This window comes from Palaemon carinicauda, chromosome 1, assembly GCF_036898095.1.
Source record: "Palaemon carinicauda isolate YSFRI2023 chromosome 1, ASM3689809v2, whole genome shotgun sequence".
Lineage (NCBI taxonomy): Eukaryota > Metazoa > Arthropoda > Malacostraca > Decapoda > Palaemonidae > Palaemon > Palaemon carinicauda.
Window position 1 is genome coordinate 318,290,709 of NC_090725.1, and position 128,031 is coordinate 318,418,739.

Genomic DNA, 128,031 nt, shown 5'->3' on the forward strand with positions numbered 1-128,031 from the left:
AACTTGAATGCAACTTACAAGCATTTCATAACATTAAACGACAAGAATTACCATTCAACAATTGAATATTTAAGCAATATTTATCTATATGCCCTTTTATCAATTCATTTGCCATGCGTGTATTTAAAAAACATTGAAATATCCATCAACAACAACCTACAGTGCACATCAGTTGGCGCACTATAGGCACTACAATAGATCTTGGTACTTCAGCCATTCGCTGCACTCACTTTGGTAATTCTATACAATAGCTCCTTCCACTGTCATAGGTTAGAGTTCTCTTGCTTGAGGGTACACTCGGGCACACTGTTCTATCCTCTTGTTTTGTTGAAGCTTTTATAGTTTATATCGGAATTATTGATTTTAATGTTGTTACTGTTCTTAAAATATTTTTTTCTCGTTTCCTTTTCTCACTGGGCTATTTTCCCTTTTGGGGCCCCTGGGCTTATAGCATCCTGCTTTTCAAACTAGGGTTGCAGCTTAACGAATAATAATAATAATAATAATAATAATAATAATAATAATAATAATAATACTTGGTGCTTTATCTAAAGCTGACTTTTTTTGAGGAGGAGCAGTATTTTTACTACTATTTGTTAACCTTAACAATCTTGGGGGACCAACAGTGGGAAACCGGGGTTTTTGCGTAGGGAATGAATTAAAGAATCCGTTTTTAAACATACGAATAATGGCACATGTAGAATTAGCTATAAATAAGGCCACCAGCCAACCTAAAACCACCTAACCTAACCTAGTAGCCCTCTCCTTTATCATTTAAATAATAATTGAGACAAGAGTTTGGGAGAAAATCTACAGAAATTGATGTCAAAGTAGATGGTGAAGGAGAAATCGCGCCAGAAGTTGAAGGTTCACACCCCTCCATGTCTTTCAAAAGACTGAAAAATTAGCGGTGGAAATTGTGTGAAAAGTGTTGAAAAGTGTTAGATTCTTAGTAAAACTGTCACCTAAAAAGGTCACGTGATTCTAGTTTTGTTAAAATGCTAAACCTGAGTAAAATGTCGATAATCATCTTTGGTTAAAAACTATGATGTTTGGGTGACGTCCTGCTACGTAGAATGCAGTCGATGATGTAATAATGACAATCGGTAAATTTACAGTTTCATCCATTATGGGGAAACTGGAATAAAAATATATTTGTTGCATCAGAAATAGTGTAGTTCCAACGAATTTAACGTTTATTTTGACCGCAAACCATCCGATTTAGAGATTTACTAAGTTGTTCTAGAATGCAGAAAGACCCTACTTCATCCCAACAATTATGGGGGACACCAGGTGGGAACCGGGGTTTTGGGTGGGGGGGGGCGTCAAATGATATTTGCAATAAATGAATACCTATCCTTCCACCACCCCTCCCCCTATACCCCCTACCTAGCCCTACCGGGGGGGGGGGGGGGCTCCGCCTCCCCTGCGACCCCCCCCCCTTAAGGCCACATTGATTTTTAGGGCACTACTGAACCTAATAAACCCACCTAACCTAGCCTAGGGGCTCTGTACCCCTACCTAGGGGCCTTGTACCCCTACCTAGGCCTACGGGGGGGGGGGGGCTCCGGCCCCCCTGCGGACCCCCCCCCCCCCCCCCCCCCTTAAGGCCACAGTGAATTTCGGGACACTACCGAACCTAATACAACCACCTAACCTAGGGCCCTGTACCGCTAGCTAGGCCTACCCCTGCGAGGCCACCCCCCCCTTACAGCCACTACCTAACACATCCATCAAACCAAATCCAAAGTGATGGTACTGCTGCATACATCGTTATACTATCACCATTATAATATACTCTATAAATTAATGAAGCTTACCTTAAACTGTTGGTTCATCAACATGTGCTGCTGCTTTGAGAAAACGTGAAGCCGTTGGGAAGGTTCCTTCACATGCAGGACAATTTTTATTTTGTAAAATTAAATTGTGTCTCTGGCACAAATCCACTAGGTTTTCAATATTCCCCGAATAACTTACAACAAATTCATTGCAAGTTAGGAAACAGTCAGGACAAGAAGATGGAATTTCAACTTCTTGTGCAACATGAGATGACGTGCTTACTATTGCCTCCATTTCTAAGAACGAAATGAAATGCATGGGAAAGAAGGTGGTGTATTGTCGCGCTGTTGTATTGTCGCGCTGTGATTGGCCAAACATGTATGACGTCATAGTGGATAGGCGCTGTGATTGGCCAAACGTGTAAGACTTTATAGTGGACTAGTTTGTCTGCGGATTATAGTGGTTACAGGGCTCATTTAAGCAAATACAAGACACAGTCAACAATAACAACAGACTTAGAAAAAATCTGGGAGGAAGACATGAGTAGCGCGAGTTTGATCGTCAATATATAAAGAACTAGGCATTTGCGACAGATAATATTTTACAGAAATACTACAAAAGACTTGCTTTACTCGGGAAATATATTATTATAATAGATTTCCCATAATGGATGAAACTGTAAATTTTCCTGACAATCTATATTTTTAACGTACACACGAACAAACGAGACAGGCTGAAGAACAAGGCTGAAGAACAATTTGAGAGAGTTATGAAGTCGAGGACTTTTTCGGGTGGGTCAATTCTAATTTTAATTTTCCAAACCACTTCTAGACCTAGCGCCGCTTAGATTTAGTGAAAGTACTTAAATTTAATAATTTGTTGGCGGAGCTATTGTATAGAATTATCCTCGTCTTTTAGACTTCTTTCCGAATTACTATTATTATTTTTTTCTTTTTGTCATACTGCCAAGTTTTCCCTTCAGTTCCACCTCAAACTGAATGGGCTCCAACCCACAACATCTGGCCATATAGGCCAAATTCCTAAGTGAAATAAAATTTTCTAATGAAGCATTATAAATGTTAAAGCTAATTTTTCAATTTCACCTTGAAAGTTTGACAAAAATATTAATGATGCTACATAACCTACACAATCGCACAAGGAGCCGAACCAAAAAGACAATTTCTAACTATCTACACCAACAGTCATGTGCACAAAATGCTTCAATACTATGATTACATAAATTAACTCACCTTAAACCTCATCTTCACCCATCACAATCACTTATAACGAAATTAAAATAAAAGAAATCTTTGAATACGACGCACTTTGCCACCTTCCCGTCTAGCAGCCATTTTGAAATCTAAATTTGTATTCAAGAAGTCTCTCAAACCAAGGACGATATAGTGAAGGGAGGCTAGTGACACCTAGGGAGAGAATTAAAAAACAATAAATTCATTAGCATGACATCACTAGTCACACCGACTAAGTTGTTACATTTGAAATATTGGAATGACTTTTCCTCCAGCGACCAGCACTGATTCATAAAGTTGAACTTATTAAAAAAGACAATGAAATTACTAACTAATTGATGAATATGAATTTCGTATGTGGAGTCCTATTTTGCATATTTTGAAAATGGTAATAATGACGAACTGTCGAAAAACGATATAACTGAAATTGATTTTACAATTTCTTTTTTCGTTTAAGGAAAAAATAACGTGTCAATATTTCAAGTATACCCCAATGGTTAATGGAATTTGTAATTCAACATTTGAAAGCATGTGACTAAACTATAATAAACAGCTGTGTTTTACCAACTTACCAATTGACTGTCATGTTGGAGATTGGAGATTAGCTAATTTAGATTCTAAGAAAAATACGAAGACCTCAGGAATATGTAGCCTACAGCCGAGTGGAAATCAATTCCCTACTATCTTCATGTTCGAGTATTTAAATTAATATCGGTTTTATTTCAATTCTGATGCAAAGGATTGAATCCTAACAAAGGCAAATCACTTATATAACGAATTTCCATTTGAGAATTTAACTGACGTATGGTAATCAAGAAAACTATCATAGGTAGCCAAGTGTTATAATCTTACCAGTAGGTTATCATGGTGGAGACACGGGTCCAAGAGCTTATCATAAAAAATATTTGGAATATATATATATATATATATATATATATATATATATATATATATATATATATACGTGTATATATATATATATATATATATATATATATATATATATATATATATATATATATATATACGTGTATATATATATATATATATATATATATATATATATATATATATATATATATATACTGTATATACACATATAAATACAAATACATATTTGCTTCTCCATGCTACTACAAACCATCGTCCTTTACTGTAGGAGTAGAAATACAGTGAAGGCTGGAATAAGGCAGTTAAAATCTTATTTGAGGTGTAAACATACAAGCCGATAGGAGTCCTCTAAGTAAATATATTGGTATGCCAGTGATCCAAGCACTTTGACTTCAGCTATTCGAGAGTGTAGTCACCTTCTCTATGCTCTGGAACTGTTTGGCAAAATAAGTATTTCCTTCATTTTTCTAATTCCAGTGTGTATGTTTGTATGATAAAGCCAATTGTACGGACATGCCCTCGGGTGCTGCCGAAGTCCTGCTACCCTTTTATGAGTAGTGTTGAGGTTGTTCGTGCCGGAGCATCTACTTGTAATGAATGTCGGGAGTGGTCACCATCTCAGTGGGTGAAGTTCAGCAGGAGGAAGAAGCCTAAAAGGGATCCTTGGCCTTCGGGGTCTTCCCCAAAATTAAAAGAAACCTTGACCTACTTCTTCTCCTGAGACTCTCCATTCTGACTCTTCTCTAATGGCTCCTTTGGGAGACCATTCGAGTAGGAATGACAGCAAATTACCTCTCACAGAAAGCCAAAGCTCTATGCATACTGTGGTCAACGTTAGGCATTGAAGGATCACTGTCTGAGGACAACTCGAATCACTTCCTCAGAGCAAAGCGCCCAGAAGAAGAGCAGACATTAGGGTTCTCATCGACGTTAACATGGAAAACCGGTCTCCTCGTCTTACTGCTTCCTTGGCAAAGAAAATGTCTCCTCGTTCTTTTGTTCCTCGTGAGCCTTCTAGCTCTTTGTGGCTTTCCTCGCAGATTGCAAGACAGCCTCATTGCATTTTGGCTATGTTTATGCTGAAGCATCTCATTTTAATGAATGTCGGGATTGGTCCCCATCCCAGTGGGTGAAGTTCGGCAGAATGAAGAAGAAGCCTAGAGGGAATCTTTTGCCTTAGGGTCTTTTTCACAGTCAAAGAAACCTAGGCCTACTTCTTCTTTTTCCGAGACTCTCCACTCCAACTGCTCTCTAGTGGCTTCTTCGGGAGACCAACCAAGTAAAACTGGCAGCAAATTAGCCCTTAGACATACCCAGGGAAAGGGAGCGTTGTCATCTCCCCTAGAGAGGCAACAACTCCTTCTCCTCAGGGCCAGTCTCTATTACAGAGAGCCAAAGCTCTCATTGAACATTGAAGGCTTGCCATTGGAGTACAACTTGAATCACTGAGGACAATTTGAATCACCTCTTTATAGTAAAGTGCCCAGTAGAGGAGCAGACATAGGGGGCTTTTGCAAGCATTAACAAGGAAGGTCCTGCTTCCTCGGTATTGAAAATATTTCCTCGTCGTTCTTCTGTCCATTGCAAGTCTTCTAGCTCTTTGGGGCTTGCCTTGCAGGTTGCAAGACAACCTCCTTGTGATTTGTCATCCCCGGAGAATGATTGTTTACACTCCAAGTGTTTTCCTTCTCTGGGGTCTAGTTCTCCTATAAGTTGCCACAATTCCAGCTTGATGGCAACAATCTTCGCCCCCTGCCCATTAAGGAAGTCGTTTCACAAGATGCTTCACCCGTTTATTGCAGGTGTCAGAATTGCTCTCCTTTTCATCGTCATATCTCGTCACGACCTCAAGGTAAGAGTTCCTCTTCATTTTTAAGTGTCACTATTTAGTCATGGGAAGGCTCATAGGTCATCACGTTGGAGCTCTTCTTCTAGTTGTTCATTGCGCAAGGCTCAGAAAACCTTGCAAGATGGTCGCACTTCACCATTGTCCCTGTGATATCATTGCTTGTCGCCAACATAACATCGTCTCTTGTTGCCAACATGGCATCATCACTTGTCATCCACAAGACATTGTTGCTTGCTGTCAACACGACATTGATGCTCACCACCTTCACGATACTATCGCTCATCAGTCTCACGGCAGAGTCACATCACTCCTTTAAATGCTAGCTGTTCCTCACTCTCAAATAACAATTATTTTTTTTCTTTGCATTCTCGACACTCCCCACTTTCACCCTTGGGATATTGTCACTCATCGCCCTTGCTGCAAAATTGCGTCTCGCCTTTGCCCTCATGATATTGTTGCTCATCATCCCCGAGGAACAATCACATCTCGTCTTCGCCCTCATGATATCATTGTTCATTGACCAATCCAGACAAGAAACAGATGCTGAAAAACATCATACTGACAGACACCAGGGAGGTAAAGTACGTGATGCATCAATCTGTGAACCAGTGGGCTAACTGGGTTCTTAAACAAGAGGGATGCTGCAAAAGGAAGTTTTTCAGAAGTCATCTACGGGTCTTGCGTTTTCTTCGTTCAACTTTTTCTTGGGAAAAAAGACATCTGGAAGCTAGAGATCAGTCATCGATCTCCACCTTGAATGCATTAGTTCAACACACATCCTTCAATATGGGGACTCTGGCCACACTTATTGAGGTAGTAAGACCAGGAGACTTCCTGGTGACATTGGATCTCAAGGAAACATACTTCCAGATTATGGTGCATCCAGCATCTCAGACGTACTTCAGGGTAGTGGTCAACAGGAAGGCTTAACAGTTCAAGGTCCTTTGCTTCAGTTTGTCAACAGCCTTTCAGGTATTCACTAGGGTCTTAGGCCTTGTGTTGTTCTAGGCTCACACCAAGGGAAATAGGTTGTTTACTACCTCGACAACTGGCTAATAGCTACAGGCTCCAGGGAGAACCTTCTCACCCTTTGGGACAGGCTTCTCAATTTTTATCAGGACCTGGGGATCCCTATATATTGAGAAAAGTCAGTCATTATCCTATTCCAAAGGCTCGTCTACATAGGGCTGGAGATTGAAACTGTTCAGAGCCAAGTATTTCCATCGGAAGAAAGGATCTTTTGACTTTACCAACAGCTCAACTTTTTCTTAAGCATCCAAGTCTACTAACTAACACTTGGCAAAAGCTACTGACATCTCTCTTCTCTAGAATGGTTAGTTTCAGGAGGAAGACTATGGTTGAGTTCACTTCAATGGTAATTGAAGTTGTCACGGTCTCAATACCTCTACGATCCCCAGTTTTTTGGTGTCCGTAAGAGCAAAAGTCAAAAAAGATCTACAGTGGTGGTTAGAGACCACAAACCTGAGGAAAGGAGTCCTGTTATCTGTCCCTCCTCCAGAGTTTCATTTGTTCACAGACACTTTAAAGGACCGTTGGGAAGACCATACAGACCATTAGATGGAATCAGGAGTGTGGTCAGACCAAGAACACCAAGACCAAATCAACATTCTAGTGCTAAGGGCAGCATGGCCAGCCCTACAGCACTTCTGCCCCATTTTCAAAGGCCACTCAGTAGTGTGATGAACAGCAACTCCTCCATGGTGACATACATTTGCAAACAAGGAGGCACAATATCTCATCAATTGTACCTACTGACAGTCAGGGTCCCAGAGTAGGTGGAAGAACACTCTATAGCCCTATTACAGCTAGATTTATACCTGGGAAAAAGGATGTGATGTTGGACAAGCTGAGCTGGATGACGCAGACAGTTGGCTCAGAATGGTCTTTTTCCTCAGATAGTGAGGCAGATCCTGACTTTGTGGGATTTCCCAATAATAGACCTGTTTGCCACATACCTCAACAATAACCTTCCGATCTACTACATACCAGTTCTATACCCAGCAGTAGTCTTTGAAGACACATTCCAGCATCCACAGGACAGATTAAATACAAATCTTCTCTGTGTTCTGCCTTCTAAGAAGGGTACTAAACAAGGTCCTGGTAGCTCCATTGTGGCCTCACATGGGGTAGTACTCAGACCTACTTCACTTGTTGACAGAGACAACAAAAGATTTCTTTCTGCCTCCCAACCACAAATTAGGGTTTACCACGAGGCAGTGAAGTCTTTACATCTTCATGAGTGGAAGTTATCCAGCATCTCCACTCGCAGAAAGGCCTTTCTTGAGAGGCAGCACAACAGATGTCTGGATACCTCTGCAAATTCTTACCTGCGGTCAATCAGGCCAAATGGGCCATCTTCTGTGGTTGGTGTCGTAGGAGGGGTATCCATCCTCTCGGAGCATCTGAACCTGTAATTGCTGACTTTTTACTGTACCTCTGAAATGAGAAACTCTGCTCTGTTTCTGGGGTGAAGGGATGTCACTCAGCTTTGAGCAAAGTCTTTAGACTTAACGGAGTAGACATTTCTTCAGAGGAGGACCTCCCTACACTCATAAAGAACTTGAAGAAGTCTTACCCTCCACTTGAGGTGAGCCCACCCCTTTTGGAATGTAGTCAAGGTATTACATTCTCTTAAGATGGCGCTCTATGATCCCTTGAAACAGGTGTCTGATAGGGATGTGACACTAAAAACTGTTTCTACTCACTTTGGCCTTGGCCAAATGAGTTAGTGAACTTTATATGCTCTTCTTCAATATCATCCATTCAAGAGGATGGAGGGAAATCTCTCTCAGCTTCATCCCTGTGCTTGTCACTAAAACCCAAATACCATCTACTAGCCATCCAAGTCATTTATCATTTCAGACTGCACGTTCCTGAGAAGTAACTAAAGATCATGAACAGCTACTACTTTATCCTGTAAGGGTATTGAGAGTCTACGTCAAATGCACCAGATATGCTAGACCTCATCTGCAGTATCTTTTTGTTAGTACTAGTAGAAACAAAAAGGTCACCAAGAAAAGCATCTACTTTTGGTTAGGGGAGGTAATTTCACGCTCCCTTTCATCTCCACCTGAAACTGCAGTACAAATAAAGGCTCACAACATTAGAGGTATCGGTATCTCTTTAGCCTTCTCACGGAGCTTCTCTGTGGTACAGGTTTTTCAGGTGGGAGTCTGGAAACATCAGATGACCTTCACTGACCATTTTAATAACTTTAATAGAAATAATAGTTTTAATAATCTAAATAACCATAATAATTTTATTCCTGAGATGCTGAACATGGCCAGTGGCCACTAGCTGATAACACTGCATATCATCAGGCAGCGATTTAACCTTCAGGAATGAACTGTGACCCATATAATTTTTTATCACCACCCTGCGGGATGTGACCCACAAGTCAATGAAAACCTTTACTCTTGGACTTATTGCAACTGCTCAGGAAATGGTTTAGCTACCTCAGCTCCATTACAAGACAAGTTACTTTCATCTCAACCTAAAACTGAAGTACGAATAAAGGCTCACTACATCAGAGGTGTCGGTACCTCTTTAGCCTTCTCATGCAGCTTCACTGTGGTACATGTTTTTCAAGAGGCAGTCTGGAAATATCAGATGACCTTCACTGACCATTTTAATAACTTCAATAGAAATAATAGTTTTAATAATCTAAATAACAATGATAATTTTAGTCCTGATGATGAACATAGCCAGTAGCCACCAGCTGATAATGCTGCGTATCATCAGGCAGCAATTCAACCTTCAGGAATGAACTGTGACCCATACCTTTTTTTGTCATATTCCCGCAGGATGTGACCCACAGGTCAATGAAAATATTTACTGTCGGACCTGTTATAGCTGCTTAGGAAATGTTTTAGCTACCTCAACTCCATTACAGGACAAGTAGCTTCAGGTCAAAGGTGGAGATTAAGAGTAAGCCTGTGTTTTAAGTAATGAAAGCCTGTGTTTTAAGTAATGAATGACTGGCCTTTCATCTTTTTCTTTCAATATTCCCCTCTTTTGGTGTACAGCATCAGAATCCTTGTCAGCCGGAATCGTCCTAAAGTGGAGGTAAGATCACCTAGCTCCTAGCTACCTTTTGATTGTCATAAGGGAGTCTTTTCACATCACTCCTTTAGAGCAGTGTGTCATATCCATGCAAATCAACTAATCCATATCATAGCCTTATCATCATGTCTATCAGGATACAGCACAGATGTATTCCAGTCCTTTTTAAAAAGTTGGTTCACGAGATGTAAGGAAACAGGATTCTTCAGCCTAACGGTAAGAATCTTTAGCTCCCGGGTAAAGTTCCAGCCAGTTAGAAGGTAGCTTCCCCCCTCCTAAGGATAAGTCTCCTATAGTAAAGGATGATGGTTTGTATTATCTTGTAGTTACAAATGTCAAATTTCAAAATAATTTGTACTTTTCCTAACTAAAGGCTACAATACTGAGTCCTTTACTCAAACTAGCCAGCCATCATCAATTCCAAAGGAAGTTCCGGCTGCAGTCAAAATGCTTGTGACCACTGGCGATCAAACATATGCATGCCAGCCTCCTACTGACTAGTCACTGAACTACCGGCAGGTATGTTTACACATCAATAAAATTTTAACTACCATGCTTCAGCTTTCACTGTATTTCTACTCCTATAGTAAAGGACTTTAAGTATTATTTTAAAATTTGCCATTAATTTTAACATTCGGGAAGCATTGTAAATGTTGTAGTGGCTGTGCAATGCATGCATGTGGTGTTGAAGCCAGTGCCTCCCTTCCTTTAACATCTCAGCCCTCACACCATTCATACCAGGTGCTTTTTCTGGCTCTCGTTTCATTTAGTGGACTCTTCAATTTCTCTCTTGTAATCTTTCTCCAATTCTCAGCTCTCATCCCTGGCACCTCAACACCTGTAACAGCAAGTATATCTGCCTTCCTATTATACTCAAGATTCAACAATCATTCAAAATATTCAGCGAACCTTTTCCTTGCCTCATTTCCTTCAACAACCTTCCATTTTCATCTTTCACTGTCTCTTCATTTCTCGATCCACCCTTCCTTACTCTCTCTACTTCTTTCCAAAACATATTCTCTCCACATGAACGATCCAATCCCTTACTCTACTTCAAGTCAGCCACCCTCTTTGCCTCTGCTACCTTACATTTTACTTACACATTTTTCTCTCTATATCTTTCATACTTCTCTACACTATTACTCTACAGCCATTCTAGATCACCAGTTTATCTCTTTCTTTTACCCTATCATATACTGCTTCCAATTTTTCTTGATATTCACTTTTCACCTCTAGTTTTTCAACTCTTCACCCTTAACTACCTCCCCCACTCCTTTGCTACAACTAATTTTCCTTCAACCAAAAAATTACCAGACATTCCGTTATCCATACACATGCACATCTTTCAATCTTCATGTTATCAGGACATAATCCATTAATGCCCTTTCTACCACTTTTTCATTTGCCACTCTTACCCATGTATAATTGTTATTACTGTATCTTTCTTTTTGAAAAAAGAAAAAAATACAATTTATCAGCAGCCTTTGTTTGCAACACATATCTATCAGTCTTTCATTACTCTCATTTTCACTTGTTGTGCCATGCTTCCCAATGACGCCTACCTCTCCAGCACCCACTCTGGCATTTAAGTAACAAATCACAACTACATAATTCATTCTACCCAGTCCTTCTACACACCTAGGTAATTCATCAGAGAATTCATTCCGCTCTTTTTCACTTTTCTCACAACCTGCCCCATATGCCCTAACAAAAGCTCAACATTCCTTACCCAATCTTACCTTTATCCACATTAGCCTGTATGATACCTCCTACCCTTCCACTACTTTACATGGCATCCATTAATCCAGCAATAAAACCACACCCTCTCTTGCCCTTCCTCTTTTAATCACACACTCTCTACCTGTAACTTCACCAAACATCAATTCACCCTTCCCTTTTATTTTTGCCTCACACAAAGCCAATACGTCCATCCTAATATTCCGAAACATACTATCAATATCACATCTTTTACTCTTAATTGTACTACTGTACATACACATACATTCAGACACCCAAAAATTAGACTGTGAAGAGCAGTCACTCTCCCCCAAGCTCCTCTTCTTTGATACCTCACAGGAAGTAACTATACAGGAGAGGGGTTCCAAGTCCTCTCATCCCACCCCTTTATGACACGCAGAGATATATTGGCACTATTCTGCGGTCACAGGGGCATAACACATTGCAATGCTCACAAATTACATAATTTGTATGCAAGTTTCACAATATACTCATCTACTAATTTATCTTCATTATAAAATATTTATCCTTTAATCTGATATTTTCTTCCGTATCCATAAAGATATATATATATATATATATATATATATATATATATATATATATATATATATATATATATATATATATATATATATATATATATATATATGTAGAACGAATTTTGACATAGGAAAATCTATTTTTGGGTGAGATAGCTACGTCGTCCTGATGGAAGTTCCTCAAAGGCAGCTTTCTACTTGGGATATTTCTGCAAGTTATATACCAGAGAATTTAACCGAAGAAGTAACGCAGGGTTCGTATCCCCTGGAGCGAATATCCCGAGAGATATCGTGTATACAACAGGGATGTGTTTAAAACAAGCCATGGCTATCCTTCCCCAAATAGAGCTAACCTTGTCTTGAAGAATGTGGGATAGGATTCAATAAGTGGGTGAGAGAGCCGTTACAACTTATAGTATCTGATCCCAGTATGCTACTACAAATACGTTTCCTGGATTACCATTCCAGGAGCAGACATCACATAACGCAAGGCCTCACACTGAGAATTGGGAGGGGATGAAAAGTAACGGACGGGCCAATCAGGATGACATGGCTATCTTACCCAAAAATATATTTTTCCTATGTCAAAATCCGTTTATTGGGCTCAAGCCATGTCATCTTGGTGGAAGTGTACCAGAGAAGTAATATCCTCAGTTATGGCCAGATGGAGTTTTTAACCAATTCGAGTTCCTAGAATTCCCACTAATTATATAAGGACAAGGTCCCACGATAAGTAGTGACAGCAAAAGGGTGTTTCTACACTTCCACATAGCAGTTGGGGCGATAGTCTCAAACTATGAACACAAGCGAGTTGATTGTAAATTACATAGGAGCAAAAACACTGAATATCTAAAGGTCTCTTAAGTACACTCACAACAAAACTGGGTAATCATTATTAAGAACTATTCAAACAACCTCTTACTTCGATTCTTTAACAGGGATACAAGAGAGTTCTGAAATAAACGCTAGTGATCGAAATAATACACTTTATACGAAAATAAATATATTCTCTAAAATTACAACACTTTGAAAGAATTCAAATAAAAAAATAAATCACTCAAAATATTAAGTCTGAACTAAACTTAGACTAAGACGAAATAAATTAATACCTAGGAAAATTATACAATCACTTGTTTCACTGGAAGTTAAATATTACATCAATATTTAATCTTGATACTTAATGAAAATAGCCAAATTTAACACTTTAATGATGAAACTCATATAGAAATTTCATAAAGTTACTACTGATAAATTTGCAAGTTTTTACCTTGCACAAAGTAATCAAAGTTAAGCCAAGTAAATATACCAAACGTTTTTACATAAATCTCCCTGGGCCAGTTACAGAGATTTACACAATACCAGCACTCACCACAACACAATAAATTTAAAATTTCTTGCAAAGTTGCAGTAACGTTTTAACACCGTACACACGATATACGTTGGGCACAAACTTAATCACTTTGGAGAATGCACACACGAGGCACTTGAGAGAGGAGGATGAACTTTGGCTCTTTCACAGGAGAGGCTGTTTCTCTTCTACCCTATGCATCCCTAGGGGCACATATATATTGACTTAGTTATTCTAGATTGTTCTAGGTTAGAGACCTGGAAGCTTGGGGGCTGGCTTAGCGACGCTAGAGTTACCAACTTTTACTCTCTCGGGTATTTATCATGCGCTAGCGAGACGACTCTCTCTCAGCTAGCTCCACCCACCTACCGTTCTCGGAAAAAAAAAATATAAAAAACTAACTCTGGGTTTTTGGGAACCTCCCAAAACACGTGGCAAATATAAGAATTACATATTTTCTCACAAACATGACACAATACTTCATGAAAACATAAAAAAGAAAAAAAAATTACATAAGCCCTCGATCATACCTCGCAAGGTCATATAGCACTCGTAAACAGATTATGTAAGACTTCTTAACAAAATATGTGAAATAAGGAGCTAATCCTTAAAAAGTAACATAAATTTACATATACTGACTTAAATGAAAAATACAATGAAATAAACGACGAAAGTCTTATGTAAATTACATACTAAACTTAAAACTACATGAGAGGAACTCACCTTATGAGCTGGCTATTTACATCTTAAATATACATGAAATACATAATTAAATATTTACTCTACACTAGACCAGCTCCATAAAAAATTATATGTATATATATATATATATATATATATATATATATATATATATATATATATATATATATATATATATATATATATATATATATATATATATATATATATAGTGCACAATGCAAATAAAAATAATATTCCATTTGCACGATGCAGACTGGAAGTCCCAAATATACAGTCTGTGAGAGTCCATTCACAGCACTTAAGAAGCTGGTCTAATTACACTACCAGCGGCCACCACAGTGTTTAATCTCTTCCAATCGATGCAAGTAATGTTTGAAAAAAACACTCTTGAAGATTTCCACCCCGTGTGAGCATGTAAGCCTTCAAAGGACGTGTATTGGAAAAAGTCAAGGAAGAGCCACTTTCCTAGGGTTATGACCCAATATATTGTCAGCCCTTCTCTTGAAATAAGTTAGTCTGTATCTTAGCTGTTCTAAAGAAAGATTAGATCCTGTTGTTTCCTCTTTAAAAAGGGCACAGAGAAGGATCCTCCATTAGTGGAATGATCTTCCAGGGCCTCCAACATTAGTGAGATGTTAATTTTTTGCCAAGAATGCAGAACCTGGGTAAAAATTTACCTTTCATGATTCCAAGAATTCGATGTAGTCATCATCCCCTAAAAGTGCCACAATCTCGCTAACTCTAGCACCAGAAGTTATAGAAAGCAAAAAGATTGACTTTTGAGTAAGATCCCTCAAAGAGGTAGTGGCGTTATCTATTGAGGAGGCTAAGTGCAAAACTTTATCCAATGACCATAAGATAGCTTAGGGAGGAGCATTTGGTTTCAATTTAGCACAAGTCTTCAGGATCTTATTGAGCCATTTGTTATCTAGTTCAAAATCAAAAGCATAAGTGATAGGTCTAGTTAGTGCTGACTTACATGAGGCAATGATCGTAGAGGCCTAAACTTGTTCGTGTAACAAAATACAGAAGTTCATAGTAATGGAAGATAAGTGCAAGACTTTATTCAAACACCATGAGATACCCTTGGGAGGAGTATTTGGTTTCAATTTAGCACAAGTATTCGGGATCTTATTGAACCGTTCAATATCAAGTTCAAAATCAAAAGCATAATTGATAGGTCTAGTTAGTGCCGACTTTCACGAGGCAATAGTCGTAGAGGCCTAACCTTGTTCGTATAACGAAATCCAAAAGGATATACAGAAGTCCATAGTAATGGAAGAGAGATGTATTTAAACGAATTCCACCCATTTTTTTCCAGCAAGACAATTATTGTCGTTTTGAAGTATCTATAAAGTTAATCCTTTCCTTCGCAACTTCGAATTTTCTTTGAGCCGCTAGGGTGAGAAAGTCATGGGCTGAAGGTGTTTTCGTTATTCAAGAGGAAGCAAATAGAGTTTTCTGTGGAACATCCTGGGACAGCAAAGGAGATAATAGAAGGAACCGGAGAGGTTTAAGTTCTAGAACCAGACGCGACCAATTGCTCTTGGGCTATTTTAGAGCCACTAGAGCTGCTGTCCCTTTGGAAGTCTGCAGATAGTTCAGGACTTTCATTGGGAGGTTGAACAGTGGAAAGAGGTAAATGAGAGACCACTGGCTCTGGTCCAGTGACTATGCATCCATTCCCATCACTTCCGGATTTAAGATTGGTGCTATATATTGAGGAAGCTTCTTGTTGAATTTCATTGCAAGAAGATCTATTTGCAGTTTTGGGACTTGCTGTAGGGTGAAATAGAATGATTTTGCATCCAGAGACTATTCTGTTTCCAGAGGCTTGGATTCTGACAGGGCGTCAGCAATCACACTGCGAACCCTTACTAAGACAACTGCTGAAAAATACCAATTTCTCAGCCTCACTAAGGTGAGAATGGCTAAAATCACAAGCTTGATCTTGTGGCGGGATGTCAACAAAACACAACCCCCCACACCCTTGATCACTCTAACAGACAATTATCTCCACAAAACAAACTTTCCCCTTACGTTATCAACTGGACTCTTGGATAGAAGGAAAATGAAAGCAAAACATGACCTTAATGCTATATTTCTTACAAACTAAAATAATTAATACAAAAAACCCTTCCACAATCAATTAAACACTTAACATCCACAACCAAAATAATTAGACTTAAAATTAATCTTTAACTTAATAAGTATACCAAAAAACGTAACACCATTCAAATGAAAAAAAACCCTAACAAACTTAAAACTAAACTCGACCACAACCAAAATGTATATTATATTTTACGGGACATCGACATTGTCCTCAACACAAAGCCAAACTGTCTTTTATGGCAAACGGGACTATATGCAGTTCGTCAACTGAACTGAAAAGTCAATTAGTGGTCATCATCATCATCATCGTCGTCGTCATTATCATCGACATCATCATCATCATACACAATCTTTATAAACAGGCCAGGTCATCGACAATCGTTAATCCAAAAAAAAGCAGTCTAAATATGATCAGTTCCAGGCCAGGTCATCAACAGTAATCCACTTTCAAAAAATTTAGTCACTCCAAAGGAGGAATCACAGCCTGCCAAAATAAAAAAGAAAAACACTTACGAACACTTCTAGCTAACTGAACTATCGCACTATAATCAAAGATAAATAATAAATTGTTCCTATCATTCACAATCACGATAAGCAAAGATAAACAAAACTGTACTTACTGTCAAAATAATCAAAACACTTCAACGCTGGTAAGAAAAATAATAGATATAATCCAGCATTCAATCACACAACTGCTTCAGGACGCAGTCAATCAAAAAAAGCATTCGCTCCGAAACATTCACCACTGTCGTAACCTTACTAAAAATGTAAACAAACAATCTCATTTGTACCAACAGTCTTTCTCACCACAAACGATCGTTAACCTAACTACTTTCGCTCGCTAACACAATATCTCTCTCTCTCTCTCTCTCTCTCTCTCTCTCTCTCTCTCTCTCTCTCTCTCTCTCTCTCTCTCTCTCTCTCTCAGGATTTGGCAAAACCAAAAATAAAATAAAACAAAAAATAAATCCTCCACATTCCTCCCCCCTTACTTTGCCAAATCCTTCTCACACAACACTTACATTATTTTTTTCATAACCCAGTCGCAGTCGGGAACGGGACCTCTACTCCGAGTAACTGGGCCTCCATATACTCTCTCATTCACTTCTTCCTTATCACAATCATTCGCTACATTAACACTATTCCTATCTAAATCCCTATCATCTAATATATCATGTACAATCATATCTACCTCGTTCTCATCTGGCCCTATAATTACACTCATTTCTGTAAACAGTTCATCCATTTCATCAAAAACATTCTCAACTTTAGTAAAAGATTCATTCATACTACTAATCATTCTCCTATCTCCCACTCTCGCATTCGTCATCCTTTCTTTTACATCACCTAAGGAAAAGCCACACACACTATAGGTACCATTCATACTCAGCCATGATTCATCTGTATTAACACATTTATCTTCCATACACACTTGCACATTTACACCCTTGTCATACTTATTTCTATTCTCACTTTTACTTATAAAATTTCCCCTTCCTTTATCTTTACTTAAAGCTCTTGTATTCTTCCTTTTCTTATATTCTACTAACACTAACTGTTTACCTTCCAGACCTAAGTCCTCATACATACTAGGTTCACCCTTGTTCCTTTTCAACCATTTACTCATCCCATTCTCTTGGATATACTCAGGTACCTCTTTCCATTTACGCAACTGGTTGTGGTGGGCCCTAATTTTTTCCCCAATACCACCCACACACAACTTAACCAAAACGTAACTTAATCCACTCGAACCAACTTCTAACACCTCATAGGGACCTTCAAATTTATCACGCACCTTATTTACATTCATTCTACCCTTTTCAATTACTTCTTTCATCACTCTTTCACCAACTTTAAAGCTTTCAAACCTCTTATTTGCTTTCCTCCACACATCTCTATCATCCTCCGACACACCCAACCTCGGTCTTATTATTTTTTCAAAATTTAACACAAACTTACATGGAGACATACCCGTACTCTTATGCACTGTTGCATTGTAAGCCCACAACGCTCTACCAACATACAAATCCCAATCATTACCACATGTACTCATCATTCGCAAAATTTCAGTTAATGTTCTTACAGTCCTTTCAGCCAACCCATTCGCACTTGGCATATAAGGAGTCGAATACACATGTTCAATACCCCATTCTCTTAACATCTGCTCAAACTCCCATCCAACAAACTCAGGGCCATTATCACTTAACATTCGCACAGGCTTACACACACACATCGGCAACATCACTTGACCAACCATTCTTGCAACAGTCTCGCTCCGTTTATCCTTGATGGGTATTGCATATGTAAATTTACTCATGTGATCAACCATAACAATCATTCCCACATGTCTTCTCGCAGTCACAGGCAACGAAACACAATCAATCACAAACATCTCAAATGGTTCTTTCATACGTAATCTCAAAACAGGCGGATTAGCATGCACTCTCTGATACTTCCCTTTCTGGCAATCTTCACACGTAGTCGCTACATCCTTACATATCTGACTCAACCCAGGTGTAAACAATCTCTCACGCATGCATTCCCATAATTTATTCTTACCCATATGCCCATATCTGTCATGCACTAACATACACATACTTACTGCTGCATGCATTGGAAACACAGGAACATATATATCTTCATCCATTCCTTTATGTAGAAAATAAACAATATTCTTACACACAATAAGTCTCTTACTAACTTTCTTATACACCTCTAAATCAGACGACCATTCTTCTACCTCAATACTATTCAACATACATTCACGTAACCTTTTAATTTCCTCACATTCATCTTGCATTTCTTCCACCTCCTCTTTAGTCAGTAGATCATCCTCACTCCTCGTAATATCAACCATGCCAACAAAATTCGCCATAAATACACTATTATCTTCTATCACAACTACTTCACATCCATTTTTCAGAAGCAAACCACTACCAATATCAACTGATAAATCATGCAATCTTAAAAAGTCAATTCTTATCAAAAAACAACTAGGCATCTCATTCTCTCCCATTACAATAAAATTATGTTCCACCTCCATACTTCCCAGTTTTAATTTCAAACGCACTTCTTCCCAAACTAGCAAACTTCCTTTACCTATCCCATGAATTCTCACGCTCGTACATTGCCGTTTCACTTCCCAATTGTACCGCTCTATTTCCTTGATAACAGACATATTCACTAATGACACTTGCGCACCTGTATCAATTAAACTACAGTATTCATTCTCATTTATACCCACATACGTCATCATTCTTCCTTTTACACCATGCATACAAATGTTTACTCTCCTATCAATAGGGTCATCCTTATCACACCCATGGTCATCTTCGCTATCTTCTATGCTCATACCACTCTGATTCAAATCACTCGGACAATCCTCCTTCTTACTCAACAACTTGCAACATCTTTCATTACATTGTAACCTCAATATATACTCCCTTTCAGTCTCTTTATTTGCTCGGTACTGCATCGGACGATTCCACCCAAAATACAAATAAACAGTGACACCATATAACATACTTACTACCAACAATACTTTTGATAACAATTCACCCTCAAGCATACTATCCTCCTCCTTATATGCCATTTCTTTCGATACTTAATTCCTAACACTCATTCTAAGCTCATCTATACTAGCAGGTATATCCTTATTCAAACCCTTCAATTTAACCTTATTTAACCCACACAAAATACATTTATACACCATGTCATCCCCTTCAAAACTTTGTACCACCATTAAATCTTCCGGCAACCTTTCAAAATTACTATCATTCTCGCTACTCTCTTCTATCTTACCATGCATTCTTGACATCGCATCTGCTAGCACGTTCTTACTCCCAGGTACATATTCTAGCTTAAAGTCAAATTCATTCAAATCCTCTATTGTCCTCGCAACTCTAGCATTCACAGACTCTTTCCTAATCATGTACACTAGGGGCTGATGGTCAGTACGCACAATAAATTTCACACCATACAAAAATACCTTCAACGCTTTCACGCAAAACCTTATCGCAGCCAACTCCCTTTCAATCGTGGAATACTTTCGCTCAGCCTTATTAAATGCTTTACTTACATACGCTATCACTCTCAACTGTTCATCTCCGTTTATTCTTTGCATTTGAACCAAGCAACCGCCCATACTAATCCCACTAGCATCCGTATATAACTCTAGCATACTCGCATGTTCACTATAATCGGGAAAAGCCAAAGTGACGTCTCTCGCAGCCTCTTCTTTCAAGTTTTCAAATGCTTCAATCATACGCTCATCCCATTTCAGTCTCGTACTATTTCTCTTACCTGTCCACTCATTCAAAGGCTTCCCTATTCCCGAACAATCTCTGACAAACTTCCGACCAAATTCAATTAACCCAAGAAACCCTCTCAACTCACGCACCGTATGAGGACGTGGAAACTCTCTCACCTTACTCACAAACTTTTCACTCTTCCTTATACCCGATTCACTCACCACATGCCCAAGAAATTCCACCTCCCCGGCCAACCATGTACACTTTTCAAGCTTAACTTTCACCCCAACTTCTATCAACCGTTCTAATAATGCTTCAAGCAACTGCATGTGTTCCTCAACTGTCTCACTAGCAATCAAAATATCATCAATAAAAACAGTCACCTTCTGTCTATCAAACCCAGCCAAAACTACATTCATCGCCCTCTGGAAGGCAGCAGGCGCATTAGCAAGGCCAAAACTTAATCTTTTAAACTGATAATGACAATTTCTACTTGAAAATGCCGTAATGGGCCTGCTCCCCTCTGCCAGAGGCATCTGGTAATAGCCCCTAACTAAATCTAACTTTGTAAAAACTTTCATACCATGCATCTTATACACACAGTCAGACACTACATTCATCGGAAAACGTTCTTTAACAGTTACTTCATTCACCTTCCTATAATCTATACACATACGTAAACTTCCATCCGGCTTTCTTACAGGTACAATAGGGCTATTCCAGGCACTCTCACTCCTTTCTATTACACCCATTTGTTCTAACTCCTGGCACTGCTCTTCTATTTCTCTGGCAATAGGCGGAGAAAAATGTCGGGGACGCTGATATATGGGGGTATCTTTACTAAGAACTATCTTAAATTCAGGCAGCTTTGATCCCCCACAATCCTCATCACCGCGACTCAAAACTCTCCGTCTATCCCATAACATCCTATACAATTGTTCCCTTTCTCCCTCACTTATATTCTCATCTCCATTAATTCTTTCTTTCAAACTTTCATAGTCCCAATCGTCATCCGGCTTTATCTTACCCGTCATAACCCGTCTCAATTTAACATACCTTTCATCCTCTACATTGACCAACGTATACATACATCCCATGCAATCACCCTCACGTATACCCCGTATTCTCTTCCTCCTTACAGTCGGCAACAAGCTCACATACACCTTCGGCTCCTGCAAATTCAAAATACCATCATACACATGCACACTTGCTTTCACCAAATTACTTGCTTCCGAACCTTCCACTACATATTCACAATTGTCACTATTGGCAATTCCCAGACTATTCGGCCATGCAACTTTTACACTGACAACCTCACTCGCATCTTTTGACAATTTAACACCTTCTTTTGCTATTAACGGCACACCTTTCCATACCTTCGTACATACACTACCATCTTCATTCAAATAAAATTCCCCACAAAATTTACCCTTAACTTTCATCTCTATCATATTTACATTAGGATGTACAATCATACCGCATTTTTTCAAGAAGTTATAACCTAACAACACATCGTATTTGTCATTTACTCCCTCAACCACATAAAAATCATTATCTTCCATCATCAGCCCCCCAATCATGACATTTTCACGCAACTTTCCTTGCACAGACATACTTAAATTACCGATACCTTTCACTTCACCTTTACACCCCCTAAATTCACACACATCCCTTACCTTATCGTATGCATTCCTAAACATTAAATTGACACCACAACCAGTATCAATCAGACCAACTAGCTCTATTCCATTAAAATTTACTTTTGCACTCATGCAGTCATAAGCTCTTTCGCCCATCACGTCTTCATGTAGTAAACCTTCACGAACATGCATCACATTCACTCCACACACACTCGAGGACTCACCCAGCTGAACCCTCTTACACTCTAGTTTCCCGAACATCCTGGCTGATTTACTCCCTTCTTCCTACATACCCTAGCTACATGCCCATCTGCACCACATTCAGTACACTTACCCCGTGGCTCCTTGCACATTCTAGCATAATGACCATCCTTACCACAATTACCGCAAATCACATTTGTACGATTACTCCGACATCCACTCGCTATGTGCCCTGTCATACCACACCGATAACATTTTACCCCTTTCTCTTTCTTGCACTCGCTAATTCTATGCCCTACCTCACCACATCCAAAACAAGCACCAAGAGCCCATCTACATTCATTCTTCTTATGTCCTACTTTCCCACATCTATAACACTTCTCTTCACGGATACAACTACCTGACCTATCTTGCGGCGCACTAGCACTCCTATCCCTCCAAACCTGATTCCCTTGCCTAAACCCTTCATTTGTCCTTACAGGTATTCCCACATTACTCGCCCTAACACTCCTATCTACTACACTATCAGCTACCCTCATCGGTCCTCTCATAACAGCATCTCTAAAACTAACAAATTCTGGCACACTTTCCTCCATTCCAGTTCTTACACTCACAGATTTACCTTTTTTCATACACCTATCCAACTCGTAATCCTCAACTATCTCTAAAATATCATCCCATGTCAATCTTTCTTTCGTTCACCTCATTTTCTCCTTCCGTTTCAAATTAACAAACTCAGCAACATTCTCGGGTACAGTAGCCAAAAACTTCCTCATTAACTCCTTATTCTCATTTATACCTTCATCCCCATACTTCTTCCTAGCTAAAGTTTCCAACCTACATACGTACATTGATATCGCTTCTCCTGCATTCATCCGTGCTTCATCAAAATCATTCTTACGCTTATACTTAACACTCCCTTTCATACGTTTTACCTGCTCAATTATTCTCGTTTTCACACTTTCATAATCAACGTCCCCTACACTCATTATCACTCCATACATCGTCAACAAATACCCAGTCAAATATTCTCCTAACTCCCTAGCCCAAATTCTTTTACTATCACCATACTTATCCTGACAATACCTCTCATACTCCTTGAAAAAATCATATACATCCCTACTGCTATGCTCATTGAACCTTTCACACCGAGGTACCTCTCTCATAAACACAGTCTTACACACATCACGTTCATTCTCACTGCTATCATCACTGTCTACTCCCTTGTTACCTTCTTCCTCATTCGAATATAATGAATCCACTTCCACACTTAAATTCCTATCCTTAACCATTCCCTTCTTACCCTTTTTCTTACTTACCACTTTCACCCATTCACGATCGTCCTTGCTATCAGCCTGATACTTTTTCTTCCCTTTCTTCACATCACTTTTACCTTTCCTTTCATCTTTCCTCTCACCTTTCTGTTCATCCTTACTATGCCTAATTCCCTTATCTTCAACATCACCATCACTATTACTACTATCACTATCACTTCCTTTCCCATTATCACCTACCTTATCCTTCTCTTCCACTACCAACCCATTGCCCGAAGCTGAGGACACTCCTCCGACTGCACCTTCACCCATTATAGTTTTCATCATCCCCATGACTTGCCCCATCATATCTTCCATTCGTTTCTCTATTCGTTCTTCATTCTCTCGCATCCTCATCTCAACACATTCTTCCACTCTCTCTACTGTCCCCTTTAACTCCCTAAGCTCCTTCTGCATCGCCGCATTCTCCCAGTTCAACCTCTCATTCTCTATTAGCAACCTCTCCTCACGCTCCTTACTCAGCCGCAATTCCTCCTCTAAAGCCTTATATTTACCTTCCATTTTTCTTCAACCTTAATTCTAAATTTGTATCCTATCAGTCCTTCGTCAAAGAGTCCAGCTATCAGTCCCGCCTCAGCAGTCCCTGTTCGGGCGCCAAAATAATGTGGCGGGATGTCAACAAAACACAACCCCCCACACCCTTGATCACTCTAACAGACAATTATCTCCACAAAACAAACTTTCCCCTTACGTTATCAACTGGACTCTTGGACAGAAAGAAAATGAAAGCAAAACATGACCTTAATGCTATATTTCTTACAAACTAAAATAATTAATACAAAAAACCCTTCCACAATCAATTAAACACTTAACATCCACAACCAAAATAATTAGACTTAAAATTAATCTTTAACTTAATAAGTATACCAAAAAACGTAACACCATTCAAATGAAAAAAAACCCTAACAAACTTAAAACTAAACTCGACCACAACCAAAATGTATATTATATTTTACGGGACATCGACATTGTCCTCAACACAAAGCCAAACTGTCTTTTATGGCAAACGGGACTATATGCAGTTCGTCAACTGAACTGAACAGTCAATTAGTGGTCATCATCATCATCATCGTCGTCATCATTATCATCGACATCATCATCATCATACACAATCTTTATAAACAGGCCAGGTCATCGACAATCGTTAATCCAAAAAAAGCAGTCTAAATATGATCAGTTCCAGGCCAGGTCATCAACAGTAATCCACTTTCAAAAAATTTAGTCACTCCAAAGGAGGAATCACAGCCTGCCAAAATAAAAAAGAAAAACACTTACGAACACTTCTAGCTAACTGAACTATCGCACTATAATCAAAGATAAATAATAAATTGTTCCTATCATTCACAATCACGATAAGCAAAGATAAACAAAACTGTACTTACTGTCAAAATAATCAAAACACTTCCACGCTGGTAAGAAAAATAATAGATATAATCCAGCATTCAATCACACAACTGCTTCAGGACGCAGTCAATCAAAAAAAGCATTCGCTCCGAAACATTCACCACTGTCGTAACCTTACTAAAAATGTAAACAAACAATCTCATTTGTACCAACAGTCTTTCTCACCACAAACGATCGTTAACCTAACTACTTTCGCTCGCTAACACAATATCTCTCTCTCTCTCTCTCTCTCTCTCTCTCTCTCTCTCTCTCTCTCTCTCTCTCTCTCTTCTCTCGCTCTCTCTCTCAGGATTTGGCAAAACCAAAAATAAAATAAAACAAAAAATAAATCCTCCACAATCTGAGGAGACCTGGAGCCCTGTCTGTTGATGCAGTGAACTATCATCTTACTGTCAAGAACTAATTTGATGTGTGATTTTTTCTTTGGGATAAGGCTCATCAGAGTTAGAAAGACTGCCATAGCCTCCAGAATGTTGATATGGAACTTCTGAAATGTGGTTGACCACTAACCCTGTGTCCTCTTGGAAAGGGGAATGTCTCCCCCAACCCGGTTCCAAGGCGTCCGTGTGAATACTCTAGTCACGGAAGAAGGATACCGTAGAGGAACATGAGTCGACAAGCCCTTGTCAGTGGGCCATGGCTTGAGATGTTTGAGCAGCAAAGCCAGGTTTTTGAGGAAAATCTCTTCGAGCATTTGATGCCTTTCTTCTTTGAGTCTTGCTTTTAGGATTACGTCTATCATGGGAGCGAACTGTAGAGATCCTAAGACCACTTTCCTGTTTATGTCTGGTGATTACCTTCGACCGAAGTAAGCACCTGACAGATTATGCGATTTCATTTTTCTTGCCTTGCAGTCGAAAAAGGATGTATGACTTTAGATTCCAGTGAAGACCTTAGTCATTGGAAATCTTGAGCTGGAGATAGTCTCAACTTTTTGAGGTTGATCGGAAAGCACAGAAAATGTAGGAATTTTTTGACTTCTTGAACTGATAGAAAACATTCCGACTTCGTTGCTGCCCGAAAACATTCCGACTTCGTTGCTGCCCAGACTAGTCAGTCGTCTAAGTAAACCATCACATGATTGCCTGTGTTCAATAGTTGTCGGACAACGGCCTCGACTAGTTTTGTGAAAATCCTTGGAGCTATACTAAGCCCAAAGGGCATACCTCTGAATACGTATACCTTTCCTGCCAGTCTGAAACTAAGGTGAGGGGAGAAGTGCCAACCTAACGGAAGATATCAATAGGCATCAGAAAGATCTATGGAAATGGTGTAGACCCACTGGGGTAGCAGGGTCTGTATTTGCAAGATAGTCAGTATCTGGAACTTGTCGTTCAGAATAATTTGTTTAGTTGGAACAAGTCCAGAACAGTTGGAAGAGTGTTCAAATCTTTCCTGGGCACGCAGGATAGTTGCCCTTGAAAGTTCATGGATTTTGTGCAATGGATGACTCCGTTTTGGAGAAAAACCTGTACGTTATCCTCCAAGAATGGGGTTGTGGGTTGAAAGAACCTCTTGAACGGGGTTGGTTTCTATCTCCATTTCCAGTTTAATTCCTCTGAAACTATTATTATTATTATTATTATTATTATTATTATTATTATTATTATTATTACTTGCTAAGCTACAACCATAGTTAGAAAAGCAGGATGCTATAAGCCCAAGGGCTCCAACAGGGAAAATAACCCAGTGAGGAAAGGAAAAAAAAGGAAATAAAATATTTTAAGAACAGTAACATTAAAATAAATATCTCCTATATAAACTATAAAAGCTTTAACAAAACAAGAGGAAGATAAATAAGATAGAATAGTGTGCTCAAGTGTACCCTCAAGCAAGAGAACCTAAGGATCGAACTCCAATTGATCCCTAAGAAAATAAAGACTTCCCTCTACAAGGAGCTACTCATTGTTGTTGTGAATTACCTGCTTCTTTAAATGCCTTGCCTCTACTTCCTCGGCCACTAGATTGACCGCCCTTTCCAGACCTTCCTCTGCTGCTAACACTATTCTTTTGTAGTGGCAAAGGTTGGAGACTGTGACATATACTGCTGGGGAACCGTGTACACAGTCCGGGTGATCATGGAAATTGAGGACATCGTGACAGTAATGACTTTCTTGCCTTTAAAGGGTCTCCTAGCCTTCTTGCCTTTGGGTTGAGGTCCTTCTTTGGGTTGAATTTCCTCTTATAGGACATACCCCACATTTGCATAAGGCTCTTTTACTCCTGAGCTGCTTTGTCCATTACTTCCTTGACCAAGTTCTGAGGATAGAGATCTTTCCCCCAGATGTTTGAGTCAATCAACTTTCTAGGTTCATTCCTAATAGTTGCTGCGGTTAGGACATGTTCTCTGCATGCTCTACAGGATAAAAAGAAAGCATGTAGATCTCTGTAGAAAGTAGCCAGATGAGTCTTTGCTGGGACTGTGAATAGGTTTGAGTTGGAATAGTTCCCAATAAACAATTCCATACAGGAATGATGGGACAAAGAAGAAGATAGCCTGTCGTTGGCTTCCAATTCTTCTTTCAAAAGGAATTCAGGAAGTCTAGGCAACCTTTCATTGAATTGTTTGCCTCCAATGTCCCTATCCAGCTTTCCGACAGTAAAGGTGTGTTGGACATCTTCCCAGCTGTCCGTGTCATAAGGAAGAGCTAGGGAGGTAAGTTTGCACTCCTCTAGCACTGGCAATGGTCTACCTTCCATTACTGCCTTCTTCACAGCCTCTAAACATTTTGAGGCGAAGGGAAAGGCAGTATCTTTGGGAGCAACAAACCTGGCCTGCATTCTGCCGAAGGCAGAAGTTGAGTATTAGTGAATTTGGCCATCTTGAGTTCCTTAACCAATAAGGATTGAGCCTTGTTGTGGTTCAAAATGATAGTTTCCTTAGGGATTGTATCACCTCTAATTATCAATAGATGAGTAGAATTCTAAGTTGGAGACAGGCTTAAAACTCATAACTTCTCCAATGTGGAGTTACCCCATACTTAGAGCCATATGCTCAGCATAACGCCAAGGATTCTTAGCCAAGCAATCTGGTAGGCTTGACGCTGGAGTAGCCTTGGACATAGGTGCCTGCTGAAAAGCCCCCATCTTGGCTTCCAGGGATGCTTGAGCTCGTTTATGTTTGGCATGTATATTTTCCATGAATGCTTACATGGATGCCATAAACTCCAAGTGACCAAGTAATGAAGTTGTACTTAGCGTAGGAACATGAGTAGAAATGGGGGTGGGGGCAGCAGAAACAGGGATGGGTGATTGAGCCGGAGAAGTCCTAAGCACTGTACTCTCCTGATGGACATCTAGGGACTGATCAGAGGTTTCCGTATTCAGTAGGATCCTCTCCTTCTCTAACAACACAGAAGAAGTTGTCGGCATGTCGTCAGCCTATAGTCTCATCACTTGAAGAGCATCCTGAACTTTATTATAGGCATGATCCAACAGTAACGGCGGGAGTTTAACCACCGGTAACTGGTGACCAAAATCAGCAGTCACCTCAGCCTTGGGAAAGAGGAGGTCCTTGAATTATATGGAAGGAAGGTAAGGGGCACCGTGGTGAGAGTTCTTCTAAAACCCTCTTACCCAGTGTTGAATGGTCTTCTGACTCCGCGCTTTCTCATCCTGGAAGATGTCGGTAGTGCGAAAGTCAGTGTCTATCAGGACTCTGCAGATTTTGCAGTTGGAAGGTTTCCAAATTGCAAATGACCCTTTGGAAACATGACAGTCTGCATGCTTCCAGCAAGTCTTGTGGCCATAGGGAAACTTGACCCACCTGGTACAGGTTACCGTTGAACACACCATGTCATCAGCAACCTATAAAGAAAGAAAACTCCAATGAGTACAAGTCCTTAAAAAATTTCCAATCTTAAAAATATCATATAAATAAATATTCGATAGAAATGTATTATAAAAATATTTCTAGAATAAAAATTTTTACCGCACATATTATGGCTACAGCAACACTACAGTGGAGATTCAGCTTAGAACTCTTTAGAGATTCATGAACAACTATAAAAGACAGTGTGGCAGAAAATAGAGAGAAGTGTCACATCAGTGGAACACCATTACCCCCAAAGTCAGTCTATTAGGCAACCTAAGGTGGCAAATTCACTCATCATCCTGCCTAAGCAAGCCGGCAGCAACTGCTCCTGAGGCGGCAGCAGCCAGGTCTAAGGCGGCAGCTATTCCTAGCAACCATGGCATCATGAACTGACATTGCAACACCCCAAGGATGTCGACACAACACGGTGAAGTCAATGACCAGTCGACAAGGATAAAGGGGACGATCCTAAATGGAAAAAGTCCACAATCAGGGTGAAAGGCACATGAATGAAAGGCAGTAGATAAGTAAACATGCCAGGACCTGGTCATTATCATTAAATCGTGGAAAAAAGGGGTTAGCACTAAAGATAATGAGAGTTGTACAAGATGGCCAGGAAGCCAAGAATTGAAAATTCAAGGGATATCCTGACACCTAGACAGGATCCAATCGAGCAACTTCAGAAGATAATGTTCCTCAGATATGGAAGAGGAAAACGAGGTATAGATTACCAGTCTAAGGCGTGGAAGGCGGGTCCCCCATAGACCACTCACATCCAAAGCTAGAAGAACTCAAGGTGACAAGACTGGAAGCAAGGACAGAAGGCAACTCTTCTGCCAGGATAAAATGACCAGGCAAAGGAGTTGGGGCCACAGCAAAAGGTACATAGCTCAGGATGAGAAGCTGTAGTCATAGACTAGGCAACTATGAAGGCAGTAGAGGAGAACCACAACGGGTGCTAGCTCTCCACCTGGATAGGGTCAAGCCATAAATACTGTACAGGCAAGCCTAGCCTACATAGCGGAAGAGGGAAACTCATTTGCTTTGGTAAGTAGACTAGACAAAAGGAACTGTAGTTCCTAAGACAGTAAAGGCATATTGCCTAACTAGGAAGGGGAAGGGGCAAATATACTACCCAAGAATGGTCTCTAGGGTAGCAGAGAGAATAATCTAGGAAAGGATTAAAAATCTCTCCTACCTAGAGCCAGACTAGATAGCCCTCAAGCTATCCCGTCCATCTATATAGCAGCAAAGGACACTTCAGTCGCCAAACTTACACAGCAATTAGATACACCAGCAAGCACAGAAAAAAGGAGGGGGGTGGAGGGAGACTCAGAAATTAGAGAGGCGGCAGGACAGGAAGGGCTAACTGTAGCATTAGAACTAATAGGGCGTTCTGAGGGGTCTGCAGTAAGAAGGCACAGAGAATGGGTCCTCACAACCAGCCGCTAGCCTACCAAAAACTAAGAAGGAAAGCCTAGGAATGGGTAAGGTGGCACTAAAGGGAGGTGTATCTGTTAGCATTAGAACAAGGCAATGTGTTCAATGGATGGACAGGAAGTAGACACAGGGAACAAGTTCCCGTGATCCATGCCGCTTGGCCAAACACACAGGCTAAGTGGATGAGTGAAAAACAGGCACCCTAGGACAATTGTAAAACCCTATCCAAGGCTCCCAGAAGGGCCTTCAGGACTGCAGCTCCCTACTATGACGCATCAATAGCATGGGAGGATGGGCAGCCTCACAAAACCAGTAAGGTTAAATGACAGAAGGAGCTGGTGCACAAGTACATATTCAGCAGTTATGGCCGATGTCCAGGGTAGAGTTAGCCTAAGTCAAGACTGATAAAATATGCATATGCAGACTATAGTAGAAGAGGGGGGATACACAATAATCATACTATAATTGTAATAGAATAATCTAAAACACATTTTTACAATACTAAGACAAAATAATGAAGCATTTCTGAGCCATTTGGATACATGAGTTGCCGGCAACAGCCATGCGACAGCTGCAGGCAATAAAATACATGCACATCATAAAATACGGTGTGGAGACGAAAAATTCTCCAACACAAAATGAAACGGTACTCAACTTAGTTGATGAGGAAGCTGAAGCATCCATGATTACAATATCACTCAATAAAGCCAAGAAAACACGCAGAAAAAAACTCCAAGCGAACGGCAAGATGGAGCTGCAAAACGGAATGGAAATCCAGGAAATGAATTGGTAGTAGCCCACTGGGATCGAATATTATAGGTTGTAATGGCTCTCTCGCCCACGTATCCAATCCTATCTCATATCTATCAAGACAAGGTTAAATCTATTCGGGGAAGGTTAGCCGTGACTTATCTTAAACACGTAACTATTGTATACATAATATCTCTCAGGATATTCGCTTTAAGGGATAAGAACCCTGTTCTGGTATATCACTTGCAGAAATATCCCAAGTAGAAAGCTGCCTTTGAAGAACTTTCATCAGGACCACATGGCTCGAACCCAAATATATATATATATATATATATATATATATATATATATATATATATATATATATATATATATATATATATATGTATATATATATATATATATATATATATATTATATATATATATATATATATATACATATATATATATATATATATTTACATATATATATATAAATATATATATATATATATATATATATATATTATCATATTTTATATATCTTCATATATATATATATATATATATATATATATATATATATATCATATCATATATTATATTATATATATAATAAATAAATAAATATATATATACATATATATGTAATATGTATATATATACATATATATATATATATATATATATATATATATATATATATATATATATATATGTATATATATATATATATATATATATATATATATATATATATATATATATATATATAACGTATTTTGACACAGGAAAAATCTGTTTTTGGGTGAGATAGCCATGTTTTCCTGATGGAAGTTCCTCATTGGCAGCTTCTACTTGGGATATTTCTGCAAATGATATACCATAGTATTTACCTTAGAGGTATCAACAGAGTTCTGTCCTCTGGAGCGAATATCTCGATGGATATCGTCAATAAATCAGGGATGTGTTAATAACAAGCCTTGGCTATCCTTCCCCGAATACTTATCCTAGTCTCGAAGGATAAGGGTAGAAGGAAGGACATGGGCAAGTGAGCAGCTACAACTCCCGATTTCAATGTGCTACAACTAACAGGTTTCCTGTTGAACCAATCCAGGACCAGCCATTGCATGACGCAAGGTCCCACAATGAGAATTGGGAGGGGATGGAAAGTAACAGGCGGGTATCTGGACGACAGGGCTCTCTCGCCCAAAAATAGATTTTTCCTATGTCAAAATCCGTTTTTTGGGCTCGAGCCATGTCATCCTGATGGAAGTGTACCAGAGAATTATCATTCCCAGTTGTGGCCAGGAGAGTTTTAACCCTCTACACCCCATAGACATAATCACACTTCCTGTATCATTGGTAACTATGGTACCAAGCTATAGGGCAAGCGATATGTTTGTAAAAGGTAGGAGCAAAGGAAATCAACGTCACAGTCCCACTCACTGTGGAGATCATCTTTGTCTCCAGAAGATTGATTGATTGATTGAAAGTTTTCTGTGTCTCCAGAAGAGGAAAAACAAAGTCTATAAAAGATAGGTTAAAAATTGAGGTACACTACTTTTATTTTGTACAGTAGGTCCAATAAAAGGAAATGCAAAAAGGAGCAACAGTCTTTTATTATTTCCAAAAGATGCATAAATGTAACATTAATCAATTGTAACATTATATGCAGTAGATATATACAGAAAACCGAAGTTTTCCGACCCCAAAATTATGTAACAGAGTAATAAAATACTGTAGTAAAACTCATGACATACATGGAAAAATATCATCTTTGATTCTTTATAATAATAAATAGTACATTGAAAAGAGAAACATGAGTCCCCTTGCAAAATGTGGACTGAGATGTCCCAACCATTCAGTCTATAAGTCCGTATACAACACTTAAGAAGCTGGTTTAATCACACTACCAGCGGCTACCACGAAGTGTTTAATCTCTTCCAACTGACGTAGGTAATGATTGAAGAACACTCTTGAAGATTTCCATCCCGTGTAAGCCTGTAAACTTACAAAGGACATAGATTGGAAAAAATTTAAGGAAGAGGCAACTTTTCTAGGGTTATGACCCACTGAAATACTTTCTGGGTCAGCCCTTTTGATGAAGTAGGGGAGTTTTGACCTTAGCTGTTTCAGAGAAAGGTTAGATCCTGTAGACTCCCCTTTAAAAAGTTGACCGCCCTTAAAGGCCCGGCTCTTGTATAGGTAGGCTTTAAGGCTCTCCTTGGGGCACAGAGAAGGGTCCTCCTGCAGTGGAACAATTTTCCACGGCACCCAGCGTTTCTTGGGAAGTTCGTTTTTCGCCAAGAATGCAGGATCTGGATAAAGGTTTACCTCTCCCGTATCTGAGAATTCAATGTGGCCATCATCCCTTGAAAGGGGCACAATCTCATTGACTCTAGCACCAGAAGCCATAACAAGCAAATTGATAGATTTCTTAGTAAGATCCCTCAGAGAGGCAGAGGCGTTATCTATCGAAGAGGCAAAGTGCAAGACTCTACCCAACGACCATGAAATAGCCTTGGGAGGAGCATTAGGTTTCAGTTTAGCACAAGTCTTCGGCATCTTATTGAATAGTTCGCTATTGAGTTTGATATCAAAAGCATAGGCAATCGGTCTAGTTAGTGCCGACTTACATGAGGCAATAGTTGTCAAGGCTAGACCTTGATCGTGTAGTGAAATGAAGAAAAAAATACAGAAGTCCATAGAAATAGAAAAAGGCTGAGGACTTTTCACGAATGCAACCTATTTTTTCCAGGAAAACAAATATTGTCATTTTGTGGTGTTGGACTTGTACTTTTCTACAAAGTCAATTCTTTCCCTTGCAACTCCAAATTTTCTTTGAGCTGCGAGGGCGAGAAAATCATTAGCTGAATGGTTTTCGTTATCCAGGAAGAAGCGAAGACAGTTTTCTATTGAACAACCTTAGACAGCACAGGAGATGGTAGGGAGATCTGGAGGGGTTTGAGTTCCAGAACAAGAGGGTACCAATTGCTCTTGGGCCACTTGGGAGCCGCTGCTTTTCCCTTGAAAGTCCACAGTTTGTTCAGTACTTTCAGGTTGAATGGAGGAAATAGGTAGATGAGACTACTGGTTCCAATCCAGAGACATCGCATCCATTCCTGTCGCTTCCGGGTCTAAGTTTGGTGCTATATATCGGGGAAGTTTTTTGTTAAAGCTTGTCGCAAAGAGATCAATTTGCAGTCCTGGGACTTGCTCTAGAATGTAACAGAATTATTTTGTGTCCAGAGACCATTCTGTTTCCTGAGGCTTGTATCTCGACAGGGCGTCCGCCGCAACATTGCAAACCCTTTGGAGGTGAACTGCTGAAAGATGCCATTTCCTCCTTTTTGCTAAAGAGAGAATGGCTAGGATTACATGGTTGATCTGAGGAGATCTGGAGCCCTGTCTGTTGACACAATGCCCTACTGTGTTGTTGTCGATGACCAATTTGACGTGTTATTTCGTCTTTGGGCATAATCTCTTCAGAATCAGAAACACTGAACTTTGATGTGAAACTTCTGAAATTCAATCGACCACTGACCCTGCACTTTCTTGGAGGAAGAGTGTCCTCCACAACCTTGTTCCAAGGCGTCTGTATGAATAGTCACGGAAGGAGGAGAGTACTGAAGAGGGACGTCGTTTGATAGTGGACCATGGCTTGAGCTGCTTCCGCAGTAAGGCTGGGGTTTGTGGTGAAGATCTCTCTGAGCATTGGATGCCTTTTTCTCCAGCCTCTGTTGGCATTTTTGAGAATTGCTTTAAAGATTGGGTACATCATGGCAGCGAGCTGTAATGACCCAACGACCCTTTCTTGTCATCTGGTGAGTACTTTTGAATGAAGTAGGCACCTGACCGATTTTGCGATTTCTTTTCCCTTGCCTTGTGGTAGAGAGAGGGTGCTTGACTGTAGGTTCCAGTAAGGTCTTAGGCACTGGAATTTCCGAGCTGGAGAGAGCCTGGACTTTTTGAGGTTGATTTCGAAGCCCATAGATTGTAGGAAGTTCATGACCTCTTGGGCTGTTTGAAGACATTCCGAATTTGTTACAGCCCAGACTAACCAGTCGTCTAGGTACACCATCACCTGAAGGCCTCTGTTCCGAAGTTGTTGGACAATGGCCTCGACTAGTTTTGTGAAAATCCTTGGAGCTATACTGAGCCCGAAGTGCATAGCTTTGAATATGTAGGCCTTTCTTGCCAGCCTGAAGCCAAGGTAGGGGGAGAAGCGCTGACCTATTGGAAGATACCAATAGGCGTCTGTAAGATCTATGGAGACGGTGTAGGGCCCCTAGGGTAGTAAGGTCTGTATTTGCGAGATAGTTAGTATCTGGAACTTGTCGTTCAAAATGAATTTGTTTAGTGGGGACAAGTCCAAAATAGTTTGAAGAGTGTTCGAATCCTTCTTGGGCACGCAGAATAGCCGCCCTTGAAAGTTCATGGATTTCGTGCAATGGATGACTCCCTTCCAGAGAAGGTCCAGAACGTAATCTTCCAAAAAGGGGGTTGTGGGTTGAAAGAACCTCTTGAACTGGGGTGGTTTCTGTCTCCAATTCTAACCTAGCCCTTTCGAGACTGCAGTGAGCCCAGGGATCGAACTCTCATTGATCCCTGAACAGGTGAAGTTGTCCCCCTAATGGAAGCTCCTCATTATTGTTGCAAAGGACCTGCAACTTTATAGACGTCTTGTCTCTATTTCCTCGGCCTCTAGTGCGACTACCTCTTCCAGACCTTCTCCTGTTACCGGAGCACTTCCTATGAGCTTTGGCAGGAGGAAACGTGGTGGTAGCTCTCTCGTATACCGGGTTGAAGACTGGAGATTGTGAAACGTACTGCAGGGGGACCGTGTACACAGTCTGAAGAATGGCGGCAACTGAAGATGTCGCTACAGGAAAGGATTTCCTTCCAAAAGTGACTTCTGGGTTTCTTGCCCTTGGGTTGAGGTCCTTCATTGGGGTAAATTTTCGTTTAGAGATAAAAACCCACTTGTCAATAAGGCTCTTATTCTCCTGAGCCACTTTATCCATGACTTCTTTCTCAGGGAAAAGATCCTTTCCCCAGATGTTGGAGTCGATCAGTTTTCTGGGTTTATGTCTAATCGTAGCAGGGGCTAGGACGTGTTCTCTACATGCTCTCCTGGCTAGGACGAAATCATGGAGATCCATATGAAACATGATTAGGCGAATTTTAGCCAAGACAAGAGATCAGATTTGGAATAGTTTCCAATAAGCATCTCAAGATAAAATTGGAAGGATAACAAGGCAGAAAGTCTCTTTAGCTTCCAGTTTTCTCTTCAATAGGGTTTCGGGAATCTTCGGCAGTTTCTCATTAAACTGTTTGCCTCCAACGTCTTTATCTAATTTTCCAACAGTGAATGTATGTTGGACGTCCTCCCAATAGTTTGAACGCAAGAAAGAGCTAGAGAGACAGGTTTACATTCCTCTAGCACTGGAAAGGGTCTGTTCTCCCTTACTGCTTCCAAAACAGCCTCTAAGCTTTTAGAGGCAAAGCGGAAGACAGTTTCTTTAAGGACCACAAACGTGGCCTGTTTCCTGCCAAAGGCAGAAAGTTGGGTATTAGTGAATTTAGCCGTCTTTAACTCCCTAACCAAAAGTGTTTGCCTCTTGCAATGATCCAGAATTATCATTACCTTAGGGATCATATCACCCCTAATGGACACATCCAAGTTAAGCCTTATGTAACAGTAAGGATAGCTATCGATCGATGGAAAGAATTCCAAGTCCGAAATTGGCTTGGAACCCAAACCATCCCCAATATGAAGGAAGCCTTCAGTTAAGGCCATATTCTCAGCATAGCACCAAGGGTTCTTAACTGTGCATTCTGGTAGGCTCGAAGTTGGGGGAGCCTTAGAAGCAGGTGCTTGTTGTATCGCTTCTATCCTCACTGTTAAATCTGCTTGAGAACGTTCATATTTAGAGATAAAGTTTTCCATGAAAGCTTTCATGGACGCCATTACTTCTAAATTACTGGGTAGCGAAGGCTTGTCTAACATTGGAAATGGGGTGGAGGTGGAAGTTGGGGCTTGGGTAGAAATTAAAGAGGCATTAGGAGCTGCACTAACCTGATCTACATCCAATGATTCTTCCGAGGCTTCTGATGAAACAGAAGTGGTAGTCATGTCGTCCATGTCCAGGCTCATGACTGGCAGAGTATCTCGGACTTCATCATGTGCATTATCTGCCGGTACCGGCGGAGGACACCTCAGACTTTGGAAAGAGGAGGTCCTTCAGTTACAGAGAAGGAAGATAAGGGGTACCTTGTTGAGAGCTCTTCTGGAAGACTCTTACCCAGTGTCTTCTGACTTCGATCTCAGACGTCCAAGGAGACCTCAGTGGCATAGAAGCTGGTTTGAAGGCGATCCATGTAAACCTTGCAATCAGTAGGGTCCAGATTGCAGCAGATCCCTTGTAAACACGGTAACTTCCATGTTTCCGGCAGGTATTGTGGCCACAGCGTAACTTAACCCGCCTGGTACAGGTGACCGTAGAACACTCCATGTCATCAGCGACTTATAAAGATAAAAAAAAAAGTAAATGACTACTGGACCTCATTAGAATATCATATTTTCTTAAAATTAGGAATAAAAATCTAATAAATCCAATCCTAACTAATCCTACACCTACAGAATGGCTAAATCTAAAATATAATAGAGCACATGCCAAACAGCTCATAGATCTGTTATGATTTATGAAGCAAAACCTAATGATGGTGTGGTAAGAATATGGAGGAAAGGATCACATCAAAGGAACACCAGAACCTCGATAGTAGGTCTATCAGCACAGCTTAAGAAGGCAAGTTCCCCCATCATACTGCCTAGACCAGCAACAGCTGCCCCCGAGGCGGCAGCGGCTGGAAGGTGGCAACTATTTCTAGTAGCCAGAAAAGAATGACCTGTCAATACCCCAGGCACGTTGATACAAGGCGGAAGACGCATTGTAAAGCCAACAGGGGGAGAACATTGTAAAGTCAACAGGGGGGAGAGTGGACAATCCTAAGGGAAGGGTCCACACTCAGAGGAAGTACAGGATTGAAAGGCAGATATTAAGAGAACCATCCAGAACCTGATCTTTATCATTAGCTTACACAAGGTGGGGGTGCAGCCCATAAGATAATGAGGCCGTACAAGACGGCCAGGACGATAAGAATTAAAAATTCAAAGGGCGGCTAACCCAGCAAGGGAGTCAAGACTCCATAGCTAAAGGGATATCTCAAGCTGACAAGACAGGAAGCATTGACAGAAGGCAGCACCTCTGCCTAGATAGGCTAATGAAGGAAGGGAGTCAGAGGGATATAGCATAGGAAGAGAGGCTGCAGACATAGGACAAGCAATGCAAAAGCGGCAGATGAGTGACCCAAGGGGTACCAACTCTGTGCCTAGATAATGTTAGGCCATGGCAGAATTATTTAGGAAAGCCTAACCTCCTAGTGGGTGAGGGAAATCTCAAAAGCTAGGTTAAGATGACTAGACAAGAGGCACATAGTTCTTGCCTAGATAGGGTTAGGCCATGAGATAACTGTGTAGGCAAGCCTAGCCTCCTAGCGGGAGAGGGAAAACTCTAAAGCACCTCTGTCTAGATAGGCTAACCCAGCAAGGGAGTCAAGAATCCATAGCTAAAGGGATATCTCAAGCTGAGAAAACAGAAAGCAGAGAAAGAAGGCAGCACCTTTGCCTAGATAGGCTAACCAAGCAAGGGAGTCATAGGGATATAACATAGGAAGAGAGGCTGCAGACATAGGACAAGCACTGCCAAGGCGGCAGAGGAGTGACCCAAGGAGTACCAACTCTGTGCCTAGATAATATTAGGCCATGGCAGAACTATGTAGGAAAGCCTAGCCTCCTACTTGGTGATGGAAATCTCAAAAGCTAGGGTAAGATGACTAGACAAGAGGCACATAGTTCTGGCCTAGATAGGGTTAGTCTATGAGAGAACTGTGTAGGCAAGCCTAGCCTCCTAGTGGGAGAGGGAAAGCTCAAAGGGTAGGGTGAGATGACTAGACAAGAGGAACAGAGTTCTGGTAAAGTCAGGTTATGGCCTAACTAGAAAGGGGAAGGGGCTGAGAAACACCCAAGGGTGGACTCTAAGGCGACAGAGAGATTTCAACTTGGGAGGAGAAAATCTCATCTACCTAGGCCATGAAAGATAGCCTACACGTAGGCACACTAACAGGCACAAGGAAAGGGGAAGGACGGGTGGTGATGAGAGACTCAGAAAATGGTGAGGTGGCAATGGCAGTAAGGTCCAACAGCAACATGGAACAACAATAGTATCTCAGAGTTGTTGCAGGGATATGACACAGAGGACAAGTCCTCACAACCAGGCATAGCCTACCAAAGACTAAGAGAGAAGTCTAATGATGGTTAAGGCGACACAAGGAGGTCTACTAGTCAGCATCAGAACTGGGGTAAGGTGTTCTAATGGGTAAACATAAGTAGAAACAAGGAACAGGATCCCGAGACCTGTGCCGCCTCGCCAAACATATAGGCTAAATAGAAAGTGAAAAGCAGTCACCCTTGGGTAACTGAGAACACTATCCAACTCTAAAAAAGACCTTCAAGACCGCAGCTCCCCGCCCAGATGAATCGATAGCATGGAAAGATAGACGGCCTCACCCAACCCGTAAGGGTTGGTGGAAGAAGGGAGTGGAGCACTAGTGAACATTTACCAGGTATGGCCACCAGTTAGGCTGATAAAAAACACAAAAGAAACACCAAGGAAGGATGTTGGGATACCATATACATACCACACTTTACACTTTAGAATGATAAAATAACATATTGCTAAAGTAAATGACTAAATGATTAATAATAATTTCTGAGAGCTTGACAACATGATAAATGGTGCCGAAAGCCTGCCAGCTTCGGAACAAAAAAGCATACAACATAAAAAAGAAACTGGGTGGAGACGCAAAATTCTCCAACACACGAAAGGGTGGATACTCAGCTTAGTCAATGAAGAAGAAGTTGAAGCATCCATGATAAAAAACACTCACAAAGCTAAGAAAACTAGCAGAAACTCTCTAAGCGAAAGGGAATGGGTCAACAGGAAACGTGTTAGTTGTAGCACATTGAGATTGGGAGTTGTAACAGCTCACTTGCCTGTGTCCTTCCCTCTACCCTTATCCTTCAAGACAAGATTACCTCTATTCAGGGAAGGATAGCCATAGCTTGTTACTAATACGTTCCTGATTTATACACGATATCCATCGGGATATTCACTTCAGAGGTCAGAACTCTGTTGATACCTCTAAGGTAAAATTTCTCTGGTATATCACTCGCAGAAATATCCCAAGTAGAAGCTGCCAATTAGGAACTTCCATCAGGACGACAGGGCTCGAGCCGATATACAATGTCTATATATATATATATATATATATATATATATATATATATATATATATATATATATATATAGTATATATATACTGTCTACATATAGGGATATATATTAAATACATAAACAGTATCCTTATAAAGAAATAAATGTATATATAAGATGTCCCAAAAATGTACTGACTCTTTGACTTCCCAGTAATCATGCATTTTGTGTTCAAGTAAGGGTTTTTTGCCATGGATCCAGAACAAAGGAGTTAAATTAGATTCAGGAAAATAAAATTGTGCAAAAATTATCATTTAATGTCATTTAGACTTATTCAATGTTCTCTCTCATTCCTGCATGTTTGTAAAAGTTCAAACTGGTTTCCATTATTTTCCAAATAAAGTAGATAATGTACAACATTGCCAAACATTTCATTTGAAATTGCAAAACATTGTCTCCAGATATCAATTTTCAATTCATCAATTGTCATTGGTTTTGCTGCATAAATCTTATCTTTAAGATATCACCATAAAAAGAAATCATTGGCAGGAAGTCTGGGGAACGTGCAGGAAATTCAATGCTACCTCGTCTTCCAATCCATTTGTTTGGATGTGTTGCATCAAGGTAAGCCTGTACATCACGATAGTAGTGTGAAGGAGCTCCGTCTTGCTGGAAGTAAATCTCCTCATTCTCAAAAATCTCCTCAATTTGTGGACAAAAAATTTTCATTAGTAAGTTTATGTAAACTTGGTCACTGACAATTTGGTAAAAAGAAAAGAATGGTCCAATGATTACCAATGCCGACATCCGACACCACACAGTAAAACCTGGTAAGTTCAAATGCTGTTCCATAGTAAAATGTGAATTTTCAAGGATCCAGTAAGATAGAGAACACTGAATAATTCTAAATGACGTTAAATAATAATTTTACATTTTATTTTCCTGAATTTTATTTAACTCTTACGGATTGTATCTATTTCAATAAATACCTACTTGAACACAAAAAGGATGAGTACTGGGAAGTCAAAGGGTGAGAACATCTTCATGGGACACCCTGTATGTATGTATGTATATATATATATCTATATATATATATATATATATATATATATATATATATATATATATGTATATATATACATATATATATATATATATATATATATATATATATATATATATATATATATTGGTAAATGTTTGTTAAACAAGTTATGCTATTCCCACATACAGTGAAAAGATGCTAGACACGAGTAATTCATCATTTACCACAAGGATAGAAAAACAGGAATTGCCCTCTTCACAGTCAGGTAAATCATTTTGCGTTGGAATATATTAAAATATTTATTAAAAATTATCTTTTAATACCTTATATAATTTGACCATATAAAATTAAATACACAATTATATCTTTATTAATGAAAAGAGTATTCTCGCATACCTGGTTGACACATTTCATATTACATAAATTTACAAAACTTATACCATAACATGGGATCATATATTGCAGCAAATAACGCAACTGTTAACTCAATCATATGAAAATGACCCGAGATGTGATATTATCATGGACAAAAATCCATCATAATACATAGGAAGAAGATAGTTTCTCCATAAAAATCATGGAAAAATTATCTTTAATTTAAAAGGATACTCGTTTATTCGACTTCAGCACAGACAGAAACGAGCAGAATCCCTTAATTACCACTATAATAAGAGGCAAGATATGATAATATCTGTTAAATTATCTTTTCTCTCTCTAAAGAAACTCACATTCCATAAATGCAATGCATACTCAATACAAAAATATGGGAACTAATACACATACACACACACACACACACACATATATATATATATATATATATATATATATATATATAAATGTGTGTATATATGTATATATATATATATATATATATATATATATATATATATATATATATATATATATATATATATATGAGAGAGAGAGAGAGAGAGAGAGAGAGAGAGAGAGAGAGAGAGAGAGAGAGAGAGAGAGAGAGAGAGAGAGAGAGAGAGAGTGTGTGTGTGTGTATACAACTTTGTATCTTTCATTCTTAGCATTGACAAATCTCAAGGAATTTATGTTAATGGTTCATAAACTTAAGTACAAGAAAAGGAAATGATAGGCCTACATATCACAGCTAGGTAAATCAATGTAGTCTTTGTATGTGAATTTTAATCACATAGATAGAATCAGTCAATCAAAAATTAAGAAATAAAAACTTATACAAGCGTAAACGAAAAAGGAATTCAATGAAAAATAATGACAACTAAAGGACCTCGCATTTGAGATACATTCACGCAAATGAAGATTATATCATTCACAGAAATATAATTTGAAAAACACCAAAATTTAATTACGAGAAATAAATACAATTGAACTACTGATATTAAGAGAATAAACACATTTGCTTAGTTTTACCATGGGAGTGATAAATTCGTTCATAAATGGTGGGACCATACATAAAACTAGACACAATCATTAGAAAATAATTCTTCACAAAATTGTTGAATGTTGAAACCTGTGAAAGAATCTTATCATAAAAAAAACCTAAAATTTCTCACTGATCTATATACATATTAAAACAAAGTATGGATATATTTTTAGGAGTCTTGGAAACTATTGGAAAAAGAAATGAGAGAATGGGCATCATAAAGATTTTCTGGAAGCTATCAAATAAAAATAAAATAGACAACTTTACAGTAATACACAGTAATAACACGACTACTGTAAAATGCTGCATGGTTTCAGACTATGATCGTGGGTATGTACAGTACTTACCCAGTGGATGTTTACATCATTGCTGTACAATAGGTGAAGAAATCTACACTTTTACATACATACCATACAATTGTGGTCTCATATATCGGATCTACCCCATAAGCTTATGTCATTTCTTTGTTATTTCACATTCAGTGCTTATTTTATTTTGTCAAGGGTAAAATTATGTTTACCTAAAGACTTTACCTACAGTATACCAAAGCAAAAACAGAAAAGCTGGAAATTTGAGGTATGGATGCAATGAAAGCTAAAGAATAATAAAGTATAACATGGTATCTAAAAAAAATAGCATTTCATAGTACAGAATGTTTAAAATAGTAGTATCACATCAAGTTTTAGCTTGAATTGCCTAATTCGGGTTTAAACAATTTGTCTAACTCATCAAAATACCATATATCCATAATAATTTACTAAACTATGGATTTTTCAAGTTTACAGGAATGTGTTTTACTAGTATTAGAGGAAATATTTTCCAGAGAACGAACCTTTTGAACACGGATGGTCCAAATATATTGCCAGAATTTCCTGTCTATGATTTAGCTGAAGTGTGAAAGATTAACAACATTTTAGCTAAATCCTAATTTCTCTTCTAATACAATTGACGTCAATCTGGCTTTGAAGATATAGACACCCATCGCATCAAACTATAATATATTGCATACCCAAAGTAATACTTCTTTCACATATTATGATATAAAAATAACTTCTATCTGTTAAATGGTGAATGGAACGAAACAATAAATGAGGACTAAAAATCTACAAAAAAATATCAGTGTTAATATATATGTATGCACTGTATATATATATATATAATATATATATATATATATATATATATATATATATATATATATATATATATATATATATATATATATACAGACAGCATACATATGAATACACATATATACAGCATAAATAGATATATATACACATACGATATATGTATATACTGTATATATATATATATATATATATATATATATATATATATATATATATATATACACTGTACAGTATATATATATATATATATATATATATATATATATATGTATATATATATATATATATATATATATATATATATATATATATATATATATATACTGTACAGTGTATATATATATATATATATATATATATATATATATATATATATGTGTGTGTGTGTGTGTGTATACACACAAATACTGTACAGTATATATATATATATATATATATATATATATATATATATATATATATATATATTTATATACATATATATATATATATATATATCACTGACACATGCACACACGTATTTTTACATATACCTATATACGAGGTCTGTTAAAAAAAATATGCAGAATGTTTGAATTGCAAATTTGCGCAGGTCCACTTCATTCTAGGGGAATCCGCTTAATGTTGCTAGGTTTGCACTTATCAGTTGATTACGACGCAACTTCCCAATTGCAGAAGGTCCTCAGCTTACAAATTCAATTGGTTCCAAGAAGCTGTTTGTAAGTCATATTTTGAGTCGAATTTTATTACATTTTGGCTTAGAATAGGCCTAACCTGAATCCCATGCATATGATTTCCAGCTACAAAAGTGAGAAAATAGTTAGGTTTCATATGAAATAGATATCAGTTCATTACAAAGTTCTTTTGCTTGCTGTATTAAATGATATAATATTGTTTTATTACAGTATTTCTTTACCTTATCTTTGTTATTTTTAATAGGATTTGTGTTTGTATTTCAGAATGTTTGTAAGTTGAGGACCTTCTTTTCATTTGTGCATTAACTACACGGTTTTTAGCAGAGTGCATTTTTTGGGGGGGGGGAAGATTTCAGAATGAATGATGCGAAGAAGTAATAACTTCCTGTGAATTATGTAAAACTTGGAAATTTTGAGACTGAAACCTTTGCTATGCTTACAGTGATGTTATGAAGCGTAGGCCATGTTTCAAGTGGTATGAAAATTTTTAAGGATGGTCGAGAGTCATTTGAAGATAATGAGAATCCTGTACATCCTTCCATGTCAACCAACGACCTACAAGCTGACAAAATCAACACCCTGGTGTGAGCAAATCGACATCTGACACTCAGAGAGCTTGCTGAAGAGTATAGGGTATCAGTTGGATCTTGTTATGAGACTTTGACAAAAATACTGAATATGCACAGCGTTGCTGCAAAACTTATGCCACGCCTGATGACAGACAAACAAAAAGTCCATTGCATCCAGGTTTGTCAATTGAAGATGGAAACTTCTTGTCCAGAATCGTAACAGGTGATGAATCAAGGGTTTATGGTTTTGACATTGAAACAAAGGTCCAATCGTCCCAGTGGATAGGTGAAACATCCCCAGACCTAGAAAAGTTTGCCAAGTTCGATACAAGGTCAAGGTGATGCTGACAGTTGTCTTTGATGAAGAGGGTGTTGTTCACTATGATACCTCCCCAAAGGCTCCACAGTGGACCAGAGTTACTACATTGTTCTGAAATGTCTGAGAAAGGACATTCGTTGCAAAAGGCCACAAATGTGGAGGAGTGGTGACTGGCTTCTCCATCACGACAACGCTACTGCCCATCAGCCCTCCGAACACGTGAGTATTTGGCCAAACACTTGATCACAGTTCTTCCTCATCCCCTCTACTCACCTGACTTTGCTCCATACAGTTTTTTCTTAACACCAAAACTCAAAAGACCTTTGAAAGGAAGAAGATTTAAGATGATTCCAAAGATTTAAGCAAATGCAACGTAGGAGCTGAAGGACATTAAAAAAGAAGCGTGTCAAGAATGTTTCAACAAGTGGAAATACCACTGGGATAAGTGTGTGTGTTGCGAAGTAGAGTACTTTGAAGAAGACCCAGACCTGTAACTTCTAAATAAAGTACTTTTTGCTTTATGACGTCAGTCCGCATATTTTTTGAACAGCCTTTGTATATAGTTTTTCTACATTCATTATTAGGAATTCCATCTTCAGTACACTATCATACTGACTGCAATAACACAACAACAGTAAACATATGAGGAAATATATATATCTAATGGTAGTAGATACAAGAATTAATGCCAAATGTACAGTGTCTCTTATATCTGAATATCATATCACAGCTGAAAGACAATAAAGTCTCACTGATTGTGAAGCACCTAGGAATGAAGTGTTGTACATCATTTGGTTTAAAAGTGTAACTATTACAAATCATAAAAAATAATTTTTCATGATATTGCCTATAATATAAAATTTGACTCTACAAGAGTCTAAAAAGTATAGCTCAAATGTACCTTTATCTTGTATGCATATAACCCTAAAAAAAGTATCATTTTACAATATAAATTCTGTAGATAATCCCCTTTAGCAGAGGTTGGAGCTTTTTATCGTAGGAAATACACTTCTTAACTGCTCACCAATTTCATTGGCACTAATCGCTTGTAGAATGCCAAAGTTAAAAAAATTACAATCATCATAACAATAACCAAAAGACCAAACGTCCATCTTGTCCCCAATTCAGTATACATATATGAAACAAAAATTGGTCCTGTCATTCGAGAAAAACTTCCTATGCTCGTGAGAATCCCCATCCAAAGACCCTGGGGGTTGGGACCAAGGAGTTTTGAGTAAAGCGAGCTGGACAAGGTGAATGCAATGGGGTAGCCAACGAAGGACAAGAAACAGGCAACGATCATCTGAGACTGCTCAATGATTGGGGTATACTTGCACCATTCCTGTTCAGGAGGGCAGCCCGTATCACGGCATTTCTTCTCTCTCCTTATGCCACGACGTCTTCTAGTTACAATATGCTCTTCTTCCAAGGTTCCAGTATATTGGTGATCATCGATTTCATACGAAAATGGAACATCTACAAAACTAATGCTCATTTCCCCTACAAGTGGCTTTAAAGAATACTCTTCTTCCTGTGAGGAGTTAAGAGGCTTCGTTACATAAATCATTGGGTACATGTGATTTTTTACCACTCCTAAATGGTATGGGAGCATAGGAGAAATGCTACGAGCCTCTCTGTGATGCAATTTACCCGTTTCTAGTGTACAGTTTTGTATCTTGGGATAAGTATTCCCCATTGGAATAAAACAGGCCATTGATATGAGAAGAGGCACCAAGCCAAGGAAAATATACACTTTTCTTTCATCAAATCTCCTTACTAACGCACCCACAGAGGCAAACATAATAGTGGCTACAATACCAGCTACACATAATCCAATACCAATGACGGTCAGGGCTATTTCATCAGACCAAGCATACATATCCATGCACATAGGCACTAAAACAACTTCTATCAATACAAATACAAACTGCGTAATGAAAAACGATACCAGAATTGCAACTACAGTTTTATAGTCAGGATTTGGGAATTCAGTTTCGTTCGCATTAGCGGCACTCCTCTGCATCTGGGCTTCTTTTGCTGCCACTGGGTACTCCTGGAAAACATATTATAATCGTTATTTAGAATAGTATGGGAAAACGGAAACACCAGATAAGGTCCCAAGCCATGAAGGTAATAACTGTATTTCAATAAGATGATATTTCAAAGGTGTCCCTACTTAAGACCTGAATCATTCTTGGAAATCAAAATAACTATCTAAAATATTGTCACAATCATCTAAATCTTCAGAAAGAGAGATAGTATCAAAAGATTAATACTGTTACTTTCCAAACTCAGTATTCTAAACGTCAAAACTACAATCTATTAAATTTTAATTCTTAAAAATGGCAACTGTTACATTGTGATCAATTACTTACAGTCAGCATCCTAAAGTGAGACGTCATATTTATGAATTTTGGAATCAGTTTTTGGCCTATGTAACTTACATCATTCATTATTACTATTATTATTACTTGCTAACCTACAACCCTATAAGCCCAAGGGCTCCAACATGGAAAATAACCTAGAGAGGAAAGGAAATACGGAAATCAATAAACTACCAGAGAAGCAATAAACAATTAAAATATTCTAAGAACAGTAACAAAATTAAAATAAATCTTTTGAATAATCTTTCCAGTTATTAACTTTAGATGGCTGTAATTTTCCATGAAAGGCTTTGCCTTTTATGAGTAGAATACAAACAAAAATAAAAGTCATTTAATGTCGTCTCTGAAATTGTGTTAATTCAACAAGTTATTGTGTCCCTCAATGTTCTTATGTAAAAATGTAGAGTTGAATTAGAAAATCTACATTTAATCCGTACTACATGACATGGCTTTTAATTACCACTCATTTGTTACTAAACTGATACTAATTGAGTGTTCTGAAAAATATGAATAAAATATAAATCATCATATGTTACATGTAATTTTTTTTTTACTCATTAAAGAAGATGCCATTGGAAAAGCGAATCCCTCTGCCCAGCAACTGAACTGAAATGAACTGAAAAGTAGCCATATGAACAAATTTGCTATCAATAAAGGCCACCTGTTGATACTGGGTAATTTCATTAAAGTACAAAAGCTTGAAATTAAAGCAAATACACTATGTAAAGACGAAATAGGAAACATGAATGATCCATTGTAAGAAGTATTAAGACTGTAGACGCTTATGATCAATCAACTAACATGTTGTTAACAACCATAGCAAGTTGTCAGTAACAGTCTCACTTTCCAGCTGCCTATTTTTATTGATTAATTTACAGAAAAGCTAAAATGTGATGAGTAATACTTGCCTGAAAAATGCAAGGGAAGAAGGTGAAGAAGTTTATAATTCCCAAAACAGCGGCCGCCCATCCCGCAGCAGTATACATGTTCCATTCTAGATGGCTTACTTCTTCCACTTCATCCAGATAATCGGTTGCGTTATAATTCGTTGTAGAATTAGACACAGGTATTATTTCTTGGCTGAAAGCAACTGCTATTGCTGCCTGTATTGCTGTAGAAATAAATAAATTTTTATATTTTTTTTTTTATATTGGATAAGTTAGTTTCAATGATACAAGTTACAAGTTGGAGATAAATAAAAAGTTACGGAAAAGTAGATCAAAATAGAGTGCAATAGCAGTGATACTAATGAAAGTTCTGTATAATCTAAACAATTTTCCGAAATATATTGTCACAGAAAGAAAATTGCATAAAACCTAGAAAGTCAAATATTCATCAGCATATTAAGGACCTTCAAATAGGACAAGGTACCGAATGTATGGTCTTTTTCCTTATCATTGACCTTCTTCCGATTGAAATTCTGCAACTACTGTTTGCATTTTCTTCATGGACTTTTATTTTAGTCTAGCTACTATTGTCAGTCTAGTCTATTCGTGATAATTTTCAGGTTTTGTTTCCCAAAAGTTTGTTTTTAAATTTTTATTACCATTCGAGTATTTGTGAAATTATTTCGTTTGTTGGTTTATGAAACCCACGAAGTCCAATATTTATATGCTTGGCATCCTTCTAATACATTGGTAATCACATGATAAGTGTCATGCACACATAGCTAAACCAGTGCAGTAACTAGCAAATATTTACACTAGGAAGAATCGAGAATGTGGGAGCTGTTCTATTTATCAATGAATGAAATAAAACTTACATCGAGCCCCACTACCGGATCATAGGTTCCGAACATTTCATATCAAAAGGGAAAAGGCAAACATACTTTTGTGACGGCTTTTATCTGAAAAACACAATACATATCAAATGAATCTAATTTCACCTGTAATATATATATATATATATATATATATATATATATATATATATATATATATATATATGTGTGTGTGTGTGTGTGTGTGTGTGTGTGTGTGCGTATGTGTGTGTGTTTGTGTATTATATCCACGAAAGGTAAAATGAAAAGACTTTCGTGGCTACAATACATATTTTATGCTCATCATGTGTCACCTTTCGTGATTTCTACACAAACACACATATATACATAGGCTACATACATACATACATACATTTAATATATATATATATATATATATATATATATATATATATATATATATATATATATATATATATATATGTGTGTGTGTGTGTGTGTGTGTGCGTGTGTGTGTGTTTGTGTGTATGCATGCATGTATGTATGTACAAGTATGCGTGTATAAATATATATATACATATATATATATATATATATATATATATATACATATATATATATATATATATATATATATATATAAAATCCCCCCCCCCAAAAAAAGTATCCTAACATCCGTAAGAGAAAAACCTATATACCAAATCAATTCAGGGATAACGTGTTATCGAAACTTGATCAACCTTCGAAAGAGGTATTTATATTTAAAGAAGTACTTATACAGATTAAATATTTAGGCAAGTTTTTATTTGTTTGATGCGTGTATACATTTTCAGCACAAACAGAATATCATAAAGTACATTTGTAAAATAATAATGGTACAAAAACGTTTGCCAGATTGTGAGTTAGCACTAAATGGATAGAAGAACAAATTGCTGTGTATAATGGCAAGAGAGAGAGAGAGAGAGAGAGAGAGAGAGAGAGAGAGAGAGAGAGAGAGAGAGAGAGAGAGAGAGAGAGTGCATTTACTTTATATTTGGGTAATTTGATTGTTGTTTGGTTAAATTAAAGGTTAAAATACTTTAAGTGGGAGAAAGTTTGGAAATGTAACTGTAAACGTGATCAAGGCAAATGAGTTATACAAAAATAAAGTGAGAAGAAATTTGTTCTAGAATTGAAAAAGCTGATTTTATGTGGGATGGTTATTGTAGTCAAGAGCAAATTAAGACAAGATGGAAAACAGCAAGGAGAAGCATGTGGAAAAATTTGGGAAAATAAAAATTTCTTCATGGTGGAAATTCATGTATAGAATGATGAACAAACATTCAAAATTAAACAAGCAAATTGACCGTTGCCATCTGAATAAATACAAATGCAGTGTTGAGTCTATGAATGGAATACTTTTAAGATATTTTGAATGTAGTAGATAAAAAGAGAGACACAGTGGAAGGACAAAAAGAGAGGAGAGAGTTCGGGTATAACTGGAAATGTTTGTTGAAGTGATTAATGAGAATAATTATGAAGCTGAAGAATTGAAAGAAACCAGGAGTTGAGATAACTCTAAGTCAGAGGTTGACCAGGTGTTTTTAAAGGTCGCTTTTGAATGGCAGAGGCATGAGACTGACAATGATCTAGCAGGATAATGCCCTAGAAATTGGCCATATATACGCGAGATCAGCGCCCAAGCCCTTTCTCTACCCAAGCTAGGACAAGAGGGGGCCAGGCAATGGCTGCTGACGACTTGGCAGGTAGACTTATAGGCTCCGCCAAAACCCCCATCCATAGCTCACAAGGATGGTGAGGTGGTTGCATTCACTACAACAAACTATCGCGCTTGAGAGGGTCTTGAACCCCAGTCCAGCAGATTGCTAGGTAAGGACGTTTCCAATAGGTTACCACAATCTTGTAAGGTATGGGTGGATGACAGAAAGGCTCCCAAGGAAAGTGGAATATGAATGATTTCTCTATTGTATACTGATAATGGTGAAACAAAAGTAAGAATTTATTTGATATGGCATTATTTAGAAAAGCAGGAAAAGGGAATCGTAGGATTTTAATCGAGAAAGTAAGACAAAGTGGTAAACAGACATGGAGCAGTATGGTTTGAATGTCTAAAATGATGCACGGGTAAGTGTTTATTATGAAAAACTATATGAAAAGTTTTAGAGTAAAGAGATAAAGCAGTATGTGGCATATGGAAATCCAAAGGAAGCTTGTTATAGAATAACAGAAAGCAATTGTAGAAGGCGGTATTGATATATGGTATAAAAGGTATTTAGAGTAATTAAATGTTTTCATGATAGAAGTGGAGGGTCTGCCTAAGTGTGTAGATGGGAGAAACAAAGTTGCGTTGATTCTCTGGGCCTGCTCGATATCTTTATGAATGGAAAAATGCAGTACGATAAAAGACAATAAATATGTGAATTGAGTGCGAGACTATTGGTGATTGTAGATGATTAGTCAGGAGCTTGGTGAGCAAAATTGGCCAGTAAAAAAAATCAGAGGGGGAAGTTTTATAAGAGAATTGTTGCAAAATCAGGTTAATGAACAAATGGGTCTGAGAAAAAATGATGCATCTGAAGAGATGTTGTCAGAAGTGAATGCAGTCTTGGATCTAGAAATAGAGTACTTTGAATTGTTGAATATGTAGAATAAAAGGGAGACAAACCTGAGAAATGCTAAACACAATAGGCTTATTCTAAGGCTAAAATTGCGCGTAAAAGTTATTGACGAGGATATAAGAAAGGGCCAAGACGTTGAAAAAAAAAACATTAAAGGTTTAAAGGTCGCTCATGAATGGCAGAGGCAAGGGACAGTGACATTGCCCTAGCAATCAAGACAATGCCCTAGAGACTGACCATATATTATATGATCAGCGCCCAAGCCTCCTCTCCACCCAAGCAAGGACCAGGGAGGGCCAGGCAATGGCTGCTGATGACTCAGCAGATAGACCTATAGGCTCCCCCAAACCCCCCAACCTTAGCTCTCAAGGATGGTAAGGTTGCAGACACTAATGGCACTAACGAGTCTGAGCGGGACTCGAACCCCCGACTGGCAAACACCAGGCAGAGACGTTACCAATCAGGCCACAGCAACCCATTAATACCCCTACAAGAGAAACACTGCAGTATGGGGTTGAGTGGCTGACCAAGAGTTTGTGTTAGCCTGAGGGAAAGGTCCCAATGGAATAGTTGAGAGGAACAGTTGTTCCATTGTATGAACGTAAAACTGATAAACGTATCTGGATGAAACTTGGGTAAATCAGAATTACATGGTTCCAAAATTTTGGATAGACACTACATCACCCAAAGCCACTGGAATATAACATCCAACAGGGAAAGGAAGTTGTTTGATAATACTTCATAAAGGTAAAAAAAAAAAAATGGCTTCATACACACCATCTATAAGGGGACCTTTACCTCATATAGGTAGTGTGGAAAAAAATAGAATATCAATACTTAAATACTACATATATATGATATACAGTAAATGATCTATATATAATATACTGTTTTAACATTTTTTTCTGGATTTCAGATTTCATGATATCTGACGATCATCCTACAACATAGGCGGCCTAATACCAGTGCCTATTGCATTTGGGATACCATTGAGATGATACTGTGCTTCCATTTTCTGACGGGACGTGGGCAACAGTATAGTAATGAGCCAAATCATGTAAAATGACTCTTTATAAAGCTTCAAAATATGCTACATTCTGTAACACTTTTCCACTAAACTAAGGAGCATTTGATGGATATCACAAATGTTGCTACAAGAACTTTATTGCCATACCAAGATGTTCACTGAACTGTCAAAGACAGGACAATGACACTTCTTCATAATCCCCCCTATTTCAGTCTTCCATACAACCAGTGTCTTCAACATCCAGAGTAAATAAGGAGGAATGCTGTATATTTTGCCCAGTGTTACATAAAGTATAAAAGGTTCTAGAAGAAATGAACTGGAGGGACTTTCTACTGTGAGAATCCTGATGCAGGAAAATGGACTATTAAGGTTGCAAGGGTTCCAAACAATGAAAGAATCCTGGCACAGTTTGGTAGAATTAACTTTGTTTCTAAGTTAGTAAAATACTATAGCAGTTGTAGGAAACCATGCTTGGCTGATGCAGAGAGAGCCAGTACTGGTTGGACTGCTGCAAGTACTGGAAAAGCAAAGTTAATTGAAGCACGTTGCAAATCCTTTTGATTGGTACAGAGTCATTTGGAAAATATTCTTCAGGTAAGAGGTGGAATAAAAAGGAAATTACTTCATGAATTTTCAGCCGACTCTCGTTGAAAATGGACTGGTTACTCAGCACAATGGTAGTTATAAAGACAGGGTTTGAGTAGTTGAGATGTTAAATAGGTTTGGGAAGGTTGTGATTTGTCCACACATTACTATCAATGAATCTTACTCCTCTCTTAAAACAGTAAATTTTAGATGGAAAACGCTGCTCTCCTTGTTCTTTCAAAAATACTCAAATTCATGGCAGCTAGTGAATCATTGTCATATCCATTGACTGCAGATAACATTGCTAATGGTGCAGCAAAAATCCCAGATATTATGCCACACATTACTATCAATGAATCTTACTCCTCTCTTAAAACAGTAAATTTTAGATGGAAAACGCTGCTCTCCTTGTTCTTTCAAAAATACTCAAATTCATGGCAGCTAGTGAATCATTGTCATATCCATTGACTGCTGATAACATTGTTAATGGTGTGGCAAAAATCCCAGATATTATGCCACACATTACTATAAATGAATCTTACTCCTCTCTTAAAACAGTAAATTTTAGATGGAAAACGCTGCTCTCCTTGTTCTTTCAAAAATACTCAAATTCATGGCAGCTAGTGAATCATTGTCATATCCATTGACTGCAGATAACATTGCTAATGGTGCAGCAAAAATCCCAGATATTATGCCACACATTACTATCAATGAATCTTACTCCTCTCTTAAAACAGTAAATTTTAGATGGAAAACGCTGCTCTCCTTGTTCTTTCAAAAATACTCAAATTCATGGCAGCTAGTGAATCATTGTCATATCCATTGACTGCAGATAACATTGCTAATGGTGTGGCAAAAATCCCAGATATTATGCCACACATAACTATCAATGAATCTTACTCCTCTCTTAAAACAGTAAATTTTAGATGGAAAACGCTGCTCTCCTTGTTCTTTCAAAAATACTCAAATTCATGGCAGCTAGTGAATCATTGTCATATCCATTGACTGCAGATAACATTGATAATGGTGCGGCAAAAATCCCAGATATTATGCCTAAGTTTTCCACATTTCTTTACACAGGATCCACTGAAATGTAACAAGTCAGTGACCACACAGGTCACCTCATTAATTCTGACTCCGAAGATGCTATCATATGTTGTAACAAGAGGCAGAGTCAAGCCTTCGAAGCACTATTATCGGAATGAGGGTCAAAAGTATGACCGGCAGTCGAAAGTTGATCAGTGTGCTGAACTGTTTCAGTCATTATATTAGCTATTAGAAAGTGGAAAAACTGGACTTTGACATAGCAAGTTTAACATCAGATAAGAGACAGATCACACCAAAGGGCATTAAATCGATTCTGGGTATGGCTACAGGTATGGCTTTTGACAATTTTGATGAGAACTCAGAAACACTGTCTGGATCTGGTACTTTGAATGACACTGTTGGGATTACCTACCTGAACATTGACAACACATCTGAAGATGCCCCTTCACATGACTACGAAAGCAGAATGGATGCTGCAAGTAATACCTTCAGAAAAAAACATCATCATTTATATTCACTTGATGCACCTCTATATGAATGGCAACCCAACAGAAAAAAAGCCAAGGATATCAAAATTCCAGTATGTTGTTCAAACCTCTACAGAACCACTGAATTTGAAGTAAGTAAAACAAATGGAGATGTTACGGATGATTCTGACATCATTTCATAGTCAGACCTTCCTGTGAGCAGCATGGAACAGTCTTGTCACATTGTATACATTACCTATTCAAAACATTTTCTCTTTAAAACATAAGTATTCCTCCCGCACATTTGGATGTGGTTGCAGAAACCTTTAGAATAACTTAACAAGTTGCATCAAAGTGTGATAAAATGAATGCCATCATCATGTGAGACGTGGCTATTGCTCAGGTTGCCTCTCAAAATAAAAGAAGCCGAGTCACAAACCTTCAATAATGTTTTCATCATGTTTGGAGCCTTCTATATCATGATAGTATATTTTAGCTCCATTGGATTCTGCCTTGAGGGCAGGAGCGGTGACATTATCATACTTGAAATGAAGGTGCTGCATCAGGGGGCTCATTGAAAGTGTTCTTGTCTGGAAAACATTATAACAGGTGTAAAAGGGTTCATGTTCTGTTAGTCACAGCTCTTCATAAGCTTTTTTATTGAAATTGGCCCTGTTTCAGTAGTCAGTGAACAGTCGGCTTAGCTTGTAGCATATCCATCATCTGCAAAACTCCGAGAGGTGGAAAATTCTCACATCAATAATCTCCTTGAAATATATAATTCATGGCCAAAGCAAGAAATGGACATCATGGGACAACTGCTGCATATTGGCTTGGATACATGGATTTGATTGATGGATTCCTACTACTAAGCAGGGCTTGTAGGGCCAATGACTTAAGACTTGTTTGTTTATGCCTTAAGTTTGATTGCTTGAGTATTTTTGGTTACCAACAAGCCTAATTATGCAAAGTAAATGATTCAATAGGTGTAGAACTTATTGAGCATAGACAATTCTGATGTCGGCCTTCTACATATCGTGTCCAAAGGTGCTCTCTCTGTATGCCGGACTAAAATTCATTTGCCAAGAACCCAGTCGATATGACACTGGAGCAGAAAATCAATGTGGATGCTGCATCACAGCTTATAGGTATAACAGTTTTCCATCGGAATATTGTTGTAAAATCTCCATGGATAGTAGCTAGGTCAATCAAAGCTACTATTAATTGTCTTGTTGCTCAACAAGACAAGAATGCACCATAGTAAAAGAGACTCGCAAAGAGCTCAGAAATAGTAGTTGAAAGAGACCATGGTGATCTACAAAAGCTGATAGATGGAATAACAACTATATCGAATCCATTTACTAGAGGAGAAACTGGTCCATTGCGTAACATAGCATGGGGAAGGTAGCTTCAAAGAAGGTGCAAGAATACCTCCAGAAGTTTCACCAAACTGCTTATTCCCTCTGTGACAATTTCAAGCAAGGTTGCTTTGCTAACCCAGCCCACTTTGAGAGGATCATACAACAGACAAAAATTGAAAACTTTGCCAAAGAAGTAATTCCAGTGAAAGTCAGAACAATGGATTTGAAAGTGCAGGAGGTGCAATTTACAAGATCTCTCTTTAGTTGACTCATACACCTGGTTAGTACCATGAGTTTTGAAATAAAAAAAAAATGTACTAATGTACCTCTTGACTCCAGTTTCTCTTTGCTTTGATGACATTAATGGCAAAAATCACACCCTTCATAAACCAACCTTGCAAATCATCTTACATCAAAGATCAACTCAGAACAGCCAAGCTTGTGTGACACATACACTGTCCATGCCATGTACTTAATCCGATCCTTAAATCTTAAGGATATCCCTGCTACTCAACATATATTGAAGAGGACCTGCATTGCAGAGAATTAGCTTTGTGACATATACAGGTGTCCCTCAAGCAAGACTGCTGAGCAAAAGAGACAAGGAGCTTCAGAATTTGATATAACCATAACAGGAGCAAACCAGAGGGGAACAAAGGATATGAAACAAGTACTAACATCCAGCATGTTCAAGTCTAAACTTCTTTCAATCTTGCCACTGAATGGAGTAAGAATGAATATGCTGATGTGCGCCAGGGGCATGATTTATTTGTCAGCTGCAGAAGGAAATACTTCTATTACACATTTGTCATTTGGACTTTAATCAGAAGCAGTATTGACTCTCATAGGAATGAAAATGAGGAAGCCAATACCAGACTCAATATACATTTAATCATGCTACATGCCTTGGTCCTGATTCAACTGTTGTTGTTCACTGCAGTTATACAGATATTCTTTGCATTTTATATTGCCACATGAAAAGGCTGTCTGGAAAAATTCATATGGACAGTGGCTATGATGCAGGCAATACTAGAAACTATATCGACATCACAAAATTGACTAAGGAAATTGAAATCATGTCCAATCTCTTGCTTGCACTGCACACTTTTTCTAAAAGTGTTGACACCTACTTCTTCATGGGAAAGAGTAAGATGACTATTTTTGAGAATATTGAGAAATCCGAAGACTACCAAGACCTTTCTAAGGACTAAAGCCAGCTGGCAGTTCCCTTTGAAAATTTGCAGAAAGGCATGCCAAACTTTGAATGTTATATGTGTGAAAAGGCAAGGATTCCAAAGGTCAGTGATGCTCGATATGCCATCTTCAGAGAAAAGTATGCTCCCACAAACATGCTTCCACCCAGTTTCCTCCATGACATCCAGCATTTAGGAAGGCTAAGTTAGCTAACTATGTAACAAAGATCTGGAATAATTACCATCTGCCAGACCCATCCCATGGCATTGAACCGACAAAATGCAAAATGTGGACGGAAATTAAAGTACGGAATTATGGAGATAATCTAGACTGAAAATCAACGAAGGCCATCAGCACTAGAATTGAACTCCAACCAGATTGAAGAGTACTGTAGTCACCAGAGGATGACAATGACGACCGGGTGGACCACTGTGACTGTGAATCAGATGACTGATTATGAAGAAAATCTCTTTGACTATGTAAAACTGTTCACCCTCATGTCCCTTTTAAATGGGTAACCTACTCTTTCTGATAAATTTATGGCTTACATCAAAGAGGTAGTTCTTTCTTTGTCTGAACCATAATTTCTTGGAGTAAAACCAACTTATACCAAAAATAGACTGTTTTTATTGGTAATCAACATGTAAGGCTACACACGCTTTGGATCATGCCATGTGAAACCATTTTCATATCAATTTGTATAAAATGCATATAGTAGATATGTTTTATTATAAACAAGAGAATAAATTTAAGAAGTCTTATTTTTAACAGATATAGATTCCAATTAGATAGTTTTAATCTTTTTATGATTTTTCATAAATAGTGTCATCAAAAAGTTCGTTCTCTTGTGTATCTAAAATTACATCTCAATTCAATATTCTCCTGCCTAAATAGGTAGATCTATCCCCTTTCTTCATAAATAAAGGCAAATTAGGTCAGCACCTACCATTTTCACGGGACAACAGATGTTTTCCCAATGGTATACCGAATTCAGGGCCATGACTACTTCTCCCAACATTTAACCCCATGTGAACTTATTTTCTATACTTATCTGTACACTGTGTATTTTATCTTAAAGGGAAAAAAAACGTTTATTGTTAAATCATTGTCTTGGGTCATATGGCTTCTGAGAAATTGACGTTTTAGATTCCTCTGCCCCAAATTGCCCATTCGGAAAAAAATGGAGATGTCTGGGGTCACCAAGAAAACTATTTTTTTTTCTTATTCTGCATACATTTTCCTTTAGAAAAAAACAATAAAAATGAAGAACTCAGAAACAAATAAAAAGGTGATGGGGCTTGGACTAGAAGGTGGAGTAATGAACGTTAACATGTGGTGGAAGAATAGCGATGGTTGATTGGCATAAATATCTTGGATAAAATATAACGAATAATGGTAACATGAAAGAAGAATTGATCCATAGCATAGGAGAAACAAGAAAGGTGAGAGCATATATGCAAGACTTGTAGTGTTTAGAATTGAAGCCAAGATGAGAATGTGTGGAAGGATTGTTGAACCAAAATCTCCTTTATGGAAGTGAAGTGTGAGCGCTGAATATAAATAAAAGGAAAATGTTAAATTTGTTGAGATGTATAGTTTGTGTAGTATATGCGATTTAAGAAGAATTGGTAAAATGGAAAATGTTGAGATATGCATAAGTGGTAAAAAGTTAGCATAGATGAAAGGTTGGATAAGAGAATTTTGAAGTGGTTAGGTGAAGGAAAATGAATGGATGGCAATAGGTCAATAAAAATGTGTATAATTCAGGCATGCTGCTAAGAGGTAAGAGAGGAGGGCCAAAAAAGGATTTGATGAATGGAGTGGCAGCCACATTGGAAAGGCAAGGCCTATCAAACGTAAAATTGTGTCTGCACAATAATGGTGAATGGCGTGGTGTGTATATGTGGGCTAGATGTATTGCTGTTGATCATTTTGTATTGGTGTATGAAGCTAATACCGTAGAAAATTTTTGTATGTATATATATATATATATATATATATATATATATATATATATATATATATATATATATATATATATATATACAAATAAGCCATATGTATTTTTGATACATTAATGTCTGGATTCTCTTAACGACCTCGGAATCAGAGCCCCAGGCGAAATCACACAAAGACAAGAGCTTGGCTCCGGCCGGGAATCGAACCCTGGTCGGCAAGCTTGTATAGACAGTGACTAAACCACTTGGCCACGAAGAAAGATAAAAGTCACTGACAATTCTTCTGTATTTATACCTGTCGAATTCAGGTGTTTTTTACTTAGAATTGAAATCAACCCAACTTCACCATCGTAGCTAATTGGTAGTTTGTTACTTGGCATTCGATTAATGATAAATTTTGCACATTTAGACGTGTTTTTCATATTCAAATAAGCCATATATATTTTTGATACATTAATGTCTGGATTCTCTTAACGACCTCGGGATCAGAGCCCCAGGCGAAATCACACAAAGACAAGAGCTTGTGACCGGCCGGGAATCGAACCCTAAAAATATAGCTTCCCATAGACATGGGATCCGTTGACCTTTTCTATATATCCGGGTCTGGATGTACTCCCTGGATACAACAGAAATGGACAATAGTAGTTTTAATTGTCGAGAATTTAAATCAATTCATATCAGCCCACTGGATTATTTTGTCAATAGAGAGTTACAGTTTTCTCTCAACCATTGCCATTCTAGCTCCAGCAAGTGATATGGAGAGATCATCCACAAATAGTGTTGAGAGAACATCCCAGGGAATGACTGAGAATATCCCATTAATTGCTAGTGCAAACAGGGTTACACTCAGCACACTACCCGGAGGAACTCCCTCTTCATGACATTTCTCCCACTCTCACTTGAAAAACTCTATGCGAAAGAAATGACTGAATAAACAGTGGTAGCTCTCCTCTTAATCTCAATGCATGAATGGTTTTAAGTATACCATATCTCCATGTAGTATCATATACCTTTTCAAGGTAAAAAAAGACTGCCACATGGTGCAGTTTGGAAGCAAAGGCTTCACAAATAGAGGACTTAAGTCGTATTAACACATCATTCGTTGAATGCATTTTTCTGATTCCACACTGAATGGAATAGGTGATAAAATAACCTTCTTTTCTAGGTACCACATCAGTCTTGCATTGACCATCTTCTCCATGATTTTACAAAAACAAGATGTCAGTACAATAGGTCGATAGTTTGCTGCTAAAAACCTGTCCTTACCGGGTTTTAAAAAGGCTAAAATAATGGCTAGTTCCCAAACACTTGGATAACTATGATCATGCCATATTCTATTAATAATGCTTAAAATAAATAACTTTGTATTAAAGTGTACATGTTTAATTATTGCATATGGAATTCCACCAGGTCCAGGGGCTGTATCGTTACAAGTAGCAAGTGCGGAATCAAATTCTCTTTCATTAAAGGAAAATAATACGACTCTTCTCTTCCTGTTGCAAATTTTAAATTTTTCTTTTCTTCGATGCTCCTATACTGGTGACCAGGAGCTCCTTCACACTTGTATGATACATTTGAAAAATGATCAGCCAGGGCATTGCTAACATCATTTGCTTCAGTCACATCCTGACCGTTCACATTCAACACTGGTGGTGGGTTTGAGGTAAATTTGCCGGCTTTCTTTTTTATTTTCCTCCATACAGATGGTGGTGGTGTTCTAATGTTGACTGAGGAAACAAAAGATGTCCAAGATTGGCGCCTAACTTTTTTCATGGTACGACGGAACTGTGCTCTACACTTTTTGTATGCTATCAAATTTTCCTCAGTACACTTTATACGCAATCTAGTCAAGAGATTTTCTGGTGGCTCTGTGCAAGACAGTTAATTCTGAAAACCACCATGGGACTGGTCGTCGTTTGAATAATCCTGTGGTTTTGGGAGTCAAATTGACTCCTGTTGTATGGAGAGTTCCATTCAATAGGTCTATGGCATCATCAATACTTTCAAACTGATCTGCACTCCCCTCAATTTCACTTAGTTCACGAAATTTAACCCAGTCCGCCTTGTCAAGATTCTATCGTGGCGATCTCTGTAAAGGTGGACCATTGTTGGTGTTTATAATCATTGGTGCATGATCATTAGTATGCCAATCATCTAATGTCCTCCAATCGAAATCAAGATGGCATTCAGAGCTTGCAATTGAAAGGTCAATGCATGACAAGGTATCTGTCTGAACATGGAAGTGTGTGGGCTCTCTTGTATTAAGGAATCCAACGTCCTCGTTTTCCACAATTGATGATATAATATTGCCCCTGGTGTTTGCTAAAACATCACCCCACTAAGGATGTCTACTATTCAAATCTCCAAGTAAAAGAAAAGGTTGAGGGAGTTGTTGAATCACCTATACTAATGTTATCATTTGGAGGCGAGTACAGAGAGCAAATTGTATATTTTCTTCCTATATCAATCTGTACAACCACTGCCTGCAGGGGTGTACGGATAGACAAAGATATTTGAGGAACATCTCGACGAATGCATATGAGACTTCCGCCATGGCTCCCTACTCGGTGATCATATGGTGTCCTATATCTAATATATTCGCGAGGATAAGGGGTATTAGCATAAAGCTTGCTCTCATGTAGACATATAATTATGGGGGAATGCTCGTGAATTAAGACCTTAAGTTCTTCATATTTGGCCCTTAAACCCTGACAATTCTATTGCAAAATGAAGGAAAAACTATGCTTTATTTTTTTGGAAGAGCTTTTGGAGGAAGTCTTCCCAATAGCAATTTATGATCTAACACTATTTCCCAGTGGTTTTATTAGAGAGGGTCTTGATAAATTGGGTTTTGTGTTTGTTATTTTCTTTTTCTCCTTTTGATCTAATTGTTGAGGGGGATGGTGAACCTCAACTTGAATTTCTGATTTATCTAAATTGTCTTTGGTTCATCAGAAACATCAACAGACAAAACATCATATTTATTTGATGTCATAACTCTAATATTTCTTATGGAAGGGGGTGAGAGAGATGGAGGTCTCTCTCTTTTCCGATCAATAGGTTGTGAGCTACCAGGTTTTTGTACCTTCCCCACTACAGGTGCACCTGATAACTTGGTTTCAAGTGGAATCTTCATTAAATCAGGCAAGGACATGGCCTGGGAGAGGTTAGTATTATCCTTTGTAATGGGGGATAGAGATTGGATAGTGGTGGGCAATGTCTTTTTGTTGATTCACAATGGTAAATCTTTAGAGGATATTCTTGTCTTACTATACAGCATTTTATCAGTAGATGGCACATTTCTTTTTCGAGAACTACCTACAGTAGTAGGTGGGTTAGATGATTCCCGAGGAACTTTTTCTCCTGTTTTTAATGTCTTTGCATAGGTAGTAGATTTATTTAATAATCTCTTGGCATGCCCTACGCTTATATGATCAATAATTGATTTATTGAGGACAGCTTCTTCTAACTTATAAAACTGGCAGCTCCTATCATTAGATTTATGATTAGAGTGGTAGTGCAAGCACCTTGCCTCAAGTGTACATTCTTCGTGGTAAAGATTGGAGCAGGTATTACAAATTTTATCACACTTGCAAACTTTGGAAGGATGCCCAAATTTGAAGCAATTAAAACATTGCAGTGGCTTCTGGAAAGTAAGGATAATCATTGATGTTCCAGGTACTCTATGTACTTTCCACATTTATAGTGGACACAGAGCCCATATCTCCTCTTCCGTAAATTCATAAAGATCCCTATTGAAAACCACTCCCCTTCCATAGCTAAAGTTTAGATGGGGTTTGATGTCCAATTTTATATCATCATTTACTGTCTTCAAATTGGACAGTATAACAGACTGTGTGTATGACTTGGCCTTTATCAAGTAACTTTTCTTACCGAATCGAGATATATCTCCAGGTGCGATCATTCCTACCTTCCTCTGAAGCAATTTGCAGATCATAAAATAATTTCCTATACCTCCTGTAGATTGAACAAGAAGCCACATTGGTGGTTTTGGCTTTCTTTGGGATGGTATAACTAGTTCTATGATTTTATCAATCCAGTCTGCTGGTCTGTAAACATCCAGATCTTTAGGTACCCCATCACACAGAGCACCCTTAATACTCATATTGCCTACTTAAATATTAACAATGTTACGGCTTACATTGAATGCTTCCTCGATGACAATTAAATGATAACCAAGAATCCCATTTATCATCTTGTAGTTTCCCTATAATTTCTTGCATTAATCCGTAGCACTCAAATATTTAATGTAGCACATCATAATTAGCTTCTAATGGAATTTAGGTAACGTACAGGATTTTCAATTTTCCTGTGTTGCCCTAATTACCATTTTTCGAATATTCAAAGAATAGTCCTTATTATTTCCTAAGTCATCTACGGAACTTTCTTTACATAAATGAATCGCTAAAGGTCGTCGACAGTACCGGAGGCGAGTCAGCATATCCAGGGGAGGGGGGGGGGGGTTCGTTGTCAGAAGAATCCATAAGAAAAAAGAAAGGAAATGTGATATTTAAAATTGTTTGATTCACCTGCTTGAAAACATTAAGGCATCACATGTTGGAAGGGAAATTTACACTCTCCACTATCGGCACAATGAGAGTATACTTTCCAGATGGTCCATTCCATACCCTTCACGAATGATAGCACCAAAACAGATATAGAGGCACAGGTGTAAGCTGAACCCGGCTGTTAGGACTGAGACCGAGAAACTATGGAATCATCCTCCCCATATCTGTAATGATGGGCTTCCGGCCAAAATCCGAGAGTCCTACTCCAAGCATTGGATCCCCCTGGATTGCGAAGATCCAGCACTTGAGAATAGTTCTGCCAAAAAGGTCCAAACCATCTTCGGGATGGCTGAGATCATCCAATACTCTCACATATAAATTTAGCTTTGGGCGCAAATACCTCCCAACCGTGACACCTCCCATTCATCAAAGTAGGCAGCAATAACGGATGTAGAAACATCCATGCCATTAAAAAAAAGGCATACATATATGTATTAATATATACACATATACATATGGGACATTTTACACATAGAGTTGGGAGAGCAACATGAAAGAAAGTTTATAAAATTAGGAAAAGGTTGAAGTAATATTAGGAGGAAGAAAAAATGAGAAAGAGAGAAATTCTGATTCGAACTAGGGGAGCAATTTCCCCAAGATCGAGAGCCCTCTTGCCTGTCACTAAGTTTCAGCATGGGAATGATATACCGTGCTGAAGCTCAATGACTTCATCAGGGCATTCTCTCATTACGAAGGGAAAAAATAGGCAAAAATAGAAAAATACTTGCAGTTACTGGAAAAGTTTAAGTGTTTGTAAGAGGAAGAAAGTTGGAGATAAATACGAGTTACAATAAGATTGTGAAGGTAAATCGAAAACATAAATGTGGTAATAAATCATAATTGTTTTAGTTTAATCATATAGCTTATCAGGATGCGTGCAAAATATTGGAAAGAGAGTTGAATGCATGTACGAAAAGATTGTTGAATTCAACTTACTTGATGGAAATATAATTTTACAGAATGCATCTTTTAAGAAGAAATATAGGGTGAGAAATACAACGACAACAAACAGAAAAATCAAATTTCTGCAAAAACTATATCAAAGATGACCAAACCCTCCATAATTAACATAGAATAATATATAAAACAATCGCCACATAACTAAGGAAAGCTAAAAAACCACATAGATAAGAATTCCATACCAGGCCCGATGATGAAACCGCCGCCTTGGGCCGCTGAGGTGAGAGCCACAGCTGAGGTCCTCTCGTCCGTGGTGGTCGAGGCCGCTACGTAACTTCTTATAACGGCCATGTTCGCTAGATACGAGAAGAACAAATCGGGAATGTACAAAAGAACAATAAAGGAAAAGTAAAAGATTAGTGAAAGAAAAATATATATAACAATATATTACAATGTACAGTACATATAATACATATACACATACTATATTTATACATTTGCATTTGCATATATTTTAAATGCATATATGTGTATACACACACATATATATATATTTATTTTATACATATATATATATATATATATATATATATGTGTGTGTGTGTGTGTGTGTGTGTGTGTGTATAATGTGTATGTATAAATATACATATACATACACACATATATATAGGCCTATATCTATCTATCTATATATCTATCTACCTACATATATATATATATATATATATATATATATATATATATATATATATATATATATATATATATATATATATTCACAGTATGCCTAAAAGAAGTTTTCAAGAATCTACATTGGGAAAATGTAGTTATTAATATTAATGAATATACTTCAACAACTTAAGATTTGCAGATGACATAGTTGTCCTTATGAATATGAGTAAAACAAAGATAATGTTCTAGGAAAATGCAGAGAGACAACAAATAAGAGTTATGGATGAACTTCTAGACGGACAGTAAGTGTTTCCCCAGGACATGAGACCGAAACTGAATGAAAGATAAGCACATGGACATCAGGAAAATTAAAATACCACTTTCTCTAACAAGAATAACATTTAATGAGATGGTATAACCAATATTAACCTATGCATCAGAAACTTGGAGCTTTACTAAAGCCTTAGAACATAAGCTTCTTACAACTCAAAGAACTATGGAAAGAATAATGATGGGAATAACACTGAGAGACAGAAAAAGAGCAACATGGATGAGAGAGCTAACTAAAGTAGAGGATATTCTAAAATGTAAGAAAAAGAAATGGACATGGGCAGTAATTATATATGAGAATGGCACGCAATAGATGGACATTAAGAATAACTGAATGGGTCCCTAGAGATTGCAAAAGAAGCAGGGGGAAAAAAGACGATGGATTGACGAACTAAGATAGTTTGCGGACTGGCACGGAAAGACCATAAACAAACCCAAGTGGAAGGAAATGTCTGAAGCTTTTGTTCTGCAGTGGACTAGTTAGTAACGGCAGATAATAAATATATATATATATATATATATATATATATATATATATATATATATATATATATACTGTATATATATACACACACACACACACACACATATATATATATATATATATATATATATATATATATATATATATATATGAGAGAGAGAGTGCGTACATACGGGATAAAATGAAAATGATACAAAAATCCAAATATTACACGGTTCCTAATACAAAGGATAAGATTTATGGTATATTTCGATACTCGATTGAGAACCAACCGAAGAAAAAGCAGAAAATTATTCCAATAATTAAACATATGATTAAAACAAGTATTGACAATATCAGTTAATGGACAATTAAAATTACTTATAATCTAGTTATAAATCTCAAGAACCTTATATCAAAACCATATATTGAACTAATTAATTGAAATTAAGTAAATTTATTAATCTAGCGTACATATATTCTTAAGTATTAACCTGTCTCAAAGTTAGGCTAAAAGGTTTGGTATTTTTGGGTACTCAGTTGAAACATGCAAGAGCACTACCAAGAATGTACAAGTTCATGTACCGACTGTGTACCAACGTTGTGACTCACCGATGTCTGGGTAACAACACAAAGCAAATTACTCGGTATCACTGTCCTCGAAGAAACGTACAGTACATGTGAGAGGTCTTTCAATCAATTAAAAGCCATGGACCCAGCGGTTAGTGTAACCAAGGTACATTCTAGAGTTCGTGCGTGTGCGCGCAACCGTGTGAATATATTTGTATGTATGTATGTGAATATATATATATATATATATATATATATATATATATATATATATATATATATATATATACATTCTTAAGAAATAAAATTTTCCCACACCGAAATATTTAGGTCTTTAAAAAGGGGGAAGGACTATGGAAGAAATACAAAGCAAGTCACTGATACATTCGTAGATTAACCCTAACGCAAAAAACTTCCAAAATATTAGTATCTTCTATTACAGGGCGTTGAACACCGAAACCTACTCCCACTCACATCTCTCTCGCTCTCCCTGTCACTTGATGGATATCAAGATCCTAACATACCAATGACGCTTCCACTGAAATTATCTAGCACCCGCTAAGGATTACAGTTTAATTTGTCAAAATAAGTCCATGAGATCTTGGTAAAAGATCCACTATGTCACGCCCGTAAACATATCTCTGGGGCAGCAAGCGCCAAGGGCTTTTTCAAATTACATTAACAGTGGTAGTCCTCAAGGTGGTTTAGAGAGAGAGAGAGAGAGAGAGAGAGAGAGAGAGAGAGAGAGAGAGAGAGAGAGAGAGAGAGAGTGTGTGTGTGTGTCTCGTTATATACTGTACTTACCAAAACTTACGCCAACAAGGAAGCGAGCAAATACCATAAGAGCTCTGGAGGACGCACCGAAAATGCTGAGGATGGAGTACAGCGCATTGCCCACAATGAAAATTGCAATGGCAAAAAGTAATGCTCCTCTGAAAATCAATAAATAAGAAATTCTATAAGCAAATAAATAGGTAGGCCAATAAAATACAAATAAAATATATGAATATGCCAATCCAATTCTAATGTGTTAAGCGATTAATTCATAAGAAAAATTCTAGCACTGTTTCAAGAAACAAAATCCTAGTAGAAAGTACCATAAGTATTGTAAGGTTGTTTTAAGTCTAATTTCTCTATTTCACACGAAGAAGTTAGTATTCACACATTGAAGTGGGAAAATAGTATTCACACATTGAAGTGGGAAAATAGTATTCACACATTGAAGTGGGAAAATAGTATTCATACATTGAAGTGGGAAAATAGTATCAATACAGAATCATTTATTGGAAAATTAACCTGATAATTTCCTCCTTCGCTTGATGCAAATTGGACGGTGGCTTCATCGCGTTAGAAAATAATTGAAAAGTCAAGCCCCTCACTTTTGAGATGAATAATAATGAAAATAGAAACTCTTTATTGGGCTTTAGTCAAAGCTCAAGAGATTACAGTTGCTTTGACAAATCTGCTGAACAGCATTGCTGAATGTCTCCTTGGTCAACATTGAATTGGATTGAATTATGAAATCTAGGTCAGAATCCAGACACTGGGATCGGTGAGATCATTCAATGCTGTAGTAAACATTTGAATCATTGCAAAAATAAAAATATGCTCAAAAGATCTTTTTACCACATTCACTCTTACCATTCACATATTCAAATAAAAGAAAGAAAAAGAACAAGATGCTGGTCAAGATATTTAAAGCTTAAATAACTTTGGAAAAATATCTTGAATATGAAGTGTAGAGAACATTGCAACAACAGGTAAGCTTTGAAATATCCAGCAGGAAAAAATCTTTGATGTTCAATACCAAGAAACATTTTCCCAGTGCTAACTTTTGTCATTCAGTACAACATTACAACTTGTAACATAAAGACGTAATGATCTCCTGTCAAAACAATTGCATGTAATTAATTCGTAATTAAGGTTATTAAGAACTCAAATAAGTGCAATGATACCGGGTGTTTAGGAAGCTGCATGTTCACAGCATTAACCACTATATAACATAATTTCAAATCTTGAAAGCTACGATAACATGAGTATCTTGTTGGTTGAAGAGGAAATATTACTTTCGACCTTCGGAAATAACATACTTGAAATCAGCGACCACGCTTATATAGTTATATAAAACGAAATATATTTAAATCTTACATGAGGGGGAAAATATACTTAAATAATTGTCAGATATTATCCCTAACTCACCGATTCAAAAAGTCACGTAATGGTTAGTAAAGAAGTATTACGTCATATCCCGTAATGCATTCTAAGAATAAATATCATATGCTCAATATTAAGAGTAAGCGTAATGTTTAGTAAACAGAGTAAGCGTCATATCCGTTATTCTCAGTAGACAGAGTAAACGTGAGACACTGTAATGATTAATAAAGAGTAATGACAACCCTGTTGTACGCATAATGCAGTTGACATTTACATTTTTAAGCTGATAGGGAAAATGGGTGGAAATAAAAAGAAAGAGGGAAGTTAGCTTGCTAACAATGGTAGCGAATAGTTTCAAAGGTTAAGTATTAGTAAGAGTAATATAAAGTGTTGTTTAGCCATAGTTTTATTTAGATAAAGATAAAATACTTAATATTAATATTAACATATTACAATAATGCTTTGGTGGTATATTAACACAGTGAATTAGTGTCTGGCATTTAGATACGCAATGAGATTTGTTGGTTCTTTCCTGTTAATTAACTTCGTTGCATCTGAAAATGGGGACATAATATCTTGGTTTGGAAGTCATCTATTAATATTCCTAATTTATATTCATATAAGTAAAATTTTACATATATGTATTATATCAGAATATTTTTGGTTTCGTTTCGTCCCATACCATGCTCCTTAGTTAATATTATGTCAGAGTCGTTTTCTCAATGAACAGTACATAATTCAAATTTGTTTGCTTTCCGATTTCACCCAATATATCTTTCAAGGGACGGTATAACTTATTCATTAATGTCTGTTGCTGCGTCACGGGTCTTTCTCTTATAGTATTCGTCTTTTTTTCTCAAGATAGAGACAACTGGTGAAATCAAACCAAGGCCCTTTGCGTCAATATGCGTAGGAGGAGCGTTATATTTAATTAGCATGATTATTTGCAAAATTGAATCTATTCTAGTTACAATGGCTTATTAAAGTTCTATTTTCTTTATTTTTTTTTTTCTGGTATTCCCGGCAACTAGAGTGGTGTTTTGATACTGAAATTGACCCTTGTGGATTTTGCAAAGTGGGGTTATTGGAATTATTTGAGAAGCTATGCAGTGAGGCTTGTCAATTGATGTGGTGTTTTTAGCAAATGACTTTCATGTCTTGAGGGAGAAATTGGTGAGTCGGAACGAAGTCCATCTCCGGATATAAAGTCTCCATTTGATGAGTCTGATTTTGAATTTACTGCCATGCTTGCTTCAAATTGTAAGCAATCTTGCAAACCCTGTTGTATATCCAGAGTTGCTTTGAATATTTCTCCTTCGTTCGTGCAATTTTTTTTTATTACTTTCCGTGGTGATTGCTATCATGTATATCGTTTCTTCAGAGAAATGTATTGTTGGTAAATTGTGATCTACTAATATACTATTTATCATTGAGGGGTAGCATCCTTCCAGACGCAGCCCCAGTTTTATTTCTATATTAGTTGCTGTCGCAATTCTTATCTCTTCTTGTATATTACTTATATTGTTTTGGAAAAAGCGATATACAATCTCCCATTTGCAAAAATAGAATTTGACTTTGCCATATCATCATGAAATCCATTATGCAATGATAAAGCACGTGAAATAACGCTAAAATTTTTATCATTGAGTATTATTTACAAAATATGGCGAGAACATACTTTATCAACAGTTTGGGAATTGGCCATTATTTCAGTTTTTTTATAACCTGGAAAGGACAAAATTTTAACTGCAAACTAGCGACCGATTGCATTGACATGCTATATAAAATCATGGAATAAATGAGCAATGCAATGCTTGTATGAATACTAAAAAAAGAGGGCATTTTATCATCAGTGCAGTGTGGGTTTCAAATAATTCACTCTACATTGAATGTACTTGTCCGTCTCGATTCATCTGTTTGCGAGTCGTTTGCCTCCAGCCAACATCATGTGACAGTATTCTTTGATCTAGAAAAAGCAAATGATACCACGTGGAAGTATGATATCCTTATAACGGTCCACAAGTTTTGTCTGAGAGGTGAATTGCCTTTATTCATTTGGGCATTTTTAAAAAGGCGGCTCTTTTATGTTAGAGCAGGTAACACTCTGTCTAAAAGAAAGTGCCAGGAAGAAGGAGTCCAACAGGGCAGCATGCTGAGCCTTAATTTATTTGCCCTAGCAATAAATGGGATCTCTTCCGTGATTCTAGATGACGTTCTCCACATGCTCTACGTGGATGAACTTTCTGTTCCACTTGCAGGAGCAAGAATGGCAACAGTTAAAAGAAAGCTTCAACTAACGATCGATTGAATTTTCAAATGGGCAGATTTGAATGGCTTCAAGTTTTCTACAAATAAAAGTTGTCCTTCATTTCTGTTGCATTCGTGGTATACACCCAGACCTATATATATATATATATATATATATATATATATATATATATATATATATATATATATATATATATATATATATATATATACACCAACGTGTTCTCTGTCTTGAATAAATGCAATTATTGGGTCTATACCTCGACAGAAAGTTGACTTGGGTCTCGCATCTAAACTAAAAGTTAGATATTTAGAGGTTTTAAACACTTTCAAAGTATTGGTGATCCATCTTGAAATGCAGATCTTCACTCTCTCCTAAGACTATATAGAGCCCTTATTATACTCAAACTTTTATATGGATATGAAATATATTCTTCAGCTTCCCCTACCAAGTTGAAGATTTTAGATTCCATTCACCATGCTGGCATTAGATTAGCTACTAGGGCTTTTGAGTCATCCCCTATCCCTAGTCTGTTAGCTGATGCAGGTGAGTGGCCTCTGGACTTATATCACCAGTGTACTATAATTAGATATGGGTATAGGTTATACAAGCTTCCTAATTCCCTGTCCTTTCAAATAACCAGTACAGAGAATTTCTTTCCATACCATGAGGCTCACTCTGCATTCCCAAAGCCTTATGGATTCAGAGTGAAACAACTGTTAAAGAGCCTAAATCATTCCAGGAGTGGGGTAATACCTTTCAAAATATCAGTTACCCCTCCCTGGAAACTTCCAAAGATTGCTCTCTGTAAGTATTTCACAAGTTCTAAAGGCAGCATGGTAGATAAAGAAATATGACCTATCCTTTTGGAACATGCAGAAGAGCATAAGGATAGTGGATTTATATTTACGGACGGCCCCAGATCCAGTGCTGGTGTTGGATTTGGGGTGTATAACACTCCTTTTAATTGTAAATATGTACCCCCTTTAGCATCATCTAGCTTTACAGCAGAGATGTATGGTATTATGACTGCTATTGAAGAAAATAAATAATGAAAGAGGGTAATTTTACAATTTCTAGTGATACAAAAAGTGTCTTGCTGGTATTGACTGCTTTTAATCCAACTAACCTGTAGCACTGCAGGCAGGGGAGTTAAGTTTTGCTGGGTTCCAGCTCATGTGGGTGTGCCAGGAAATGAAGAGGTAGACAAATTATTTCCTGAAAGATATCCATGTAATGGCATTTCGTCTTCTATCAAAAGATCTCTTGGTTTTATTTGGCAAGATTATTGGAATTCTGTGGATCAGAATAAGATGAAGGAGATCACAATTGCTATATCTCCATGGAAGTATGATAATATGCCTAGAAGGTGGGAAACTGCCTTCTGTCGCCTAAAAATTGGGCAAACTCATTTGATACACGAGTTCTTGATGACTGGCAGGTGCCAACCCTTGTATGCTGGTTGCTTAGTTCCCCTGGCTGTTAGTCATTTAGTTATTTAATGTTCCAATCTTGAGGATGTAAGAGAACGATTCTTCTCTGAAGTTGTTGGTGCTGGCAGGTACATCCTCACTAAGATTCTTGAAGGAAAAGTTATGTATGATGCCAGAGGCATTTTTAAGTTAACATTGGAAGCTGGTCTTCTTACTCGTTTTTTCTATGTTTTATTGTTAAACTATTAATCAATCTTTAATTTTCAAATTTTTTATCTTCAGTTACTAATTCTTTATTAATCATACTTCAATCGGCATCAATGACCATTGATGATATGATACCACATAATTACCAATCAATAATTCATTCATTCTCCGCCATCTTTAATCTGTATTATTGGTGTTTGGGTATTTTCTCTCTCCTCCTCTTCCTCTCCCTTCAGAAACATTGCCATAACCTGAGAGGTCTATTTGGCACATTTGAGGAGTGGGACTGTTGTCTTTTATTTAATCTTCATTTTGCACCATAGCATTCACTTTTCTTGGAAATTCTGTCGCGAAGAAGGGTAACACATAAACTTAGCTATGCAGGTACTGAAACAAATATCAGAACGATGATCTGAGCTACTTTACTCTCTACATTAGTTGCCAAGTTATATATCTGCTTATTAATTGGTTTTGCTTTGTATTCGAGTTATCGTTATCTATTAACTGTCTTATTTTTCTTTCAATTTTTCGTTTTCTAGACTTTTTTGGCTACTTTCGTAATATTTTTGTTTTATGCTGAAGTTAATCCTTGTGGATTTTGCAAAATGGAAGAGTTGGAGAAACTTGGGAGGCTTTGTAGTGAGACTTGTATTTCTTCTGTTGATTGATGCGGTTTCTTGCAAATTTCTTATATCTCCTAAGGAAGGAATTGGTGAATTTGAGTGGGAATGAAGTTAATTTTCGGGTGTAAAGTCATCTGGTGAGTCGTCCTCTGAATTTTCTGCTATGCTCTCTTCATATTGTGTGGAATCCTGCTCTACATCCTGAGTAGCTTGAAATTCATCTACTCTGCTCGTATGGTTTTGTTGTCTTTTATTCCTCTTCATGGTCCTTGCTACCTTATCAAATGTTTCTTCAGAGAAATACATTGTTGGTATATTGTTATCTACTAATATGCTGTTTATTATTGAGAAATAGAATCCTTTTTGACACAGCCCCAGTTTTATTTCTATATTTGTTATTGTTGCAATTCTTGTCTCTTCTTGCATATTTTTAGGATGCTAGTTGCAACAGCCTGGCAATTCCCTGTACTGGTGGATGTTACTTTGGCATAACTTATGGCGTTGTCAGTGGTGGATGTTGCATATCTGCTCGATTTGATCTCTTGCATTCTCTTTTTTATTGGATCCTTTCTCACTGGACATTTCGTTGCTAAAGTTCTAAGCTGTTGATTACAGCCGACACATTTCTTTGCATTTATTATACATTCTTTGTATGTATGGTCATATGATGAACATTCAAGAGAATATTTTGTAGTTTTTATCTTTAGAACATTCCTTATACTGATGCCCTTAAGAATAGCATTTATAGCAAAATGACAATTTCAGAAACATATCCTGTTCATTATATTGACTTAGGATGTATGGGTAGGCTATGAAAGGCCTCATATGGCTCTCTTTGCCATCTTCAGTGCTTCAAACTACTTTCATAAACGTGTGAATTTTTCGGGAGTTTTATAACATCATCCACCTTAGCCCAATAATTTTTCCTCTCAATGCTTTCTTTAAGTTCTTCTTTTCCATGTTCTGACATTTTTTTGTCCAAATGTTTCCCTACTATAGTTTTCACAGCATTATATCGTGGGGGTTCAATCACTTCAAACTATTCATTTAGAAAACATTACTGATCTCCGTCTTTAGGATCCTATCTGGGTGATCTACCTCTACATTAAAAAACTATTTTGAGTTAGCCTGGCTTACCTGGGAACTCTGGCCCCAGTGGTTCCTATACATTTCCATAGTTTGAGCCATCCATTTCTTGTATCTCATTCTTAATTTTGCATCATATCATTCACTTTTCTGAAGTTTTGCCACAAAGAAGAGCGACACATAAACATAGCTATGCTGGCACTGAAAGAGAGGCCAGAACGATGCAAATGACATAGAAATGAAGAAAGATTTTCAAAAACCTCAGTGTCCATTATCCTCGGATAATAATCGATCATCAAAACATGTCTTACCCCTATGGGTGTTGGAGGTTGACTCGGTGGCTGTTACCTTAGTGTAACTTGTGCCGTTGTTTATAATGGATGTTGCCTATTTGTTCGCTTTGATCTTTTGCATTCTCTTTTTTATTAGGTAATTTTTCACTGGACACTTCGTTGCTAATGTTTTATGTTGTTGATTGCAGTTGATATGATTCTCTGTATTTTTCGACATTCTTTGTATGTATGATCCACTTATGAGCACATTTTGAAATTTTTATCTTTAGAACTTTTCTTAGACAGATGTTTATAATGGTAGACTTTACTGTGAAAAGGTAATTTCACAAATATATAGTGTTCAATATATTGACTTGGAATGTTTTGGTAAGCTATGAAAAATTCTCCTTCTATAGCTCTTTTTACCATCTGCGGTGATTCACTTTTCATAGTGTAGAAACTGCTTGGAAGTTTAATCACATCCTCCACTATAGCCAAATAATTTTTCCTTCCAATGCTTCCTTTAAGTAATTCTTTTCCGTATTTTGCCGTTGTAGCGTCTGGGTGTTTTACTAATATAGTTTTCATAGCATTATATTTCAGGTTGTCTATCACTTCAAAATGTTCATTTAGAAAAATCGTGTTGTTCTTCATCTTTAGAATCTTATCTGAATTATCGTGTATATTACCAAAGAATGTCAAGTCCCCGTGTGGGTTAAATCATGAATCCTAGCCTTCTGCCTTGGCCTGTATGGCACCTAAGTATTGCCAAAGCGGGAGTCGTCTGGTTGGTTTGTCGTGAAGATGGGGACGTTTGTCATGTGTTTTAATCTTCCTTTTGCATCAAAGTATTCTTTTTTCTTTAAGTTTAGCCACAAAGAATGGTGACACAATCCTAGCTATGGTGGCATTGAAAATGAGGCTAGAACGATACAGATGACCTGGAATTTAGGAGAGATTCTGAAAAGCTCAAAGACCACTCTCCACAGATAACTAGACAGTCATGAATACACGTCTTACCACTACGGGTGCTGGAGGCAATTCAACTGGAGTATACTTCAAATCCGGTAATGCGTAGTAGACAGCGTAGATGTAAAATCCTATAAAGCTTAGTAAACAGAGTTAACATCATATCACATAATGCATAGTCGAAAGAGTAAACGTCATATCTAATGAAGATTAGTAGACAGAGCAAACGTCAATCCTGCAGTTCTTAGTAGAGAGTAAAAGTCATTTACTTTGCATCATCATAAAGAGAGTAAACATCATATCCTACAATGCTTAGTTGACAGAGTAAACCTTATATTTAAAGAACATATCCCCAAATGATGCCCAACGCTATCTTGAGCTTTTAATTCAATACTTCTCCATTCATCATCTCCTACTTCGCCTTTCATAGTCCTCAGCCATGTAGGTCTGGGTCTTCCAACTCTTCTAAGGCCTTGTGGAGCCCAGCTGGACGTTTGGTGAACTAGTCATGGTATGACAATGAAACAATCTCCAATAGATTTAGTAGATTTGAGAACAAAGCTCTCATAAGGATATTGGGAGTTAAATGGCAGGACAGGATTAGAAGTGAAACTATAAGAGAAATTACTCGAGTGCCATATGTGGATGAGATCATGATGAGGGGTAGATGGAGATGGTTTAGGCATGCTCTTCGAACTACCCAAGAGAGATTAACTTTCGCATATATTATAATTTCAAATACACTAGTACCAGAAATATTGGCGTTACAATACGCATAAAATCCCAAATAATTATACATACATAGATATATTATATATATATATATATATATATATATATATATATATATATATATATATATACTGCATATATAATATGCATATATATTATTTATAAGTATTATATATGCATACATATATAAATATGTGTGTTTGTGTGTCATATAGCAAATGCTGTGATTGTCTTTATACACTGGTGGTTTCATATATGAGAAGGGATGTGGCAGAAAATGTTGCCTTGCATTTATATACAGTAGATCCATCCCATTCCATTGTAAGTATAAAACCCTTTTAGTAACAAAAAGATTTTTGGGGATGTCGATAAATACAAACTGCTACATAAAATAATTCCGTTTCAGAAGACATCATTTAAAACAGACAACTCTAAATGAAAACACTTCATTCATGTTTCCCCTGCTCAATTCAAACAATCATTTATTAAATCTATTTAACAAAACTATAAAAATATTCAAACGAATATATTTTTAGTCCCTATTAATTTCAAAATGTCCTTGAGCAACTTCTCAGACGATCGTATAATTTCACTATACACAGACCTAAAATGAAATTCGTTTACCAAACGCCTCAACATGAAACTAAGGACAAACTACCACTCAGACAAAGTAAGTAGGTCAATAATGCTACTATCTAGAGCACACACTTGTTAAAAATAATAAAAATACTGGTTCATGAAATAAACGATCTTAGCTGTCACAAAAACTAGAAATTTACAATCATTTCAAGAGTCCTTTGTTACGAAAGTTTATAGCATCTAAGGACTAATGAGTTCCAGAAAGTGACTTTGCCAGCAACAATGAGGAATTTCGTTCTCTTCATAGCACAAGGTTCCATTTCATTGCTATCTGATACCAAGACAGAGGATAGATAGAATTACACGGTTTTGTTGGAGAGAGAGAGAGAGAGAGAGAGAGAGAGAGAGAGAGAGAGAGAGAGAGAGAGAGAGAGAGAGAGAGAGAGAGAGAACCTCTTCCACACCTTTGTCCTTGTGCTGTAAATCGAATTCGTTAAAAGGTCCTTAAGAACAAACAAAACACTAAAGAATTCTGAGGTACCAGTGATGAAATAAATGGTATTGCCAGAAATAGCTTACTTCTACCTGTGCCAAGATCCAAAATAAAACTCATTATAGCAATTCTCTTAATAGTAATGCCTTAAAATATCTTCAAAATTCCAGCAACGTAAACTTTACATTATCTGTAAAGATTCTTTAAAATATCGTCAATTCTAAGCCTCCCCTTCTCCATCCATTATACTGTAAACTGATAATATGTCAAAGAGGCGTAGATGTATCTACGATGGAGAGAATTTTATGATGTTAAGAATGTGAACGAAAACATAGTAATAATGTCCGCATGTCAATCATATACTTCACTTTTACTTAAAGAGCTAAAAATCGATAAATAGATCGTTCAACTTGGAAATTATCGGTCAACAAGGACATAACCCTTCTTTGTCATTTGACTTCCTCATATACATAAATATATGTGCACCAAACTTCTACAGCATATCAAATGGAGAGAGAATGTGTGTATATATTTTTTCTTTTTTTAATCCTTGGCCAATGACTTGGAGATAATTAAAATAATAATAATAATAATAATAATAATAATCACGATAAAAGTATTCCCGTCACTACCTGAATTAAATTTGACCAATACATACAAGTATGCACTGCTTCCTAAACTCTTATGATACGATCGAGTACAGCCACACACGAGAGTGCGGTACGCAATAGCGGATGTTGAACCCTGCTGAAATGTGAGTCACCTCTCGTCCGGATGCCGTGCACGTGATTACATTCACCGTCAATTGGTATCATGCTAAGCATTCAACTTATTTTTAAATATCTTTCCAAAATAAACAAATGAAATTCTTTAAAATTCAAACTTACAGGAAAATTAAATCATATTCAGAAATATTTAAAGACTAAAATAATTTGACATTTTGAACGATTATGGAAATGTCTCTTTCTTCTCTCTCATGCAAAGAAAATGTGAGAATTTGAAGGCTAAAAGAAACTATTTCACTTTCTCAATTCACATTCTTATTCTTCAAATTGACAAAAAGTATTCGTAAATTATGATAGATTTTCTCTCTCCCCCCCCATACAAATGTAGTCCATATAGGCCTCTAGATGATACTTGTAAATTCCATAAATTTCCTTTTTGAGAATGTTTCAGTATCTGATTATTCATTCCTATCCTCGCTTTCATCACGGATGATGGAATGGGAGCTTCTCTCTCTCTCTCTCTCTCTCTCTCTCTCTCTCTCTCTCTCTCTCTCTCTCTCTCTCTCTCTCTATATATATATATATATATATATATATATATATATATATATATATATATGTGTGTGTATATATATATATATATACATATATATATATATATATATATATATATATATATATATATATTTATATATATATATATATATATATATATATATATATATTAAAATTTTTCCCTCGAACAAATAGATCCAATTGAATCGGCTCTGTCGATTTACCGTACTTCTGTATAAGCCACAAGTTAATTATGAGGGCAATAACCATCTTTCCACAGGACTACCTATGTATATTAATATGCAACATTAGTGACTGTGTATCATCTACTTCAATTCCTCTCTGGCTAATTCTCTTAATCTATATTTCCCGTCCCATTTCACTACCTTTTCTGCTTCCGTTATATTTCAGGCTTTGTCTTCCTCTTTAACTGAATAGTTTTCAGTTTTCTGACTTCGCCTCTCTTGTCTAATCTTCTTGATTATTTTTTCACTCATTTACACTTTCTTTTCTGTGTCCACGCCACTTTCAGCATTACAGCTTTCTTATCATTCCGCAACCTTTCCACCTTTTTATTCTTATAGGTACCTTTCAATATCCATTTCATTCTTTATTCTAAATTTCGTTCGTATTATTATTCACCTTCTATCACTTTCCCTTTTTGCTTACTCGTTTTCATTCTTCTTCAATTTGGTCTAACCACTTCACTTCTGGCTCATTCATTCATTTTTCCCATTCAACGCTCTTTTTTCTCATTTCTTTAATAGCTCTATTTATTTTCAAAATAATTTTCCTTTTGGTTTCCATTTCATTTCAATAATTTTTCGTGCTCTTCCGTCACTTTATCCTTCCACCTCCTTCTCACAAGACACACGTGAATATGCAACAGTCAAACGTCTCATCTTTCAATTCCCTTGATAGCTGTTACATCTCGTAAAATACATCTTATTATAAATGACACACATGAGCGAGACCTACATTCATGAGCACAGCAACTTCCTTTCGTGAGGAACATTGTAGTCATTTAGTCAAGACTCACGACATCATCTTTACCGCGATATCCAGCCACGAACACGCATGAGCGCAATTATTAGCAAAGAAGAAACATGCATTCACAACCTCACTTACACACACATATAACGTATAAACATCTACACGTAAAGTATATTCACAAAGTATCATATCATTCATACGTACAAACTCGACTCAGTCGCATACGTTTCAATCTCATCTATATGTTATGCTTTCTGTAAAAATGTATATCAAAATACTCATATTGCTTCTATTATTAATTTTATCAAACATATCATATTCATGAATACACATACACACACACAATATATATATATATATATATATATATATATATATATATATATATATATATATATATATATATATATATATATCATATGTACACCAATTTGGGCCATTCAACCCTGCAGCGCAAGCACCCTTGCACTTATTGGATATCAGCGCGATACGACTTCTTTACAGATATTTGGGGTATTTAAACCTATATCTCAAGCATTCGTGCACTTATTAGGCATCAGAACCATTCAACCTCTTTAAACATATATAGGAAGTTTACCTATTTTGAAAGCACTAGACAACTTACTGAATACCAGACCCAATCAACCTCTTTACACATATATTTGGAGGTATTTAACTATACTGAAAGTACTAGTCCACTCATTGGATATCAGGGCCATTCAACCTCTTTACACATATTTGGAGGTATTTAACTATTCTAAAAGTACTATTCCACTTTTCTATATCAGGGCCATTCAATACCTTTACACATATTTGGGCAATTTAACCCTACATCTCAATCACTAGTGAACTTATTCGATATAGGGACCATTCAACCTGTTTACAGACATTTGGGGCATTTAACTATTTTGAAAGCACTCGTGCACTTATTGGATATCAGGGGCATTCAACCTCTTTACACGTACTTGGGGAATTCAACCATTTTGAAAGCACTCGTGCACGTATTAGATATCAGAACCATTCAACATCTTTACACATATTTGTGGGATTGAACTATTTTAAATGCCATCGTGCACTTATTGGATATCAGAACCATTCAACCTCTTTACATTTATTTATGATATTCAACAATTTTGAAAGCACTCGTTCACTTACTGGATATCAGAACCATTCAACCTCTTTACACATATTTGGGGTATTCAACTATTTTGAAATCACTAGTGCATTTATTGGATATAAAAAACCATTCAACCTCTTAACACATATTTGGGTTATTCAACTATTTTGAAAGCACTAGTGCATTTATTGAATATCAGAACCATTCAACCTCTTTACACATTTTTGGGGTATTTAACTATTTTGAAAGCACTAGTGCATTTATTGGATATCAAAACCATTCAACCTCTTGACACATATTTGGGGTATTCAACTATTTTGAAAGCCCTCGTTCACTTATTGCTTATCAGAACCATTCAACCTCTTGACACATATTTGGGGTATTCAACTATTTTGAAAGCTCTCGTTCACTTATTGCTTATCAGAACCATTCAACTTCTTTACACACATTTGGGGAATTCAACAATTTTGAAAGCACTTGTTAACTTATTGGATATCAGAACCATTCAACCTCTTTACACATATTTGGAGGATCCAACTATTTTGAAACCACTAGTGCATTTATTGGATATCGGAACCATTCAACCTCTTTACGCATATTTGGGGTATTTAATTATTTTGAAAGCACTAGTGCATTTATTGGATATCAAAACCATTCAACCTCTTGACACATATTTGGGGTATTCAACTATTTTGAAAGCCCTCGTTCACTTATTGCTTATCAGAACCATTCAATCTCTTTACACATATTTGGAGGATCCAACTATTTTGAAAGACTAGTGCATTTATTGGATATCAAAACCATTCAACCTCTTAACACACATTTAGGGGATTCAACTATTTTGAAAGCACTAGTGCATTTATTGGATATCAAAACCAATCAACCTCTTGAAACATATTTGGGGTATTCAACTATTTTGAAAGCCCTCGTTCACTTATTGTTTATCAGAACCATTCAACTTCTTTACACATATTTGGGGAATTCAACAATTTTGAAACCACTTGTTAACTTATTGGACATCAGAACAATTCAACCTCTTTACAAATATTTGGGGTATTCAACTATTTTGAAAGCACTAGTGCATTTATTGGATATCGGAACCATTCAACCTCTTTACGCATATTTGGGGTATTTAATTATTTTGAAAGCACTAGTGCATTTATTGGATATCAAAACCATTCAACCTCTTGACACATATTTGGGGTATTCAACTATTTTGAAAGCCCTCGTTCACTTATTGCTTATCAGAACCATTCAACCTCTTGACACATATTTGGGGTATTCAACTATTTTGAAAGCTCTCGTTCACTTATTGCTTATCAGAACCATTCAACTTCTTTACACACATTTGGGGAATTCAACAATTTTGAAAGCACTTGTTAACTTATTGGATATCAGAACCATTCAACCTCTTTACACATATTTGGAGGATCCAACTATTTTGAAACCACTAGTGCATTTATTGGATATCGGAACCATTCAACCTCTTTACGCATATTTGGGGTATTTAATTATTTTGAAAGCACTAGTGCATTTATTGGATATCAAAACCATTCAACCTCTTAACACACATTTAGGGGATTCAACTATTTTGAAAGCACTAGTGCATTTATTGGATATCAAAACCATTCAACCTCTTGACACATATTTGGGGTATTCAACTATTTTGAAACCAGTAGTGCACTTATTGGATATCAGAACCATTAAACCTCTTTACGCATATTTGGGGTATTCAACTATTTTGAAAGTAATAGTGCGTTTATTGGATATCAGAACCATTCAACCTCTTGAAACATATTTGGGGTATTCAACTATTTTGAAAGCACTAGTGCACTTATTGGATATCAGAACCATTAAACCTCTTTACGCATATTTGGGGTATTCAACTATTTTGAAAGCACTAGTGCATTTATTGGATATCAAAACCATTCAACCTCTTTACACATATTTGGGGTATTCAACTATTTTGAAAATAATAGTGCATTTATTGGATATCAGAACCATTCAACCTCTTTACACATATTTGGGTTATTCAACTATTTTGAAAGCACTAGTGCACTTATTGGATATCAGAACCATTAAACCTTTTTACGCATATTTGGGGTATTCAACTATTTTGAAAGCACTAGTGCATTTATTGGATATCAAAACCATTCAACCTCTTTACACACATTTGGGGAATTCAATAATGTAGAAAGCACTCGTGCACGTATTAGATATCAAAACCATTCCTCTTTACACAAATTTGGGGCATTAAAATATTTTGAAAGCACTAGTGCACTTATTGGATACTAAGGCCATTCAACCTCTTTACACATATTTGGGGTATTCACCTATTTTGAAAGCACTAATGCAGTTATTGGATACTAGGGCCGTTCAACCTCTTTAAACATATTTGGGGTATTCAACTATTTTGAAAGCATTCGTGCACTTATTGGGTATCAGAACCATTCAACCTCTTTACCCATATTCGGGGAATTCATCTATTTTGAACGCACTAGTTCACTTACTGGATATAAGGTCCATTCAACCTTTTTACACCTATTTGAGGCATTTACCTATTTAAAAAGCACTAGTGCACTTATTGGATATCAGGGCCATTCAACCTCTTTACACATATTCGGGGAATTCAACTATTTTGGAAGCACCAGTACACTTATTGGATAATAGGACAATTCAACCTCTTTACACATATTCGGGGAATTAAACTATTTTGAAATCACTAGTGCACTTATTGGATATTAGGCCATTCAACCTCTTTACACATATTTGGGGCAAAAACTATTTAAAAAGCACTAGTGCACTTATTGCATATCAAGGCAATTCAATATCTTTACATATATTCGGGGAATTCAACTATTTTGAAAGCACTATTGCACTTATTGGATATTAGGGCCATTCAACCTCTTTACACATATTCGGGGAATTCAACTATTTTGAAAGCACTAGTGCACTTATTGGATATTAGGCCATTCAACCTCTTTACACATATTTGGGACATTTAACTATTTTGAAAGCACTTGTGCACTTGTTGGATATCAGAGCCATTCAATCTCTTTACATATATTTCAACATTTAACATTTTTTTTGCAAGCACTAGTGCAATTTTTGGATATAACCATTCAACCTATTCACACAGTTTTAGCATTTAACTTCATTTTGCAATCACTGATGGACTTATTGGACATCAAGGCCAATCAACCTCTTCACACATATTTGGGGTATTTAGATCTATCTTGCAAGTACTAGTGTACTTATTGGATGTTAGGGCCATTCCACATCTTTTCATACATTTGGGGGATTTAGCTCTATTTTGAAAGCACTAGTGCACTTTAAAGGTTTAAAGATTGCTCATGAATGACAGGGACAGTGACACTGCCGTATCAAGCAGCACAATGCCCTAGAGACTGACCATATACAAATATGATCGGTGCCCAAAACCCCTTTCCACCCAAGCTAGGACCAAGGAGGGCCAGGCAATGGCTGCTGATGACTCAGCAGATAGATCTATAGGCTCTCCCAAACGCCCCATCCTTAGGTCACAAATATGGTGAGGTTGCAGCGACTAAAGAAACTATCGAGTCTGAGCGGGACTCGAACCCCAGTCTGGCATTCAGGGATGTTACCACATCGGCCACCACAACCCGCATTGGTTAAAAGGTCCATTGAATATCTTTAAAAATATTTGGGAAATTTAACCCTACTGTATATCTCAATCATTAGTGCACTTATTGGATATCAGGGCCATTCCACACCTTCCACATTTTTGGGGGTATTTAACTCTATTTTCAAAGCACTTGCGCAATTATTGAATATCAGAACCATTTCATCCATTTACAGACATTTGGGGCATTTACCCCTATATCTCAATCACTAGTGCAAATATTTTATATCAGGGGCATTCAACCTCTTTACGCATATAACTCTATTTTGAAAGCACTAGTGCAATTAATGGTTATTGGGGCCATTAACCTCTTTACATAAGTTTGGTTATTTAACTATATTTTGAAAGCACTTGTACACTTATTGGATATCGGAGCCATTCAGTCTCTTTACACAAATTTTGGGAATTTAACCCTATATCTCAAGTACTCGTGCACTTTTTTAATATCAAAATAATTCAGCCTCTTTACACACATTTAGGGCATTAAACTTTATTTTGGAAGCACTTGTTCACTTAATGTATATCAGGGCCATTCAACCTCTTTATACATATTTGGGTTATTTAACTATATTGAAAGCAATTATGCCCTTATTGGATATCAGGGCCATTCTCCTTACACACATTTGAGACATTTAACTTAATTTTGAAAGCACCAATGCTCTTATTTGATATCAGTGCCATTCAACCCATTTAATGACATTTGGGACATTTAACCCTGTATCTCAAGCACTAGTGCACTTATTGGATATCAGGGCCATTCAACCCATTTAAAGATATTTGGGGCACTTAACCCTATATTTCGAGGGCTTGTGCACTTATTGGATATCAGGACCATCCAACCTCTTTACACACATTTGGGGCATTTAGCCCTATATCTCAAGGACTTGTGCATTTTTTGGATATCAGGACCATTCAACCAATTTAAAGACATTTGGAGGCATTTACCCTATATCTCGATCCCTTGTGCACTTATTGGATATCAGGGCCATTCTACCTCTTCAAACATATTTGAGGTATTTAGCTCTAAATCTCACGCACTAGTGTACTTACTGGATATCAGGGCTTTTCAACCTCTTTACACATATTTGGGGTATTTAACTTTATTTTTAAAATACTCGTCCACTTATTGGATATCAGGACCATTCAACCTCTTCAAACATATTTGGGGTATTTAACTCTATTTTGAAAGCACTAGAGCACTTATTGGATATCAGGACCATTCAACTTCTTTACATATAATTGGTGTATTTAACTCTATTTTGAAAGCACTAGAACACTTAATGGATATCAGGACCATTCAACCTCTTTACATATAACTGGGGTATTTAACTCTATTTTGAAAGCACTAGCGCACTTGTTGGATATCAGGAGCATTCAACCTCTTTACACACATTTGGGGAATTTAACCCTATATCTCAAGCACTCGTTTATTTGTTGGATATCAGGGCCATTTAACGCCCATTGAAAGACTTTTGGGGCATTCAACCTTATATCTCGAGCACTAGTGCATTTATTGCTTATCAGAACCATTCAACCTAGTTACACACATTTGGGGCATTTAACCCTATATCTCAAGCACTCGTGCATTTATTGAAAATATATAAGGGCCATTCACCCCATTCAACGTGTTTACACACATTTGGGGCATTTAACTTTATTTTGCAAGCACTTGTACACTTATTGGATATCAGGGCCATTCAACCTTTTTACACACACTTGGGGTATTTAACTATTTTCCAAGCACTAATAGATTTGTGAGATATCAGGATTATTCAACCCTATCTCGCAAGCACTTGTACACTTATTGGATATTAGGGCCATTCAACTCCTTCACACAGACTTGCGGTATTTAACTACTTTGCAAGCAATAGTGCACTTGCTGGATACCAGGGCCATTCAACCTTTTTACACACACTTGGGGTATTTAACTATTTTGCAAGCACTACTAGACTTGTTGGATATCAGGGCCATTCAACCCTATCTCGCAAGCACTCGAACACTTATTGGATATCAGGGCTATTAAACCCTATCTCGCAAACACTCGAACACTTATTGAATATCAGGGCCATTCAACCCTAACTTGCAAACACTCGAACACTTATTGGATATCAGGGTCATTCAACCCTATCTCACAAACACTCGAACACTTATTGGATATCAGGGCCATTCAACCCTAACTTGCAAACACTCGAACACTTATTGGATATCAGGGCCATTCTACCCTATCTCGCAAACACTCGAACACTTATTAGATATCAGGGCCATTCAACTCTATCTAGTAAGCACTCGAACACTTATTGAATATCAGAACCAATCAACCCCATCTCGCTAACACTCGATTACTTATTGGATATCAGGGCCATTCAACACTATTTCGCAAGCACTTGAAAGCTTATTGGTTATCAGGGCCATTCAACTGCTTCACACACATTTGGGGCATTCAACCTTATCTTGCAAGCACTTGGGCACTTATTGGAAATTAGGGACATTCATTTCCAATGCATATCTCATGATCTTCTCCTTTCACTTTCTAACACTTCTGAATGGTGTACTCGTTTATTGTCAAACAATCTTTTCACATGACCGAACACCCTGAAAATATGCTGATCCAGCCTTATACCTATGATAATCTGCTTTTTCAGCTTCTTTATATTTCCTCATTTGTCGCCCGCCCAATTCTTACTACATCACTTATATTACACAAACAGCTCATCTCTATACGGCTCCAACCTTTTTTTCAATTGCACTCACCTTCCAAACAGCACTTTTATAGAGGAGATTTGGTTCAGCAATCCACAAACAACTCAGTCTCTTATCTATGTTTAGCATACATCGTGCTATCCCTGTTATTTCTATTCTGTAACCCACCTCTCTTTCCTCTTGCCATCATCCATTATAATAATTCGGAAGCACTTTTATAAATCAACCAGCCCCGTTCTTCTAAAATACTTACAAACAATTTTTACTTATTCTTTCCCGTATCCACTTACTCTGATTACGTTACTTTGCATATTCATAGTTCATCTTATTTGCCAAGAATAACAATTCCACATACCATTCATAAATAATTTTCATATACCACTAATTGTCGCCTGCATCCTTTCTCAAACCAACAAAACTTCCTTCATAAAAACTTTAGATTAATCTAAACAACTTATCAATTATACAATAAACTTTAAATACTCTTCATATTTCCCTTCTATCGACCATACAATATATACAGTATATATATATATATATATATATATATATATATATATATATATATATATATATATATATATATATATATATATATATATATATATACATATGCATTTATATCTATACTGTATATATGTATTTCGCCTGGGGCTCTAATCCCGAGGTCGTTAAGAGAATCCAGACATTAATGTATCAAAAATATATATGGCTTATTTGAATATGAAAAACACGTAAAAATGTGCAAAATTTATCATTAATTGAATGCCAAGTAACAAACTACCAATTGGCTACGATGGTGAAGATAGGTTGATTTCAATTCTAAGTACAAAATACCTGAATTCGACAGGTATAAGTACAGAAGAATTGTCATTGACTTTTATCTTTCTTCGTGGCCAAGTGGCTTAGTCACTGTCTATACAAGCTTGCCGACCAGGGTTCGATTCCCGGCCGGAGCCAAGCTCTTGTCTTTGTGTGATTTCGCCTGGGGCTCTGATCCCGAGGTCGTTAAGAGAATCCAGACATTAATGTATCAAAAATATATATGGCTTATTTGAATATGAAAAACACGTAAAAATGCGCAAAATTTATCATTAATTGAATGCCAAGTAACAAACTACCAATTGGCTACGATGGTGAAGATGGGTTGATTTCAATTCTAAGTACAAAATACCTGAATTCGACAGGTATAAGTACAGAAGAATTGTCATTGACTTTTATCTTTCTTCGTGGCCAAGTGGCTTAGTCACTGTCTATACAAGCTTGCCGACCAGGGTTCGATTCCCGGCCGGAGCCAAGCTCTTGTCTTTGTGTGATTTCGCCTGGGGCTCTGATCCCGAGGTCGTTAAGAGAATCCAGACATTAATGTATCAAAAATATATATGGCTTATTTGAATATGAAAAACACGTAAAAATTTGCAAAATTTATCATTAATTGAATGCCAAGTAACAAACTACCAATTGGCTACGATGGTGAAGATGGGTTGATTTCAATTCTAAGTACAAAATACCTGAATTCGACAGGTATAAGTACAGAAGAATTGTCATTGACTTTTATCTTTCTTCGTGGCCAAGTGGCTTAGTCACTGTCTATACAAGCTTGCCGACCAGGGTTCGATTCCCGGCCGGAGCCAAGCTCTTGTCTTTGTGTGATTTCGCCTGGGGCTCTGATCCCGAGGTCGTTAAGAGAATCCAGACATTAATGTATCAAAAATATATATGGCTTATTTGAATATGAAAAACACGTAAAAATGCGCAAAATTTATCATTAATTGAATGCCAAGTAACAAACTACCAATTGGCTACGATGGTGAAGATGGGTTGATTTCAATTCTAAGTACAAAATACCTGAATTCGACAGGTATAAGTACAGAAGAATTGTCATTGACTTTTATCTTTCTTCGTGGCCAAGTGGCTTAGTCACTGTCTATACAAGCTTGCCGACCAGGGTTCGATTCCCGGCCGGAGCCAAGCTCTTGTCTTTGTGTGATTTCGCCTGGGGCTCTGATCCCGAGGTCGTTAAGAGAATCCAGACATTAATGTATCAAAAATATATATGGCTTATTTGAATATGAAAAACACGTAAAAATGCGCAAAATTTATCATTAATTGAATGCCAAGTAACAAACTACCAATTGGCTACGATGGTGAAGATGGGTTGATTTCAATTCTAAGTACAAAATACCTGAATTCGACAGGTATAAGTACAGAAGAATTGTCATTGACTTTTATCTTTCTTCGTGGCCAAGTGGCTTAGTCACTGTCTATACAAGCTTGCCGACCAGGGTTCGATTCCCGGCCGGAGCCAAGCTCTTGTCTTTGTGTGATTTCGCCTGGGGCTCTGATCCCGAGGTCGTTAAGAGAATCCAGACATTAATGTATCTAAAATATATATGGCTTATTTTAATATGAAAAACACATAAAAATGTGCAAAATTTATCATTAATTGAATGCCAAGTAACAAACTACCAATTGGCTACGATGGTGAAGATGGGTTGATTTCAATTCTAAGTACAAAATACCTGAATTCGACAGGTATAAGTACAGAAGAATTGTCATTGACTTTTATCTTTCTTCGTGGCCAAGTGGCTTAGTCACTGTCTATACAAGCTTGCCGACCAGGGTTCGATTCCCGGCCGGAGCCAAGCTCTTGTCTTTGTGTGATTTCGCCTGGGGCTCTGATCCCGAGGTTGTTAAGAGAATCCAGACATTAATGTATCAAAAATATATATGGCTTATTTGAATATGAAAAACACGTAAAAATGTGCAAAATTTATCATATATATATATATATATATATATATATATATATATATATATATATATATATATATATATATATATATATCCCCTATGTAATACCTAGCGAGTTTGGTTACACACACACACACACAAACACATATATATATATATATATATATATATATATATATATATATATATATATATATATATATATATATATATATATATGTTTATATATATACATATACAGTGGTACCTCTACATACGAATTTAATCCGTTCCACAACCGACTTCGGATGTAGAAAATGTTAGGATGTAGAAACGAATTTTCCCATAAGAATACATTGAAATAGGATTAATCCGTGGTTGAGCCCAAAAACCTATGATAACTCATTAATAAATTACTGCACATAATTACACATGACAATATGCACTCTAAATTAGATAATAGACATGTAAAAAAGAATAATGATCAAGAAATAATAAATAAGAAACGGGTTTTTAGCGTTACTTTACCTTAGAAAGTCCAGCGCAGGTGTTGTTGGTCTTGCTACGCTGAGAGGAGACGGACGGGCGGCGAGGAGGTAGAGAGGTGGTTGACTACGATAAACGTACACTACCGTAACTTATTCTAACTTACACTAAGTGAACTTTAACCTAACTTAGATTATTTATTTTTTTTATTTTCATATTTTATATTTTTTTTTTACATTTCCTTTTTTTCTTTTTGATGATTAATTTTAATCACTTTCACTCTCTCCTCTTAAAATTGATTGAATTTTTTTCTCTTCACTCTTTGCCGTTTTCTTTCAATCACTTCCATCCTCTTCATCACGAGTTCGCTTTGTAGTTTTTTAAAGAAGCTATCGATAGAAAGTTACTTGGTACAGCTTTTCAGAATGTTTCGAAAATAAGTTAGGGAAACATCATCAAACTGCTCAACTACACAACAAACCTGCAATTTCTTTGGATGGTATTTGTCGATTAAGTCGACCACGTCCTGATATTTTCCTAACACCTCTTTTATTTGCGCCGAACCTATTGCAAGTTCACTTTTCAATAATTCCTTGCTTTACTTCTAAAGAAAGCATTTCCTTATTCCTTTTCTCACCACTACCATTACCACTTGCGAAACTAAGCCTTTTAGGACCCATGATTTACGTAAAATACTGTAAAAGGATGAACGTAAAAAATCACGATTAAAACAGTTAATAGCAGAAAGCACAGGGCACAACCACACGAAGCCGACGAGAACAGAGGAATGTCCCAAGCCACGCTAATTGAGGGTCCCTCCGAGGTAGAAATGCTGCCTTCTATCAGCGGAAATAAGAAATACATCCGGCGCTATGAGTACCATCTACGTGCACGGGTATTGTTTACTTCTGGTGTCGAAAAAAAATTCGGGAGTAGAGTAGGAATGTGTTCGAATTATACTTCGCGCGTCGAAAAATTCGGATACAACCGGTACGACGAATATAGCTTACTTCGTGTGTGGAAATAAAATTCGGGTGTAGAGTCAAAAAATTGCTCGAATTTACTTCGGATGTTGGAAAATTCGGATGTAGATACGTTCGTGTGTAGAGGTTCCACTGTATGTATATATATATTCATATATATACATATATATATACATATATTTATGTAATATATTTCAGGTCACGCTTAGCGGCATTACCAAACGTATGACTACTGGTCTCTCTCCGACCCTCGTGTAGGATGGGGAGGTAGTAGCCGTGATGTAATTAGGAAAGCGGGCGAGGGAGGAGGTGTCGAAAGGGTTGAATCTTTGTGTGCGTGTGTGTATATCTAAATATCTAACCGTCCTTTTTAATCGGTTGCGTATATATATATATATATATATATATATATATATATATATATAAATGTTTGCTTGTATGTATGTATGTATGTATTTATACACAAACACACACACACACACACATATATATATATATATATATATATATATATATATATATATATATATATATATATATATATATATATATATATATATATACATATATATATATATATATATATATATATATATATACTGCATATAAAACAATAACTTAAGGAAAGCCTAAGATCTTTGTCTTGGGTATTTAGGAGGAGTCGTTAAATTGGAAAGAAAAGCCGACATTAAGTTAATGAAAGTGTATTAATCAAAACTGTATTATGGCATTTTCGTTCCTCACCTTTCATTCCAACATTTTATATTAGCTTCCTTGATAAGTTTCAGTCACGCTTGTCTGCAGCGCTTGAATAGAGGTAGAAGGGGATGAAGGCCGAGGAAGTGCTGGATAGATAGCGTGAAAAACGATGTAAAAGAAGATCCTTAATACTGTAATATCTATGACTCGCGAGTACGAGCATGATTGGTATAAACAGCTGTGTGCGTAAAGGGGTTTGTCATGAATTGATTCAACTAGGCAAATGTATGAAGCAAGTAAAGAATTAATGTGACATTGACTTTTTTATTTTTTTTTTTCACCATTGGCACTCGCTTCTTAAGGGGAAAAGCTCATTGGACATTTCTTTTTTCAATAAAGATATCTAATAGAATTAACAAAATAAAATTTGGATGTCAAACAGAATATGGTTTAAGAAAAATAACGCGGGATGAGTTTATTTAATTTATTTGGTAGCATAGTGTTGGAAAAGTTGATATATACAGTAATTGGTGGAATAATGAATTTATTGAATGAAGGAAGTAACGAGAATTGATTATGTTGTAAAATGAAAAAGTTGCAAAATAAATGAGGACATACAAGGCAGTCAAAAATAAGTTGAGCGAAAAAATATGGTGCATGATAAAAATTTAGAGGTAATCCTCACAGGAAACTTTATAGAAAAAGAAAAAAATCCTTAAGGAGGTGAATTTATGAAAAAGTTCAATTTGGGTGATGGGTAGGTGAAGATAGTGTTGGCATTATGAGTCATAGCTCTTTATTACCTTAAACTTAGAATAAGAAGTAATTCCTTGAGAACTTTTTCATTGGTGGTAATGACTTTTCGTTTTTGTTTTCCATGTAGTTACTATCATTTGAAATCGATAAAAAGGATACATTTCATGTAATCTAAAAACTACTATGTAAGAAGGAACAATATAAAATTATATTTTTAGTTATATCGACGACTTCTTGGGGGAGACTCTACCTCAAGGCTTAGAGAGGAACCTATTGTCAGTTTGAAGACTTAAAGGAAGCTTAAATTATTCAGTAGTTGATCATTTTTCCTTTCCTCTCTCAAGCCATTGCATTTTGTCGAAGAGCACCCCAATTTTCAGGCGTTTACGATGTCTACAAGGTATAACACTGTTATTCCAGTTGGGTCAATTGTTGACAAGATCTTTACTTAAATTATTCCAATTGTAAGGAACCTTTATGATGTAACCTTCTAGCCTTGAATACTTCGTTGTGAAGCTGGCCTACATCTTAATGTTTGCTGATCGAGGTCCTCATAAATTAATCAAAACTTTATGAGATGGCAAGATACATATTTGAAGATTTCAAGGCTTCTTTAATTGCAGATGTCTGCTCAACAAGTATCCTTTGATTACAGATATTGCTCAACAGGTATCCTTTAATCACTGATGTTTGCTCAACAAGTATCCTTTAACAGCTTCATAGTCAAAAGGGAACAGAAAAAAAATACTGTCAAACAATTTCGGCAAAATGGAAACGGTCACAAATATGATTGCTTCACAAGTCAGATTTCCTAAAGATGAATATATAAGGTGAATGACGGAATCCTTCCAGAAAATCTCCAACTTTAAGCAATCCTTAATATCCCAGAGAAGACTCTTTAATTTAAGTCAGTAGCATAATAACCACTGCCAGTGAAGGCATCAACAAGTTCAGAGACGACAACCTAACAGAAAAAAAAAAAATCTCAGAAATATTACGAACCATAAATCCGGTTACATTATTTGCCAAATAATCTCTTTTAGGGTTAAAAAGGATTGAATTAATTCATTTTGCTAATCCCACGCAGCTAAAACCATATGAACCGGCAAAGAGCTCTCTTGGACGTCGAGTCCCTAATCATGAACGTATGTACAGACTACACCATTAAATTTTAGATGAAATCATCACGTTCGATGACACTACCCAGTTGAACACTCCAAAAGGAAGGCATATAAAACCTTCTGGAGTTATGTACGAAGGTAACTTTTTATTTACCCTGAAGACTATTCATATCAATAGGTAGATGGAATTAGAAGGAACCCCCTTTTTATTTTCCTTTTGCCAATATTTTCCATGGCACTGGAAAATAACTGCCACTTTCTTTGCTGGGGAGGGGGATGATGCTTGTCGATGCCACAATGGAAGTGAAGGAGATAATCTTAAGAAATAAGACAACGAATAATTGAAGCCTCCAAGATAAACTTTACTTAAGTAGAATATAATGAATATTTCCCTCTCCCTGGATGCCAAGGAGAAAAGAGCGAACTGGTATTAAAAACACCATTTCCGTGAAAGCCTCCATCAACAACTAGGAGTGAATGACTGAAGTGCCCTCTCAAATTGCTCCTTCTGAAGGCAAACTCACTTGCAGACAAAATTGTACAGCATATCCTCGTCAGCAATGAGCACGGTAACTAGTGAAAAGAACTAAATGAAACCTTCATAAATGGTAAAACATAGATGAACTACAAAGATAAAGTTTTTTCCATCTACCTAACAAAAATCCTCGAAAATAGCGCGAACGACATGATATGTTTATGTAGGCTGAATTCAAAACAAGGACATACATACAGAAATGAAATTGTACTTACATAAACTTCGTGTCAACTAACTAAAAAGCCATGGCGAATTTAAACTCCATTTACAACAAATTGCCATCTCACGAAACCACATTCAGTTATATATATACATAACCAAAAATACAACATAGCCACTGTCCTAGAATAATTACAATCATGAGGTTAGGGTTCAACCTAATTCCCCTATAATTTGTACCATGCACTAATTTTAGCTACATCTCAACTAAAGGGTTCGGCAACCATACGTTATAAGGAGATGGAATAGATGCAAAGAAAGTAGCATCATCTGCATATGAAACAAACTTGCTTTCAAGGCTAAACTTCATATGTAACAATATACGTTCAATTCAGTCATGGTGATTTCTGATTTTGTTTTAGGGAGAATAAGGCAATTTAATGGATCCAAAACTAGTTATATCTTTTGCATATCCGAATTTCAATCCTTGCGGTGATATCTCGTTGAATATGCCTGTCTGAATATGTGTATGAATAAATAAATACCTTATATATACACACATATACATATTATATTTACAGATATAAACACAAATATATATATATATATATATATATATATATATATATATATATATATATATATATATATATATATATATATATATATATGTATATATATATACTTGTGTATATCATATTGTATTTATATATGTAAATATTATCTATCCATTTATCTATCTATCTATATGTATGTATATATATGTGTGTATATATATATATATATATATATATATATATATATATATATATATATATATATATATGCGTGTGTATGTGTGTTGTGTGGTTAGTTTTAATATAAAATAATAATATTGCAAAAGAATGTTTACATTTAAAGCCTCTTTTATTATCATGTGATGTGTGGAATGTATATGCGAATATGGTATGTATGTTTCTCCCAAAAGCTCAGCAAAATCTGCAAGGTTTATAGGGTTGAAAAAAAAACAAAAAACACCCATACAATGTTTTCGTGCCTTCTTTATATAATCATACATTTTATGAGAGAGAGAGAGAGAGAGAGAGAGAGAGAGAGAGAGAGAGAGAGAGAGAGAGAGAGAGAGAGAGAGAGAGAGAAGGAGATTTTTGCATATGTGACAAGGTGAAACTAGTGGAAATGCGAGAGGGTATTCCAGTCTTTATTCCCTATGCTACTTTGGTCGAAACCACTAGAGGTCAGTCACTACCGTATGGGAGGAAGTCATGTGGCTATCACGTGATGATAAAAAAGCCTTCAACTGGTCGCGGGACAGTCTGTGACAGATTGAAGTCTGCTCGCTAGCTACCGCTGAAAGGTCGCTGTCAGCATAATATATTGTATAGTGATTATCTAGTATTAGTAATTAAGGTAGGGACACATTTCTAATAATATCTGTCACCGACACTAACAAATTTGGCTAAGGTTGCAGTAAAAATATGATCCGTGTTTATCTGTGAAAGGTCATGTAGCGTTGCAAACAGATCTAAAGACAACATCTAATGTGGACGAGTACCATCGTTCGATCCAATAATGCAACAATAAACTAGTCAAACTTTTTGATGTTCGACTTCGACAGCCTTGACAGAGTACTGTCGTTCTATGGAAAATGGTCAAACCGCTGACCGAGTTTTATAAGCCAATTTATAGCATTTATGGTGTCAATCGAGACGGTCAATACCAAGTCCAAGGGCACGGAGAAGTTTTTAGGGGGTATCTCAACTATCTCGTACCCGTTCAGGGCCGAATGTAGGTCTTTGCAGTGAAATTTACCTGTATGTTTGGTTGTATGTATGTAACTATACATGTATTTATCAATCTTATGTTTATTTTTTCTAATACATTTATATATATATATATATATATATATATATATATATATATATATATGTATTTGTATATATATGTATATATGCAGTATATATATATATATATATATGTGTGTGTGTGTATATACATATATACATATATACAATACATATATATATATATACATATATATATATATATATATATATATATATATATATATATATATATATATATATATATATTTATATATATGTATATATATATACACAGTATATGTGTGTATTTCTATATATATATATATATATATGTGTGTGTGTGTGTGTTTGTGTGTGTATGTGTACATATATATATATATATATATATATATATATATATATATATATATATATGTATATATATACATATATATATATATATATATATATATATATATATATATATACTTATTTATATATATATACATATATATATATATATATATATATATATATATATATATATACATATATATATATATATATATATATATATATATATATATATATATACAAAATTCAAGAAAGAATGAAAAAGACTCACCTACTCGATCTTGCTTTATTGGCCCATAGACCTAAGATAGGTGAGGCAAGCATTTGTCCCAGTGGATTAGCTGCAATCACCCATCCCAAGAACTCTTTTGATACGCTAGAATCCAGCTGAGGGTAAATACAAAATATGTGCATAAGTATATAACTAAATGAATAAATTTACAAAACAGACAATAAATGGAAGTAAGCACTCAAGATCTCAAAAAATAACAAGGGAATCCTAAAAAAAGTAATACCCAAAATAAATGATGGTATTGAAAAATATATATCATATGGAAAGTTGATGCATGTAAAAATCGAAATAGAAATGAGAAAATCTAAATTCAAAAGTACATATAAAAAAAAATCAATAATTCAATGGACAAATTAATTTATTAAATCTTCACATGTCCATAACAGATAAACATTCACTTCACGTAGCCTACATCGTATGAACTGATTTTGTGTCTAATGCCAGCCCAATCTGCTCAATATCATCAGTCTGGTTCATATACTTATGTAAGCTTTCATTTATTTGTAATTCCTTTGTAAAATTTCAAATCCAGCTCGTGATTTGCACTTTCCCTAATAACAAACCAAAAACTGGCAACTTCATTCTTCTTTCAGCACTAGTAACATGAAAATGGGGTTGGTTTCGAGTACCGGTATATGATTAAAGACTATGGGTTTGTATTCTATGAAAATAAAAATCCCTTACTAGATTTATAATTTGCTCCATCAAGGATACAAACCTGATGCTGCTTTTGTGAACAATCTCTTTTTTGTTGGAAGGTATTGTCCATAAACAGGCTGGATTGTGTTCGTTTGACCTGGTATATGTGATGTGAGATTACACAGTTTTTACAGCCAGAACTTTATATATATGAGACAAAACTCCAGGAGATATCTGAAGAACCTGATGAATTTATAGTATGAATACAACTGCTCAGATGGTAGCATATCCATAAATCCCCATACCTATCCCTATACCCATGCCCTACTGATTGCAATAGCTACCCTCCCTTTTTAGAGGAAGAACGAAGGGAGTCCCATTCCTTTCTCAAACATATGGCTAGCACAGTATGTCAAGTATACTTACTCTGGCTGCGAGTTGGAAGGAGACAGCAATAGAGGAAACCAGTGTTCATCAAAAGTTCACTAATGTACAATTAAATGAGATGCTATTCTGTCCAGGAGTAGGTCGTGTTTTTACACGTCATTTTGAGAAGCCACCAAAGGTCATATAGAGAATGGATTCATTGACTTCTGGGTTATGTTCCTAAGGTAGGAGGAGGTAAAAGTAGTCTGGCATCATCAGATACTTGCCATTAATACCTGTGCTACCGAGCAGTTCTTTCAGAATGCAAGGAAGGGATGATGGATCTGACTTTGTGAGCTTTAATACTCTGCTACCTGCTAACACCTAATCTGAGATGCACAGTTATTTATTTTCTGCCCACAGCCACAGAGAGATGGGATTCTTGGTTCCTTCTTTCTTATGCTTGCCTGTATAAAGGAGTCATCGACATTCTAAGCAGATAACAACCGTAAGGACATAGCTGGGAACATCATCATCTCATTGGAATCATAAACAACAAAATCTCTTTGGGAGAGTATAAAAGAAAGGACTCAAATCTCTAACAAAGGGTTAAAAACTGTGAAATGGGAGAGAATCATAAACATCTCCAATAAGCCATGCAAATCACCCACTCTCTTTACTGATGATATGTTAAGCAGGTATGCTAGTAAGTAATAGGTTGGCCAGGGAACCAGCCACCCATTGAGATACTATCACTCGAGAGTTATTGGGTCCTTTGACAGATCAGATGGTACTACGTTGGATACTTCTCTCTGGTTACGGTTAATTTTCCCTTTGCCTACACACACACCAATTAGTCTGGCCTATTCTTTACTTATTCTCCTCTCTCCTTATACACCTGACAACACGGAGATTACCAAACAATTCTTCTCTCAAGGGGTTAAGTACTGCACTGTAATTGTTCAGTGGCACCTTTCCTCTTGGTAAGGGTAGAAGAGACTCCTTAGCTATGGTAAGCAGCTCTTCTAGGAGAAGGACACTCCAAAATTAAACGACTGTTCTCTAGTCTTGGGTAGTGCCACAGCCTCTGTACCATGGTCTTCCCCTGCCTTGGGTTAGAGTTCTCTTGCTTGAGGGTACACTCTGGAATGCTGTTCTGTCTTGTTTCTCTTTTTTTGTTTTGTTGAAGATTTTATAGTTTATATATGAAATATTTATTTTGATGTTGTTACTGTTCTTATAATGTTCTATTTTAATTGTTAATTACTTCTCTTATTTCCTTGTTTCCTTTCCTCACAGGGCTATTTTCCTTGTTGGAACCCCTGGGATTATAATATCCTACTTTTCCAACTAGGGTTGTAGCTTACCAAGTTATAATAATATTACTACTACTACTACTAATAATAATAATAATATTAATAATAATAGTCTTGCAGATTAATTCTCTGTCCACAGCTTTTTTTCATGGGTTCAAATGGGGACAGGGTGAGATTACTAAAGACAAGACACGCATGCTACTATGGAGACCTTACTACATGAAATGACCAAAACTGTCCTCTAATGAGGGACAGAGGTCTAAGGTATTTAATTGTTATACCTAGGTAAGGGCTGATCATAACCTAGACACAGAAAGGAGCTTGTCTAATCGGAATTAAACTCGGAAAACTGCAACTTGCTGAATGGTGGCTCTGATAGGAGATAAGTCCCTTTCATGACACCAACTACAAAAGAGGGCCCACTTAACTTGGCATATATCTGCTGTGGAATATCAGATAGTGCCTAACATCTCTTATGATGCCCAAAGAGAAAAGAAAAACTGTCTTGTAGGATACACTGGATAGTCTCCATTTCTGAAGGGCAAGGGCCTTCATAGAGTGGTAGTATTTTAATAGAAATGGCTGTTGCAGTACAGTGTGCCACACATATAACTCACAAGACACCTCAACAAGAGCAGTTCAATAGCTGGTGATACCAGTCAAGTCTTTTACAAATGAAGAGCAATCAGGGTTATCCTGAGGAAGGAGGTGGACAGTACAAAATGATCACTGGTGAAAAAGATTGAAGAATAGTAAGGGATAGACGGTAATATTGTCCTATGGATGGCAGTATGCATCTTCCATTGTGGTCTTTGAATCTAGCATGGATGAACATAACAGTGGGGGCAGTTTGATAAACAATTTGATTATAAAATTCCCTAGAAGCTTTCTTGTTACTCCAAGTTGTAGAGTCCACTGTATTTACTACCTGCCCTACTAAACCAAGCCAATCTTCTAGTATATTCCAGCATCCTGTAATAGTACTAGTAAATCATCCATTCTTTAACCTACTTTGCCAACTCATGTAGGAAGGAAAATACAACTCCGCCCTGTTTACTGATGTATACTCCTATAATTGTGTTGTCATCAAACAAGGTAATTAATGCAATGTGTCACCCCTCCTTTGATTCATTCAAGAATATGACCATCTACGAAGGACAAATGTTCAGAAGAACATCCACAAGGAGATTCCTGTCAGATTTTCCACCAATACCTGGCAAATAGGAATATAGAATATCAAGGAATTGACTAATTATCCCCAGTGCTCCTTCATGTGTCACAGGAGTGATTGAAGAAGGATTCTCATATGTGGAATTAGCTTTTTTTAGGAAGCCAGGTCACCAGAACAATCTTCCAAAGCTGAAATGAACTGGTTTTTTTTTTATCAATTTATAAAAACTGCATTATTACAACCATTAATTTGTTGCCTGGCACTACCATATGTAGCATCATATACAGGTACCTGTCTGCAGCTTCAGCAGGCACTCAGACTTATCCCACTTCACAGCAATCCTCAGATCACAGCAAAAACAAGAGAAGTTGGTTCTGGTCAGAGAGAAATTGCTCCTTGCAAGACACCAGGGAAAGCTAGTAATCAAGATATTGAAGGAGACAGATCCCAAACAGATGGACCCAGTAAGACACTAGAGTGAACACTTGTGTGACAACTGCATGACTGTAGACAGACTCGACCATTCAAAGCACAAAGTTCTGAGCTGAAAGACTGTCCAATAGCAAAGTGGTGGTAATTTGGAGAGTTTTAGTTGATGGGTATCTTCAAATATGCATCATTCAAATCTACCAAAAGAATCATGTCACTATTTCTGATAAAAGTCAACACTTTACAGTTGGTTTCCATCTTGAACCTAGTTAAGCAAATGAACCATTTCAGAAAGGACTTGTTTCCAGCCTCCTGTAGCTTTCACTGCACAAAATAAAAGACCAAATGTAGACGCCAGAGGCCTTCTTCAACTATTTACAATACTATACATCCTTTTCTGTCATCCCTTGGACCTCTGTAAATAGGGTGCAATATTTTAGAGATCCTGTAAAGAAAGTTGGAAACTGGATCAGTGTGAGATTCAAGGGAAGACATCAATCTTGGAAGGGAAGCCAGTAAAATCTGTCCCACAGATCTTACTCCATGGAGTTAACCACTTTTTGTCTCTCTATAATGGTCTATGGCATCACAGGCAACCTCAACTTTCAGCAGCATAAGAAGAGAACATCAATCTCATTAGCCTCATGCCCATCCCTTTTTTTCCTTCATCTCCTGGATGAAGACTGGGAAGATGACTGAAAGGGTCTTGACTAATGTTAATGCTTGAATGAAGAGAATTGAGGACTTTGTCTGGATCTCAATTGGGAAACACCCATGATTAAGCCTGGGATCAATGGCCAACCTACCTGTCTCATTTTCTCACTGCTTCTCAACCGTGCTTTTTGAGAAGAGGAAAAAAAAAGGTTTCCAAAACAATTTGTTTTTTAAGGAGAGATTGCTTTTGAGTAAATCCTGTAGTGAAAAGACTACAACCCTAGTTGGAAAAGCAGAATGCTACAAGCCCAGTAGCTCCAACAGGGAAAATAGCCCAGTGAGGAAAGGAAACAAGGAAAAATAAAATATCTCAAGAAGAGTAACAACATTAAAATAAATATCTCCTATACAAACTATACAAACTTTAACAAAACAAGAGGAAGAGAAATAGGATAAAATAGTATGCCCGAGTGTACCCTTAATCAAGAGAACACTAACCTAAGACAGTGGAAGACCATGGTACAGAGGCTATGGCACTACCCAAGACTAGAGAACAATGGCTTGATTTTAGAGTGCCCTTCTCCTAGAAGAGCTGCTTATCATAGCCAAAGAGCCTCTTCTACCCTTGTCAACACGAAAGTGGCCACTGAACAATTAAAGTGCAGTATTTAACCCCTAGAGAGAAAAAGAATTGGTTGTAATCTCAGTGTTGTCAGGTGTATGAGGACAGAGGAGAATATGTAAAGAATAGGCCAAACTATTCTGTGTGTGTGTAGGCAAAGGGAAAATGAACCGTAACCAGAGAGAAGGATCCAATGTAGTACTGTCTGACCAGTCAAAAGACCCCATAACTCTCTAGTGGTGATATCTCAACGGGTGGCTGGTGCCCTGGCCAACCTACTACATAAACCCAGTGTCTTACTACCCTTTCAAAAATTTAATAAGAAAATTTCTGATGAAACTCCAGAGGAGACTAAGCTCATTATTGCCAACAGGAAAAGGGCAATGGAAGCTAACTTTATGGCCTTTGGTTTGGAAGGAGAGATTCCTTTCTGCTAGAAGCTCCCCCAGCTGAGGTGGTTTGCCAATTTGCAAAATGAGGGGTCTATCAGTAGGAGCCTAATTTCTGCATTATTTGGACTGAACACCTTTTTATAATACACCAGAGGAAGGTAAGGGAGTTTAAAGAGTGACTAGAAGAAATTGAATTTTTTGGATTCATAGACCAAAAGATCAATCTTTGCTAGCCCGCTTTCACAAGCTGGCACCAAGGCATGAGTAACAAAAATGAGGACTTTTGGGTACGGTCATATTCTTTCTCTGTGGAAGATACAAGCTGGGGCCAAAGTAGTCCTAATAAAGGTGAGGACTCTTATGTACAGGCATATTCCTTTTCTGAGAAAGACATAGGCTGACGAGGTACAGGTCTAGCCATTTCCCCAATGGTACTTTTCTCATGAATGAGCTCAATGAGCTTGTTTACGGAGACTGAAGGCATAGGACCATTTTATGTGTATTTCCTTTTCTTTTCTCTGACCCCAATGCAGGTTTGATTGCCTAGGAAATTCATAGTCTGCTATACACTGCCTTTAATGATTTTTACTTTTAATATTCAATTATTATATATGACAGACAGCTTGGTTTATTCTTATGTATATTCCCCTGGAGCTGCCAAATTAATCTTTGTATTCTAAATAGATACCTTGCATAAAACTTACTTTCTACAAACAAATTAAAAACTGTGTTCTAATCTCAACATGGTATTTCAAGATGCGTAGGCCTGAGAACTACACTTCTTGATTTTCTGCTGTTCCAAAGGTGAGGTCTGATGATTCATCCCCAAAGATTAACCATTCACTTTCAAGAGGCCTAAGTGGACAGGCACGAAGGCAGTTCACCTGTACTCACTCCTAGCTTGCTCTCACGAATATCTTCCCTTTAAGTGGTCTGTACATACAGAGAAGAGGACGGAGCAGCTCCAAGCTTCCCATTATTCTGGGTTCGCTGTAAATTATGGTATTTAGAGGGCGAGATCAGGAAAATTACCTTTGACCTCAAGGCGCGGCCATTTTGAGACACTGGCGTTGCACAAACTAACCATGAGAGTTAATGGTTAAAAGGGGCCACTTTCTCCAATTAAGTTAGATATCTTTTATTTTAGATTACTGTCTGGCTTTAAACATTCAAGGATCTGTGCGTGCATAACTGGTTGTAAATTCATGAATTTGTTTACTTTGCAACTTTATTATGTTGAGTTCCATTCAATAAGTCACTGCCACATGTCTAACTTTTAACTTTATTGAATTTAATTTTGAGACAATCAAATAGACATTAGGTCTAAAGTTTCTGGATGCAATTGACAAACCTCCTTTCAATCGGTATTATCATTAATTACCGAGTCATTTGTGTCGTATTTTTCTACTGACCAACCCTCTTATTCCCCACTTTGAATTTATGAGATTAATGTTTAGATGACCGCTTGAATATTGCTGTAAATTTTCGGGAATAAAAGTATAATACATTTAGTTTAAATCGTGTCCTTTTACCCTTTTATTGATTTACTTAATTGTTGAGAGTATGGAGCCTTTTTGAAGATGTATAAGTATAGGCTATTGGGATATCTCCCTGAGTTAATTTAAAATCATTACCTGCTCCACCATATCATTGAAGGATGTAAGTTAAATAAAGATGATGTTGATATAGCAAGGTGAGCGCCTTTTGAACATATCGAAGTGTACAGATCCTCATTCTGAGTTTAAGCCCGTAGGCAGAATTTAGAGTAAATTAACACCATATACACCGTTGCTCAATTTCGCTCTTGCGATATTGTTTATTCAAATTTGATTAACTGTTCTGCACCTTAGTGGGGGTGTACTATTTCGGAGACAAAGTAACGCCTGGGCACTATGGTGGTACTAGTACTGACAAATCCAGTACTTAGAATTGATTATCTGGACATAGAATTTGTCTTTATTGTTTATTCAAACTACGATATTAGATACAATTTCTCTGATGACGCTCTGAACGATGAGGCTCATTTCCCCCGGGGAAGATTTTCAATGTCTGTTGTACGAAAGGTTTTCCCAAATTAATTTCCCACAAATCACATTTACCACAAAATGTAATTTTAGTTGTGGGCTTATACTGAATGTCCTTGTTTATATTGTGTTATTATAAAGTGTTAGCCTTCACAAACTTATTCTTTTCTTCAGTAGATTAAGGTAATTGAGATCACTTGGGATAATTTAGGTATTTTGTAACAGTGATTGAGAAAATTGTTAGGTATGTTGGAATTGTTATGGATACTTTCGATCCTAGTTATTTTCTATGAGAGTACTGGCAAAAAAAAAATCATGAAATTGACATGAATGAACAAATTAAAAAAATAAATAAAAAACTGTGTCAAGAATCAATGAGTAGCTTCACTGGTAGAATACACTTTCCTCACCTTGCAGACTGAAAAACTTGTTAGCCTGCCCAACTTTGTTCCTACTAACACAAAATATTGCTGAAATCGTATTTTGAAAGGGATAGCAGAAAATCCAAAGACTGTGGGAGGGGCAAGAAGGAGGAAAAATTCTTAAGAATTAACCATCTACTTTGGGAAAATGAAAGCCAAGGAATTGCACATGTAGAAATTCATATGAAAAATAATATCCAGCTGGGGCTGCTCAACAACTTGCTGGACAAGGGGGAGGTGGGGAAAGAAAATACACCTAACGATATTGATTATTTTGATTATTTTTCTAGATTTACTTTCTGAAACAAAACTTTATCGGACTAAAAATAAACATAGCAAAATATTAGACACTGATATATGACTGTTCACACATGTAAGATAAACAGCTCTTCTCTCTCTCTCTCTCTCTCTCTCTCTCTCTCTCTCTCTCTCTCTCTCTCTCTCTCTCTAAATTATTGGTCACAAGTTCAACAAAATTAAGTAACTCTGGGTCTGGTCAGTATTTGGATATGTGACCTCCAAGAAACTCCAAACGCCATTTTTGTATAAGCATCTCTTATCAAAAGAAGTACGAAGACCTCAAAGGTATATAAACACATACCACATGCACAAATATTATATATATATATATATATATATATATATATATATATATATATATATATATATATACATATATATGTGTGTATATATATGTACGGTATATATATATATATATATATATATATATATATATATATATATATACCTACCTCATACTTGGGATCGAATGCTAGCCCCTTCTAATGAAAGGCCAGGTCCCTTCCAACCATGCCACGAGACGCCATAAAAGAAGTCGGAACCTAACTGCTAATCTGCAGTTCAGGATTTACCTGGCGAGACATCAGGCTCTTACCAGCGAGTTTTCCCCGACTTCTCGGCCCACCAGGTGACACAATTGATAGTAATTCATTCAAATTACCCCTAATGAGTCAATATGGATAAATATCAACACAACATCGTGCTCAAACAGAAATAAATTCCTACCTCATACCCGGGCAGAAATATGTCTTTAAAGGAATTTTCTTATGATTCTGGGATCCTGTGGCAAAGTGAATTCGATATTTGTGTATTTTCGACTTATTTGAAAAAATATATACACTATTTATATTCACATATATACATACACACACACACACACTCACATATATATATATATATATATATATATATATATATACCTGGGAAGAAATATTTATCATTAAAGGAATTTTCCTATGGTTTCGAAGTCCCGTGGTAGGGTGAATTCGATATTTGTGTATTTGTCGGTTATTTGATAAAAACTAATATATATATATATATATATATATATATATATATATATATATATATATATATATATATATATATATACACACACACAAAGTATGTACAATATATGTAAAACAAACAATAAAAACTAACATAATGAAAGTCTACAAATACCCGTGTAGCTATTTGCAAGTACAAAGACTAAAGTACACACTCACCTGTTGCAAGTAAGGCCAGACCCCTGTCAGTATGATGGAGAATCCAACGGAACCGATGAAGGTGGTGAAGTAGACGACGTAGTGAGATCGACGCCTGGCCCTCTTCTCCTCCAACGTCTCTAACAACGTTGGAGTTTCCTTTTCCTCCATCATGGGAACTGCTGTTCCATCTCTGTGTTGCACAGAGAAACGAAAAGAAAAAAATTAAGATAATCGAAATGCAGCAACTCAATAGGGCTACTGCAGTTAAAATGGGCTATATTTTTTCTGCACTTTTCTTATTTCATTCTGTTAATAAATCAAGTTAAATTATATTTATTTCCCTACTGAAATACTCATTATTGATATAACAATAATAATAGCAAAAATGCAATAGTAAGAATAATAATGATAATAATAGTATAAAAATCATCAAGAAAATTAATAAATCATTATCTTCCACTTGCAATGATCCCAGAATTCTATAAATGAAAGACAAGGGCACAAGTAATTGATAAAAATAAAAAAAAAAAGTAGGAACGTAGTACTAGAGTGGTTCATAACTGACGTGTGCCTGGTGGTAATAATTTGATTTCACATTTATCATAACTTGGTCAATTATGAAAGACTTCTTAAAAGGTCACAAAACAACTATCTCCCCGTCCCACCATGTTTAAACTGACAAATGTTTTCGAATTACCACTACAGAATGAAAGCGGGACGGAAATCAACTATAAAACATGTGAATATAAATTAATTTCTATTGCTCACGAGATTAGTTATTTTCTCAATAATAATAATAATAATAATAATAATAATAATAATAATAATAATAATAATAATAATAATATAGAGCCTGATTAACAAAGAAAATAGCAATGAGATCTCTGGAAATGGACTAAACGTATTTGGCCTGTAGTGCCTGATAATTTTCAATATCAAAGGGAATTTAGCTTAAACTCTGACACTGCGGTCCCTGTTGATGGAAATCCGTAAATTCATCATCGGGATAAAAAAAATGCTGTGAAATTCAAGAAAAGGGACACAAGTATGGCATCATCATCATCATCATCATCATCATCATCATCATTAGTAGTAGTAGTAGTAGTAGTAGTAGCCTAGTTGGAAAAGCAAGATGCTATAAGCCCAGTGGCCCCGACAGGGGAATTAGCCCAGTGAGGAAAGGGAACAAGGAAAAATAGAATATTTCAAGAACATTAACAACATTAAAATGAACATTTCCTATATAAACTATAATAACTTTAACAAACAAGAGGAGGAGAAATTAGATAGAATAGTGTGCCCGAGGGTATCCTCAAGCAAGAGAACTCTAACCTACGACAGTGGAAGACCATGGTACAGAGGCTATGGCTCTACCCAAGATTAGAGAACATTTGTTTGAACTTGGAGTGTCCTTCTCCTAGAAGAGCTGCTAACTATAGCTAAAGTCTCTCTTCTTCCCTTACTAAGAGGAAAGTAAGCAATTGAACAATTACAGTGCAGTAGTTAACCCCATGAAGGAAGATGAATTTTTTGGTAATCTCAGTGTTGTCAGGTGTATGAGGACACGGGAGAATCTGTCAAGAATAGGCCAGGCTATTCGGTGTATGTGTAGGCAGAGGAAAAGTAAACCGTAACCAGAGAGAAGGATCCAATGCAGTACTGTCTGACCAGTCAAAGGTACCCTAAACTCTCGAGCAGTAGTATCTGAATGGGTGGTGGGTACCCTGGCCAACCTACCATATGCTATTTGGTATTTCGAAAATTTGGTACATTTATACAAGGTCAGTTTGATAAGTAGATACCTTCAGCATTACATAAAAACTAAAATAAAGATTACGAAAATATTACATTTCATACCTATTAGTATATTAGAAACGCGTATCATATGCAACAACACGTACAATTTTCAAGTACTCTTCACACTGGGAATATGATCCTCATATTTCTTTTAATAGAAAAATTAATCACTATTCAAATTACTTAAAAGTGTCAAAAACTCAAGCAACTCTTCAATAATGTATTTCATTCAATTACGGGTATTCAAATACATTGATACGCAATAACTTGAACCATGTCTCATTTAAAATCTGTCGTGTTCTCAGATAGGACGACAATTCGAGATTTTATAAAACAATTAACACGTTAACATGTACATGTACTAAAATGGCAACTCATATTAATATCTACTAAAACAACAATTTAAATGATCCTTTTAAACTCATGTACATTAGGGTAATTTTACCAATTTTATAGCCTGCTAAGTATTCCAAACAAGTGGTGGTGAGTGGAGCTAGATAAAAGAAATCAAAGTTGCATTATCTCTGTGATATATGAAATGAGCTCCAGTATTTCCTGAGCGCTTGCATCAACATTAATAGGTTCGCACTGATGAGCTACTTAAAAATCGTCCTGTAACTAAGTTGTAAAGAAAACAGAAAATGAAACAATTTCACAGTTTGTAGAAATTTCCTGTATAACATTATTTCACGGAGGGATATAACAATCCTCAACATCGGCCCAAAACATTACACTTCATAGAGAGAGTGGTTCTATCCTATTCTTCCTGAGCTCAGCAACCTCCGGATGCTGACGTCATTAGTTGCAACAGACTGCTGGCCTTCCTCTACACTAAAATGTCAGTGACTCGACAAAGCTTGACATGTTTCTCGTGAATCATGCAGCTCAGTTTACGTTGAAGTCTATTTGCTTTCACACAAAAGGGGAAACAATAAAACTCGACTGAATTGAAACGAATTCTCACTGCAAGGTGAAACTTGAATATATGCGTTTGTCTAAAAGCATAGGGTGAGTGTATATATATATATATATATATATATATATATATATATATATATATATATATATATATATATATATATATATATATATATATATATGTATATATATATATACTATATATATGTATATATATATATATATATATATATATATATATATATATATATATATATACGCACATATATATATAATATATATATATATATATATATATATATATATATATATATATATATATATATATATATATATATATTCACATATATATATATATATATATATATATGTATATATATATATACATATATATATGCGTGTATATATATATACATGTATATATATATATATATATATATATATATATATATATCACCCTTCTAATGAAACTTGAGGAATTGCTAAGTTAAATTTCATAGTGTACAGAAAATTATTTTCATATCACAACTGAATCAAAGTGACCCACACCCAGAAAAGAAAAACAAAATAAGTCATTCAGATAGAGCAATTCAGAAGGATCACGATGAAACCCCTGATGCTTCAGTACAAAGTGTTCTCTGTCCTCTCCTAAATGATCGAGAGAGGAGTCACGTAATGAGTCTGTTTTTTTTTTCTTTGCCCTTCTGTTATCGGAAGGATAATGACCTTTACAAGCTTTAATTGACTGATTAATTTATTAAGTGCTTACAGTATACTGATGTACAAAAGCAAAGATCATCAAAAGCCAAGCTTAAACGAGAGAGAATTATAATTATACTATTGTTTTTGCTTCTACTTTTTGAACTTGGGGAATTGGTATTCTTATTCCACTAGGCAAATCTTGTAGCACTATCCCTGCTGAATGCCAGCAAATTTCCACACACCTTTTATAATTCAAAGTGTCTGAAGTCCTGCTGGTATTATGTGAGAATGGGCTTAAATAGGGAAAGCTACCCAGTACAAAAAGGAAGTATAGACATAACAAATAAACTATATATGAAAATTAATAAATGATTTATCAAATATTACAACACTAACAACGTTAAAATAAATCTGGGTTAGTATATGATACTTTAATTACTAGCGAAACTAGAATTCGCTATAAGAAATGGACGAGTGCTGGCTAGTTTGGCGTTTTTATATATATTTAATTTTGGGCTGGGGCATAATAACTTACATACTGGTCGGTTAAAATGCAAAGGCTATTTCTCACTCTAACTCCATTGTTTACATTTGGGAGACTGATGGTGAGTTACTGGGCATGCTTTGCTTAATTTTGCTTTTGACAACTGTTCTGTTTTATGTATGACGTAATTATTACCTGTTTTTTTTTTCTAACCAATTACGAGCTTCCAACCATTTATGCTCAAGTTCCCGGATGTTGTTCTACAAAAAACAATTTTTTCCACCCTCCCCTTCAGTTTCAGCTTTACCACCATCGCATAATGTCTCCACGAGAGAAATACAATCTATTTAGAAATTTATTGTATTTTTTTCGAAATTTAGTATAATTTCATTTATGTCGGCAATTTATTATGATGAAAACGCTCTCCGTTCAGTGTATAGCTATTGTTACTCACGTGAAAGTAAAAAATAACGCTAAAATAATGACCCATAAAACTTGCGAGTGCAGTTCAACATGTACCGCTTGCATGAACATATGAGCAGTGATGTAATATCAATTTTGCTAGCACAGCGAGCCCCAACGGAGTAAACTCCATAAGATGTTCAAAAATATATCTTCAAAATAATGACCTACGGGGCTTGCGAGCGCAGCTCAACATGTATTGTTTGTCAGAACATATGAGCAGTGATGTAACGCTAAATTTAAGAGCGTAGCGAGCACGGCAGAGTAAAAATAAACATTAAAGGGACTTAAAGTGAATCATAGATAATTATGATACTTTAAATTTCAGAAACCTACATGAACCATATATTTTTTCTAACTGGTTATCTTGTGTTTATTTTGCATTTTTGACCATTATTATAGCTGCAAGTCACTTTTTTGGCATTTTCCCTCTCAAAAAAAACCCGATTTCCCACTGGGGTCCCCCATAATTTTCTTTATATAAGGGGATCCAAAAACTCATAAACAGGTGGTTTGCTCCAATAACTATGGTCAGAAATGCATAAAACACAAGATAGCGAGTAAAAAAAATATATGGTTCATGAATTAGGCTAGAAATTTAAGTATCATATATTTACCTACATCTGTAATAAATAGATTATGAAACGAAATTTATGCCTACCTGTTCAACAGAAAACATTTTGAAAAGAGTTATAACTTCAGAAGTTCCCCTGATTCTACCGCGATATTAGATCACCCATAATCTGGTCCCAGCTGGAATAAGATTTCTAGAATGCTGTGCGTTGAGAAGGCAAGAATGCTAGAATCAACTTTAAACTAACTTTTCTATAGGGCCAAAGAAAAAAAATAAGGAATTCCATAAACTGCACATTAAGTTCATAGTAACTGAAAACCGGACAGGCAAACAATACTCAAAATATGACAGAATGAAAGAATTAAAATATTTCTTCAAGATAAATTGATCACCAAAAAGCTTAGAATACTATTTTTGTGTACTTGGAGTAACAGAATAATTGTTTCCCAAAAGTAAATTTCCAATAAAAACACAACAATAATTCTAAATGAGTTGTATATAGTTAAAGAGACATTGTCACTGCAAAGACTTGGAAGTTAGCCTCAAAGAGGTATGATTCAATTGCGAGCTCCCGAGCACCTCATCAAATTTCTCAAAAACACATGTATTTATATGCCTCCAGTCACATAAGAGTGACAATTGCATGTGTACATTCAATGTTTTTTGTTATTTAGGTTGAGTGTTGCTTGCAGCTTGAAAGCCGCTACAGTTAGTGAGGTACTTAAGGTTGACATTGGCATAAGAATTGACAATATAATAACAATAATGAAAATAGAACCAAAATTAGCATGTATTACATTCCTCAGCTTTTTGTCATTAAGGTTGATTGGAGTACAATGGTGGTTACTACGAACGCTAAGTGGAAGAAACTGAAAAAGCATTCTTCTTCATTTGTATGCGTGTTGCTTATTACATGTGAATTACATGGCTCCTTCCTTGAATCAGACATGCATGTGAAAGACGGCAAACTGCCCTAAAGAGTTGTACTGTTTGCAGGTCGTCTTGCAGGAGATTGTATCAATGGTGATACAATCCTCTTTTCCACAAATATTGAGGTGGGGTAGTAGTCTGGTTCCATCTACATGTTAAAATGCCTGCAATCCCCACATGGGTGCAGGAATCCATGGGTTTGAGGCCTTTAGATGAATGGGCTTTAGCAGCATTCAAACTGTCTGGGTCCAAACGTCTGAATCTTGCAAATGCTGGGGCCTCTGTCGTCTTGATATGGTGATAAATACCGTGCTTGGCGGCAACTATGGGGGTTTGGAGTGGTTCTGGGCGGAAGATGTCTGGATAGAAAATGAGATGAGTGTCGGCATAAGTGAGCTTGCGTTGATGTGGAGAAAAACATCAAACAGAGCAAGTGATAAAGGTGTGAATGAGTAAGAGCTGGCTTTGACTAAGCTTTGATGTGTAACGTCCACCAGGAGGTGAAAATGGGAGAGAAAATCTGCAGCAATGAGAGATAACGTAACGTCGGTAATAATGCAATTCCATGGTACTGGGTGCCCCCAAATGACAGTGTCAGCACCTCATAGCCATGTGTGGCCACCAGATGGACATCAGGGGGCTTAGAATGATGGGGTCATACTCTTAACAGAGAATGTGGCAGAAATGAATGACAGGCACTTGTATCTACCAGAAAGCACACATTACATCCTAATTCATGCGAACAAAAGCGATTAGTTAATGGGGAGGCTACCGCCACAGGCGATGGCCTTCTTACATGTTTTGCATGTGCAACAAGCAACACATATAAACAAAGAAGAATGTGCTCTCTGTCTATTCCATGCAGCATGCATAGTAACTGCCATCAGACTTCAATCAACTTAAATGACAAAAGCTGTTAAATGTAATACATGCTAATTTTGACTCTTCATTACCATTATCATTGTGTCAAATTTCATGCTATTTTCAACCTTAATTACCTCTCTAACTGTAATGGCTTGCAAGCTGTATGACAAAATAAATTGAATGAACACATTTAATTGGATGACATACCACAGGCTGGATCCATTAAGTCTCCACAAATGAATCTAACTGCCCCAGATTTTGAACTATAAAAGCAGAGCATCCCAAATAGACACCTTAAACTATGCTAGTTGAGATCCACCAGAGCCTTATCTCCTTCTAAAAAAAAAAAAAAAAAAAAAAAAAAAAAAATTCTCTACATACAGTAAATTATCTTCAGCCAAGTCTGCTCTAGTTCTAAAGCTGAGGTCTACTCATCAAGGAGATAATCTTTCACCAGAATTCTGCCCCATCTATGGAACCCATAACTATGCCAGTATTACAATAGAAATCACAATTTCCTTCCCACAGAGCAGATACTTGTATGGATTCAATCTATGCCGGAAGGAACCCTATCTACAACATAAACCGAAACAGATGCTTTCATAGTTCCAACATTAAACTGCCCATTCTATAGCTCTCACTCTACCTAATCTATCAAAATTCACCGGTGACCATAGCATTTGCATCCTTCATTAATGCTTTCAAGACAAGGATAGTACCTAACACATCAAGCGATACTGACAGACTTACTTACTTTGATCTTTGCACTTTTTACGCATGCCCTTTTGTCCGGTTGCTTAACGTACATAACTTAAAATCACAAAAGGACAAATTCTTGTGAATAAATTATACCAGCATGTTGAAGGGGATACAAAAGGTCTAAAAGCATGTATTCTCAAAGAAGAGCCTGAATGATACACTAAAACTATAACTCTGTTGCAGGATGAATATGGAGATCCATACAACATAGTTATGCTGAGAAGCTGGCCTGAAATCAAGAATGATGATCCTCCAAAATTATAGATGTCAAAGCTCTTGATAGTGTGTGGTCATAATGCAGTCTTCCATATATGGATGCTTAACCATATTTCCAACATGAAGGCTACTGTTGGTAAGCAGCCCATCCATATCCAAAATAAATTATGTAACACCGCTACAGGAATCCGAACTATGAAGGGTAAGGTAAAATTTTAGGATTTGGTGAGGTTTTTAAAGAATGTTGCAGAATTAACAAACAATGCTGCTTTCTGCAGACAGGCAATGAAATCTGACAACAGCCAAAGCATACAACCAAGCCTTTCCAATATTAAAAAAATAAAATACTAGTTCCTTTCCCACGACCATACAGTCAGATGGCCATAGCAAGCCAGCATATTCTTCAAATGCAATAACAGTTTAGGCTAGAAGAAATTGTCCCATGTGTAAAGGATCTCATAGCCTGGATGACTGTTCTGAATTTGCAAAAAAAAACAACACAAGGCAAACTACATTACTGAAGAACAAAAGACTTACTTTTTGCTGCCTTAGCTATAATCATACCATAAAGAAATGAGACAAGAAAAGACTGCTGTAAATGTTAAATAAAACATCCAACTTGTCTGCATGAGGGGAACGAAAACCACAGTCCACTGCTGAAGTTTCATCTAGTGCTTGTATTAAAGCAGAATCACAAGCCGCACATTGTTAAAGTAAAGGTGCCTGGTTTCAGTTCTAGTATCATTAGAATAGATATTCAGCAGAGAGTCAGCCAGGCAAGCCCAGCACTCTACTGTGCTGACCAACCACAGCAGTAACCTCCCATATAAACAGTTTAAACTCATGGTCCCAGGCTGGGATCGATCTGCTGCCATGTGAATGGTAGGTGATAACGGTGATGTTGAAACCTACTTTTTCTAAGACAATATAGCCACTAGCTGCTTTAAAATTGAAGAGCTGAAGGAACAGCTGAATGATGATTCAATAGCATCCAAAATCAATCTTTGCACACTACTTGGAGCAAACTACAAAGTCCTCTGTCATCCAAGATCTATTGGTGATGGGTATCTATGGAAACAATTCAGTATATTTGCCAAATACATTTGCAAAATAAGAAATTTTAATCTTCCATAAACAGATTCCAAGAGAGGAAATTCTGTCAACAATACTTCATCCGAGACAAGTGGACAGTAATTTTCCAAAGTATGAACCCTTTATGAAAATTGGATTTCTTATTGGCAACAAATGTATAGCAGGACTTTGTCCCCCAGTCCTATTAGTAGAGAACACCAGACTATTTGCAGTGCAACTCAAGCTATTTTGAACAGTCAATGGATAAGTTAAAGTGACCACCAATGAAAACAATAATCACTTGTATAAGGAGATTTCTCTGGGATATGATGTCATTTAGAGAATGCATAGTCTCAGCTGCAGTCATCAAGATATTTGAAATGGAATTCAGTGAAAAAGATAAAGGAAGCCCTTCAGAAGAAAGAGGATAATCATAGGAAGACCTTAGGTTCAAACCTTTGGTGGAAAAGTAACAACATATAACAAATTAATATTTTGAAATTCCCTTACCATTCAGTGACAATACACAAGTGGATGTCAGTAACAAATTCCAAACCATCAAGAGAACAGAGTGGCAAAAGAAGAAAATGCTGCATAATGAAAAGTACTATGGAGACAATGTTATATTTGTGGACAAGATACTGAAGAAAGGCGTAACATTTTGATTGCAGTGTTTATTCTATAGTAGGTGTGTAAACATTGTTCACAGAAAAAAAAAATTACATTAATTGGAGAAAATGAAGCTATGCTCAACAAAGTTAAAAGTCCCCGAACAACAATGCGACTCTCTATGGTTCTTGTGGTGGCCTCATGGTAATTTACAACAAGCACTAAAAGAATACCAGATGACCATACACATATTTGGAGAAGTTTCATCTCCTAAAGTGTCAAACTTTGTTTTGAAGAAACCAGCAGATTAGTTTATGTAGATTATTGACTCAAGTCAGTCAAGGATGAACAGACAGCTTGACAGCTGATCAAAAATCTTGTAGCAGCCACACAATGGAAAACATTTCATCTCATCCAATTTATGTTTAGCAGGAAAGAGGTCCTTGAATCTACTCCATTACAAAAGAGATCGCCTGATATTCAAGTGTGTAACCAAGAAAAAGACTTTCTAGTAGAAAGAAACCGAGGGATGCAATGGTATGTGTAAAGCGATACCTTTGGATACATTGTTGTCCTGCATGAGAAATTTATTTAGGAGATAAGGCTTATCATCAGCTGTATCATCACTGCACGACCCTCTTAGTTTTGTTGCCCCATTTATTTTACCGGCAAAGAAGATACTACAAGACTTGCGTCAAGTAGAAGCCCCTGGATGGGATGATGACATACCATAGGCTTACCAGCTTCAATGGAAAAATGGCTTAAAGACAAAACATTGATTTCTGAATTACATATTAAGAGATGCATGAAACTCAAGTGTTTTGGACTGCTTGGTAGGGATGATGGTACCATTCAAGGCCACAATCTAGTGGATGCATGCTTTGGATGACCGAGAATGTTCCCCGTGCCTTGGATCTTAAGGCCATATTTGCCTCTCTGCATTGACATGCAGTAGAAGTATCTATTATTTCTTCTGGTTCTGCTGTGTCTCGTGCCAGATCTCCTATTGCCGTTGGCCTGCCCATTCACTTGTCAGCTCAAGATTACATTTCCATTTATGTCCTTGTGGCAGAGAGCTCGTATTCTTGGTGGTGAGTCGAGTTGAGTCTCTGCAACAAGCTGCTTCACCCATGGCCTTGGTGGGGAATAATAGTACTCAGGGGCAGGTTGTCTCAGTATTCCAAAACACAATCCGGAGCCTGCTGACGCAGATTATCCCAAACCAGATCGTTCTTTCATGAAGGTCATAGGCCGACACTTTAGTGCTCCTCAGGTATCGAAGCTCTTGTTGTTGACTTGGTCCAGGACCGGGGGGATGATCAGATCTGCAGGTCTGAGAATTCCCTTTGTTCCAGCAAGTAAAGCATGATCCTGTTACCCACAACTCTCTAAGCAGCGTAAGTTCTACATGCCTCAGAATGCTACATCTACACCTCTGCAGGGTGGCCCTTCAGTGTACCCTTTGACACGGATCTCTTATTGTAGAGAATCAAGGCAGAAAGTGCATCCTTCTCGGCCTTGGAGTATGCAGCCATGGAAGCTTCGAAGAAAGCCTCTCTCCATACTGTTTCCTGTCTTGATCAATGGTCAGGAGCAGTCACATACTTCGCATAGTCAATGACCGCTTTGGAAGAGTACAAGAGCCCAACGCTATCGGGGGAAAGGCAGTTAACTTCCTTGCCCACCAAGCAGTAAAAATGTGGTCTCTCAATGGGCCTTCAAAGGAGACAGAGGCCAAACTTTTGGGTACAGCCCAGCCTGCAGGATTGGGATAGAGGATAAGGACTACAAGACTTGGCTCGCACTTCCTATGACCTCTTCTCAAAAAGAGTCTGTGCATGCACAGCCTTTTCAAGCATCCCAATCCCATGGTGGCAGTGAGAAGAAGGGAGTAGGGGATACTTGTTTTACAACTGGGCGACTTAGCAAAGACACAGGTCCAAGTTTTTTATGGTGAGTATTCTTCGGGACAGCTGGCACCCATTACCTCTATTTCCAACAGAGTTCCAGTTGGAACAAACAACTGCCACGAAAGCCCCAGACTTGCAAACAGAGGTGGGAGGGATGTTGGAGAAGAACCAACTTAAAGTTGTTCGAGACGAGTCTCTGGGCTTCCACAGTTGGCTTTTCCTGGTGGAGAAGGCAACTGGGGTCTAGAGATTGGTCACATACTTCTTTCTCTCCTCTGAACAGGCTAGAGATTGGTCACAGACCTCTCTCCTCTGAACAAGTTTGTTCAGCAATGAAAGTTCAAGTCTGTGCTGTCTTCTGTTAGAGAGGGAGACTTCATAATTCATTAGCCCTCTCGAGAGTACCTCCACTCCTCCCTCAACGGTAAGGTGTACCAGTTCACTGTCTACAGCTCCCCAGGTATTCACTTGGGTGTTCACATTGGTAGCTGCTTGGGCCCACTCATGAGGGATACATCTGCTGATGTATCTCAATGATTGGTTGATCCTGTCCTCCTCGGAGAGGCAATTGCTTCAGGATCGAGATTGGATTTTCACATTTTGTCATGATCTGGGGATTGTGGTAATCTGGGAGAAATCGAATCCCATATCCTACAGATGTTGATGTACCTGAGCATGCTGATAGATACGGCAGCAGTGTAAGCTTGGAGTTGGTAATGTCTTCTCCGTCACCTTTCATCGTTGAAGAAGCTCGTTCCTCAAGGGCTCCTCCGCCAGAGATCCCTTAAAGGTGTCTGAAGGATTACTGGTCAACCATAGGGATCCCCCTTTCCTTCCTGTTCCAGTGGGACAAGAGGTTTGGGATGATCTGACCTGGTGGCTCATTGAGGAGGGCCTCTTCGGGAAAATTCCACTCGACTCTCTGCCTCCGGACATGTAACTGATCTTGGATGCATCAAAGGAAGGGTGGGGAGCACAGCTAAACAACCTAGCTATTCTGTGAGTGTGGACCAAAAAAGAAAAGTATCCGCACATTAACATCCTTGAGATGCAAGCACCTCAAAGAACGTTTGAGGAGGCAACCAGTAACATTAATAATCAACAACACCATCATAGTGGTCTACATCAACAAGGAAGAAGGCATGGTAACGCCCTCTTTGTAATCTGATGAAGCGGATGTACATCTGAGAAGCATTTCACGCCATGGAGATGTCAGCGAGGTATATTCCAAACAAGAGGAATGTATTTGCAGATGCACTCAGTTGCCACGGACAGGGTGTAGGAGGAGAGTGGTCTCTACATCTTCGGGTAGTAGAGAGACTTCTTACTCACTGGGGCTCTCCAGAGAATGATCTCCTTGCCACAGTACTGAACAAGAAGCTCCCTGTGTTCAACTCTCCCTTTCAAGGCCCATGTACAGTGTTCGAATACACCTCTCAACACCCATGGAATCACCTGGACATCTACGCCTCTCCGCTGTTCAACCTGATTTTGCCCGGTAACCAGCAGAGTGTTGATTACACTAGGACTCAGGACGACCCTAGTGAATCCTAGATGGCCTCATGGTGAGTGGTATCCCCATCTGTTTGGTCTTCTGGTCGCGGTCTTGAGAGAACTACCACTGTAGCTGCCTGTAGCTGCCACTTCTCTGTCAGCCGAACCGGCAATGGTGCACTTAGATTCAAATGTCCGCCGACACACACTCATAGGGGATTCGTTCGTCAGAGGTCTCTCGTATTACCATAACAAAGCAAATAAAGGTTGCATTTTTCACTACTTTTTAGGAAATGGGCGGAGCCTTGTCCAACCTCAGCGAATGCTTAAAATTACTACAAATCGATTAGCCATATCTCATACTGTGGGATCATTTGACATGTAGACTATTAACAACAACACACACATATAGATAATATATATATGTATAATATATATATATATATATATATATATATATATATATATATATATATATATATATATATATATATATATATATACAGTATATATATATATATATATATATATATATATATATATATATATATATATATATATATATATATATATATATATATATCCTGGCGGTCATTGCGCCACCTTTTTTTCAAATAAAAGACCCCGCCAGCAAGGATCAGTCTAAATGCCACGAGCGTGGGGACCCTACCTAGAACCTCACCACATGTCCAACCATCTTATACCCCCCTACTCCCCTGAGGTCTCATTCCAGACATCTTCAAAGCACGTGGCCACTCAACACTGCCACAAAGGAAGTCCGGGAGAAGTCACGAGGCCTATTGATGGTGGGTGTCGGGAGATGTCACAAAGGCCGATGACCAATGGGACAGCGGTTAGGCCAAATACCCGCCCCCTCCCCCTAATTGGGGCAAAAGGGGTTTAGTCGACCTAAGAGAGGCTGGGCATCGTTCTTCGCTGATAAAACCCTGTGAGAGCACCATCACACCTTTTTCGCTCTCAAGGCTTCAGGGAGGGAGGACCTGTGACACGTTCTCCACAAGGTAAGGTGTCTGATTTTGAGATCCTCATCGTCCGTACCCAGCCATTTTCCTTTTATCCTTTGAAAGTGTCTACTGGGCTCCTCCCAATATGAAATAGTAAAACTAATGATATACACATATATATATATATATATATATATATAATATATTTATATATATATATATATATATATATATATATATATATATATATATATATATATACATATATATATATGTATATATATATATATATACATATATATATATATATATATATATATATATATATATATATATATATATATAATATAAATATATATATACTGTATATATATATATATATATATATATATATATATATATATATATATGAATCTAAGTGTGCCACAAACCCATGGAGTCCTCAGCTCTTCACAAGTGGATGCTATCCAGCATCTCCAAACAAAATCATTTTTGTGAGGCACTTCACAGGATATGTCTAGGTATCTCTGGTCCTCTACAGTTGTGTACCAGGCTTTGTGGGCCATCTGCGATTGGTATCACAGAAGGGATAATTCTCTAGTTGGAGTAACTCTAGCACAGATTGCAGATTTCCTTGTCTTACTTCACGAGGACAAGAACCTCTCAGTCATGGCTGTCAAAAGCTAATGCTCGGCCTTGAGTATGGGCTTTTGACTGAAGGGCTTAGACCTCTCCGCTTCCTGGGACATGTCTATGCTCATGAACAGCTTTGAACAGTCCTGCACACTCCAGGCTCTCAGGCCCCCAAAACTGGACATAACCTTGGTTATCAAGGTTCTTATGTGTACCCTGCTTGACCCTATGATGAGGTCATCAGACAGGGATCTGACTCTCAAGACTGTCTTTCTGGTAGCCTTAACATCGGCGAAGAGAGTTGGCTGGTTGGTTACACAGCCTCTCTTATTTAGTCACCCCTGCTGATGGGTGGAAGGAGGTCTCCAGTTTTTTTTTCTGAACTTCATGGCTAAGGCCCAGAACCTGGCAGTCCTTCTCCAACCCCTACCTACGGTAGGTGTCCGGTGGGGATCAAAACGTGATGCTTGTGTCCTGTGAGTGCTCGGTGGTGCTATCTGAAAAGGACCCGACACAAGCCTAAGTGTCAATAACTTTTCACTAGCACTGGAAGATGCAAGAAAGAGGTTTCTAGGAAGGCAGTCAGTTTCTGGCTTCGTGAGACGATCTACAGAGCTTACGCATCGGCTGACGAAAGTCAAGACGCCAGGCTGGACCAAGGCTTATAAGGTCAAGGGTATTGGACCAAGTCTTGCTTTCAGGAGGAACCTATCAGTAAGCCAAGTGCTAAAGGCTGGTGTCTAAAAAAGACAGACCATCTTCATCATGTCTTTTTACTTGCAGGAGTTTACTCACAAATCCCTTGACACCTTTGTGCTTGGAACTGTGATGGCTGCTCAGCTTCCACTTGTGACAAGGATGCATCTAGGCTACGGTAACGTGTAGATGTGTGTTTGGAATGAACGGTAATATAACTGGCTCTTTTCCTTCATTCTTCTGTCCCTTTTCTCGGGGAAAAAGCAGTTGAAACATTACATGCTGGTCGGACTAAATGATTGTAAGTTTCACTTCAGCGCAACTCTCCCCATACCCCTGTGACAAGAGGATGGGGGATACTATACCAGCACATTGATAATTATAATTGATATTTGACACAAATTGGCGTCCCCTTCTGCGGAAAGGGTTCTCTAGTGTTGATCAAATTCCTGTACTCCTGTACAACACACGTCCTATCAGCCTTATATCCATATGATAGACGGATAAGGGGTGGCAATGGTCCTCCTATCGTTTCTTTACAGATCAAGTGTTGATCACTTCCAGGGAAGAAAATTGTACCTTCCAGTTTTGGTTCCAGGGGACTTCCACCCCATCAATCAGTGGGTCTCACAAATGAAAGGACGAGGGTTTGTATGACGCATAAGAATAAATGATAAGTTTTTAAAAGTAATTTGTATTTTTCCTTGCCATACAACCTAAGTCCTTTAAACTAACTTCCTTTGCGCTGATATAATCTCCCTGATTAAAGGACTCAACTTTGTATGGCTAGGAAAAATACAAATTACTTAAAAATTTTGTAATTTCTCAAAGCATTTGCACAAAGTGTCTTACAAATGGATATTGATTAAGTCAGGTATTTCGGAGACTAATACAGTTTGGTTGGATATATGCATTGGAGAACCTTTGGGTATTGGAGAAGTCACAAGGTATTCTGTACCGCACATACATACTTTAAGTAAAAGTAATGCATGTGTGGTACATATATATATATATATATATATATATATATATATATATATATATATAGATCCATACCTGGATATTGTTAAAAATGTACATATAGTAGATCAACGGATTATGTTGTATTCTTCAGGATAAATATTCAGTTGTGAAATATAATAGTGTGCATTACAACTTTCTGTTTCTTCTAATATCACCCAGTAGCATAAAAACTTCACGAAAACTACAAATTGTTTTCTATGCAAATCATAAACTTCAAAAGAAATGCGCCTGGTCCAAGACTAAAGAAAATGATAAAAAAGTGGTGTTATTTTGTAGGGCATGGTCCCAAAATAGAAGATAAACCCGCATGGGTGAGCAAAACCAGTTTGCTAAAAATCTAAACCAAAGAGGAACACTTTTGAGTAGTAGAAGGCCGCAAACAACAATTTTTTATATGAAGGCTCTATTGTCAAAACTTTATTTTATGTATTGTATGCCATGAAATACTCTGTCATTGGTTAGAATAAATAAGATCGAGCCATTCACGTAACTGTTGCAACACAATTAAAATTTCCTTGTCCAATATTCACTAAGTTCAAGTTAAATAGATATAAGTAATAAAATATAAAACAAGTACCTAGCCCTCTGGGAAAGACGCTAGAGTTATTTAATTGTGCAAGTTAAGAGCTGACCTAAATTGATGAAAATTGAATTGAAGCAGCGTGAAGGCTTGTTTGAACAGTATATACAGTGGAACGCGTCCTCTAAAAACCAGTGGTCGATATATCAATAAAGAATTCGTTTATCAAATATACAAGATGGACAAATAAAGGAATAGTCTTGTTCTTATTTTCATCTAGTCTCTGAGGCCTTTGTTGTCTTGTAGTTATTAAATGAACAATGGCATGAAACGTTGTTTTACTCGGTTTGTTTACGCCCGTAATGTGATTCACTGTTTCTATTGCTGCTTCTGTTCTTGCATCCGGGGCCTCGCTCTCTGCCTCATTGAAATTAGGAATGTGGTTTTCTGTGCCCATGAAAAAATGAAAAAATTAAATATATATGTATGTATGTGTATATATATATATATATGTATATATATATATATATATATATATATATATATATATATATATATATATATATATATATATATATATATATATATATATATAGAAGTATATATATATATATATATATATATGATATATATATGTGTATATATGTATATATACAGTATATATATATATATATATATATATATATATATATATATATATATATATATAAATATATGTGTGTGTGCCTGTGTGTATATGTGTAATAAGCTGCAAGTACTTTATTGCACCTGATCATCATGTGTTCCTGTGAGTTTTGCGCTTATAGTCTATTGACTGCAAGGTCTATAGTAATCTACAGACTTTGATGTACTGTATACGCCCACACACACACACGCGCGCGCGCGCGCGTACACACACACACACACACACACACGTACACACACACAATATATATATATATATATATATATATATATATATATATATATATATATATGTGTGTGTGTGTGTGTGTATATATGCATATATACAGTATGTATATATATATATATATATATATATATATATATATATGTGTGTGTGTGTGTACGCGCACGCGTGTGTGTGAGTGTGTGAGCGTATACAGTACATCAAAGTCTGTAGATTACTATAGACCTTGCAGTCAAGAATATTGGCAAGGATGAACCTGCCATCCTCACCTCAAGTCTCAAACAGATATCTATTTCTTAAGTTATTATAATTGGGGCATTCGGTCAACAAATGCCTCGCTGTTAAAGGTACCAAACAGTCGGCGCAATATGGTTGGTGTTGGCCCTTCAGAGGAAACTCATCTGTCAACCGAGTGTGACCAATGCGGAGACGACAAAGAGACGTCTTCCATTTTAAGGGCATCATGTTATACCTCCAAGGAGAAATGACATTTGTTACCTCTCTCATCTTATTGTCATCTAGACTATCCCAGCGCTGTTGCCAATTATTACAAAACCATTTCTTGATGTTAAGTAGGAAAGCATTACAGGGAATAGGATACCTTCTTGGTAGCAACTTAGGTGCAGCATTCTTTGCCAGTAAATCTGCCTTCTCATTCCCAGACACACCTACATGTGCTGGAACCCAACAAAATCGAACCATTATACCTCTACGACCAATAATAAAAAGCCATTCTAAAATCTTTAAAACTAGAGGGTTACTAGAATGAAAAACTTCTAAATCTTGAAGGACACTCCTTGCATCACTAAAAATGGTAAAATTACCCTCCTTCTCCAACACTATTTTCTCAATAGAGGTTAGTATGCCATACAGTTCGGAACTAAATATGGAAGCTGTTAGAGGAAGTGCACCTCTATAATAACAACCATTACTATGTACTCCAAATCCAATGCCAGCATCAGATTTGGAGCCATCAGTATACATAAAAGTCGATCCCCTATGTTCTGCAACATGTTCCATAAAAAGAGACCTGGACTCTAAGTCAGTCATATTCTTCTTAACTCCAATAAAATATTTACAAAAAGATACCTCTGGTAATTTCCATTTAGGCGTTGATGATACCTTAAATGGAGGCACCTTACTTCTAATTATATCCAGACTCTTTAATAATTGTTTCACCTGAAACCCATAAGGCTGAGGATATTTAGGGTGCAACTCAAGTATGATGTGTGTCTTACATGGATTGCAGTCTGAAAGGCTAAAGAGTTAGGGAGTCTTTGCAACCTAAACCAATACCGAACAATAGAAGACTTTCGGTAAAGGTCTAAAGGTAATTCTACAGCAGCATCAACAAGGAGACTTGTGATAGGCGAAGTTCTAAACACTCCTGTGGACAATCTAATACCATCATTATTTACTGAATCTAACATCTTTAATTGGCTTGGGGTGGCTGAAGAGTATATTTTACATCCATAACTAATTTTGAAAAAAATCAAGGCCTTGTATAATTTCAAAATAGTATTGCAGTCTGCTGCCCATGATGTATGGGACAATACTGTTAAAAGATTCAGAGCCTCAAGACATTTAGCTTTTAATGCTTTTAAGTGAGCCACCCACGTAAGCCTACAATCAAATATCAAACCTAAAAGTTTAGCTTCACTTACACGTTGACCTTTAATGTATATATCCAGTTCTGGATGTACTCCCCGGATACGACAGAAATGGACAATAGTAGTTTTACTTGTTAAGAACTTAAATCCATTCATATCGACCAAGTGAATAATTTTGTTAATTGAGAATTGTAGTTTTCTCTCAACCACTGCCATTCTAGTTCCAGCTAATGATATGGAGAGATCATCCACAAATAATGTTAAGAAAACATCCCGGGGAATGACTGAGGATATTCCATTCATTGCTAGTGCAAACAGGGTTACACTCAGCACACTACCCTGAGGAACTCCTTCTTCCTGACATTTACTCACTTGAAAAACTCTACGTGAAAGAAATGACTGAATAAATAGTGGTAGCTCTTCTCTTACTCCTAATTCATGAATTGTTTTAAGTATACCTTATCTCCATGTGGTATTATATGCCTTTTCAAGGTCAAAAACGAATGTCACATGGTGCTGTTTGGAAGCAAAGGCTTCACAAATAGAGGACTCAAGTCGTATCAACACATCAGCCGAGTGCATTTTTCTGAATCCACATTAAATCGGTGATAAAATACCCTTCTTTTCAAGGTACCACATCAGTCTTGCATTGACCATCTTCTCTATGATTTTATATAAACAAAATCAATGCAATAGGTCGGTAGTTTGTTGCTAAAAACTTGTCCTTACCGGGTTTTAAAAAGGCTAAAATAATGGATAGTTCCCAAACACTTGGATAACTATGATCATGCCATATTCTATTAATAATGCTTAAAATAAATAACTTTGTATTAAAATGCACAAGTTTAATCATTGCATATGGAATTTACTGAAAGAGAATTTGATTCCGCTCTTACTAATTGTATCGTTACAATTAGTAAGAGCGGAATCAAATTCTCTTTCAGTAAAAGGAGAATTATATGACTCCTCCCTTCCTGTTACAAAATTTAAAATTTTCTTTTCTTCATTGCTCCTATACTGGTGACCAGGAGCTCCTTCACACTTGCATGATACATCTGAAAAATTATCAGCCAGGGCATTGGTGTCATCATTTGCTTCAGTCACATACTGACCATTCACCTTCAACACGGGTGGTGGGTTCGGGGTAAATTTTCCGGCAATCTTTGTTATTTTCCTCCACACAGCAGACAGTGGTGTTCTACTGTTAATGGAGGAAGCAAAAGACACCCATGACTGGCGCCTAGCTTCTTTCATGGCACGACAGAACTGTGCTCTACATTTCGTGTATATAATCAAATTGCCCCCAGTACAGTGTCTGCGCAGTCGAGTTAAAGGCCCTCTTGTGGCTTTGTGCAGG

General features: G+C 37.0%; 1 protein-coding gene across 1 annotated transcript; it reads right to left on the minus strand.

The window, feature by feature from the left end:
* Window positions 1-45,082: 45,082 nt before the first annotated feature.
* Window positions 45,083-107,713, minus strand: LOC137658708 (major facilitator superfamily domain-containing protein 8-like). Its single transcript, XM_068393708.1, has 6 exons — window positions 107,546-107,713; window positions 97,982-98,097; window positions 68,316-68,443; window positions 65,719-65,832; window positions 48,919-49,121; window positions 45,083-47,679 (listed from the first exon to the last, which is right to left on the minus strand). Exons 1-6 carry the CDS (start codon window positions 107,696-107,698, stop codon window positions 46,639-46,641), a joined length of 1,755 nt encoding a protein of 584 aa, XP_068249809.1. The 5' UTR covers window positions 107,699-107,713; the 3' UTR covers window positions 45,083-46,638.
* Window positions 107,714-128,031: the final 20,318 nt, after the last annotated feature.

Excerpts from the sequence above, each read along its gene's own strand:
- LOC137658708 (XM_068393708.1), bottom strand. The coding sequence starts at position 107,698 with ATGATGGAGGAAAAGGAAACTCCAACGTTGTTAGAGACGTTGGAGGAG. Across the intron at positions 98,098-107,545 it reads TCTGGCCTTACTTGCAACAG|CTGGATTCTAGCGTATCAAA; the intron begins GTGAGTGTGTAC and ends ATTTACCCTCAG. Across the intron at positions 65,833-68,315 it reads CCTTGTTGGCGTAAGTTTTG|CGAACATGGCCGTTATAAGA; the intron begins GTAAGTACAGTA and ends TCTCGTATCTAG.